The sequence below is a fragment of the Epinephelus lanceolatus genome, chromosome 24 (assembly GCF_041903045.1).
Source record: "Epinephelus lanceolatus isolate andai-2023 chromosome 24, ASM4190304v1, whole genome shotgun sequence".
NCBI classification, from domain to species: Eukaryota; Metazoa; Chordata; class Actinopteri; order Perciformes; family Serranidae; genus Epinephelus; species Epinephelus lanceolatus.
Window position 1 is genome coordinate 18,454,732 of NC_135757.1, and position 144,179 is coordinate 18,598,910.

The 144,179-nt window shown below is 41.0% G+C and overlaps 3 protein-coding genes and 1 long non-coding RNA gene across 12 annotated transcripts; 2 read left to right on the plus strand and 2 right to left on the minus strand.

Moving 5' to 3' along the window:
- Positions 1–3,147: 3,147 nt before the first annotated feature.
- On the minus strand, positions 3,148–8,104 carry LOC117250161 (uncharacterized). Its single transcript, XR_004501064.2, has 6 exons — positions 8,009–8,104; positions 7,811–7,881; positions 5,825–5,961; positions 5,697–5,729; positions 3,501–3,624; positions 3,148–3,285 (listed from the first exon to the last, which is right to left on the minus strand). It is a non-coding gene; the product is annotated as an uncharacterized LOC117250161 (long non-coding RNA).
- Positions 8,105–17,728: 9,624 nt separating this feature from the next.
- On the plus strand, positions 17,729–95,539 carry spega (striated muscle enriched protein kinase a). Of its 6 annotated transcripts, none has more exons than XM_033616228.2 (43): positions 38,195–38,880; positions 44,289–44,331; positions 45,235–45,264; positions 46,249–46,347; positions 51,678–51,828; positions 52,995–53,885; positions 54,084–54,517; positions 56,405–56,551; positions 59,446–59,628; positions 61,710–61,873; positions 66,385–66,473; positions 66,633–66,808; positions 66,897–67,083; positions 67,384–67,457; positions 68,470–68,628; positions 68,750–68,939; positions 69,193–69,422; positions 69,509–69,628; positions 71,415–71,519; positions 71,828–72,034; positions 72,973–73,096; positions 73,606–73,778; positions 74,572–74,684; positions 74,839–75,007; positions 75,420–75,519; positions 77,476–77,676; positions 78,678–78,735; positions 78,817–78,894; positions 78,999–79,171; positions 79,319–79,345; positions 79,973–80,125; positions 80,219–80,261; positions 80,377–80,442; positions 80,796–83,472; positions 85,279–85,446; positions 87,761–87,883; positions 89,866–90,030; positions 90,139–90,781; positions 91,391–91,630; positions 92,878–93,101; positions 93,256–93,331; positions 93,762–93,911; positions 93,989–95,539. In XM_033616228.2, exons 1-43 carry the CDS (start codon positions 38,848–38,850, stop codon positions 94,224–94,226), a joined length of 9,894 nt encoding a protein of 3,297 aa, XP_033472119.2. In that variant the 5' UTR covers positions 38,195–38,847; the 3' UTR covers positions 94,227–95,539. The 6 variants fall into 6 exon arrangements, with proteins under 6 accessions (XP_078022080.1, XP_033472116.2, XP_078022081.1 ...); XM_033616227.2 differs by having other exon boundaries at positions 38,447–38,880; positions 45,097–45,264; XM_078165956.1 differs by having other exon boundaries at positions 38,448–38,880; positions 45,230–45,264.
- A 3,420-nt stretch (positions 95,540–98,959) lies between these two features.
- LOC117250158 (carboxy-terminal domain RNA polymerase II polypeptide A small phosphatase 1-like) lies at positions 98,960–118,609 on the plus strand. Its single transcript, XM_033616193.2, has 7 exons — positions 98,960–99,868; positions 109,896–110,044; positions 110,260–110,361; positions 111,969–112,025; positions 112,647–112,739; positions 113,229–113,414; positions 113,602–118,609. The coding sequence occupies exons 1-7, from the start codon at positions 99,796–99,798 to the stop codon at positions 113,728–113,730; spliced, it is 789 nt and encodes a 262-aa protein (XP_033472084.1). The 5' UTR covers positions 98,960–99,795; the 3' UTR covers positions 113,731–118,609.
- On the minus strand, positions 117,686–135,741 carry obsl1a (obscurin like cytoskeletal adaptor 1a). Of its 4 annotated transcripts, XM_078165958.1 has the most exons (27): positions 135,065–135,741; positions 134,283–134,406; positions 132,710–132,969; positions 130,453–131,724; positions 128,584–128,853; positions 128,154–128,414; positions 127,725–128,030; positions 127,146–127,412; positions 126,778–127,053; positions 126,372–126,486; positions 126,078–126,238; positions 125,627–125,899; positions 125,233–125,508; positions 124,826–125,101; positions 124,443–124,715; positions 124,078–124,353; positions 123,716–123,985; positions 123,364–123,630; positions 123,023–123,292; positions 122,668–122,934; positions 121,906–122,172; positions 121,608–121,720; positions 121,322–121,475; positions 119,511–119,672; positions 119,120–119,224; positions 118,756–119,022; positions 117,686–118,607 (listed from the first exon to the last, which is right to left on the minus strand). In XM_078165958.1, the coding sequence occupies exons 4-27, from the start codon at positions 131,633–131,635 to the stop codon at positions 118,330–118,332; spliced, it is 6,633 nt and encodes a 2,210-aa protein (XP_078022084.1). In that variant the 5' UTR covers positions 131,636–131,724; positions 132,710–132,969; positions 134,283–134,406; positions 135,065–135,741; the 3' UTR covers positions 117,686–118,329. The 4 variants fall into 4 exon arrangements, with proteins under 4 accessions (XP_078022084.1, XP_078022083.1, XP_078022086.1 ...); XM_078165957.1 differs by having other exon boundaries at positions 134,283–135,741; XM_078165960.1 differs by lacking the exons at positions 134,283–134,406; positions 135,065–135,741 and adding an exon at positions 133,787–134,241.
- Positions 135,742–144,179: the final 8,438 nt, after the last annotated feature.

Consider the following 144,179-nt stretch of genomic DNA (forward strand, 5'->3'; position numbering starts at 1 on the left):
GCCAGGAGGAACCCAGGGCCCACTGCGCCAGGAGAAACCCAGGGCCCGCTGCGCCAGGAGGAACCCAGGGCCTGCTGCGCCAGGAGGAACCCAGGGCCCGCTGCGCCAGGAAGAACCCATGGCCTGCTGCACCAGCATAAGGTCTGACAATCACTCTGAGGATTTCTAACAGCAGCCAGGGTACCACTGGCTATGACATGGAGGTCTGTGACCCTCAAAGGATACGCCTCCTCAGACCATCCACCGCCAAACCGGTCATGCTGGATGATGTTACAGGAAGCATAATGTTCATCACAGCCTCTCCACACTCTTTGACGCCTGTCGCATGTGCTCAGTGTGACCCTGCTCTCATCTGTGAAGAGAACAGCGCGCCAGTGGCAGACTTGCCAATTCTGGTGTTTACTGCCGAATGCCAGTGGAGCTGCACGGTGCTGGGCTGTGAGCACAGGTCCCACTAGAGGACACCAGGCCCTTATGCCACCCTCATGGAGTCTGTTTCTGACAGTGTGGTCAGAAACATGCACACCAGTAGCCTGCTGGAGGTCATTTTGTAGGGCTCTCGCAGTGCTCCTCCTGTTCCTCCTCACACAAAGGAGCAGATATTGGTCCTGCTGCTGGGTTGATGCCCTTCTGCGGCCCTGTCCAGCTCTCCTCGTGTAACGGCCAGTCTCCTGGTACCTCCTCCATGCTCTTGAGCGTGTGCTGGGAGATACAACAAACCTTCTTGCGACCACTCGTATGGATGTGCCATCCTGGAGGAGCTGGACTACCTGTGCAACCTGATTGGGCTGCAGGTACTGCCTCATGCTACCAGTAGTGACAAGGACACGAGCAGAACACAAAACTCTGTCTGTGGCCACCACATGTAAAACCATTCCCTTTTTGCCTCTCCATTCCACCTGTTGTCACTTTTTTTTAACCAAAGCAGGTGAAACTGATTCACAATCACTTGTACTTCCTAAATGGACATATTGATATCCCTGAAATTTAACTGACAATGTGTTGTACTGTGACAATTAAGTGTTCCCTTTCACAATTCTGTAATGGGTCAGTTTAGCCAAACACATGAAATACATAAAAACAGGAACAGCAATACTGTACATTTAACAGAGCATATTTCATAAAAGCTCAGGGGCAACAATACATAAGAAATAAAAACAAAGCACACTTCAGATTTCGAGTTAGTTACAGAGTAAAGTCACACACTTGGTTGTTTTTTACACATGATTTATGTTGTTTTCAAATGAACAATATGTGTCACAGTCTTTGATAAGTGTTGGCGGACTGATCCATGTGTGAACTGCTCTCACTCAGAAAGCTGACTGTCCTCCTCATAGGTATTGCACAGTCCCCTCTTACCACAGGTCTAGTGTGTCCATCATCAGTTGTTTTTGTTTTGTAAGAGCACTAAGGGAGTGGAGGGGGCAAGCCATCTCTATATTAAAAATTCCCAGTGAGTGATTATGTTTCTTTTGTTGCATCTTTAGGAGCCTGAAAAGTAATTTTGGTTTAAAGCTAATAACCACTGATGGAAAGTACATTTACTCAAGTATAGAACATGAGGCTTGCAAAATATGTCATCTGTCGGTAAAGCAGTAAAGATTGTGCTAAGTGGCGAAAGGCTAGCTACATACACGTTTCAGATGATATGTCATGTTTGTAGTCGACGAATGATAGCGTTTATATATCACCCTGGGTTCATCCTTCACCTTCTCAAAATGATCCCACACTCCTTGATTTCCTGCCCATGCCAATCTTGCCGACAATTGACCTTTCTGGTCGACAAACGTCCACCATTTATCTGACAGATATACCATGCCAGGGAATCCTCAAATCTGCTGATGTGCTGCTTCTCAAGTGAGCACTTCTGAACTTTTCCAGATCTGTTGCCCAATGCTTCACCAAAACCTGGCTTTGTCAGCCCATCCTGAATCCAACATTACATCTTTCAGGGTCAAGAACAAAAAACAGGTAGGCAGTCAGATCAGGCAAAGAGATCCAATATAAGGCAGGGCAGGGAATCCTCAAATCTGCTGATGTGCTGCTTCTCAACACAGCACACATGGACTTTCCTTGACCTGCTGCCCTGAGCTTCACTAAAACCTGCTTGGTGAGCCCATTCCAGACACTTCACCCCATCTGCTGAGCCTCCAGCTCCTCTGAGCGGACTGCATAACAGAGCTATTAGGCAAAAACGAGGGGGATTCTAAAGGAGAATGTACAGTCTCCACTTAAAGACCGTTTTCATTGACTGTAAACCATTTTATTCACTGTAGTAGTTTTTCTTCTTTATTCTGCTGACCAGATAACTCACATAGAAGAAAAACATCCTGCTCAATGTTCTTGGTGGTTTTAACAGAGCAAACCTCAGCCACGAATTTCCAAAATAAAGACAGCACATGAAGTGTCCCACTGGGGTTAAAACACACTGGACCATTGCTACACCACATTAAAGGACGCATGTTGCTCTGTCCCCCAGCTGCCTTGGACCAAGGAGGCAAAGCTGGAGTTACAGGCCCGCTTTCACTGCTCTGATTGGAGAGATTAGTGGCTGCAGCTAGACCTGGATGGACTCACTGACACTGTGACGTCTTATATCAGCTGTTATGTGGGAATGTATGTGCCGGCCAAAACTTTTTGTACATGCAACAATGACAAACCCTGGTTTACAGCTAATCCCAGGCAGCTTTGTCAGGCCAAGGAGGAGGCCAGAATCTTATAAAGCAAGGCCAGGAGGTGGAGCGGGTTCTGGTCCCTGCTCCTATTATCTCAGGCCTAGGCTGCTGCGACCCACTCCTGGCCGCCTGGCTTCAACTTGCTCAAGTTTTTCCACCCTACGCTGCTCCTCAGCACTGTGCACCTGCTACCAGTGGCTGCTCAAATGCGATTCAAGACACTGGTACTTGTCTACCATGTTGTTAATGACTCAGGCTCACCCTACATCCAGGACATGGACAAACCATTCACCCCAGCCCATCTACTACTCTCTGCTACTGCCAGCAGCAAACACCTGTTAAGAGTAAAATAAACATGTATAAAGAAAGACAGGTTCTGTTCTTTGGTCTTAAGCAGAGCTGACTTTCGCATGTTCATAAAATAATCGCACTAGTGTGGATACGACTTTTTCAGAAAAGACAAACACAGTCATTAGATGCACTCTTTTATTAATTCATTCCATCACATCTTTGTTGACATGTGTTTGGAAGAAGCCAGTGGATGAATGTGATGGAACCAATTATGAAGTCGCTGCTCCTCTCTGGGATGCTGTTGTCAGAAGCAAACCTCCTAAAAGTTACAAAAAACATCCTCAGGCGTCACATGACACATTAAATGCTTCAACTGTTTGCAAAACTGTGCACAGGACATGTGTTTATTATTACACTTACTACACAGAGAAGCACTACTGCTGGTTATTAAAACTAGTTTTATTTTATAGCACAAAATGAAAATGCATTCCCTCTGCTTCCACTCAGTCTTTTGTGTTTTGAACCAATACATACAAGCTTCTCATGCTGTCTTCAGCGTCTTAACTTGCAGAGTGGGTCATTTCTGAAGGGGTTACAGTGACGGTGTTCTGGTCGAAACGTCTGAAACTGGCCCTCACAATGGCAAGGCCTCCTTTTTCTGAGGGTGACACAGAAATTAACATAAAATTTGTTGTAACACTGACAAGAACTAACTTAAACTGAGATTAACCAGCTAACAGTTGATGCAACTTGCTTGATAAACCCACTAAAATGTCATCACATAATGAATGCAAACCTTGAGAGATATACAATGAATTTACATTTTTCCAAAAAAGACAGATATGGACTTTTCTAATAATGTCTTATTCATTTTTGACTAAACCTTGGGATTGTAATCAATATTGTTTCTCAAGAAATGTTTTTCCAAATTCCTGGGAGATAGTCCATCTCAGACACATGAAATTTTCATCAATGATTGAAAGTTTTATGCAATTGCTGTCTAAGAAATATGACCCCAGTCGGGCTGTAACTGAGGCCCAAAAACTCAATTTTTGAAAGGCCAGACTCCTCTCAATGTAAGTCTGATTAACTTGAAATTGGAGAGACAAGTCTAGCTCAAAGCCTCAAAAACCAGTACCTTTTACCTGTTAGTACATTTTTAACATCTACTAAAATGTCACTCGATTGCCGCCTTATTTTTTGTGGATTATTAATGGACCAAGTCACCAAAAGTTGCATAAAGCGTGTTAATATCTTACTGCATTTTGTAGATACTGACCGATAAACCTCAAAAGTGGCACGGCTCAGCATATCAATAGACCAAACTCCACAATCCTTTAGCCAATCCTCACAAAACTTACAGGATATGTCCACATAAGTACCTGAAACTTACACTGAAAGTTTCATTCAAGTTGACCATAGAGGTGCGCTATGAATGCAAAAAATGGGCGTGGCATAACACAAATCAAACTCCCAAGATATGTTTTATAACAATGTTTGACCATGTGTGTAAAATTGTTTTGAAATTGCTCAATAGGGGGCACTACTAGTTCTTAACAAGTGCACTGGCCTTGTGGAAAATTTGGCCATGAAGCAATGACAGTTTGTCCAAACATTGCCAAACTTGGTGGATATTTTTATTTGAGATGTTGAAGTGATTCCTTAAAATGTTTTCATAATTGACTAATGGGGGTGGGGGGGGGGCGACAACGTTGCCAAAGAAGAGCACAAAGCGTGGCCCAGCACAGGTACGGTCATAAATGAATTGGTGTCTGTTTGAACGCCTTATGAACCTGTTAGTTATCTTTAATCCAGATGTCAGACACTCTCATAAATCTTGATCGTTCACAGCTCTGTGCTGGCTTGAACCCTACGATTACTGAATACAGCTATATTATTCCATCTTTTTTTTTTTTTTGTGGTGCAGGGCTCAACAATAAGGATTGCCCGATTGCCCGGGGCAAGTAAAACTCAAGGTCGGGCATGTAAACTAACAACTCACTTGCCCGATCGGGCAAGTTGCTAAAAATAGTAAAAGTTAATAACTAATTGATAAAATAAATGTATTTTAAAACATGCTCCTTCGGCTCTGATGCAGCAGTCTCTCTGCCTGAAGTCACAGGCACAGCTGTGTAACAATGTCCTGCCCACAGCCCCATTGATATTATTTTGCGCGACGGATGCTTCATATAATAACATAACAATATACTATTTATGGTGTTATGTCATCGTGTCATTTCTGTCTCTACATGGTCACGCATTAACAATTCTCCTCTGCTCTCTGTATCGCGCACGGTGGAGTTCTGCCACACACAGGTGAGCATGCTAGAGCAGCTTGGGCCGCATTTTCCTGACCAAACCTGACCCCGAGCCTGGTGCAGTTTATCAGCTGACGAAGTTATTGTTATGGACAGTGTGTAGCCTAAATAACCATCAACAAACTGCTGTTATGCACAGACAAGCAGCGTAGCACGGCACTCATGCTGAGCTTGTGTTGCATTCAGGCGTTGTCACATAAATAACAACTTCCAGCACTTAAATAGGTCATAGCACAAAACAGCATGTCCAGTGACTTTTTACTGTTATTATATTCAATACAATTGTATGTTTCTAAATCTTGAGACACCTCATATGTAAGCTAGACAGACATTTCACTTGCTCATACTGTGCACACATGTAGCCTACTGTAGTAAATTAAGGAAAGTAATGATATAAATTGTAAGAATTTACCATCAGATGTCCAACACCAACTTGCAGCCAGGACTAAAAGATAAAAAAAACAAACATTGAAAATATTATGGATCCTATAAAGGACACAGTTAAGGAGTATTAAAGACAACAACAGGTCGTGTACTCACAGGCGATGATTTTCAATCTTGTTGAAAGCATTTTGTCAGCTGTAGCAAGTGACGATGAGACAGCAGACCTCAGCTCTTTATACAATGTCTTATTCGTTTGGTTCCTATGAGCTCATACATCCTGAAGTAGGAGCATGCTAAAACCCAACAGTGAACAGCCCTGGGGTTAAACAGAATTTAATTTAATTGCAGATAATTCTATCTACAATTAAATGTAGATATCCTAGCGTGACTAATACTTCAAAATATTATTGTGTGTGTGTGTTCCTGGAGCCGTTTTATTGTACTCACTAAAGACAGGCTTGAGAAAATGAGTTTAAAGTCTGTCTTATGGTAGGATCAGATGTTTATTTTAATAGTTTTAACAATTTCTATTTACAGCAAATGACCAGTAATGGAAAGCGCATTTACTCAAATATAAAGAATGAGGTTTACATCTTACATTTCTTATTATCGTCTGTAAAACTGTGCAAACAAGGTGAATTATGACTCTTTCTATCATTTTTTTTTTTTTTATCCAAGGATGTTTAATATTTTTTAAACTTTCCGCGAGCCCAGAAAAATTATTTAAAAATGGATGACGTCATCACATTGTGAAGTCTATGAGCCAGCTGGAATTCGCGGGCAAGGCCAGTGGGAGAAACCCAGAATGAGCCAGACCAACAACTCCATTGGCATAAATAGGCGCCATCTTGCCATCCAGTATCTGATTATTAATATCTATGGTGCTGGAAGACTCTCACAAACTGGCCCCACTACTTAGCACACACTCCCACACCTGCAGCTACAACCCATTTAGTCTGTGGTGTGGTTAAGTCAAACAGTTGTCAGTTCTGTGTGCCGAGATGCTACCAAATCATTTGAATGTCTGCACGCTATTCCATTCAAGGGTTGCAAATTAGCATCAGCCAAATGCTGGTGAAATATGCAAGTGGCTGTGAGACTTGCTTCACACACTCATTAGCCAAAGAAAAACAATGGTAATCTATCGCAGTGGTTCCCAACTGGTGGGTCATGTAGTTGACTCACAAGTATCAAGTTTGTAAAAACACCTTATTTTTAAGTCTAGTGAATTTCTGGCACAGAGCTTTTATTTTGAAGTTCAGTTTCTTGCTGTAGAGTGAGTGATGAATGGACAGCTACTTGAGAGAGACAGCAAACTAACTCAATGACATGGCCAAATGCATGTATGATGCAAAGGAGAACTCTTAGGAACAGTGTTGGGGTAACATATTACAGTAATATATTACTTTTTAGCAGTAACGAAGTAATATAATGTGTTACCAACAGAAGGGTTGGTAAACGTTTTTGTCCATCTTCCACTGTGGCTGGTGGATTCAAAAACAGCCACAGTGGCAGATGGACAAAAAAGTTTACCAACCCTGATCCATTCACTTCATGGGTATTGAATGAAGGATACTAATACTGATTTAAGGCTACTGTCATTGGTGCTGGGATTCTAATTTTTAGCCCTAGTGCTGTGGAAAGCCACAAATGTCCCAACAAAAAAGAGCTGTTTAGTTTCTTCATTTTTAATCTCTTGTTTTGTTTCATGATGTTTTATGGACACACTTCTTAATAATATGACACTTCTGAATAATATGAGGCTCATTTCTATGACTGTCCACTCTTCTCCCATGATCATGACCTGCACGTTTCCTCCTGGGTGTAATTGCTAAAACAGTCAGAGTGATAGCTCTTCATTATCATGTGGACATAGGCATGCAGTGATACACCTTGCATAAATAATAAGTCATACCTTTTTTGGAATTTGTATATTACTAGATGTTTCAAACTTGGCTGAAATAATTTTTCATTAGATATTTGGGAACAGTCACACTTGGAACTGCTTCCAAGAGTGCCTATGGCTAACAGGAAGCTCACACTCTTTCCTGTTGTAACTCCTGTTGATGTGTTGAAAGAGTTTAAAGTGTCATTGTGATAATTATTTGTTGGTATTACATGTTTTAAATTCTTTTTTTTTACCTTCTCAGAGGAATGTTAGGCTCAGTCAACATGAGAGCACTGCATACTTGTTGCCTCTTCACTCCCATTAGCTGTCCTTCCCCCAAACCAGGACAACAACAAGGATGAAAAATTCTGTTTACCAAAACGTCTCGAATAATACTAAAATATTATCAACATGTATGAAACTGAGATGAGAGGTAACAAAAAAATACTCACCAAGGTCTCTTTTCTTACACAGAGCTGAACCGGAGAATATTCACAGATGAACAGCACTGAGGTGGCCTTGGGCAGTCTGCAGTACTCCCACTCATTACACCTGCAGAAATATTACATCATGTGACAAACTGCGTATCCTTGCAGAAGATAGGGAATTCACAAGATGTGCACCTTAAGGTAAGATTGTTTTTATATAATCATATTGTTAGAGATTATTCAACTGTAGTAACAGTACTATATTCATATGTTTTAACATTATGATTTTAACATTATTTACCTTGTGTTGTAGTTTTCGAAAATAATAAGTCAAACAGAAATAGTTCGAATCTTTTGAAGTGGGGCTGTATGAGGTACTTTTCCATAGTCAGTGTACTACCTACAGTTGCTGTTAGTCGCCCCCCACCTAAGCTATGTACACTTTAAAAAAAGATACATGGGGTTAGTGGATAACACTTAAAATGAAGAAGTTTTTCAGCATAGAAAAATACTTTTGTTACATTAAAGTGTTTTAGACAACTTATTTTAAGAAGTTGGTCAAAATCAAAAACAGTTGACATTTTTGAGTAGCATGGAATTAAAACAAATAAGTTGGAATATCTTAAATAAAATAATTTGACCACTAAATGTAACCACAACTTTTGGATAATTAATAAGTTGGTGCAACTTAATTAAGGTTTTTGAGGTCAAAGCAAATTGTGTTGGTTGTATTAAACAAATTGAGTTTGTCAGATTACAAGTAAGGCCAGATTTGGAACTACATTAAAAATGCATGCAAATTGTTACCTTAATTTTGTGAAGTTGAACCAGTGGATTCGCGTAACTGTTCTACTGTGAAGTAAGGCAACAGCAAAACACATTTTAGCCACTTAAAAAAGTAAAAAAAAAAAATAGTATCAGTTAGAGTGGATGCCATAATTAGAATATTTTTACTGCTTTACCTTTACCTTGCCATCAGCTGTGACTTCCAACACAGAGCAGAAACTGTTATATCCCCCTCCTCAAAGCCAGACTCCATTAAGAAAAACACTAATTTAACACCCCTGAACACAGGAACTGCTGGTCTACCACTGCCTCAATCAGTTAGTGTTTTTATGTTATTATGTGACTCTGGCATTTTAAAGGGTTAGTTCAGATTGACCAAAATCACACAACTGCACAAACAAACTAACTGACTGAAGCAGTGGAAAACCAACAGCTACCTAGTTCAGGGAGGTAAAATGACTAATTTTGTCAATGGAGTCAGGTGGCTTAACAAGGGCATACGTAGATGGGGAACTGAAGCTGTTAACAAGTACTACTGCTTGCTTCTCCAAATTGTGAGCATGCTGACTGCCATCTCATGTAGGTAATACATTGACTATAGATAAGTGCCTTATACAACCCCACTTCAAAAGATCCAAACTATCCCTTTAAATTTCAGTTTTGATAGAGAATGGAGCTTTTTCTTGGTCTTGGTCTTGGTCAGTGGTGTAAGGTAGTTAAAGGAAATGGCCACTTTAGAATGTACTTACTGACCCTCATGCCGACAAGAAGTCCAGTGTAGTTTTTTAATCCCCAAAACTTGTTCGGGGTATAGGAGGATAACAGCTAGCCGGAATAACAGCTACACTTGAAGTGCATGGAACCCACATTTTGAAAACGTAATAAATCTCCGCTAATGCATTTCAAAAACGTCAGAACAGCTCGTCCGTCGTAATCCAAATGCCCTGAAGCCGCGGCATGCAAAATTGACTTGAAAAGACGTAATTTACTCCACTTTTATAGCATAATTTCTTACCGTGGTCAGTTAGCCTGCCCTGCAGGAGTGCTGTGTTTACATGGCAACTCGCGCGAGACTAGCTGATGGCTAGTGGTGGGGCTAGTTCTCGAGTCTCGCGTGAGTTGCCATGTAAACATACCCCAATACCCTGAACGAGTTTTGTGGATTAAAAAACTAGACTGGACTTCTTGTCGGCATGAGGGTCAGTAAGTACTGTCTGTATTTTCATTCTAAATTGGCCATTTCCTTTAATCTCAAATAAGCAAAGGAATCTTTTTAGGTGTTCCACTTTAGGTGTTTGTCATGAAAACAATTTGAGATTTGAAACCTGTAAACAAAGCTCTAATTTCTGTTGTATGTATGAAGGTAAAGCTTGTTTTAATGGGGCAATCTGTAAGATTTCAGTCCGGGTCAATTTGGTGACACCTGTACTTAGTGGTGGTAACAGGAAATGCCAGGCACAGACTTCTAGGGGCAGCAAAACAAACTATTGTCATTTTAATAGACAGTCATTCTGTGAGCAAATGTTATCTGGTATTATGCTGCTCGTGGCATGAGTCTGTGGACAGCAGAGCAAAGTAAAGGGAGTTGGTTAATTTACCTAATTAAGTTTGAGGTTTGCAGCCTGTCGCCGGCGGCTCTTCATCCAACAGCTCACTGTGGCTACTCCTTCTTGTTCCATTACTCGCTGCAATATTTCAAACTGATCCCCCATCAGAAAAGGTCTACCTTGACAAACTTGACAACGTAAGCATTCTAAACAGGTCCCTTTGTATTTCCTGTTGGTATGTTTCTTAATGCAGTAGCTGACAGGGACCAAAACAAGGACCAAAGCTGTTGGCCTGGCAACACAGTGGCAATGAAAAGTAATGTAATCTTCTGTGACTGGAGGAATTGTCACCACAGCAACAGCTCCTCAAAGTCAAACCTGCCAAAAGCAGGATAAAGTCTGGGTGATCTGAAGCGTGCCTGGGTCTCTTCAAGTTCAGTCATCCATTAACTCAGCTCCACACTGGGTGGCACTTTCCCTCAAAGTGGTGTCAGTGAATGAAGGTATTTGACTAAAGTTGAGAAATCTCTTCAGGGGGAATATTCACATATGTGCTGACACTATATGCATTCAAACAAATGAACACTGATGCTTTTATGTCGTAGTAACAAATGACGTAGCCTTAATGTCACTATTTAAAAATGACCATGCTTAACTAGTTTAGTTTAATATAAGTGAGCCTAAAAAACATGACAGAGGAACTGAAATAGATCAAATTATTACCGAGAGTATGAAACATATAGGTAAGGTATTGGTTATTTGTTCACCAGAACATGGCTCATTGAAAAAAAAAAAAAGACAAAACAGTGCAAGGAATATGTTGTTTTGTTTCTTAAGTCTATTGTATAATACAGTATTTACTAAGGATAGACCGATATGGATTTTTTAGGGCCGATGCTGATACCGATTTTTTTCCATCACCTTTAGCCGATGACCGATTATGGACTGCCGATTTTCTTGAGCCGATATTTGGGGCCGATACTGCTTTTGCTCCCTCAATTTACATCACAAAAAATGACACAATGATAACAAATATTACAGGTCTCAAGTTTAAAATAAGAAACATTTATTGAACAGTAAAAAATACTAAAACAAGATGGAAAGTTGAGGTAGAACAGGTAGAATATTATTATTATTATTATACATTCAAATAAAAAAAAGAGTTCAGTGCTCTTAAATCTTCCAGTAATGTCTATAAAAATAAACAAATATTTAAGCTGAAGCATAAATAAAACAACAACTACTGTACACAGTAGGATTCAACAGCTTTGTTCAAATTAACCACATACTTTCAAATGAAAAAAAGTGCCAGGGAAAAATAAATCCGAACTCACGCGCGTATCGGCCGATGCCGATACAAATAAAAAACTCAAATATCGGCCCGATATATCGGCCGGCCGATGTATCGGTCTATCCTTAGTATTTACTAAGCAACTGATATTATTTCCATGACCAACATTTTTTTATTTATAAGCTCAAGCGGGTCCAATTTGATGTAAAACTTCCTGGTATGGCAGCACCGAACTATGAAGATTATTTAATGTCATGGAATTTAGCAGAGTGTCTGAAATCATGCTGAAGGCAAAACTGTCTCTCGGTGTAATTGCTTTTAACACTCCCACGTTGAAAAGACAAGAATTTGTGACAAAGTGGTAACTGCACACTGTTCTCAGCTCCCACAATGTCTTTTTATTCACTGTTGCCGTGCAACGTTTCAGTCAATCAGATCTTCCTCAGGCGCTTTTGTTTTATAATCTGACATATCATAAGTTCTCAGAGACTCCAAAACTTTAGGTGCAAAGAAAAACAACAATTCATTAATAAAAAGGGCTCTGCTTGAATCAGATCTTAATTTTTTTAATTTGCTGGGATATCTTGAAAAAGAGTATTCCAATTATTCCTGCAGAAACAAATAATAACATTACTGGGCAGTCGCATTAATCGCGCAGAACAAACGTTGCAGAGCAGCATATTTCAGCATATTTACACCCTGCTTTTGTTCTCTTTGCTGAGATAATAAGGCCTCGTCTGTGTTCTAATACCAAAGTGATGCTGTGCAGGTGAAGCAGGGATCCTTAGAGAGTTGCTGATACCCACTGGAAAGACTTGTTCCTGTCCTCATCTGCCAGCCTCCTCAGGTTGTGGCTGATTGCAACCAGCACAGGAGGGAAGAGTCATACCATCCTGGCAATACACCAGTTTCACAGAAGTGGTGAAAGGTTCAGCCAGACGACCAAGATGGATGCCAGACAGAGACAACCCCAGGGCTCTCAGAAACACCGTACAAGCTTCTGAGTGTCTCCTACAAGGAATATAATACTGACCCTTTCTCCTCTATCACCATGGAACTTGGAGAAACTCTGATAAATGACGGCAGGGAAGGAAAAAGGAAAATCTGAAAGGAGATGATAGAAAATATCAACATGATGAACAACAGCAGGAAAGCATGGGTCACAATCTGCTGCCTCCTGGAAGACCAAATCACACTTCCCATGAATACAATGGTCACAGCAATCTCTGTTGCATTACAGTGCTGGTGGCCAAAACTGCTCTCGATCCACAGAGGAACACCGCAAATATGTGTTATAAGACCAACCACAACCAGTCAACCCTCTCACCAAACCTTACAACACAGAAGAATTTGAAACCGAGATGAAAAAGCTGAAACCCAGAACTGCAGCAAGGACTGAAGACATACAGTGGTGGAAAAAAATTTTCGGACACCCCATGCATTTGTGAAATATTGCATTAAGAATCACTCTTAGGTCTTCAAGTGCAATTTCTTTTAGTACAGTCACAGCCAAAATACTAAATAAATCCTAAAAAAGCCATTAAAAACTTAAAATTGATTGGTTCCATCAAAATACATAAGAAATTTTGAGTATTGGGTCATTTTGGTACCAGTGATGAAGGTCGTAGTTTTTATTAAAAGACACAATTTTTGTTGCCAAGCTTCGTGTCTGCATAAAGCCAGCACATTTCTTCAGTTCTTCAGACACAAAAATGGCTAAAACAAGGAACCTAATGCAGGAAACACGCCTGAAGATAAAGATTCTCAGCCAGGAAGGGTACAGCTGCCGCCAGATAGCCAGGAAGTGCAGATGCAGTCCTTCAGCAGTTGGATACACTCTGCAGAAATACAGACGAACCAACAGCTTGGAAGACAAACCAAGATCTGGGCGTCCAAGGGTTTCTTCAGCAAGAAATGACCGCATCCTGATCCGCATGTGCAGGCAAAACCGCCGAATGACATCACAGGAGCTTCAGCAGCAGTGGTCAAACCAAACTGGTGTCCAGTGTTCCACCCGCACTATACGTGGCCGACTTTTAGATCATGGCTTAAGGTCCTACAAGGCTATCAAGAAGCCCCTGATCAATGAGAGACAGAGGTTAGCCCGGCATCGTTGGGCCCAGGCACACAAGAACTGGACAGCCAGGAATTGGAAGAAGATTTTGTGGTCAGATGAATCCAGTTTCCAGCTTTATCTTCCTCCTACTAATGTGAGGGTACGCAGAAGGCCAGGCGAAGCATTATCTCCAGCATGTACAGTACCTACTGTCGAGCATGGTGGAGGCAGTATCATGGTTTGGGAATGCATGAGTGCTGCTGGTGTGGGTCATCTCACTGTCTGTGATGGCACATTGAACTCTACCAAGTATTGTACCATTCTCGAAACCCACATGCTCCATTCTGCGCGTGCACTGTTCCGTCGAGGTAAAAACTGGATGTTTCAACAAGATAATGCCCCTTACCACACATCCAAGGCCAGTAGAACTTGGCTGCAGGAGCACAGTATCCAGGTCTTAGAGTGGCCAGCTCAATCCCCGGACATGAGCCCCATTGAAAATCTGTGGTGGATTATCAAAAGGTCTGTTTCAAAGCATAAACCAAAGAATTTAGGAGAATTAAAAGCAGTAATTCAAGAAGAATGGGACAAGATTACCCCTCAACAGTGTGAAAGGCTCGTGGGGAACATGCCAGCCAGGATTAGAGCTCTACTACGTGCCAATGGCAGGACTACTAAATATTAGTTTGATAATGTGATGGTTTATTTATTTTTTGTTCAGTTTTGAACACATTCTCTGTTATTTGTTGACTTTGATACCGACAATGTTGAGAACTGACATATTGAAACTGTCAAGAATTTAGTTTTGTTAGTTTTTCTTGTAAACAATAAACAAAACAATATAATTTGTATTTGTTTGTATCTGTCTAATGCAGCCACACCTTTTGAAACACAAAAAAGATTTTTCCACAAATATTTCATGATAATATTTGAGATTGTGTAAAATTTTAAGGGTGTCCGAAAACTTTTTTCCACCACTGCATTGACAGAAATGATACAACACCTGGGGCCTAACGCAGACCTGGCTCCGAGAAATGCTAAATGCATATATGACACAGAAGACAATACCACTTGTCTGGAGGAAAGCTGAAGTTGTCGCACTCAAAAAAACGGGGCAGAGACCCATCACCCCCAAAGACCAAGCTGTCTTCATGCTGGGTGCACCTGCACTGGACAGCTACTTAACCTCACCCAACACATCGAGGACGGATTTGTGCATGAACTAATAACTGGAACAGCATCCATAGACCTCTCCGCTACCTACCTTGCTCTTCAAAACCATACAGTTGTCAAGGAACTAATGACCATGACTGGTGACCTCGACTTGTACCAAGTCATCAACGTGAAACTCTATAAACAGACTACATATGAAGCAGGGGAGGTGCAAGACAGTGGCAACAACATGGAACTACACAACAGAGGACATGTGCGGCTGTGGATCATTGAAGACCATGTCCCACCTGCTGGACTGTGCTGATGCTCCCGGGTGTTACCCAAAAGACTTTGCAGAACCCACTCCCTCAGCTGTGGCCTGTATTGGCAGAACCATATCTAAGATTGCAATGGACTCGGAAAGAAAAAGTCTACTAAAAACTAATGAGTGAGCTCTGACTGAGCATGACTCCAGGCTATATTGAAAAGCCAGATACAGGCTTAGTGTATGATTGAATACTCGAGAGTCTGACTGTACAGCTTTGATTACAGCAGGGGTCATCTTTGACGTGGGTTGCTCCAGTTGTTAACCGGGTAGAGTGCATACCATTATGGCTTTCTGCAGCGGCCCGGGTTTGAGTCTTGCTCACGGCTCTTTGCTGCCCTAGCTTCCCCTTTCATTATTTCTTCCACAGTAAACATAAAACATGTCCCAAAAATATATTGGAAACATACAAACAAACAAACAAAAAAATAAAGCAAGAGTCTGTGAAACTGCTCCCTGTCTATTGCATCGTTTTACAAATATAAATTCAGAATAACAACCTCATGACTCATATGTCCACAGTTACTAAATATTACTTGGTGACCTAAAGTCCAATATTTGTACAAGTGCAGTGTATTTAGGAAAATAATCTTTGTCTTTGCTCAGTGTTAGCACACCTCAGGGTACAACAGCCCTTTGCAGACATGTCTGAACAAGTATTTCCTGTGGGAAAAGTCTGAGTATATTGGCATAAGCAAACACTGACGAATGCATTTCAACACGATACACATTGATATTCTGATCTGATACAATCTGGACTCCTTTTTAACACACCTAATTACACAGCTGTAAGCTCTTCATCTGGAAATGTTTTGCTTGGGAGTATCTTCTCCATGTTATATGTGAAAAATAAAATACAACAAAATGAAACAGTTTTAGTGGAAAACAAATTTTGTAAGTGTCGATGCTAGAATGGATGGTCCGGAGGAACGTCTATGTTTGAATGCCTCTGTGATTGGTTAGCTCGCAAAACGTTGTTTGTCCAATCATAGTAAACAAATGTTCAGTAAACAAGGGCAGGAAATCTCTGGAAAAAAATGACTAAGTCCACAGCTCCACATCCAGGGGTATGTGGACACTGGGCAAAAGCTGACAGAGGGCCCTTGGAGGAAGATAACTAAAATGTAGAGATGTCCTGATTCGATCTCAAACATCAGCCTTGGAACTGATTAAGGTATTTGTTTTAAGTGATCAGTATTTGCTGTGTTAAGCTATACTGAGCCCAATCTGATTGTGTGTTTTAAGTCAGCTGTCATACAGGTGTTTTTACTGGCAAAGCTTTTATGCGTGGCAGCGCAATGAGTGCAGCCATATCATCTCTCAGACTCTCTGCTGTCTGTCTGTCCTCCACTCCGCTGAGCTCCTTGTTTGTCTAAGAGCAGGAGTTGAGCCTCGCCTGTGGCGAAACACCACACACTATGTACAACGCCAAAATGCAGTATGAGACTGTTTATTTATTATTCCGCAGGCAGGGTCCATGCAACTACAGGTGCAACAAAAGCCCTGCAAGCAAAATGCTAGTAAGATTAACACAATATGTTAATGTAATTCACACAAAAGGTGTCTTAACGACAAATACAGTTAATTCAGGGTAACCCAGGCAAAGGCTGCACTGAAGTAACAAACACTGCAGAATACTTTTAAAGGAGAGAACATTTCCTTGAGGCCAAAAATATTACAGAGAGGGTTTGTTTTTTAAACTTTGTTTCGTAAAAAGTAAAAAAAAAAATAGATTGAAAGTACAATAAGGAAGAGCTTGGATGCAGGCATTTTTCCCTTAAAGGTCCAGTGTGTAGAATTCAGTGGCGTCTAGCAGTGAGGTTACAGATTGTGTGTAGCTCAACTATGGCGCCTAAGCTAAAGCCAGTGTTTAGTTTATCCCTTCTGGGCTACTGTAGAGACATGGCAGACTCTATAGAAGAGGACCAGCTAGTTGAGATATAAATAGCTCATTCTAAGGTAACGAAACCACGACAATTTTTAGTTTCAGGTGATTATACACTAATAAAGACATAGTTATGAATATTATATACCATTTCTGCCAATAAATGTCCCTAAATCCTACACACTAGACCTTGCATTGCAGAGCTATTCAGTTGTCAAGCATATACACTGGACTGAATTTAATAACTTAAATCCGGACTGAGTATCAGCAGATACTCAATATTAAATGACTTGGATCAGGGTGGGGGACAAAAAGTCATGATTGAAATAAACATATAAAAGTTACCAGCCTGCTGTGCCCCTGCTGCAAAGTAGTCTCCTAGCCATGGGACGAAAAAGGGAAGAACCAAAGGGTGCGCTGGCAAGCTAAATAAAGTTCTTATCTTCACGTCTGCAGCAGGAGAGGGAGGGCTATGGTGGTGGAGAAACAGAAGCTGGACAACAAAGTGATGGAGATGAAAGAAAGAGTCCAGGTAACACTGCATGGAATAAGATGAAACAGATGAAACATGGTCAAGTAAAAGGAATCAGGATTGCTAAAATGTCACTAATGGATCCAGTTTCCTCTCTTCTTCTTCAGGTGGTGGATCAGAGCATTAATAACCTTGAAGATCTGCAGGACAAGTGCGACTTCAAAGCCAACACACTGAAGAGCAGAGGTGAGAAAAAATGTCTGTGTTTAAGGTGTTATTGGGTTTGTGAGAGGTTATAAATGAGAAAGATTCTGTGTTTTTTGAAGTAATGATTAATAATGACCCTTTCAGGGCGGATGTCACAATGATGTCAGTTTGTTAGCTGGAGGCAAAACTTGCCACCACAGGGCTGTAGGCTATATCGTAGTCTTAAAATGTGTTGCTGTGTTATTGGGTGCTAGAGACAGCTTCTCCCAGTTAGAATGAAGACAACTTCTTCCAGTTAGAATTCCTTCAGTGTTCATTGTTCAGGAGGTTTTTACCGGGAGCCAAATTATCCACAGAGGTCTAGCTGAACGCTGAACAAAGCAGTTCAAAAAAGTTTTTCTGACGCTGTTTGGCTTGTTGCGGAGGGGCTGCTAACTACAGTGGTTGGGCTACCATTGAAACAACATGGCCATCTACATAGACGAGGACCCACTCCCTATGTAGATATACAGGGCTCATTCCAAGGTAACAAAAAGACAGCAATTATTGAATTGTAATTTTTAAATATATACTCCTGAATGCTACACACTGGAACTTTAAACAAAATTTACCCATTTTAAATTAAAATAAATAAATAGACAATCACTATGTAGCAGTCAATGTTAATATAGTAATGGACCACCACAAATAAATCAGTGTATGGGAAAGACAAAAGTTTTTATAAGAACACCACAAATGAACTTAAAGTGCGTCAGTTAAATCAATGTATTAAGCATGACTGAAACGACTGCAATTGTTCCAGCCACTTATATTCTTTTGTATTGTTATATCACTGCCCTACAGTTGTATGAATCACTGTCACGTCTTTATTCTTAGACTTTCTTTTTATAGCAACTCCAACTGTCACACGCATGCTGTCTCTGCCTGTCTCACACACACACTCACACACACACACACACACACACACTCAGAGACTCACACACATATTGGTTGATAACATTATCTAAAGGGCTTGGAGTGAGGGAGCTTGTGTGTGTGCGTGTGTGTGTGTGTGTGTGTGTGTGTGTGTGTGTGTAGGTCATACATGGCAGCCCAAGAAATGTGACCTATCCGTGGTGGTGCAGCTGTCGTTCCCAACCTGAGGGAGTTGGGGGTGAAGCAGTGAGATGGGAGGGAGAGAGAGACAGATAACATGAGCTGATTAAAGTACTTAGAAGCCTAAAAAGGTTAAAAGTGTGTTTTCTTAAAAAGAACTCAAAGGTATTTACTGAAAACACACCAGAGCAGAAGGCCTGAGAGGTTTGACATTTAGGAAGAAGGATCTCTCTGTCTCGCTGTCTCACCAATCTTCAGCGGGGTTAAAGCTGTTGAAAGGGGCCATGGCAGTGGCTGCTAATGCTACATGATCTAGGGTGGACTTACACCTACAGCCCGTGCTCGCTAAAGGACACGCAGAGACACGGGCTTTAGCAAATGATTTGAGATGAAATATTTTGCTCCATGGATCTTGTTACCTTAACTTGGACTTTGCGGGGATGTCCAAAGGGATTCCTTTCGGCTTTAATGTCAAAAGTGAGGTAAGATGCATTTCTTTCTATTATCAAGTAATGTCTATTTAAGCCAAGACATATTTGTTTGGATATCATGAGGCTGCATACACAGAAAATCCAAATGATATATTCTTTGATAAGTAATTATGGCATTCCATTGATTGCCATTGTTTGATATATTTTCCTAAATATTACTTAAAACGATGAATGAAATTGCCGGGAGCCTAAAACCTGTGATCCGATACCTCTGTCAGTATTGTTTTCAAAAATGTATTGATACATATTGATTGTGAATATTTGATACAGTTTTAATACTCATTTTCAGCAGTATCAATACACCGGTACCAGCTGCGTTTTCTGCATCTCGTATTGTTAAAGTTTACGACAGTCATTCTGCTGTTCTCTGCTATGAACCAAGAAAAGATACGTCGTTGGTACAGAATATTGATATTTCTTAAGGTACTGTACCAAAGTTAGAAATTCCAGGATTGTGACAACCCCAGGACAAATACACAGCAGTGGTAACTTGTTCGTCACCACGGAGAGGAACTACTATGGAAACGGTTATCAAAGATATTAGTGAGTAGGAGATGGGAAGCAAATCAAGGCCTTCAGTGTCAGTCCTCAGTCCTTTGTAGGGCCTAGTGTTGGGTATGAATGGAAACATGTAGTAACATCACCCAGATGTGAACCAGAGACCAGCTCCTTATCCCTGCTGCTTTCAAGTAGCCTTAGGAAGCAAAAGCAGAACGGTATACGATGTAGACGTTGCAGGTATGTGAATGAAAACACACGAATATGATAACGCACACTCACAGATATGCCGATCACCGGCACCTTTCTAGGCCTACAATGTAACGTATAATGACATGATAACACACAACAACTTTTGGGGATGTTTTTCTGGTGGAACACTGGCAGAAGTGGAGCGTTGTGGATGAATAAATAATGAAAATTAACAGTTAATTTGGGGTGGTTATGCATTACAAGACATTGTAAATGTAATGTTACCCAAAATCCTGTTAGTAACACATTATATTACTTTGTTACTGCTAAAATGTAATATATTATTGTAACACACATTACCCCAACACTGGTAGGACCATCCTTCCAACCTCCTTCTAAAGATTTCTATAATTTATAACATTACAGGTTTCAAAACAACCCTGGCTAATGTGGGACCAGACACCAGTGGCGTCTTGACACTTTTTATAATGGGTTGAAGTGTCAGGACATGCCCTCTTCACTCCTTGAATTTTCACATCCTGGCTACCGTACAGTGTTTTCGTATGTCTGTGTGTCACATTAGTTGTGTACTACTGCCATCAAAATGACAGATGCGTCTGGTGTGTATGAGAAAATTAACGTAATACCTTGCTTTGCTGAAGATTTTTCCAACAGTGTAGTTCCCCTCGTATGTTTTGGGGACTTGCAAGAGACGGATAAAGACTCAAGCTTTGTTAAACACTTGTAGACTTCAAGCCAAAGGTGTGATACCACTGATGTCTTGAGTAATTTTCTCAGAGTTGACAAAGCTCTTCAAGAGCAACATAAGACTTGATGCAACTGTTTTCACAGGTTGTCATTTTTATGGATGGGATGTTATTATTTGTATAGCTGCAAAAGGTTGTTTGTCATAAATGTAACTATGAGTTAATTTACGCCGTTTGAGCATGTAAACAATGATGTCATTTTATCTGATGAGCTCATTCTCAAGTAAACAGTGTCTGTAGTCAGACTGTAAAATATCTAAACATAACTTTGATGTCATTCTGATTGATGTTCTCTGGTCATTACAGTCCCCAGTGCAACAGTCCAGATCAAACATCCTCTGTACTCCCTGTGAGCCCAGAGATAACTGAAGCAATGGAGTCTTTCAGAAGATGCCTTCAGTAACTGCAGCTCATCTTGATACCCCTGTTAATTACAAGATAAAGAATACAGTCTGTAAAGAAGTCTGAAAGAAATCAAGATGGCAGAACGCCCTGGATCCAGTCCCAATCTCAGCATCCCTTCCAAGAGGCCCAAAGTCACCAAGGACCAGATAGTTCCAGACAATGGGGTTGCAGTGCAAGAACCCACGCTGCCTGTTTTTATTCGTAAACTCCGTAAAGCTGCAGTAGGAACAAGTTGTGATATCCGACTAAGGGTGTCGGTGGCTGGATTCCCAAAACCTTTGCTGACCTGGTACCACAACGATGAACTCCTCCCTCCATCAGAAGCCCAGGACTCAGGTGGGTTGTGGATACGCGATTGCCGCACAAGCGACGCTGGCTTGTATACTTGCATGGCGACCAATGAGCTGGGAGAGGCAAGCTGCAGTGCTGTCTTGGCCGTTATGGACCTAGGAGAAGGTAATTTTAATTTAATTAATTTTTTTAATTTTACATACTTTATTAATCCCCGAGGGGAAATTCAGTTTTTCACTCTGTTTGTCAATTACACACAGGCACACACACATGCACAAACTGGACCTATACATGCACTAGGTGGAGAGATGTCAGAGTGGGCTGCCCATGACAGGCGCTCCGAGCGGTTGGGGGGTTTGGTGCCTTGCTCAGGGGCACCTCGGCAGTGCCCAGGAGGTGAACTGGCACCTCTCCAGCTACCAGTCCACACTCCATATTTTGGTCTGGACGGGGACTTGAACAGGCGACCCTCCGGTTCCCAACCCAAGTCCCTATTGACTGAGCTACTGCTGCCCCAGCAACTCACAAGCAACTCAAATTAACACTATAGTTTCTTTTAAGGGTAACTTTGGTATTTTTTAGCTGAACCCTTTTTTCTCATGTTTTTGTTTCGAAGTGACTAATGGGAACAACATTTTGTGGTCCATAGACGGCAGCAACATGTAATGCTTAAGGCATGTGCGTGCTGTCAACAGATGTCCACTAAAAGTGCTTGTTTTTGCAACTGGCATGTTCAGATTGTTATTCTAAATGTCTGACAACATTATGGAGAGGATTCCTACAGAGACAGACCTTTTTGTTAAAGAGTAAGTTCCTTTTTGTTTAACCAGAAAAGGTCCTGAAATTACAGTAGCCAAACTCCCCAGACTGCATTTTAATAAATGGTAATTTTATCATCGTAAAACACACTTCACTCAAAGTCAACAGGAGCAAAATAAAACTCACAAAAGCTGTCTTGCTTCGTTTTTTTTTTTACTGTTCCAACAATTGCCAACCTTGGTTTAGTTAAAACAATCCCTTAATTCACCCAGTTAGATGTGAAAACATGCTGGATCTAAACATGCTAAAATTACTGTTTATTTGAATGGAGTCTGGTGGGTTTGTGAGCCTGCCAGTGTCAAAAACAAGCACTTTTAGTGGATGTAAATTGACGTTGTTCAGTTGCCCTGAGTGGTTACATTGCAGCCTGTTTCACCGCTGCTGGCTGCAGCAGTCACTTTTAATACTGGACCTTTTTTCTTTTCTTTTCTTAATTGTTCCCATTAGTTTCTGGGAATAAAAGGTCCAGTTGAAAAACACCAAAGTTACTCTTCAAAGTGTGCTCAAATGAGCCGATCACTCATTTACACTTTCCTTTTGTGTACAGAATACCAGTTGATTGACAACAAGCACTGGTGCACCAATATATTTATAGAAAAAAAAATCTGTTAAACTAATTGCCATTCCTAAAACTTTGTCTGCCCTACTTCACATTGGATCCCTTGAAACATGATCCCAGTCAGTGGAAATTCACCCATACAAAACAATTGTGAATCCAAGATGTTGTTTTTATCATCAGACGGTAACCCTGTCTTCCAAGTCTGCAGAGCAGAGCTGGGGGATGCTTAAAATTAGCTTGTGGATGTAAGTAGAGACTTGCTGGAGGGGAGGAGTGTCACCTGCCGTTGCTTTCGATTAGCTGCACAGCTGAACCTTTGGGTGTTGTTTGTTGTGTTTACTGAGCTGAGGAAATTGGGGTTTGGGCACCTGGTAAGAGCATTCCTACCGTGAGGATATGTCTAATTTAAGCCAGGTGTTGGGAGATTCCCATAAGCCTGGGAAAAGTCGCTTTCAAGACTTTAAAAGTCACCGGACTGTCTTCGGCTGCATACATGATTTAGTAGACATATCGGTATGCACTCCTCATCAGTTATGTCATTGGTCAGAATGTTTGCAGCTGCTGTATCGTGTTTCATAGTGCAAACAGCATAATGATATAATAATAAGGTTGTCAACACAATACAAAAACTGTTAGATAACTGATTAGTTTTATTACCACAGTTCAAAAAGCTCATCTCATACCTGAAGCGTTTTATACGATAGTTTGAAATTAAGTTGAGGTTAAGGTGATCATTTCATTGTGGACTGTTAAACACAGTGTCTGCTTCCATTTTGGAGGAACAGTTAATGTTACGCTCACTAATACTGAAAAATAGTTACATTGAAAATGATCTTTAAGAGGGTTATGGTATGTGTATAGTTATTTTTAGATGTCACTGAGGATGAAACTTTCAAGATTTTAACTTTGCATAAGAAAACATTTGTAAAATGATATGTGCTTAGTTCAGGATTAAGGTGTGAAGATTATCTCTGTGCTTAAAAAAAACAACATCTATTTCTGCCGTAGCGGCTCTGTAACATCTCCAGCATTGCACTTTGGTGGGACGCTGTCACTCTGGCTCGTCGTCCTGTCGGCATGAATTCACACAGCAAGGCATGCAAGACATGAATTATATTTTTTGAAAGGCCTCAGTAAGAGCAGTCCTGCCTGTCCATCCTCCGCATCATCATCATCATGTCTTACAGTGCCCTGCACAGACATTTTGCAGGGCAGGTGCTCAAGTGGAAAAATAGGAACATCTCTTCCATGATTTGTTTTTGCATGCGCAAAGTGCTGGTGCTACTTCTCTCCTCCTCTACACTCTTTACACAGCCCCAAACCGCATGTCATTTTTGTTTGATTTAATTATAAGAGACGCTACATGGGAGATAAAAACATTATTTGAAATTGAGCTTTGGTTTTAAAAGACACATGGAAGTGGAAGAGGTATTCAGCATCGGTTATTGCCTACATTAGACTGAGATGTCATAATAGTGGTTTAATTTCACAACAGAGACAAAGAATGCCAAGGCTCAGGGCAAACACTATCATCACCTGGCTGTCCATGACGGCAGATGAGGGGTATGTGATATTGCTCTGCAGGGTGCTTGATTTACATGTGGTTGACACAAGGGAAGTTGAAGAGGGAGGGGCAGTGGCTCGAGTCAAATGCAGTTGTCTCGCAAACAATACTCTTTTACTTGATAATTGATACCAGGGGCCAAATTTCAAAACTAAAGTGTAAAATTATGCCTGATGTCTTACTCACCTCTCTAGATCTTTAAACATATTATTTTCAGTTGCCATTTCAATGCAGTTGAAATAATTGAGAGCAGGTTATGAAGTCAACTAACAAGTTAGTTCAAACAAAAAGTGCATATAGCATGTCTGGATTTGCTTAAGTGGTCTTCACTTTAGCATGATGGATTTGAATGGATTGTCTGTTATTTCCCAGTTTATCTTGTCACCTGTGCCTTGTAGAGATAAGGGTAGCATTTGTCAGTGAAGCTCCGGTGGCTTCTTTGAGCTCAGCTCTCCTCCATGGCCCAGTAAGTAACTCTAGGATAACCATACCCGAGAACCATATTTGTCATTCGTCATTCTGATCTGTCTCTATTCTTCCTTTTTTTTGTGATATTCATATTGAATGTTTCTGAAATGGCTTACCTGAAAACAGTTTGAATAATCATATATTATTGTTGCAAAGGATACAACAAGAATTTTAAAGACAACACCAGATATGCTTTCTTTTTAGATAAAAAGAGCAGCTCACGCACAATCAGGTATGATTGCACTGCAGTGCCATTGTGTTACAGTCTTTTGAAACTACAGTTAAATATATCCAAACCTCAGGTGCTATTGAGGGGTGATCTTCTCCTTTGTTAAGGGCCTAATAAGCAAGAATTGTTGTAAAGATTTTTTAGAGATGTGAGGATATTCACATCTTCGGTGGTATAAATACTCCTCACGAGTTTGCGTCATCTATTTCAGTGACGTACTCCCATGCATAGAATGCGGTATAAATGTCCACTTAGATCATTGTTTCGCAGGATAGATTTGATCTTGGTCTTGTTGCCTTGGGCTGAGGAGAAAGTTGAGCTCACATGTCAGCAGCTTTCACACTATGAGCTGGCACACACGGTCAAGCTGATGTATCACTCAGCACCTCTCTGTCTTCGCTCTCCCGGTTTTGATCTTCTCACTTCAATCCAGCGCCAGTTTCTACATTTTGACCTCTGTGCCTCATTACCTATTTCTGCTCTTTGGTTTGGCCTTTTTATCTGTCACACATAGTCTCTTCTTTTGACTCTCTCTGCTAATTTCAGCTTGATTGAAGTTATGGTTCAGATTTATCTCACAATGCCATAAGACAGTACAGATAGCATGCTTTTTTGGGTCCATTTTTATGTCTTTATTGTCCATATTTTAATTAAATCTGCTTGAATCCCTTTTTGGTCTCTTGTTGTACATTTGTTCTCTTTATGTCTAGAGCTGTAGACTTGAGCTATTTTCTCATATGAACTCTGCACAGTGACAAGGAATCAGGTCCGGGCATTGTGCGGAGTTTCCCTTTCACACGTAGAGCATGCAACAGGAGAGCGTCCGTGCCAGACACGTTCTCACTTACTGGAAACAATCTGTGTGGTTTAGGTAAGAGGTGGCGCCTGGGTAGTGGTGCAGGAGGCAGAATTCTATGGAGTAATCAGATTACACCATAGTCACGTAGACTGTACGTAATTTGACCATAGACAACAGAGTCTGTTGCTGATCCTTGAATTTGTCATTTCGGCTTTGGCTTCGGCTTCTGCCCTTACCAAGAGCTTTGGTTTTAAAAGACACATGGAAGTGGAAGAGGTATTCAGCATCGGTTATTGCCTACATTAGACTGCTTGAATTGAGATGTCATAATAGTGGTTTAATTTCACAACAGAGACAAAGAATGCCAAGGCTCAGGGCAAACACTATCATCACCTGGCTGTCCATGACGGCAGATGAGGGGTATGTGATATTGCTCTGCAGGGTGCTTGATTTACTGATTTACATGTGGTTGACACAAGGGAAGTTGAAGAGGGAGGGGCAGTGGCTCGAGTCAAATGCAGTTGTCTCGCAAACAATACTCTTTTACTTGATAATTGATGCCAGGGGCCAAATTTCAAAACTAAAGTGTAAAATTATGCCTGATGTCTTACTCACCTCTCTAGATCTTTAAACATATTATTTTCAGTTGCCATTTCAATGCAGTTGAAATAATTGAGAGCAGGTTATGAAGTCAACTAACAAGTTAGTTCAAACAAAAAGTGCATATAGCATGTCTGGATTTGCTTAAGTGGTCTTCACTTTAGCATGATGGATTTGAATGGATTGTCTGTTATTTCCCAGTTTATCTTGTCACCTGTGCCTTGTAGAGATAAGGGTAGCATTTGTCAGTGAAGCTCCGGTGAGAAGTTACCAAGAGAAGTTCTTGAATCTTGCATCTCTCCAATTAGAAATTCCCATCTCTGTCTTTATGTAAATGACTCTTCTTCTCTACTCCTCAGGTGTTTGTTGTCATCTTGTTTTGCGCGAAACACATCATCAACACATTCTCTGAACCATTACCTGCTCTATTCACACATGGGCTCAATCTGACATTACACGGACATTGTTCTAGGGAGCTGTCAATGTAAAGTCTGATTAATGTCTAATCCGACTGATGCAGACATTCGCGTTCTCACATTCAGCTCCTCTGGGTAATGTTTAGATAATTTCAGGCGCGCAGTGCATGTGTGAAAGGGGCTTTGGACTTGACTGTTGGGGACTTGAGACTCTGGCATCCAAACACTTGATCTAAAAGCAAAAACAACAAAGTATTGCCCTTGTAAAATCCTGCAACATTAAAAAATAAACAAGACATCAACAGGCAGGGCTTGCATAGCTGTGAATATTTAATTCTCAGGCTTATGCATTGAATTAGTTATTTGTAAGACATGTTTTTATAAGGCATGACGTGTCATTTTAATTGTTAGTGTTTAGACTTGAAAATAATTGCTTATGGAGACTTGTGGCTCAACTTGGACTTGACTTGGACTTCCCCTGAGGACTTGTAAATAGCACTGTCTCTGATTCTTGCCTGTCTTTTGATAGATTGATGTTAATATTTATATGGCACGCAGGTAAAGGGCCACGAAATAACATGTTTTTTCCCCAGTATGTCCTCGTTTTTATCCACTTTTTCAGTTCTAGCCGTCTTACTATCTGTCTGACCTCTGCTTCCCTCCTACATATCCCCTCATGGTTATTTATGGCCTGGTATGTGCCGTGCTGGCCAGAGGGCTTGTGCTCTAGTGATGTGTGGATGCCGCTGGCCCCTTCTCCGATTGCACCAGCAGACATCACAGATAATTATAGCATCACCACGGTCAAGACGCAGCGCTGTCACACTCAGTCACGGTCATGGTGATGAAAGAGAGACGGTGTGGGTATGCTGGAGCGCAGTGGGGGCAGGCAGCGTCAGTGAATGTGTATTTGTGTGGGTGCCTGTGAGTGTGTATTTGCACATGTGTGTGCAGTTAGTTTTAACGGCTGTTCTGGCTCCTTTGAGCATCATTCGGTGAGTCAGACAGTCAGTCAGGTCTGTCACTTTAAGATATCACCCTGAGTGATCAGACCAACCAGAAACCAGAGTAGTGCTGTGTCACAAGTCTAGACTACGTTATTGACGTCACTCTCTGGCTTTTGATCAACATGCTGTCTAAAGGCCGGATGAGCAGTTTGATGGGAGCTCTGAAAAAGCAGCACATCAGTCACCTGTGGTATTTTAAGCTACTTTTACAATAGCCGATTGTTGTCATGTTGTGACGCACAAGCAAAAGCGTACCAGGCATGACTTACAGTTACTCATAAGATAACATTTGTTGCATCTTTTTAAAGCAGGGGTTTCCAACCTGCGGGGCTGGACCCCAGCAGGGCCCGTAAGACAAATCTGTGGGGTTGCAACATGATTGATAGGATAGGAGAGCAGATACAAAGTGTATTTCTACTCCAGTTTTTTTTTCAGTCTTCAAAAGCCTTTAGCCGTATGCATCCAGTGATGAGGGTTTGCAGGTTGGCATTGTTTCATTTTAGGGGTCACTTGCCAAAATGATACGGAAAACAAGGCACCTAAAAACATTTGCAGTCTGAGATGCCTTTAAAGGTCTCTGCTCATGTTTACTTTGTGTAGTGTTACTGACATCACATCACAGCAGTGTTTGATTAACAGTTTAATTGTATTACGGACGAATAGAACATTTAGGATGGATGGATGTGAGAAAGAGGGTGAAATTAGGAGGAGGAACCTGGTCTTGACATAATTTGTATGGCAGAAGCCAGGAAGGAGACTCAGTCAGAGGTTGTGTTAGCTGAATATTTTCTGCCATTGACTGATTTTTTTTTCATAATGATGTAAAAATCTTGTCATTTTGACAGATTAGAACACTCAGGATGACCTACTGTGACTTTAAGTATCTCACACTCTGTCCAGTTGGGTGCTGTGTGCATATTAATTAGCTATTGTCTCGTCTTTTGTTTTATCTCACATGCATGACCTTGTTGTCCAGCTGGCGTTAGCCATCACATTGGTAGACTATATTGCTACATACCTTTGCAAAATGTGACAGCAGCTGAGTGTCTGAAGTGTCTTTGCACAGACAGTGCAAGTTTACTTAGAGCTGTAGTGCTGCCTGAGCCACCAGAATGATGCTTTGCCATTATTTTTCTTCAAGTGAAGAAACAGAATTTTCGCAGTAATTCATTCACATTTTTTTAACACTTGACATTTAAGTGTGTGTCATGTAGGAGAGACAATAAAAACTAGGGATGCATGCTGATATCGGCACGTCATAGGTATCTGCTGGTGGGCTATCACAATCAGAGTATGCATGCATAATATGATTATAAGTCCACTACAGGAGAGACTTGAGTAGCACTAAAATTAGGTAGGGAAAAAAGTGGATAAATTGATATCGGTATAGGTTATTGGTCAAATGAGTAGTTACATATCAGCATATCGAATATCGGCAAAAAAATCCAGTGTCATGCATCCTCAATAAAACAAATGAAATGGTCAGCATTGTCAATTTGACATTTAAGGTGTGTTGATTGATTCACAGCATCAACTCACTGCACTGACTAACATGCAAGAAACAATTCCACCTTAAATGTTGCCAGTACCTGCCAGTAGCCTTTGAGCGGGACAGTGAATTAAATGATTTTTTCTCAGTCTATAGCTGCTAACTGTTAACTAGTAAAGATGACAAGGCGGCAAAACATCCTCTCATTTTATAGCTATAGTTGACTTATGTATGTAAACCTACCGGTGTCCCTGTAGCTGTTCTATTGTGCCATAATGCATGTGCAGTTGTAGCATATCCTTAATTCTGTATTACAACATGTCTGCCTCATGCTAGAGTTTCAAAACTCCCCGTAGTCCAGGCAGAATGACCCACAGAGGACAGCAAAGGTCGTTCAGTTTCTGTGTAGCAGTGTGTTTAATCTCCTGCTATAACTGGGGGGGGGGGGGGGGGGGCGGCGTTCTGTGAAAGGGGGTGCAAAGGGAAAGTACAGTACAACTGAAGGGGTTGTACTATGCAAGACTCGAAAATAGACTGCTGGTACTGGCAGTCAAAGTTAGGGAGCGCTGGGGGAAGACAGGGAGAGGGCAAAAAAGACATGGGCTAAGTTTTAAGGTCCAGCAGCCATCTTGAGACGGCACATCTTTGCCTCACCAATTTCTCATTTCATGCTGCAGAGGAAGCCATTAAAAAAAAAAATTGAAGAGAAGATGAAACTAGGTCTGTTGGAGTCATTTTGAGGAAGTTCCCTTGTTTATAAGTGGTGTGTCTCAATGGAAAAGACCTGTTGGAAGATACGTACACGGATGAGAAGTTCTTTTGGGCCGAAGTAGCCTTCTAGTTGTTTTTTAAAGGAGCATACAAAGGAAGACGAGTGCTATGTTGCGGAAAGAGCTGCTTGATGCACGGAAAGCCTTGAGGAGTGCTAGAGAAGGTGTGAGTGGGCCGAGAAGCAAGAAGCAGAGAGGTGAGTGGGAGCTGGTGTCAATACAAAATATGTACTATGACAGCAAGAAATGGTTTGTTGGGGATCCTTTAGCAGGTTGAAGTAAGAGAAGGATCGCACTGTAGCAGGGAATTGATAAAATGCATACTCAACTAAGTGGAACAGCTGTAATGGAAATGAAAACAAGGTAATACACTTGAGGCCGCTATTGCTGCTGCTTAATTGGATTCAGTTTGTGTCTCTTCTACGCCTGGCATTGTTGTACAAAGCCCCAGCTGTACATGGATAATGCTTTTTACTGTTGGCTGGACTTTAAGGTTTAACAATCTTGTTTGTACGAGTGCGAATATGGATATGTCTGCTCATAGACACTCAAGTTATCTGTTGTATTCTCTCAAAATTTCACATATAAAATACTTAAAAATGGTAGTGGCAGTGACATTTTAGGTCTCAAGATACAGAAGAGCTAGCTGAGGATTAGCAAGTACAATTTTGTTTTTCCAGAAAAGAGTAAATCTTGTGTACTTGTGTAAATGAGGAAACTGCAGATATTGAAGTCTCACTCCATGATCCAGACGTAAACAAAAGGGTCATCCCACTCCCAACGTCCAGAGAACAAAATTTGAAATCAGACTCCCAAAACTCATTTACAGGTGCCATGTTTAACAGAATGAAATCAAGATGTTTTGTAATGTGAAACTGCATTCTGTACTCTTAGGGCATCTTTACCCGCCTGAAAATCACAAGGTCGGGCGCTCAGGTGAACTTTCAAGAGCACACAGGTAGGTTGCGCCTGAGGTTGCTAAGCTACCATTATCAACACTGAATCATAGCCTACTTACCAGAAGTCCTGAGTGCAGAGCTGATCATCTTCCAGGCGTTGTTTTGTAGTATGACAATATTTTAGCCCTTGACTAAAATGATGGTCTTCTCCAAATTTACCACAAACTGATATTTACAGAAGAAGGGAGAAATATCTGCTGGCTGTAATTGGTTGTTCTTTGTCACATGACACCTGGAGCACACTACTGCATTCCAAAAGTTGAACTCTTTTAATCTTGGAGCCCGGCTGTTGCATTCTGAAAAATTGGTGCTTGGTAGCACTTGTGCACTGCAGCAGCGTCGCTCTGGCTTTTGAGCGTGGATTTGAGGGTGCAAAAAACACAGTATGTGTACGGCCCCTTATATATGCAAATATGCAAGATGCCTGAAATTTATGTGGTACAAATTGGAACTTGCTATATATTTAAATGTTCGGATGTGAAATTCAGAGCATTAATACAGCAGCAAACCACTCTCTGCTGTGTAAAGATTTAGTGGAGTAATGGCATGCTCAGCAGAGAATGATTTCATGCCACCTCTGTGTGTGTTGTAATTGGAGCTTCTCTGTAGTTTGTTGTGGTAAGTAGGTCCGGCCACGTGTACGTTAGCACTTGTGTGAATCCCACTGGCTAGCTCGTTGCAGCCGCTTTGCACAATGCAGTTAAAGCTGATATCAGGACGGTGTTGTTTTGGATAGCGCCCACCATCTAGTTCCCCCTGGTTAACAATATAAGCTCTGTCAGCACTGTTGCCATTGTTTAGTGCTGTTTATGTAGTTAGAGCCAAAAGCTGCAAGCTGCTGGCTAAGCCACCTCCATGTTGAGTATTGTGTCCAGACATCTCAAATGGTCTGAACTTTGTTTAGAGCCCCTTTAAAAGTTTTATATTCTGTATATGTCCTGCAGATGAACTCTATACCCTTTTGTCTGCTCACTCAGTGTTTGTTATGGATCACACAGCAGGCATTCCTGCTCTCACAGTTTCTTATCGACCCAGTCTTCTGGTCTGGATTGCGATCGGCTTACATCGGCATACTGGAGCGGAGAGGATCTATAGCTGCTTGATGATTTCACATTCTCTAAATATTATGTTAAAGTGGATTAAGGATACAGTACAATTAATTAGGTGCTCGATTCTCATGAGGCAGCTGAGGCAATATATGAGGGTAAAGGCAGCACTGTATCTCTGGTGTTTGATCTGGCAAAGGGTGTGTTTGTGTTCCATCCCGCTGGTACACAGTCATTCACAGGAACCGTCAGGGATTTGGTGAGGATTAGGTGGTAGGATTGGGTTACAGTGTGACTGTCAACGTTGGCCGCTGTCATATGTGATTTCCAAACCACCCCACCACCATATGAACTGAATCGACATAGCACTCACATTTGCTTCTGAAGGGTTTTGAGCAGCAAATACAGAGACATCAGTTTTATTACAGTTTTTCTCCTTTGTTCGGATGAATTGCTGCCAAATGGTGGTGTCACTTGTCTACTTGCTATGTGCTTTGGTCTGGAATCACAAATGTAGTGTGCAGGAGTGTGTTTATGATGTGGATGAAAATCTATGGCCTGATTTACAGCCAAGATTTTTTTTTTGGATGTGGTTTTGTTGATTGTGTGAAGCATTACAAGAACACAGGAGAATTTTGAGCATGGGTTTGTGTTTTGTCCCTAATGTTATAATATTTGCCTTTCTTTGCCAACAATATATGTGATCAATGGAGGAACACTGTATAACACATATTCCATTTTTAAGGGTGTGGAATAAAGGCTGTTTTGTAGCCTAAAAGTATAGCATCATTAGACATAGGATTACTCCGCGAAATCACCCTAAATCAAAAAACATTTTGTTCCTCTTACCACTTGAGCTATTTATTAGTCTACATGGTTTTGGTATATGTTGCCAAGGGTTAGAGATATCGGCCATAGGGACGTCTATGAGTACACCCAAACTACTCTCACCAACCATGTCACCGTGGAGAAGGAAGGGTGCATCTACTCTGAATGTGAGGCTCGTGACAGCGGGAGATGACAACATTAATGGCGTCCTCCTCGGCTGAGCTGTACCATTAGCTAGCTCAGTGGTGCTAGGTGAGCTAGCAGTAGATGCATGCTTCCTTCTGTGCGGTGATACAGTTGGCAGAACAGTGGAGGATCACTGTATAACACATCATTTTAAGACCTTAGTGTGTTAAATATTAAATTTTTAAGGGTGTAGAATAAAGGCTGTCTTGTAGCCTGGAAGTATAGCATCATTAGACACTAATATCACCAGATGGACATGGGATTACTCCGCAAAATCACCCCCACATCAAAAATAGATATTGTTCCTATTACCTCTTGTGCTATTTATTAGTCTCGATGATTTTGGTTTATGTTTCTAAGGGTTAGAGATATTGACTGTAGGCATGTCTGCAAGCTACACCTGCCAACCATATCACCGTAAAGAAGGAAGAATGCATCTACTCAGGGACAAGAGGCTCCTGACAGCAGGCTATGGCAGTATTAATGGCATTCTCTTCGCCTGAGCTGTAATGTTAGCTAGCAGTAGATGCACGCTTCCTTCTGTGTGGCGATACATTTGGCAGGTGTAGTTTGGTAGAAAGAAAATAGCTCTTACATGAAACTGCTCACAACAAGGTCTGTGGATTATCTTTGGTAAATGGGTCATGATTTCTGGAAAGAGACATTTTTTTTTAGCGCTGCAAGCCGATTGCCATCTAGTTCCATTATATTGGAGAGAAGGCAGACATCTCTATGGCTGATATCTCCAACAATCAGCAACTCACAGCAAGATAATCTAGACTGAAACACAGCACTACATGTAAGGGGAAAAATATGTATTTTTGATTTTGAAATGAACTGTCCCTTTAAGCTAAGGCAGTGACTAATATAGTGCGGCATTAATACAAATGATTTGGTTGTTGGGGAAGCTGGTTTTCCACATTGTTTGTACGTTTATATATGACTGCATGTTGTTTGTGAGTAAGTTGTTCTTGGAGGATTCTTCAGAGGAGCACCGCACTGTTTCCCAGTCCAGTTCTTTCCCATACAGATGACTGGTTACAAATGTAAAGTCGACACATGATATGGTAGGTCTGGCTTGATATAACAAGTCTGGACTGAAAAACAGAAAGTGTGATCACAGTGTGATGTAACAGCAGCATAATCTGTTTTCTGTTGTAGAGAGATTATGCCAGACTTGCTGCTGATAAAGCTGCATGCCTGGAAGGCATCCATCAAGGCTGCTCCACAGAAAGCAGCCTTTGTCACAAAATCAATGGGTTTCCGTGAAGTCTGCTTACTCCATTGTTGTTTTAAACTAATTAAACTACAGCAAGCTCAGAATTTCACCTGTCCTGAAATGTTTTTAGCGCTCATTTAGCGTCTCATGATTTCTCTATTTGTGTTGAGATCGCAGAAGCCGACTTTGTCAGATTTTCGGCAGGCTGAGTCAACAGAGACATTTAAATCAGACTCATAGAAAGAAATGCATGTGTTTTGTTTGCACAGGCGTGTCGGAGGTCAATCATGAGATTGGCTTATGTCCAAGTCTGTGTTTACTGCAGATTTAGGCAGTGCAGAGGACAATTTGGCCTTCTGAGCCATCAAACAAAACCAGATTCAGAGAAAGATAAAAGACATCCATGAATAAAATCTAATTATCTTTTCTCAATGGCTGATATTTGCTGATATCCCAGCCAGAGATTGGTTGAAGCTGAGTCGTCGTGGCTTTTAGTGAGCATAAAAAAAAACAACCTCATGAGAGATTTTTCCAAGCAAATGGAAGCTTTACCACCGTATCTGCCCTCTCATTGGATGACGGTCATGGAATCTTCTGTTATGATGGGCTTATTGATCCGGGGGCGTTTGAACTGCTACTTGGGGGTGTATCCCATATCACACATAAAGCATTGGTATCGATTGCTGCACTTTCTGCTGGACCGAATGCCTCTCACTGGTGATGGATGGAGGAGGAGTGCGAGGCGGGCGGGGGTGAGGAGAGGGAGGTTTGTTAAAATAACAACTGGAAACTGCAATCCACTGCATCTAGGTTTGTCTTTAGAGAACAAGGACGACTATGTAAATTTAGATCTAGTTTGGGATGCTGTCAAGATGAGAAATACAACTTGTAGCTGGGTGATAATGATCAAATAAAAAGGAAAAGAGGAGAAAGAGATAATGACCATATTCCAAATCGTTCAGTGAGCGACTCCCGATTCACGGCAAGAGTAAATCTCACATATTGATTCTGTGTTAACAAGGCCATAAACAGTAACATGCCTCACTTAACAATGCTAAAAAGCACATCGTTCAGCAGAGCAAGTCAGCATTCAGGGATAGAGGAGCTTTGCTGAAATATGGACGAGGATTCTGGGCAGTTAGCTGCAGAGTGAGATCTGGGTCTGCCCATAATTATTTTTAGATTCATTTGATGGAGGAGGTGTGGGGAGCACAGATGTGTCTGAAAGGACAATTAACGTGTGTCAGAGTGTGTTTTAGAGACGGAGGGAGACAGGTTTGAAGGAGGAGGTAGATGGATGGTGGGAAGCAGTTACGTATTCTCATCACGTTTGCTCAACAAATCAGACATCCTGGAGGAGAGTGTTTTATAATATTCTCTTTGTCTGATTTATACAGGCCTCTATGTGAAAAAGGATATCAGTATTATATCAATAATGCTTTAGTGAGATAAAAATACTGTGTTTTTTCATAAGGTGACAATACATACCTATTTGTACCAGTTTCTAGCAGTGACATGGCATATATCTTTGTTTACTGTTGTCGTCAAGACAAAATGACGTTCTGAGGCACTGGAAAATGAGCATTTTGCCATATTTTTCATCATTTAATAGTACGGATGTCACAAGAACCAACCCTTTGGTACCAAGGCAATGCCATAAATCTGAAAACGTGATGGTACTTGTTATTTTTCTTGCACCATCAGCACCATTGATGTAATCGGGGCTTTTCACACTGTGCATTCCAGGAGCGAGAAAAACAAAGGGAGCAGAGACCTACATCTACTTCTCACAGTTGAGTTGCAAAAGTCCCTGTAGTGTCCAGTATTGTTCCAACAACAAGCCAGTGCATCCTTTCCATCAGATGATGGATTGCTAGCTCACTGGGTTAGGATCTGATCAGAAGAGACGAGGGTGCTACATTCAAAATTCTTTGTAAGCTATGCCTGCAGTCTTAATTTCATAAGGAGGATATCTACTCAACCCCGAAAGTCTTATGATGACTTTAAAATCAGGCTGTTCTGTCAGGTTTGTCTGGAACAACTGGGGAAGAAGCCAAAAACATCAGTGGGCAGATGAGAGGGCCATTGAGCAACTTGATATCAGGGCCAGGTGTCAGGGGGATGTTGCCTCTGCAGTTGCAGGTATCGCCCCATGCCCTGACCATAACTACTGTAAAAATTCAATTAATAGCCCAGGCTATTATTTGCTTAAATCGCTGAAATCAGTAGGCCTATATTTGGGACAGGCCTTTAATTCATTCCCTCCTCACAAAACTGTGGCTCAGCAAAGATGGGAAATACAAACCACTATGAATATTACTTCTTACTATAACATCAGTCATCATAGTTTTGTCTATGTTCTTACCGGCTGGCAAGTAGACAGAGGTGAGACTCCACTGCCTTTGCCTGCTTCTGCTCTTGGAAGGTACAGCGTGAAAAGCCTCTATTCTTCCAGACCTGACTGGACACCATATATGCCTACAAGTGTTCTAGTCTGCTGTTAAATGCCAAAGACGCCAACAACACGTGGAAGATGGCAACAAGTCCAGCTGCAGCGACAGCTCCGTCTTCACTTGACGAAATGTCGAAAGCGTTTATTTCTTGAGGCCTGTGTGTTTTTTACATTTTTTGCAATGGGAAGTGTGCGAATTTACACTATGATACAAACATGATGATACAACTGGTCGCTGAGAGCATTCAACTTTAGGTCAAATGCTGTGCTCCTCACTGTCAATTTTTTACCTCGCTGTCCAATTGCAGTGGAAGGGGGCGGGACAGATAGCCAACCGCAAAGACCAACCGTTACATGTACAAGTGCTGAACATCAACATCAATGGAGGAGAAATATGTTAATATACTGTAGGTCAGTGGTTCCCAACTGATGGGTCGTGGTCCAAAAGTGGGTCGTGGGTCCATTCTGAATGGACCGCAAGTGACTTTTGAAATTTTAAGTATAGTGAATTTCTGGCACAGAGGTTTTATTTTGAAGTGCTGTTTCTTGCTGTAGTGGGAATGAATAACAGAAAGCTACTTGACAGAGACAGCAAACTAGCGCGACGACATGGCCAAACACAAGTACGACACTGAATGTATTAAATTGTGTGGACATGGAACTGATGACTAAGGAGAAATCTGGACCCTGTGGCTGGACCAGTTGGGAACCACTGCTATAGGTTATATATTGATACATGTTCTCATGAACCCATAAAGACGAGGACTGTTGGAAGCAGATCATCAGGGACAGATAGTAAAATTTAACTTAGGTATTGAGAAATGTGGAATTTTACTGGTATCGACTACTTTTCGGTATCGTGACATGCCTATTTAATAGACTAAATGATTTATTTACAGTAAAGGTGTTTATTATGGCTGCTGCTTGCTGTGTACCTGAAGCACATGCATCGTGCTGTCATCCAGTAGGTGGAACATATTTGCTCTTCCAGTCCAAACAGCCCTCGGCTGCTCGAGGCTGTGGTAACCTTGACCCTATCACTGGTTAAAGCTAACAGACATGGAATAGAGATAAATAATTGATGGCTCAAGGGGTTTGCTGAGGGCTGCTACCTTCCTTAGAGAGGAAAACAAAGAAAACAGGAGAGTGACTGAGAGGCAGAGGGCGTAAAAATGATGTCTGGATTTGAATATGTTTGTTTTCAGGAGGGTTGCTCTAAGAAAGCAGATATATTTCACTCACCCTTCCCCCCCTCTTTAGCCATTTCAGCCCCTTTATCATAGCATCTGTGCCTCTTCCTCCAGCTTCTCTGCTTTGCCTCCTCCCTCGTGAATCTTTTCCCCACCAACCTCTCTTGCTCTCGCCTCCACTCTCTGCTCTCTATCTCTTCTCTCTGACTATTTCTTTGCCTCATTCTTGCTCTTTGTCCGATCATCTTACACTCCTGCTTTTCAAAAGATATGCTCTGTTGAAGCCAGTTGTTTTCTTCCTCATTTTTTTCTTCCTCCTCCTCCTCCTCCTCCTTCTCTTATTCACCACTCTCATCACTGCAATCAAGACCAACACACCCCTTCTGCTCAGACTTCCAACCCCCACCTCCTCTTGTACAGAGTGTGTTCTCGATTGAGGCAGAGCGGGCAGAGGAGGGGAGTTGGACAAACCAGCTGAGAATTGCCCCTCTAAAGGCAACGTCTACGTCAGAGAGGGATGCTGTTCACATCAGCGGATACATGCTTAGACACAAAGACACCTGGCTCCGGCTTATTTGCATCCTCTCTCTCTTTCTCCCCGTCTTGCCGCCAGACTGGAGCGTAAACACACCCATGCACAAAAAGCAGCTGAATCCCGCTTTGAATCTTGATTTTTTTTGTGTGTGTATGTGTGTATTGTTGTTGTTGATGCCACACCCTGGGCTTTTTCGGGTTGTAGGGATGTTTTTGTGAGCTCATGCCACAGGTAATCGCACGCTTGATAGGAAGCACTACTTAAAGAGATGAAGAAAATCTGGTCCAAGAAGAGATTTCAGGTGAGTTTGCTCCTTTTTGAAAATAGAAAAAACAGCCTGCTTTTAATGTTTGTGTCATGAACGTTAATCCAGATTGTTTTGTGTAGAAATAAGAAGGTTTTTACATATTGGCATGTCAGGCCACACCCTTTACCTGATAATGAAAAGCAAATGTGTTGGTTTGTAACAGGTAACAGTGTTGCTGTTTTCCACCTTTTGTTGTTTATTATCTGTTGATGAATTGAGGGCAAATCAGGACAACGTGACAAAGAAAGTCAGCTTAGAAAAACTGTGGTTGCCAGGTAGAAAAATGTATTTTCGTACAGTATACGCAACAAAAATCATCTCTTCAGATGCTCATACGTGAACACTAAAAAATACATTTTAATGGCTTCAAACAGGCAAAATTTCTGCTGTTACACATTCTGTTTGTTAAATATGTATCTTGGTATTGAAGTCATGACAGGTTTGCGATAGAATAGGTCATTCTTATAACAGGTTTCACAAATTGGGAGCAGATGAAAAGTGTGTCAGTAGGCTACACTCCATGGAGACACGAGGATCAGGGCAGCCAGTCAGAGGGGCTACAAAGTGAGCAAGGATAACGCTGATTTCTGATGGCTCCTCTGAACGCATCAATATCAAACCCTTGAGACTTGTTCGTTAGCTCCCAGCAGCACATCTGTGAGAATAATGCTGGTAGGATTTGGATTATACCCATAGAATATTTTTTGAAGTACTTGCCAATTGCAGCCTGTTCAAAAGGATGCCAGTTGTGGCTGGCTTTTGCTGATATGATTGCCTTGAGGCCATAACAATGGAGATCACGACAAACGATGGAAGCTTCTAGCGGAGTCAAACAGCAGTTCCCACCAGGCAACAGTTAATCAAATTGCCTGACACAAAAACATTAACCAATGGGGAGTGTGCAGCAAACGCGGGGGGAAATGAGTGTGAAATGAGTCATTTCACTTCGCACTTTTGCTACTTTTGCTTTCCAGCCGCTGCAAAGCAGTGAGTCATTCTGAGGAGCTCTCCTTGGTGCTGATTGACAGACTGTCCAAGAAGCAGTTTTACCAACTGCTTTATCAGCAGGGACACTTACTGGAACATGGCCTCCAGAATTTGTCACATCTTTATCTTTTAAGAGATTCATCTTTGTTACAGATATGGCTGGGCGATGATTCCATATTATAATTTATCAACTCTCAGCAGAATCCTATCCTGATACGATCGGATTATGTTATAGTTTTTCAGAAGTCTGTGGTCCAGATTGATGTTATCAAACAAAATTTGATTAAAAACTGAATTATTGAGTTACTGAAGGCTCCAAAGCATTGAATACTAATTCAGTTATTTTAGACCAACCGATTGGTCGATCAAGAGAAAATAAATTGGGACTATTTATCGACAAAATAAGACATTTGACGGCGCCAGCTTTGACTGTAAGATCGATAGATAGATATCTATTATATAGATACAAAAATATGACCAGATATCATCTAGATTTTGATATTGTAAGATCGTAACTGGAGTTGATCCACTACCTTTACCGGTATCAGAAATGCCTCCAGTGCTGCCTAAAATGTTGGATTGGGTATAGGCAAATAAGCAAGTTCTAATGCTACCTTATTTATTAATAAACTTTAAAACCTCCAGAAGACCTTGACGTGGTATTCTACATCAAAGTACTCTATTTACTATTTTTAAAATATCTCTGGGAGGCTGCAATCTAGAAACATACTCTCAATGGCCTCAACTTCGTCACTGTTGTACCTTTCCAACAAGCTCTAGTACGATCATGGCCCTTTGAGATGTTTTGTTATCCAGCATGAAACAGCAACATTTTTAGAGGCTTTATAAAACTAAATAATCTTACAATTAATCTCTTCTCTAAAAAACTAATCCCACTTATCAATGTTGATAGGAGTTTTTGTTGTTCTTAGCCATTAATTGAAGCCTGTTGAGCACAAGATGTAGCCCATGTTGCATTGGTTGAGTCTGTTGATAAATCAGAGGCTTTGTTGCTGTTGTTATTTCACTGTGTTACCAATGTTGTTTGACTTCTTGACATGGAAATGGGCTAGTAGTGTACAACTGTTAATTTTTTTGTTATTAATATTATTTTATAAACACAAAGGCATCAGATCGGAACTCAATATCGTCTGATACGCAAGTATCAGAATTGGTTTCGGGAAAGAAAAAATGGTATCACATCCCTAATCATAACTGTTCTCTTTTTGTAATTATCCAAATTTAGCATCATTATATCTACATTACCAATGATTATTTCTCAAATTTCTCATGTAAATATTACTTACATGCACCTGAAATCAACCCCACAATATTGTCGCAATTTTGATTTTGAGGTACGTAGTCAAAAATATTATTATATTTGATTGCCTTTGTATCGCCTAGCAAAGCAGCAAAAAGCACACACATCCACGAACAAAAGCCCCATGACAATTAATGACAACTAGGAGAAAAACCAGATGTACGAAGGTAACTGGACACAGCGTTGGAGGCAGGACCTTGGTCATTCCTTTGGAAGTTGCTCAGTGGGTCATAAGGCTAAAAATGTTGAAGTGTGGCATATAAAGTTATCAGGATGATGGCCACTGCTTCTGCATCATTGGGCCCATAGAACAAGCGCACCAGACGCTTTCGCTGGCCAAGCTGGTGTCTTCTGGTTTAGCGCTCTGCTAACTTGAACAGGAATAAAATGATTTAATAGTGCGACTCCTCTAGACCATCTAAATGTTATTGGACCAAACTGATCAAATATAGTGAAACGAATCATTTCACAGGGGTTGTGAAGCTAAAAAAAAAAAAAAAAACAATGTATACACTGATTTACAAATGCTCTTTCAGTCTAAGTCCATGGGAAAAAGTCTTCCTTGGCTCAATGGCATCACACAATGGAATCTGAAATTGTAATTCCACAGTTTGGCCACTACGAAAATTGTCTTCAAAGCTCAGCACAGTTCCTGGGGGCCTGGAAAAATTTGTAAAAACAAGTAGACGTCTTGAGTTGGGATTATTTTGTCACACATACTGTTCCTATTGTCAGGAATAAACTTACATGCTCATGTATTGCCATACAGTTCCCGTGCACTTAACTGAAGAGGTTTGCACATTGTAAAGAAACTATTTGTTTTAACTTTAAAAAGTTAGTGTTCGGGCTGCTTTAAAATTTTAAGTTGACTGAATTTGAAAAGACAAGTTGAGGTAATTTTGTAATGATTCAACTTATCTTCTTAAATTCAGTGGACTTAAAGCAGCTGTGCGGAACTTTTCGTTTTCGTTGATTATAGCGCCCCTTTGGTCGGAGCGGTATGACACCCACAGCCTGGTGTCATAAAATTCCGACTGCAGCCGGCAATTACCGCATGCATTTGTTTTGGAGAGCGAGAGGATTAACTAACATCAGGTCAGTCCAAGTAATTAGTGGAAACAGCAAAATTACTCAGTAAATTCTCCTGTCGTGTTTCTGTTCTGATCTAATGAAATCTGTTGTGTATTTTGAGCTACTAAAGCTACCGTAGTAATGTGAGCCTCAAGTTATTCTGGGTAATGTAGTAACCGTTGTTGTGCTACTGGAAACAATGAGAAGCAGCCGTGTACGTTAGGTGTAAGGAGGAATAAACAGTTAACAAGTCATCTGCTGAGTCCGCATTATTATGTGAAAAGAAAACTCTGACGATTTGGGAGTTATGCCCTTTCTCTGTCATTTTCATATTGAGACAGCGGTTAGCATGGCACTTGTAGGGGGTCAGTACATCTTGTGCGGAGGGATACACCGGTGAGCAACAGCTGCAGCTGGCTCTGGGACAGGTACGCTAGGTCACTCGGTAAAAGCAAACAAAGAGACGACACGGACGATATTACTCACCCGACTGAAAGCTGTCCATCAGCTCCTGCAGGCCTGGGGCGTTTTTCCAGTTCATCTTAGGAACATGAAAAAAAGTTTAAATCACGCCAGGATTAGTGATTGCTGCAAAGTTTTCATTCCTTGTGATGCGCTCTCTGCGGCGGTTTTCCTCCTGATGATATATCTCCCCAACGATGGTAGCACTGAGGGAGCGGAGGATTCAGCCTTTCTTCTCACCTGCTCAGCATGCAACACATGGAGTTCCTCATCTGTGTACAGGTATGGCTCTGGACATGTGTCCGCTACAAGAAACTCTTCAAAATCGCGTTCAAAGTCGTCCATTGCAGCTACTAAAATCCGGAGATATTGCTAGGCTAAATAAACAGCTGAGTTTTGTTTACAAGCTACGTCTGTGCCTGCTCACCGGTGTATCCTTCTGCTGATCACAGCGCAGGACGTACTGACCCCCTATAAGCGCAATGCTAACCACTGAGACCCAGCCACTGGACGTACAGACACAAAAAAGATATCGATCATGTTGTCTCAGTATGAAAATGATAGAGAAAGGGCATAACTCCCAAATGGTTGGAGTATTGTTTTATGTGAAGATACACAGTGAAGACATAACATAATCCTAACACAGCAAAGCTGTTACCTGCAGCCTTTGCTTGCAAAGCTGACACTACTAACGTTAGGTCAGTCCAAGTAATTAGTGGAAACATGCTAACATGCTAACGTTACACACAAATTAGTAGTAAAGTAAGACCTGTTCATAAATGTTCTGGTGTAGCTCTGAATTTCTTATAAACTGAGGACAACTGCCTGCTGCATATTTGTGTTCATGGTCACAGTCACAGATAATTTTACATGATGCTCCTTCGTTATCCGCCATGACATCAAAAGTACAACCAAGTCCTCATAGATACATCTCTGGTAAAACTGTTAGGTGTTATGTGTTCAGCAATGCCCGTTGCGTACTGCTTACTCGAAGAACACTAAACACGGCTCCTTCTTCTGTGGTTTAATCGCTGCGGGCCGCTGCGGGCGAGCAGAATCACTTCCGCCTCGGGTGCCGTATTCTGGTTTGCTGACTTCCGCTGTGTGTCCGACCCAAGTGAGGCTACGCTAAATAGCCATATAGAGAAAGGCTTTTTTTGTCGCTGTTGGGTTCAAATAAATATGCGGATCTTCAAGGGGGAGTGATACGAACTAGGGGCAGTTTTATTAATGGTAAAAAGTTCCGCACAGCTGCTTTAAATTCTTAAGGCAGCATGGACAGAAACTTTTTTAAGTCAAAACAAATAGCTTCTTATCACATTTTATTGTTCTTCCTTTTGGATAACATTTCTTCACACACAACGGTGATTTCTAAATGGTGACAAATCCAGCTTGTTGAAAGTCTTTACACTCTCCGCTACTTAAAGTTAAGGATGTGACAACAACAGTACTTTTGGGTAAAAGGGACCCTTGCAGTTTGCACTCCAGTGTTTTGTGTATAACAGAATTTTTGGCTGTGTTTGCTGTTGAATAATGCATTGTACCTTGTATCTTGTTTCAGAGAACTGGGCATTCCACACGGACATTTGGCAGATTTACCCATGGTGTGTTGTCAGTATAAGCTTTACACCAATTCTATTGTAGTCTATCCTTTTCTGTTAGTAGCCTTATGATTTTCTCAGGCCTCTTTTTCTGTTTGTTTTAGCCTCCAACAGCATGTGTTTCACTTTGATTTATTCCTCTAATAACTCTTTTATATATGAAAGTTGCTGTAATAGAACATCTATATTGATATAGTGTATTTATATTTTTTTACTGCTTGACTGCTTACAAGAAGAGTGGGTTTTATTATTGTACATCCACCCCCACAAAGCAATATTTTTGTAATCACGCTGTTGATTCCCTGCATAAAATCCTTGAGTGAATAATGTGTGGCCTCAATGGTTTATGGTATAATATTTGGCAATATTTGTGCGGTCCACGATCCAAGCCAAACCAGAGGCTCGCACGTACTCCACTCCAAATCATATTTACATTATAATACAAGCCATACGCTGTGAAATATATTCCCTCATAATTACATTGCTGAGTTGATTTCCCTCTCCTGGTGTGCAAGCTATTTAACTTCATTTGACACAGATGGGTGGATCTACATAACCCACACCCAGGAAAAGACACACATGCTGCTAGCAATGTAATGAGTTAATGGTGATTGTTCATGTTACACTGGCTTTCTTATCATTAGGCAGACCTTCTGGAATTATCTAATCAGGATCTGACTTGTTGGGAGGCGCAATGAGGTGCAACCTATTTTGTGGTTGTCGTCCTCCTCCTTCACAAGCTCTCTAACCAGTAAACATATCTGTCAGCCACCCAGCAGTTTGGCTGGTGATTTTAGACTCTAATGGGTACGAAGAGGATTGGTCGTGTGGGTGAGAGAGATGCTGGTTTCCATAGTAACGGTGCTCTCCCGTCTGCCCTCTCTTGCTGCCACTATGGAAGTGAAGTTTTCCGCTCCTGCCGAAAGCAAAGCTATGGTAAACCTGCCTTGTCTTGATTCATCTTCTGATGTTTTTTTCCCTCTCCATCCGTCCCTCCTTGACTTCATCTGTTCACCCCGCTGATGTAATGTGATCTCAGCTGCAAAGATGTGGTTTCAGGCAGTTTGTTGTGACCCTGTTATATCTGTTTTATCTATCTCTCTTAGTCTGCTTTGTCTGCACCCATATTTGTGTCTGTATCTGCTTTTTAATGTTCCTTATTAAATCAAGATCTAAATAAAAATGGATGTTGTCCCTGCACATTTTTGTGATTTGACTTCCAGTTTCTTTGACTGTATCTCCCTTTTTTTTTATCATTCTATAAATGTTTGACATTTTCATCACGGCTGCACAGAAATATCACTGACCCTTTGAAAAGTTTACCCAGTAATCATCTCATAATTTTGTTGTAAAATGGTAATGATGTGAAAATTGTTTCCAAAGGGATAAAGATCATTTTTAATACCTGCTTTTCTGGCTTCATTTGGATTTTCTCAAGCCTTATTTAATTGCTTGTCTGTTTCGCTAAGAGGTACTGAATTTTAGAAAGGGTTAAGTAATGATTCTAGCAGGTGACATGGGTCAAATCAAATAAAAATAAAAGGAACAAAGTCTAACATAGGAAACTAAGCTCACCCTGCTGTTTTGTAACCCAAGTCAAACGGTTCCAGACCCAAGGAGAGAGGATCTATACATCCCCCTCCCCTCCTTGTATCAGCCGTGTATTTTTATAAGCCGCAGCTGGCTTCATGTCACGCTCGAGCTTCAGCCCATTTCATTTCACTCTGGGGGCCCTCCGCGGCTTTTTCCAAGGACCCATCAAACTCTGTGCCGCTAAGCAAATCTGAAATGTCATTTTCACTGGGACTCTGTTGTTGTTTTCAGCTTCTTTTTCTCCTCCACCTCAATTTCTCTTTCCTGAATTTCCACCCCCTTTCTCCATCTTAACTCATCTCTGTGTTTTACTGCTCTTCATTTCAGACTCTGAGACCACAGAGGATGAGACCACAGAACCTCAGATGGAAACCAAAGAAGGGCCCGGGAGGCACCAAGACAAGGCTGGACGGAGAGGACCTTCAGGTATCTACAGTAAAATCTTGCCTACATTTGCTCTTCAAACATTTCAGCCATTTTTGTCTTTATAAAATTGATATTTATATAGTTACAAACAGGCAACACTCACAAAAGATGATCCAGTAAAAAGTAAAGAGTCCAGAGTGCAGCCTGCACATATTCAGTAGCTCTTTAAGCCTTATTTATGAGGTGGTAGTCAATATGATTTACTGTGGCATCAACATCGCTGCCAGAAACACACTTCTACAAAATTATGATTCAATGCAGATTGATAGATTTAATGGAGGCTTATTATCAGCTTGGCCCAAGACGTGCGTTGGATAAAATCCGATATGGCAGAATGCTTGAATCCCTCATGGTGTGATGCAACAGTGTGACACACTGCCCTAGTTTCAGCGGGGAACCTGTCTCAGGTCTGGGTCTCACTGCATGGCTCCGCAGGGAGCATACAGCCTAGAAAACTGGGACTGTTTCTGATAGATGAACGAGGTTGAAGCTAATGGCATCAATTATTTTACTGTTTTGTGTACTTTGCCAATTTAGTTCTGTTAGAATATACATGTAGAGCATTAGGTTTTTTCCCCTCCCAGCTTCTCCAGTTTGAGGCTTTGCCACTTTTCTGTTTTTTATCAGTGTAAGCTGAGTTTTTTGCATCTTTGTTGAGTCTGACTTGGGAAAATGTGATAGGCTTTTTTTGTTATTGTCATATTGTGATATTATATTGACAATACAACTAATTAAGAAAATGATCAGCAGATAATCAATGATAAAAACAGTTGGTAATTGCAGCCCTGTAGTTTTTTATTTTGTGTGATGTAATTCATATGTATTTCTATACCTGCAGTCACAGGATTTGGTCCATAGACTCTAAAATAATGGATGTAACCAGTGATGTCACCCATTTGTTTGTGGACTCTGGTTTTGGCCGTCGCCATCTTGGTTATTTGGATCCAGAAGTGACCGCATTTGGACATCTGGGTGGAGTTAACCTTAATGCTAGCTGCTAGCGTCTAGCTTCGTTAGGATGGTTCATTCATACCTGTGATTAACTGTAGTGCTAAAGATAATTTTTGTTAGCGCAAAACAGGATTCAAACTATTAGAACAAAATGTACTTGCTGGAAAAACTGAACATCCCATCAACCATCCCTGGTTCCCAACCTTTCCCCATTTTTATTTTGTGCAGAATTTTCATGTTTTCACCAGGTATTCCGGCTTCCTCCCACAGTCCAAAGACATGCAGGTTAACTGGTGACTCTAAATTGTCCGTAGGTGTGAATGTGAGTGTGAATGGTTGTCTGTCTCTATGTGTCAGCCCTGTGATAGTCTGGTGACCTGTCCAGGGTGTACCCTGCCTCTTGCCCAGTGTCAGCTGGGATAGACTGCAGCCCCCTCACAACCCCCAACGGGATAAGCCATCACGGAAAATGAATGAATGAATCTAAAACAATAAATTAAAAATTAAATGTAACAATTTAATTTCATTTCATTTCATGGTGTGGTGGTTAGCACTGTCGCCTCAGACAGCAAGAGGGTTGCCGGTTCGATCCCGGGTGTGGGAGCCCTTCTGTGCGGAGTGTGCATGTTCTCCAGCCCCCCCCGCAACCCTCAAGAGGATGAAGCATTTAGAAGATGAATGAATGAATGAATGAATGAATGAATTTTTTTTTACAGAAATGAATGAAATGCTGAGATTTAGGCCAACTAGAAATAATAGTAATAATAATTTCTTCACCCATTTAAACCAAGAAGGCCTCACGACCCTCTGTGAAACTTTGGCGACCACTTGTGAGGGTCAGGACCCCCAGGTCGGGAGCCAGTGCCTTTAAGGGTCTTAAGTACAACCAAATGCCCAACAAAACGTTTTAGGCTAAAAGTCAGCTGTAACCAAAATGTTACAGTTGACTTTTGTAAACGGAAATAGCAACAACCACAGCTACGCCAATACTCTGTGAATATGGGGTTATGTGATAGAGCCCATCTGTCACTCAGATTGGCCCCGCCCTTAATTAGGCATCATTTTAAGCCCTAATATCATTTAAACTTCTGAGTCATATAAAAATTCACTTCAGTTTGTGTTTATTTCTGCTGGGAAGTTGGTCATTTTAACATAAGCGTCTATGGGAATTATGACTTGATTTTGGCACTTTGGCGTTGGCTTCATTTTTCAGTCCCAGAGCTTGCTGCTTAGATTTGTTACACAAGCACAGACTTTCATTCATTCCTTTTGAAGTCCATGTTGCTCCTAAATCATGAAAGACTTTCATGTCAATGTGAGTTTGAGCTGACTCCAGCAGATTTGTAGGTCAAAGTTCACTGCTGCTGACATTTTGAGTTTTCTGCCAACAGAGGCAAATAATGTGTCTGGTATTGTTTGTATGTGTCCCACCAACCCATTTACTCTAATAAGACTACTACTGTTTAATATTTCTTCTTCGGCTGAGGCCAAATCTGATTAAGTCCACAGACTGCATGTCATATTTAAGGGGGCAAAGAAAAGTTGATTCACTCAGTCATGAGCTCTTAATGCAAATGTCTAAAATGCGAATGTAAAAGTGATTTCCTTAAGTGGCACGTATTACCCAATTATAACCTAATGAGTCTTTTCCTGTCAGCATTGACATGTCAAATGAATGCCTGAAAGAGTATTAACTCATTTGCTAAAGTGGTGCTGGTAGGCTGTCGTCACAGAACCTGCATGCCCTCAGCACCCGTTCCTAACCACGCAACAGGATGTCTGAATATAGATCCAAAATATTGACACCCTTCTCCTCTACCAGAGAGGCATTTTATATTCTTCCCTCGCTTGTACACAGTGTTTGCACTTTCTAAGCTTTTGTGTTGGCGGGCTGACTACGCCCTCATCACGTCCCTCCAGAGACAAGCAACAAAAAAAATAAAAAAATAGAAAGAGAATATCAAATGAGGGACGGATGAGGTGATACATCATTTGTTCTCTTCAAGGAACAGATTCTAGTTGCCTCAGCTGCATACAAAAACTCCAATGCTTGCTTGTTAAACAAGAGCAGGATGCGTTTCCTTTCTAAGTGATGCATTTCTGAGGAAGATTCAGTTTTGTGTCACTCCAGGCGGACATTGTTTAGATCCAGCGAGCATGTATGAGACAAGACTTTTGTGAGATCTCCATTAGTGTCAAAACACGGCACTTAAAGCCCGATGTGCCTTCAAGTGAAAATGAAAGCTTCTGCAACACCTCGCAGAGAAATGAAAACACAATTTTCAAGCTCAAGGCCTTGAAGTGTGTTTTCCCTCAGTGCCCCCTCTTTCTTATTTCCCTTTAAGAGGAACTGATATAGTTTATTTTCTGATTGTGGGGCTGACTCAGTATCATTTGTGATTGCAGCAGGACTCGGTCGTTTTATATCCCCGACGCCATCGCTGTTTCAAGGTTTCCGTCGTTAACGTAAGATGCTGACTGCTCTTTCTTTTCGCTGCCAAAGCATTCCTGTCTCCGTTGCTCATCACTAAAATGTCAGTCATTACCTGATTTGCGATGGGGGAGGGTTTTTTTAAGTGGTGCACGCTCCACAACGTAGCCCTCGCCCGTTCTGTTTCATTTCCTGTTCTCAGGCAATCAATAGGCTCTTTATCCGTCTTACCCTTTTTTATGCTTAATGATATTCCTGCGTTCTCTTTGACGTCAGTATCATTTTCTACCAGCTCAGGATTCTTGCTCTTTGTATTGCTGAATCTCTCAGTTAATGAATTAATCTTTTTACATGCTTTTTTAGTTTGCATATGCAAGGTATAACATGCATACTACAGCAATTAAAAGAAAATATAACCCGTGATTATCCATGCTTTCTAATACATTTTATGCTTAGAAATTTAATATTTTTAAAAGGAGAAAAGAAGAAAGTCTGGAAATTGAAGTGCCAGAGAGTAAGGGTGTTCCAATAATAGTCAGTTCACAAAAGGTTCGGCATTAAACCAAAATGGACTAATAAGTTTAATCCACAGTTAATTAAAAAACTGACCTTTCAGTTAACACTATTGAAACACTGTTTTCTCTGCCTGGTTTTCAAGCTGATGAGGTTCATCTTTGTCGGGATGAGTCTGGTGATATTCTAAACCAACCACGAATTGATCCCACTATCCAAGCACTGCCTGTGTAGCCACACTGCTGCACCTCGTGACATGTTCCTTAATTACAAACAAAGGCACTGTAGTTTATTTTGAGTCAATCCCACATACACCACCCGGGTGCTGTAATTACTCACTAGACCACCAAATGTGTATTAATCCACAGCTTAATTTAGTCCCCAACAATGCACTATTTAGAGTAACCGATGGACTCTAGTGTTGTCTGCGCTGTGTTGATTTAAAGAGGCCCAGACTGTGGATATCTACAACAACTCTGACAGCAAGAGGTAAAAACAAAATCCTCCGTTAATTACGACTATATAACTCGAGCCACTGCACAAATTAAGTGACACAGGAATATGTAAGCATTAAATGAACTTATAAACATAGCCTAACAGCGCTAAAACACAGAAATTACTATGAGAGCAATGTTGCTTAACTCTCCCATGGAGTACAACAGGAGAAAGGGGAGAGGCAACCCCTTTATAAGTGGGGTACAAACATTTGACTTTGCCACACATATTACTGCTGTATTGACCCTGTTACATTATTTCTGTTTGAGGACAGACGAGTAGGCACTGTTCATCAACTTATGTGACATATTTATGAATGTGACAGCAGCAATAGTTGAACGTTTCCACGGCAACTAGTAAAACAGTCTCGAAGGCTGTCTATCAGCTGCTTGCAGTGTCTGTCCTTGCAGACTTTACATGGTGACAATAAAAATGTCACACTACGTACAACAGAAGTCCGCAAGGGCTCAGTCATAGGGTGGACATTTGGATAGAGCCAGTAACTACATACAGGACCCCAAGATGGCGCCCATTTCAGTCTAACAGAATTGCTCACCTGGCGCATACAGCAAAAAAGTTTCTAGCTTCCAGGTTTACTTCTGAGGTTTTGGCCCACTGCGGATGTCAGTGTTCCTCCCCTTGGCTCCACCCATGAGTACCTGCTCAGCTCATAGACTTTACATTATGATGACATCACAGGTTTTTATATTGCTTTTCTCAGCTCAAGGAAAGTTTTACAAATTGAAACCTCCATGGATCAAAACTTTATAATAGAGAGAGTCCAAATTAACCTTCTGCAGTTTGAGGTGTCCTGTCAACAGTTTTACAGACCTCTCTTTTATAAATGTGGTCTATGGAGAAAATGATAAAAGATAAGATAGGTCATATTACGGACAGTCTAACATATTTTTGGTCTTTTCTCTTTCTCTTTTCTCTCTAGGTGAGGGAGGTGGGATGATGGACTATAACCCGGACGCTTCAGATTGCAGGGCCACCCTCCCTGGTGCCTATGACCCTGTAGTGGAGCGAGAGCTCCGCGCTCTGGGCTCCCGCCCTCCAGGACCCCATGTGGACCCCACAAACCCTGCCAGGCAAGCCGTCGGTGGGGCTCCCACCGAGGGGGCCCCCCCTGTCCGTCACCTGGGTGTGGAACCGCTGATCCGGGCTTCTCACGCTAACCTGGCCCGGCCTGTTCAGGGGTCAGAGGAAAGTGTTTCTGTAGGCAGCGACTACTATGGGAGCATGTTCAGCCTCTACAGAGGGAGGACATTTTCGATGCCGTTATAGCACATGGCATTTTGTTTTAGGATTCAACTAAAAAACAAAAAAAAGACTGGCCACAAACCCCAAATTGCAAAGACTCTAAAGACAAGACGATACATCCTACATAGACCCAACTCGCAAAAATTGTATTCCATCTGTAATAAGTCACAAAAGTTATTCATTTAATTTACTCTACTTTTTTCATGCAGTGTTGTTACCTCCCATTTTTATTTTGATGTCACACTTTCCTTCGACTCAGTGTTTTTCTTGCTGTGAGTGTGGTTTGGTTTCAATCTAACAATGATTACAGGACTTACGAAATATCATTGTTAATATTTCTTATAGCCATTAGAGAGCTCACAATGGTACAGTCTGCTAATATGTATTATTCAGCACTTCTGAAAACTGTGATTACTCTTTTTAGCCACTGCATGTTTTCTAGAGCAGCCCCTCACTTTTGGATTAACACCATATCTTTATAAGTTTGCTGTGGCATGCATGGGTTGCTGGCTTTGATCCGAGCTAATATAAGCATGAATGTTCTCACAAATTTATAATCATGTGATTCACAGGTTCTTTTTAGGCATGTTTTTGTATTTAAAGTTGAAGCGGGGGGATTCTTTCTGGCATTTTGTAAGAGTTCAAGTTGTAAAGCTGCAATTTTGTTGCTACAACATGCCTACAATACCCAGTTATTACTGTTTTAGGGTGTCTTCCACTTCACCACAGCTAGATTAAGTTCTTAAGAATGTGTGAAATCTTACATGTGGGCAATTTTACTTCTACTCCTTTCTCTGCCATTTCATTTTACACTGTCTGATGTGTTGCTCTCTGAAAATGAGACAAAAAGCACAGACAAAACACAAGGAACTCAAAGACAAAATGACACAAATGGACGTTCATCTGATCCTTTATTACTCTTCCAACGTCTACAGCAGCTGCACTAGAGCTCTAATTTCACACCTCCATTTCCCCTCAATCCTCACCCCTCTAGGACTCAAACTGCTGACGAATCACAGGGGCTCTCCTCCCCTGTCCCCCTGTCTTCTCCCCAGCCACCTCCCAGCACACACAAAAACACCACCCCAGACCAAGACCCGGATAACACCAAACCCTCAGATCCCCAATCCTCTAAGACAGACCAGGCGTCAGGTGTTAACAGCGTTGTCATGACACCCAAGCTAGCTCGTGCAGGGCCCAAAATCTTCGACAAAGTCCTTGCTTTTGAGGAGCGAAGGGCCAGTGTGGATCCGCCAGGAGGAGTAGGATCCGTATCAGGATCTAGATTGGGACAAGCAGCTTCCTGTGACTCAGACGACAGCGGAAAAAAGACAGGGTGCCCAAGCAAAGACGAGGAGCACATCCTGCAGGGCGCAGCCCAGAAGCGAGCAGCGTTCAAGCAACGGGCTTCTTCTTTAGAGGACAAGACGAGCTACTCCCAGAAGGTCCAGAGCTACCAGAGCAAGTTTGCAGAAGAGCTCCAGAGGATCAAGAAACTTGTGGGGAAACCAAGCTTGAAGAAGGCGTATTCCACTGAGCAGCTATCGCAGAAAGAGAGGCTGACCACGGGGAAATTAGAGCCCATTCCTCCCCAAGTGGTTAAAAAGTTGGAGGCAAGGGAGCGAGCCCTAGAGGACAGAAAAGTTGCACAGAGAGACGGGGACGGCAGACTGCAGATTTCTCTACAGGCCCATGGCAAAGGTCTGGTGAATCAAAGTAACAACCCTGAAAGGAGTAAGATGACACAGCCAGATTCGCAGGGGAAACCAGTGGATAGCTCATCACGAGGAAGCACAGGGAAAATCTCTGTTACCATGGAGACGGCACCAGTTCACCAGTTACCAGGGCAACCATTGCCAACAGCCACAAGGACAAGCCTCGCCAGGTTTGGAGAAGATTTTCTTTACTGATGAATTTGTGTGCTTTTTAAATCATAAATATGGCTGTCTTGTGTATTTTTCATTGTAAGATCTGTCAACAAATCTGGGCACATAAATTCAAATTCATTTTGCACAACTTGAAATGTAATATTTATTCCATGCTTGTCACTATTGCATAACAGTTTTCTTGTCTTTGCACACAGGGAAACCCTACAAAGCTCTCCAGCAGCTGAAAAAGACTCACTTATTGCCACGTCTGAAAAATCATCTCCCATCAGAGATCTGGGGACATATTCAAAAAGGGAGATAAAGATGGACAGTAGATCACCAAGCCCAAATGGGAAGAGAGTATCTCCAATAACTGTGAGGGAACCGGGGTCCCAGTACCCACCCAAGCCCCCCCGGCTCACCCCATCACCCACTCCTTCCATCAGCCCTCTCCAGAAGAGGAGGAAGGCGGAGGCCGGGCAGACTTCTCCAGCTTTGAAAGTGAACATTCCCACCATCCTGGTGGAGGATGAACCCATGGAGACAGAATGTGCTGCAGACAGGAGCAACGAGAGAAGCAGAAGGAGAGGGGGGAAAGTTCGCAAGAGCAAGAAAGGCTGCTCTGTTCAACCCAGCTCTCCAGAGGAAGGTAGGACATATTTAATGATGACTGGAGATAAAGGTCTTGGTAAAATGTAAATTAGGCCAAAACAAACAACAGCTGAATGCCAATGCATATCTGCTCCCTTACTGGCCTCAAGCTGCTGGCTCTGAAAATACTTGGACTGAACCAACGTCAATGAAAAAAACCCAGTCTCTCAAAACAAAATCAAAGTCTTTTGTCTTTTGGGTTTAGCTTTTTGATTTTAGGGGTGATAGAGAATATTTTGGGCTATGTTTGACTTGATCAGGTCTCTCTGGCAATTTCACACAACAGTGATCACTGCTTGCATGGCCAGCCTGGATTGGACTGAAGTCGGAGTGCCATATTCAAAATATCCCTTCAGAAATCTTCTTTGCAGAAAGTATGTCCATCTTTTTCTGGATTTGGTAAACCCAGCTTATGAACCAACTTCCTTTAAGTACTGTATGTAAAGCGGTACTTTGGCTCTATTAGCTTAAGTGAGTGGTTCTCAACCTCCTGCAGGATTAATTTAAGAGGCTATGGGATGAATAACTAATTACAGAATAGGATAAACTTTTTGTGTTGTTGTTGTTGTTGCTAAATACCTAATACACATACATTATTTAGGTCTGTCCAATTTAAGATTATATAAATTAAACACAAAACTTGAATATTTGTGATGAGAAAAAATTAATTATTTTCTAAGAGTGAAAGAAGATGAATTTAATCGAATGTGGAAAATATTGATTAGGTTTAGGGATAAAGACTTCAGCACTGTATAATTTAATTAACAAGTAAGCAAATAGTGACCTCCATTTTACAGTTGTAAGTTTGGATTTTTGGGCTGTGTTTGTACTTGTGTATGTACAAAGGCAATAATACAAGCCCCTAAAGTCCTCTAAGATGATATTCTCATGCATCTGCGTCGGCGCTCGCCATGGCTGAAGGCGACATGTTTTTGGGTCTGTCTGTCTGTCTGTCAGTCTGTCCATCTGTCCATTCTTGCAAAGACAATATCTCAAGAACACCATTATGGAATTTCTTCAAATTTGGTACAAAATCCAGTTCGACTTAACAATAAACTGATTAGACTTTGGTAGGCAAAGGTCAAGGTCACTTTGACCTTGTCAGTCTCATTCTCATGAATGCGATATCTCAAGAATAGCTTGAGTGAATTTCTTCAAATTTGGTACAAACATTCACTTGGACTTGAGGATAAAGATTTTGGTATCAAGGGTCAAGGCTACAGTGATCTTGTCCGTGTCATTCTCATAAATGCAATATCTCAAGAATGCCTTGAGGGAATTTCTTTAACTTTGGCATTAACGTCCACTTTAAGAATGAGCTGATTAGAATTTTGTGGTCGAAGGTCAAAGGTCAAGGTCACTGACCTCACAAAACATGTTTTGGGCCATCACTCAAGAATTGGCCCTTCTCTGAGCCCTGCCCCCTGATGCAGACTGGCCAATCATAGTGTTGCATCGGGCCAGCTCAGACCAGGGTCTGACAACAACATGGCTGTGCTCCATTGACTTTAATGCAATCGTTTCAGATTGCCCGGGGCAGTGTATTAATGATATTCATTACCTGGAGAGGTTGGAAGGAGATGGAACATATAAACACAATAGCACTAAAACAGCCACTACAGAGTGATCACTTCAAACGCATAAAAATGTAGATATGGATCTAAAACTTAACAAAAAAAGTAGTACAGGCATCTATTATATTGTCCACTATGGAAAATGAATCCAATACACAGACTTGCCGCAGGGCTCAGACTCATTGATAGAACTCATTTCACATGGGGACCCAAAAAAAGAAAGTAGCCCATTATACTAATTTTGGGGCCTGACCCATTTATGAAAGCAGTTAACAGGACACAGGCAGTTAAAACTGACCTGTTGTTTTCAGGGGGCTCGTCCGATGACTCCTACTTGTCCGCTGATGAAGAGTCAGCTGAGGGCCCGAGGTTTGAGAGGCCTCTTGTGGACACCACCAGATGCAGCGGCTCGGAGGTCACGCTGAAATGTATTGTCACTGGGAGCCCGTCCCCTACAGGTACAACTGAGAACATGCTGAACAAAGTGTTGATTTGTTTTTTACCTCTATCTTGTTTCCTTGTACGGAAGCTGAGAATGGCCATGCTCATTTCCCCTTACTACATATGTTGTTTATCAGAGATCAGGAGTGCCATGCCAGCATGCATAGATGGTGTCTTGACAAATGTAGCAACTGATTTAAGCTGACAGTGTCACATCAAGGCGTACCCCTCATTGATCAATACATCAGACTGCACTTTAATCAATAAAGCAGGCAGAAGTTGTCTCTCTGTTATGTTGTGTTCACACCAAACTCGAATTTTCATGTCATGTTACTTGCGCAAGTTTGAACGCTACAATATTTTGCGTTGACTCGCTTCATATGCCTGAATAACTCACATCATACGCACATGGAATCAGTGTATAGACTTTTGCCGGTACGTCCACACCATCACACGTCCCCGGATCATCTCGATGATGATTACCTATCGCGGCGCACATTGGTCACTGAAGTTCAGATTTTTCCACTCGCGAATAAAATTGAAAAAAGAAATTGCACTACTTGCTTAATGAATGGCTGCTTAATTTGCGTCATTCGTGTCACATCCATTGCGCCGTCCGGCGGGAATTTGCCCCTAATCGTGTCTTTACATTGACTTTACATGTCAATCAATTAATCAATTTTATTTATTGATGTAATTTATTGAAGTAATGTAATTCACTCTCGCAAATTATTTTATTTAGACATTAATTAGACATAACATTCAGATCAATTCTTGTCCTTTAAGGTAAAGACTAGCCTGGCTGCAACTTCACAGGCAACAAAAGCCATTTTTTCCTGATGATTATCTTATCTAAAGAAAGTGGCCATTTGTTTTCTCGCTTTGTTAACTTGAGATACACAATAATTAAGTCATGACCCCGAGATAATGGCATAACCTGGGGATCATGGCGTTCTTGGCTTCCACATTTTTGTATGTATTTGCTATATTTATGCTTTTTTGTATATTTTTTATTTCTTTATTTTGAAAATTAGAAATAAAAATTGTGAAAAATAAGTTTAAACAGTCAATATTACAAAGTCCTAGGTGACAGTAAGTTTTTTAAGATATTGCAGCAATAATGATTGTAGCTGACAAAAGCTAATTAGCTGAGAAATGTTTTATAGTTTTATGAGTAGTTTTTTGTGATAATCCACTGTTTTGCATTTTTTAATTATTATTTTCACATATGTAATCACAGTGTTGTTTGCAACTTTTCTCTCTTTTATTGTTTTTAGTTTTATAGTTAAACAAACCATGGCAGTAGTATAAAAGTGGGAACAGAATTTCTAGTACAAAAATATAGAAAATATTCAGCAAGTCAAAAATCAAAAATACTCTTAGAGGTGGTTCATCATACATGTATAGAAGGGTATCGTTCTATTTAAAACAATAAAAACAACATAAATGAATAGTTGTTTACAATAACTTGTGGGTAGAAACCCCCCCCAGTGTAAAATGAAATGGTGCTGAGCACGTCTCAGTTGGTTAGCTTTTTGACACCTAAAAACCATCTTACTTAAAAAACATATATATAACCCCTACCTCTGCATGCCTTTCGCCAGACTCCCTCTGCACCTTCACTTGACCCTACCTTGTGATTTTTAAAAAAATGTTATTTGTTTTTTGATAGTTGTGGTGGAGTGTTATGCAGTGAGAAGGAGGCACCAGACACAGGATTTGGGATTGTGGATGCGACCTTGACTGCATTTTATTTCACATTGTTTTAATAAGTAAATCTCAACTCAAGCAATAATTTACATTAAAAATAGTACATTAAATGAAAATAAACATAACTGTCAAGGCCAACTAAATACAACTCTCTCAAAGGAATAAATCACCAACATAAAACATTCATATTCTCAAATAAGCTTAACAGTTAGCAGAAAGCTAATGCTCCATCCCGCTAGGCTAACACAGCATCATTGTCTACTGGCTAGCCACACTCATAGCCTCACCTTAATAACATCTTCAAAGAGTAAAAAAAAACATATTTATAGTCAAACTCATGGACTGTAGCCTGATATGTTAATGAACAGCGACAGTGAACAAATTAACAAAATGTGTGGTTTTAGCACTAATATTGTCTGCTGTGTCTTTACTGTTACAATACTAAAAACATGGCGTCCTAAACAGAGCAGATTCCAAAACTATGATGTCCTTCCAGGGACAAATGCTGTGAACTGCCGCATTTGGTGCAAAATATACAGCACAACAGCACCTCCCACTGGTTTAAACAGGTAGCTGCCTTACATATACATATGGTCAAGTGTACGCAATATTTAGAATATTTTCACAGCTTTACTTTGCTGTCAGACGGCCCGTTCTGACAGGGAACTGAGGCTGTTATCTCGATAGTAATTTAATAGTAATTTGATTAGCAGAACACGGGTCTACTGCTGCATCAGTCAGTTAGTGTATAGGATAAGGCAGGAAAAAATTTAAATACACTTAAGGTGATTTTTTTTTTTTATTTTGTAGGTGGCTAAAATATGTGTTCTATCTTTAAATGTCACAAATATGGCTAAAAATGTCAAGAGATATAAACAAGTTTGCAGATTTTACATCTCTGCAACTGAAATCAAAGTGATTCAGTCTACAGCACTGTGTTTACTGAACAAATGCAGTGATTAGTATCCTCCTGCAGCAGAAAAGACAACTACTTTTGTGTGAGGAGATAAAAATCTGTTTAAAATTGATATTTTTTAGAAAAATCTCTGTCTTTTTTTAAGTTAAAATCTGTATGAACCAAAACCAGTGAGCTTTATTCATTCCTGGTCTTGGTACGATGGAGTGTGCTGTGCCTGTTTTTCTGTGGGAGGTTTTATTATGTTTGTCATCTGTGTAAATGTGCTTCCCTCTGCCTCCTCAGTGACATGGAGGAAGAATAATGTGGAGATCCGGAGCGATGCCTTCCATGTGGTTAAGGCTCAGGGTGAGAAGCACAGTCTGGTGATAAAGCAGATGAGGCCGAACAACGCAGGGTCTTACTGCGTCACAGCTGTCAACACAGTGGGTAGAGCATCCTGCAGCGCCACGCTCCATATCCAATCAGGTGAGACAAGGCCAAGAGATGGAACGATATCCTAACAGGCGAAGGGATTTGCTGTTAGATTTGGTGCTACAGTGACACATTTACAAGCATGTACCAGAAATTGAAATGAAGACAGTCGTCGTCGAGGCACATGGAAACATTGCTCTCCTTGAAATACATGAACAAGTTGACTCACACACACACAAAACTCGCTTTAATCCACTGCCAGCCCTCCTCCGCCTGACATTCTGTCTTAATGACTACAAAGGCCTGCTGGAGCTCAGCATCCCGACCGGGGCTCCTCGCAGCGATAGTTGCCATGGCAACCCATTAATTCTTAAAGGCACTGAGCTTCCCCCCTCTGTGCGGATTCAAAACGCAGACCTGCCCCATCACATAAAGGTCCCCTGAGTCTTAAAGGCAGCCATGGCATTCAGAATCAGGAGTAAACAAAATAAATATTCCTTTTGGAAAAGGTTTCTGTTATAAATGTGCCTGCGGTGGATGTGTGTTTATATTGCACGGTGTCTGTGAAAAGCTTGTACCGCTCCCAGAGTGTTAATTCAGCTCATGTAAATGCAACCTGCACTTCCCCGGTTTTGTCAACAAATGTGAGCGTACACTCTGGTACTGTCTCACTAGCAGCACGCGGCCTGTGTTGCCATATTAGGCCAGCGGAGTCTAACTTGCAGGAGTATTTTTAGCCGCCCTCTTGTTCTCTCGGGTAATTGCAGTCTGCTTTATGTCCCTGTGCAAGATTACTGCTGCATCTCTCTAGATTTCACGCTACAGGGCTTGGAGTTGGGAGATTATGTGAGTCATTTTAGCGGCTAACAGCAGATTTTTGGCAGGGCAAGCGAAATTAGAGGGAGAGAATGACTTGTAGTCTACAAAGGGTGTCAAGTGGTGAAGGAGATTAACACTGTGCTCTTGTCATTTCTGCATAAAACATCAAAAGAGTTCCTAGCTGTTACATTTCACAATATTATCATCCTCTGCGGAGTTCAGTAAAACAAAAACACACTAAAAATGTTAATGCACATTTACTTTTTAGACTTACTAGATGTGTGAGCTTCAGGACATCAGGAGTGTTATACTCTATGGACATAACAGTGAGAGGATGAGACCGAAAAGGAAGGTTAGCAGGCTCGGACTGTGCAGCAGTTGTGCAAGAGTTGGCAGGTCTGTGTAAATACTCCTGGGACTGATCCCCTGGTGCACAGACGCCGCTCAGAGATGTGACTCTAGGTAGGTTATTTTGTTATTTTTGCTTTTTAATGCCAGCATGCCAACAATTCCTCAGCAGATGACCCAGTTCCCTTTCTTTTTAGACTGTTGAGTTGGTTTAATAGCAGTACTCATGCGCTTTTATCTATCCACTCTGCCGTTGTTTTCTCCTCAAAAGAGGACATGTCTTAATTCTGTTCCACGGATGGATATTATTCATTTGACAGTGTTATCTGCTTATGCCAGATGTCTGAGTTTTACAGAGAAAGCAAGAAGCAGGGAGAAAAGGAAAGCGACAGGGCAGAAAGAGAAAGACAGAGGAGTCTAAAGAGAGGTACTGTAGGGTGGCAGTGTTTTATATTTCTCTATCCAGCGGTGAATTAATTTTGACTTTAGCAGACGCTGCCAGGAGTTGAGACACAGCGTCTGCTCTGGAACTCCATGGGAATAAGCGAATGATTGGGTCAGGGATTAAGGGATTAATTCATTATCTGTTCAGTTACGGTCACTTCAGAGAGGTCCCCGCGCTCTGTGTGTGTGCCTGTGTGTGTATACATGTGGGTGCACATGGCCCACTCATCTCTTAACTCACTGCTCTATGTTGCCAACTGCTCATCCTGGCAAAGATGGTCATCTCCAGAAAAGCAAGCAAAGACTGTAAACATCAGAGGCCTGACAGATTGTTCCTATCCAAGCCACCCTGGTGCCATGTTAATCATATTTCAAAGAGATTTGCACTTAATTACAGAAATTAAGAAGCGTGCAAATCAGAGTTGACTTTTCCATGAACCCAAGTAAAAGTGAATTAGATGAAGCTGATGTCTGCTTGAAAGTCGATTATGCTTACATCCAGTACCACTCTCCTTTTCTCTCAGAGCCAACCCACATGCAATATGGGGAACCACCCGGGGCCTTGGAAGTCAGCAGTCCGACCCAGCCAGACGAGGAGTATTTGAGCCCTCAGGAGGAGGCGATGGAGCTCAGGGAGTCACCTGCTCCGAGTAAAAGAGTCCACTTCAAAGAACCACCCTCATTTCAGGTAGGCTGGCACAATTTATCAAAATATTATGGAAATCGCCACATGGCCAAGTGCAGTAATTAAATTGCCGGAGCAGGAGGGTAAAATGTGTCACAACATAGTTTTATAAATGAAGCATTGTGGTGCTGCAGAGACGCCCCAGCCTACAAATCATATTCCAGACATCAGGGAACATACTTGTTTGGTACAGACCCCAGTAAAAATCATCATCTTTTTTTCCAGTGAAAATGAAAAGCAAAAATTACCATTCCCAATATCTGCTATAATAATCACAATATGTTTTTTTTTGCATATCATGCAACCCTAATATCAGATTGGTGAGTCTCAGAAGCAAAATCTGGATTTTTTTTTTTCAAGTCTGGATACACACATCCCCCAAAAATCATGCATTTTTTTTTCAATTACAACTCAAAATAGTAACCTACAGGCTAGATGTTGACTTGGGATGAACTCCTTTGCTATTTGTACAGTGGGCATTTGTAATGATACATGTCCACAGAGGCAATGGGGCACGCTGGTTCCTGCACTTGCCACTCGACTTGTGGGCTCAGGGATTCTAAGCCGTACTAACATGGCGCCCCGTTTGGAAATTGTCTCCTATATTACAAAACTAGCTCACCGAATTGTGTTTTTGAAATCATCTGAGCTGGGAAAGAAGCCATGCAGTTCCTGAATAGTCTTCATTGAAGATCTACAACAAGTGGTTTTTCGTGGGTTTCCAGAGGCGACGTGTCACGCTGGATGGCCCTGATTTGCATTAAGTAGCCTAGATTCAACTTTATGCAAAAGAGGAGCAGACACACAGTCTCTTGAAAAGCATTGGGGTGCTACCAGAATGCATTGCACAGCTGCTTGCATAGACACTGAATGGGAAGCATGGAAAAGACAGATCCTGTGGATATGTACCATGACGCTTTCATCACGCTGTTGTTAGAACAGGAGGAGGTTGATAAATGAAGCCGTTTTGGGCACTGTCATGATATGATGTGACATGAAGGACAGTTTTGCATCCAGTTTGATTGACTGACTGCAAGTTTTTTTGTTGTAACTTGTTTATTTGTGTGTGTATATATGTATATATACAGTACAGCCCAAAAGTTTGGACACACCTTCTCATTCAATGCGTTTTCTTTATTTTCATGACTATTTACATTGTAGATTCTCACTGAAGGCATCAAAACTATGAATGAACACATGTGGAGTTATGTACTTAACAAAAAAAGGTGAAATAACTGAAAACATGTTTTATATTCTAGTTTCTTCAAAATAGCCACCCTTTGCTCTGATTACTGCTTTGCACACTCTTGGCATTCTCTCGATGAGCTTCAAGAGGTAGTCACCTGAAATGGTTTCCACTTCACAGGTGTGCCTTATCAGGGTTAATTAGTGGAATTTCTTGCTTTATCAATGGGGTTGGGACCATCAGTTGTGCTGTGCAGAAGTCAGGTTAATACACAGCCGACAGCCCTATTGGACAACTGTTAAAATTCATATTATGGCAAGAACCAATCAGCTAACTAAAGAAAAACGAGTGGCCATCATTACTTTAAGAAATGAAGGTCAGTCAGTCCGGAAAATTGCAAAAACTTTAAATGTGTCCCCAAGTGGAGTTGCAAAAACCATCAAGCGCTACAACGAAACTGGCACACATGAGGACCGACCCAGGAAAGGAAGACCAAGAGTCACCTCTGCTTCTGAGGATAAGTTCATCCGAGTCACCAGCCTCAGAAATGGCAAGTTAACAGCAGCTCAGATCAGAGACCAGATGAATGCCACACAGAGTTCTAGCAGCAGACCCATCTCTAGAACAACTGTTAAGAGGAGACTGCGCCAATCAGGCCTTCATGGTCAAATAGCTGCTAGGAAACCACTGCTAAGGAGAGGCAACAAGCAGAAGAGATTTGTTTGGGCCAAGAAACACAAGGAATGGACATTAGACCAGTGGAAATCTGTGCTTTGGTCTGATGAGTCCAAATTTGAGATCTTTGGTTCCAACCGCTGTGTCTTTGTGAGACGCAGAAAAGGTGAACGGATGGATTCCACATGCCTGGTTCCCACTGTGAAGCATGGAGGAGGAGGTGTGATGGTGTGGGGGTGTTTTGCTGGTGACACTGTTGGGGATTTATTCAAAATTGAAGGCACACTGAACCAGCATGGCTACCACAGCATCCTGCAGCGACATGCCATCCCATCCGGTTTGCGTTTAGTTGGACGATCATTTATTTTTCAACAGGACAATGACCCCAAACACACCTCCAGGCTGTGTAAGGGCTATTTGACCAAGAAGGAGAGTGATGGAGTGCTGCGGCAGATGACCTGGCCTCCACAGTCACCGGACCTGAACCCAATCGAGATGGTTTGGGGTGAGCTGGACCGCAGAGTGAAGGCAAAGGGGCCAACAAGTGCTAAACACCTCTGGGAACTCCTTCAAGACTGTTGGAAAACCATTTCAGGTGACTACCTCTTGAAGCTCATCAAGAGAATGCCAAGAGTGTGCAAAGCAGTAATCAGAGCACAGGGTGGCTATTTTGAAGAAACTAGAATATAAAACATGTTTTCAGTTATTTCACCTTTTTTTGTTAAGTACATAACTCCACATGTGTTCATTCATAGTTTTGATGCCTTCAGTGAGAATCTACAATGTAAATAGTCATGAAAATAAAGAAAACGCATTGAATGAGAAGGTGTGTCCAAACTTTTGGCCTGTACTGTATATATATATATATATATATATATATATATATACACACATATGTACATATACATATATATACAGTACAGGCCAAAAGTTTGGACACACCTTCTCATTCAATGCGTTTTCTTTATTTTCATGACTATTTTCATGACATCGAGAGAATGCCAAGAGTGTGCAAAGCAGTAATCAGAGCAAAGGGTGGCTATTTTGAAGAAACTAGAATATAGAACATGTTTTCAGTTATTTCACCTTTTTTTGTTAAGTACATAACTCCACATGTGTTCATTCATAGTTTTGATGCCTTCAGTGAGAATCTACAATGTAAATAGTCATGAAAATAAAGAAAACGCATTGAATGAGAAGGTGTGTCCAAACTTTTGGCCTGTACTGTATATATATATATATATATATATATACACACATATGTATATATACATATGTATGTACATATATACGTGTTTGAAATTGTTTTTATCTTTAAATTAGGGCTACAGCTAACAGTTACTCATGTTACTCATTTTAGTATTTATTTTCATTATTGGTCAATCTTCAGATTATTTTCATGATTAAAAAGTTAGTTTTGTTAGAAAAATGTCAAAAAATTGTATTAATTTTTTTTTTCCCCAAAAAAACAATTTTCCATAGCTTAAAATGACCTTTTAAATCTGCTTATTCTGTCCAAACAATAGTCCAAAACCCAAAGACACTCAATTTTCTATTATAGTTCACAGAAAAAAGCTAAATCTATTCACATTTCAAAAGCTGCTACCAGTATGTGTTTGTCATATCTGCTTGAAAACAGACTCTAATGATTTACAGATTATCAAAATAGTCGCAGACAGATTTCTGACTCTACAAATCTTTATATATACTACTGAACCTAATACTTTTTGTCTTGTCTCTCTTTTTACACTATACTTGCAATTACCAGTTAAATGTAGGTTAATCAAACTTGCTCTAATAGCCATATTCCAACAAAAAACCTACCTCTGCACAGTACTACATATATAGTACTTCAGTCAGAAACACTTTAGTCAAAGAAAACTTAATTTCCATTTACGGTATTATATGTGGCGCTATGGCATGGAAGTTTTTATTGGACTTCATTTATTTGTGGATTATGGTACACATTTGTAGACTGTCTTGTGTGGGTTACAGATAATAAAAACTTCCGCAGTATGGCTCTGTTCTGGGGCCTCTCTGCCTTTCCTCGGCCTACGCAGAAAGCCTCTTCCACGCGCCTATGTGGAATGCCTCAGGCGGAGGCCCTTCCATGTGCAGACAAGGAAAGCCTGTGGCAGAGAGAGAGCAAACCTCCCTGCCCTTCCATGCACCTACATGGAAAGCCTAAGGCAGGGAGAGCAGCAGCAAATAGCCCCTGGGAACAGAACAGCATCAGTGACAAACAGATATGACACTGATAAGTCAGACACAACATGAAAAGGAAGAGCTGGGGTGGAGGCGGGTTGCAAAGCAGCTTGCAAAGGAAGCAGCAACAGTAGGCAGGCCAGAGCAGTTTAAATAGGGCTCTGAATTAGATTAGTCAGTTGGTTACATAGTAAGGAATCAAGTGATCTATCAGCTGACTCCCTTCCATCAATCAGCTGCTCCATCAGTTGATCGGGCTGTCTGAGATCAGCTGATGTAGCTGGGATGTGAACTTAGCATGACATCATGTCCTGCCTGAACTAACTAATGCTATGCTCAGTTTATACTTCATTGCAATGTCTGAATAAGAAAAATCTGATTTGTCCAAATATAGGTGTCTGATAACTGTAGACACCCTGTTAAAAGCCTTGTTGTGATTCTTTAAAAGGTGGCACCAGGTGACCAGGGGGTAACTGAGGGTCAAGATGTCGTCATCTCAGTGAAGGTCGAAGGGCAGCCCAAACCTATGGTTTACTGGTAAGACATCTTTCCTGAAAGCTTTATTACAGACAAAGTCTTCGTAGACATCTGAAGCTATTATCTCAACCAAGGTCACCAAGGCCTGTCAAACACACACGGCCCTCTATTAAACACCTGAGTGTAAACGACTGTGACAGCCACTTTATACTGACCCAGGTTGAAGGACAGAGTCACGGTAAAGACAGCGGGGCGTTTCACTGTGCGGGAGACAGATGACAGCACCAGTGAAATGAGAATCAGCTCAGCTCAGAGGTCAGATGCGGGGCTTTACGTCTGCAAGATCATCAACAAGCACGGGATCAAGCAAGCGGAGTGCAGAGTGGACGTCAAAGGTGAGTAATAAGAAATTAAATCTGTCTAGTTCAATCATGTTATGAATATGTTTTGATATTTCTTTGTTGTTTTTGTTCTTTTTATCAGCATCTGCAGCACAGACAGCACTGAAAATCACCAGGGAAGTTAAAGGTGTGGCGGTGAGGGCTGGAGAGTTGGCCATGTTCGAGTGTTACATTACAGGACCTCCGGACGTCGATGTGGACTGGCTATCCAATGGGAAGCTGGTCCAGCCAGCGCTGCTCAACTGCAAAATGCACTTTGATGGCAAGAGGTGGGTTCATGTGTGCTGTAAAATGTCTCTTTTCATCTTTATTTTATTAATTTTGTTTAATTATTAACCAGTGTAAATAAATGTTTTTAAGGAGGTTTGGAATTGTGTAAAGATGGATCCAGACAGGTAAAACATTGGTTGCTGAAGTATTTTAGTACAAAACTCCATTGTTCTAATGTCCTTTACTGTCAGTGAAACAGTGATTTAATCTGATCATCCATCAGTTTTTTACATGATGACTTATTTTGGGGTTTGTTTTTGTTTTGCTGGGTTTTTGAAAAGGCTGTTTTTATCTTACAGGTGCCGTCTGCTGCTAAATTCAGTACACGAGGATGATAGTGGAACATACACTTGCAAGCTGAGCACTGCCAAAGGTGAACTACAAACACTGTTTTTCCTGTTGTTTAAGACAAGTTGGAAAATACATATTCATATCCGTTCATATATCTGCCAAGGAAGTTATGGTTGTGTCTGTTTCTGTTTGTCGGTTTGTCTTTTAGTCAATAAATAACTGTCAAATATGTCAACAGATTTCAATGAAAGTTAGGCCAGGGGCCAGCGATGAAATCATTGTTTTGGCACAGATCTGGAATCAATAACACAACCATGAATGAGTGAATTAAACTGAATTTTCTTTGTTCAAAACAAATCTATGGATATAGGCTGCATCAATTTCTGCCTTTCATACCATTTAAAATTTTGCAATCTTGATCCTGTTTTGTAAATGTCTATTTTTTGTTTGATCGTTTGTTTGTTTGTTTCTTTTTCTGTTTGTTTGTTTTCTTTTTTCTTTTTAGATATTATATATTTACACATTTTAGTTTGATATATATTTAATTTGTTTATTTTTTGTTTCTTTGTTCTTTATTTATTTTAATTTAATTATTTGTTTATTTCCATGAATACATATTTAATAAATACTTTAGGGTTTTTATTTATTTTTATAATTTATTTATCTATTTTAAATTTATTTATTATTTATTTTCATATATAAACATTTAATTGTTTTTATATTTTTTTTTCATAATTTGTTTATGTAATTTTTTAAATCTTTTTCTTTATTTCTTTTTCTTTCTTTCATTTTTATATATAAACCTAACAATTTATTTATTTTATATTTATTTATTATATTTATTTGTTTATTTTTTGTTTTGTAAGGTCCTGTGTCATAGAACGTTCTCTTCTGTTTAAAATTAAAATGTAATCAATGTTTTTACAGATTTTTATTCCAACTTTACTTGATTTTAAACACAACATATGTAATTGAAACTTAGGATGAAAGAAAAAGGAGTGATTAAAATTTAAAATAACTAAATGACGCTTCAGTGATGCTCATAAAAGTCTCAGAAAAACTTGTTACTAAGGAATGTGTTGTTGAATTTACAGAGGAGTTGACTTCGAGTGCCACCCTGAAGGTCACCCCGTCCAAGGAGCCTCTATTCACCCGTAAGCTGGACATCCTGGAAGTCATCGAAGGTCGCACTGCCCGGTTTGACTGTAAGGTGAGCGGATCACCTGCTCCTCGAGTCACATGGACACACTTTGGTAAGAATCTCCAGTGATGTGTTTGACATTTAATGTATGTGATTTTCCAGATAACAGCTATGAACTTTTCAGAGGAAATGCCTTGTCTGATTTTTTTTTTCCCACACTGATGTTCTTTCAGAGACAAGAGTGGAGGAGAGTGATAATGTTCGCATCCTTCAAGAGGGGGGTCGTCACTCACTTGTCATCACCCACGTCAGCGGCGACACAGAAGGCTTCTACACAGCAGTTGCTCAAAACATTTATGGAAAGTCTGAATGCACAGCTGAGCTGTACATGCAAGAACCTCGGGCTGCCATCTCTTCTCACATGTGAGAGAAATAATTCATATGGAAAATATCTCTACGAGACATTGTGTCATTTCAAAGGCTTTGAAGAGGGAAAATAAAACCAAGCTGTCAGTATAAAAGTCAGGTTTTGTTTTCAAGGGCAAAGACAAATGCTTCAGGAGGAAGGAAATCTTTCTAAAAGAGTGAAGGCAAATGACAGAAGTTAAATAAACCCGTCAATCTTTCAGTGTACGTCCTCGAATTCTATAAATCAATCCCTCCGTCTTTCCTCCAGGGCTAAGATGGAGAAGATGCCATCCATCCCTGAGGAGCCTGAGGTGCTGGAGAGTGAGGTGGAGAAGAGGACCATGCCAGATTTTGTCAAACCTCTGGCGGATGTGGAAGTGATTGAAGGCAAAGAGGCGCTGTTGAAATGCAAGGTGGCGGGCCTGCCCTACCCAACCATCGCCTGGTACCACAATGGCAAGCGTATTGAGAGCAGTGAAGAGCGCAAAATGACTCAGTGTAAGCAAAGAACCAAATAACAAACAAAGCTAAGCTACTTTTGTCGAAATGATGGTAAATGAGAAACTTTTTTGTCTGTTCTTCAGACAGGGATGTCCACAATATGGTCATTCGGAGTGCTTGTCATTCTCATGGAGGTGTCTACAAGGCCGTCATCTCCAATAGACTGGGCAAAGCCGCCTGCTATGCACATCTATATGTCACAGGTACGGATTGAGGCTTAAAGGAATGCTCCACCCCCGTAATGACCATATATTAGTTAACTCGTGTTACGTGGAAGTCGTAAAGAGAATGTTCTTTTAGCATGCCTCTATGGTGAACAAAGAATCCACAAACTGAGGAAATTCAGAAGCAAAAGTATATCAAAACATCTATTTACAAACTCTTTCATAACTCAGTGCAGTGTAATCCAAGTCCCATTTATTCAGTCGTATGATCAGTACTTCCCAGACAGCCCTTCCTGATGGGGAACTGAACTAAAGTGAAAATTATCAATGCTCTCTTCTATACCAGACTCCACTGGCAAAAACTGTGATTTTATCTCGCTGAATGCGGGAGCTGCTGGTCTGTTTCTGTGTCGATTAGTTTGTGTGTTTGTGTTACTAGTCCATACCCATTGAGTACAGCATACCATACCATGACTTAGTCATACCAAAAATTAGAAAAAAACAACATTCGGCCACAGGGGGAGCCACAGGGGGAGCCACAGCGATCGGTCGCATTTTAGCCATTTTTAAGCATTTTTCTGTTGTTATAGCGCCACCCAGTTGCCAATTAGAGTTAAATTTCTCCAATCACCTTGAGGCGTCCTGTTCTACATATCTACCAGGTTTAGTAAAAATCAATATGGCGGTTTGGCCTAGATAAGAAATTAGCTCTCTAGCGCCCCCATTTTGTTTGATCGGGTCAATAATGGAGGGGTCCCCTCAGATTATGTGTGGTCATATGCCTACAAAGTTGCGTGGTGATCGGTGAAACCTTTGAGATGCTATACACCTTTATGTGATGAGCCATGCCCTCCGCAATATTCATTGCCTTATAGAAGCCCAGTTTTATTAAGTTTTCCAACTTTTGCCAAGAGGGAACTTTAGATATTGGTTCCTAGATTATGTTCACAGCGTTTCATGCATATCGGTCAAACTTCCTAGGAAGAGATCAATTTTAAGTATTTTTCAAAAAATTCAAAATGGCAGAAAATCCATATAACCGGAAGTTATGGGTTCTTGAGACAAATTTGTTCCTCATGAGGAGAGGCATCTCTATGCAAAGTTTCATGTCTCTACGACATACAGGGCATGAGATATGCCCATTCAAAGTTTGCAATTTCAATCAGTTGCTATAGCGCCCCCCTTTGGCCAATTGATGTAATATTGCTTCATTCACATCCTCTCATGACTCTCTACCACTGTGCCAAATTTCACATGGATTGACCAAGTCAGTGAGGAGAAAAACATGGAACAGACACACACACACACCCACAGACAGAGTTTTCATCATTATATCGTAAGATTGTGTGACTTCGATGATTCCAAACTAACCTTTTAAAACACAAAAGTCACACAGTAACACAAACAAACAGACAGATGGAGGCAGCGGTAGACCAGCAACTGCTGTGTTCAGCTAGGTAAAATTACTGTTTTTGTCAATGGAGTCTGGCTTTGAAGAGAGGATTGGAAAGATTCACTTTTAGTTCAGCTCCCCGTCAGAGAGGACAGAGAGTTTCGATACAGTTTTGCTGTTGTTAAACGCGGACCCCTATGACTTGAATTCATTCAGATTTTTCTCAGTTTTTGGATTCTTCGCTTACCGCAGAGGCATGCAAAAAAAACAAACTTTTCTTCACAAATTCAGTGTAACACAGGGTGAGTTACTGATATACAAATGATAATGATTTGAGGGGTGAAGTATTCCTTTAATGTTTGATGCTATAGTTGAGAGAATACGGTGTTCCCCATATGATATGTGTTTATTTGTGTACTTATTTGAATGCAGATATTGTTCCTGACCCCCCTGATGGTCCTCCAGTGATAGAAGCCATCACAGGCAAAACTATAAGCCTCAGCTGGAAGAGGCCAAAGAGGATGGACCCTTCATTTGGTGGGTTCATTAGGTTTCTATAATACCAATTAGCTTTTTTGCAATCTTGAGAAAGGCTCCAACAAAGAAATGTTGAAATTAAATTTACATAAAACACTAGCAGGGGAAACTATTTATAGCAGGCATGTCCTGGATGTTTGTTTGCTTTCTTTTCATTCCGAGATGTTTTTAAGCCCCTTTGGATTTCATGTGCCATCAGCAAAGATTTGAGAGGGAAACAAAATCCTTTTCTCTCTGCATCTTAAGCACCTCACTGTGTGTTTTGTTATCGTTCAGATTAAGTAACTAAACGCTATACATGTGTGCAGATGCCGGCTCCTTGCTTTACGTGGTCCAGCAGCAGCCTCTGGGCTCTATCCAGTGGTCTGTGGTGGCGTCTAACCTGAGGGAGACCAACTACACTGTCACCTCTCTGTCCAAGGGAGTCCGTTATGCTTTCAGAATCCTGACGTCCACTGGGAAGACGTTAAGCAAACCATCACCATCTACTGACCTGGTCCAGCTGCTGGACAGAGGTAACAAAGATGAGAAAGGCTTTAAAGGGCAACTTTGATATTTTTCAACCTGGACCCTATTTTCTCATGTTTTTGTGTCCAAGTGACTAATGGAACAACTATTTTTGAAATTGGTCTAGTACTGAGAGAGATGGCTGCAGCCAGCAGGCAGGAAACAGGCTGCAATGTAATCCCTGTGGGCAATTAAGCATTGCCAATTTATGCCCAATTGGAATGCTCGTTTTTGCCACTGAAAGACTCAGATTATTATTTTAAGTGTCTGACAATATAATCGAAAGATCCCTACAGAGATTGACCTTTTTATTGAAAAGCAAGACCCTTTTTGTTCAGCCAGAAACAGTCCTGAAATAGTTATCGCTAAAACCCACCAATCTCCATTTAATTAAACACGAATTTAAGCCTCATAAAACACACTTCATTCAAAATTGACAGAAACAAAATAAAACTCAAAAAAGCTGTCTTAGTTCGTCTTTCTACTGTTCAAATAATAACCAACGCTAGTTTGGTTGAAATAAACCCTTAATTCACCCAGTTAGGTGTAAAAAAATAGGCTGGCACCATACACCCTAAAACTACTGTTTATTTAAATGGAGTCTGGTATGTTTGGCAATGGCGATTTCAGAGCTGTTTCTGGTAAAACAAAAAGGATCTTACTCTTCAACAAAAAGGTCTATCTCTGTAGGGATCCTTTCTATAATGTTTTCAGGCACTTAAACGAACAATCTGAGCCTGTCAATGGCAAAAACAAACACTTTTAGTGGACGTAAATTGATAGTGCTCATTTGCCTGCAGTGATTACATTGCAGCTGGTTCTTGCTCATTGGAAAATACTAAAGTTTCTCTTTAACTTGCCACCACTGGTCCAAAAAATGTCTTTTTTAAAGAGATAATATGTAGTTGATATGATGATATCTTTAAAAATCTTTTACCCCCTGTAGGACCCTATTTGAGGAAAGCACCAGTCATTTTGGACAAACCTGACATTGTCTATGTGGTTGAGAATCAACCTGCGAGCATCACCATCACACTGAACCACGTGCATGCAGTTGTCAACTGGAAAAGGTTAGTTCCTCTCTCTGTCTCTAGTGGCACAGTACAGCTTTGTATGTGAAGGGCAGTGTGCAGAGCGGATTTTTGGCTACAAAAATAGGGATGCAAGGAAAAAATTTTGACATGTGCTGGAAGCTTGTTTCAAACATAGACTGAAGATGTCTCTTAGGAGCCAAAGCACATGCTGTTCTTCATCCCAATTCTTTTCTCATCAGGGACTTCTTTTATAAATTGTGAGAGAACGTGAACAGGATTATCCTAACCTCCTCAGATTAAAATTAAAATAGAAGGAGTGTATATCCAGAGGAACAGGTCTGAGAAGCACCGCTGTGCAGTGGTTCACATTGATTTAATTTAGCACGAGACGTTCAGGTACATGTTCTCTGCGGGGCTCTGCAATTTCTTTGTCCTCCATCTGCATGGCCTCTGCTACCTGCTGCTAAAGAAGATCCCTGCATACACATGTCGACTTTTGCTGGTATCGAACTTTAACTATGATATATTTCCTCTGTCTTCCCCAGGAGGGGAGTGGTGTTGGCCAACAGACTGGGGATGTATGAGCTGAGCATGCCAGACGACGATCAACACACCCTGAAGCTCCTGCGAGTCAAGAGCACAGACGTCGGTCAGCTGGTGGTCACGGCCAGCAACCAGTTTGGCAGCGACCTCTGCACGCTTCAGCTGGCAATGGCAGGTCAGATTAGTTGAGACAGAAAAGAACATGATAAATTTAGCATTTCTGCTTGAATCCAAAGAACTTACTACTTACTCCTGGCAGCGGTCAGTGCCAACAAGGGGAAGCTGTGTGTAATTTAAATTGGGCGGCAGCTATATTTGAAGTTAAGGATCGTGAATTTAGAATAGCTTCTCTAAAAATGACTTCAGTGTTTTAAAATGAAGACTCTCCTTTCTTGTGCCTCTTTGTTGTTGGGATTAAGGGATTTAGAATATAAAATCAAAATGGGAATATTTGGGAATATTTACAGCATAGGTAGGAAGTTACTTTAAACTGCATAGGGACAAGTGATTACTCCCCAAAGTCCTCTGTATCAGTCTGGACTTGCTACCGCCCCAACACTTTCCGTAAATTAAAATCCAATTGGGACAAATTAGGGATCTGTGCGATAGTTGACAACGTAAGCAGCCAGTCAGGGACTTCGTTGTATACTTTCTTACTCCTCTTCATCCCCTATGGGACATAAGGCTTCAATGCGCTCTTTCCATTGCATCCACAGGGTACCTTTCACGTTGTATCAGGACGCAGAAAGTCCATGACCAAATGTCAATATGTGACAAGATCGGAGTGAGAATGTGTTGGCAGTGACAGCATTGCTTCATCTATTGTTACTATTTGGATTGAGAGACCCTTAGCAGCAGAAAATTACATATTGTACATTTAAATGTGTGATCACCTCTGATGTTTAATGTTTAAGAGGGATTTTCATACCTTTTTCTTTCTCTTTTTTTTACTTATTTTTCTTTTGTAGTGCCTCCAAAGTTTGAAACCATCATGGAGGATGTGGATGTGCACATTGGGGAGACGTCCCGTCTGGCTGTTGTTGTTGAAGGGAAACCAGACCCTGATATTCTGTGGTTCAAGGTACAATTGTTCAAGGACAATTTGATGTCAGATAGAAAGTGTTCCCTTTGTATTATTTTCTGGAGTCAAAAAGCCAGAGAGCATGTGACACTGAAATTAACTGAATTATGAGTCTAATTTAAAACCACATTAACAGTTGATTGGTCTGTTGCAGGATGACGTGCTTCTATCTGAGAGCAGCCACTTCACATTTGTGTACGATGACCCAGAGTATTCCCTTGTTGTCCTCAACGCCCGCCCAGAACACTCTGGAGTGTACACTTGCACTGCGAAGAACCTGGCCGTCTCCAACTCCTGCAAAGCTGAACTGACAGTTCACACAGGTCTGCAGCCCAACAGAACATCAACAATACCACCTGTACAGATTCATTCCAGTAAAAAGGATTATAATTCTGTGAGACTCATCTTTTTACATTAAATTCTCAATCTGTTTTGTATTGAGAATCATTTAAATGGTGGTATAGTGGGAAATGTAATGGTTTACCAACAGGCTTTTTCCTCCATTTGCTGCTGATCTTCACCATTTAATTTAGATTATAGCCATTTGCTGATGCATTACCAATATACGCTAGTTGTTGTTGAAAATTGCACTTCTGAATCTACACCATATGGGCGGGACCACCAGGTGTTTCGAGACTACAATATGAAACCATCTGTCACTATGCTGGCTCACATGTACAGCCAAACGCACGTACACATGCTGTTAAAAAATGCCTATGTTGGTGCTCCCTGCAGAGCGAAAAGAAGCAGCAGAGCCAATGGAGGATGAAGGGACCATTCTGAGGAAAATGAGGTGTTTGATGGATTACTATGATATCCACAAAGAGATAGGGAGGTGAGTGTGTGTGACTGGCCGCACGCTCACTCAGGCCGTCTCACATCCCTTCACACACGAGTACATAGCGTTAATGGCTGTTTGAGCACCGAGGGTTGGGCTGTGGGAAGGCGGGGAGTCGCACCTGCTGAACAATGGTAGACAGGAGCGAGAGATGAGTCACCAGCCTGAGCGGAGTGAATACATAAGCTGACAGATGATTTGTTTTGGTCAGGCTCGGTGGAGACGGGCATTTACTGAGAATTGTAGAACAATATGAACGTCAGGACAGGCAGACAGGACAACAGATGATTTGTTTTGGTTATTTAACAGAGCAGCAAATGGAATTCTGATTTCTTCTCCCAAACACCACAGAAAAGCCAAAAGTTAATTATACAATAGCGTCCCCTTTTGTCTCTCTGTTCTCCTGTAGTAATGCAAATAAGAATTTCTTTCTAAGAGAGTATTCTTTTGATTCCACAAGATCAATTTGAGAATTCTCTGTTCCTATTACTGAAATATTTTTAGAGCTCTTTATTGCATCTGAAAGCTTTGAAAAGCTAAAGACTTGACATTTGAGTGGATGCTGTTTTTCCAGACATACTGTTCACAAAGGTCAAGAATGAACCTCTATGCTCTAATGGTTATATTGTGATCTGTGCCCGCTTCAGCTGCTATCATCATGAAAAAATAGAGGCAAGCCAACCTTACAGTGTTTCTTTGGTATCAATTTTTAAAGACTTTTTATAGAGCAGCAGTTTAGCTATAAACCTGCCACTGGCTGGTGATTTAGGTCAGAATCCCCCCCCCCCCTTCCCTATTCGCTGTTACTGTTTTCAAAATCTCATTCACTAATAGCCTGCACATTGGAAGTGGCATGTTCTGACCAAGATTTGGATCATGCAGTGAGGCCTGCTTGGTTCTTTCAGTGTAGTCTTGTAAAAAATAATAATAAAGATAATAGTTTATTTGTAGAGCACTTTTCGAGGGAAAAGTACAAAGTGCTTTCCGAGGTGAAGAAAATACAAAACAAATACTAAAAAAACATAAGCATACACATACGGCTGTGAGCATGCATGCATATACACATGACTGCAAATACATACACTCCCATACACACAATAAGTCTGTCAGCTGTCAGGAAAGGCCAGTCTGTGAAAGTATTCAGATGAGATTTAAAGACGTGAACAGAGTCAGCTGATCTGATGCTCAGTGGGAGGCTGTTCCAAAGATCACCCTTTGTCTTTAACCTGGACTCTGGAACAGTTAGAAGACCCAGACTAGCAGACCTGAGGGACATGTTTGGGTGGTACAGTGTGAGAAGCTCAGTCATATACTCTGGTGACAATCAGAGATTAAATAAAGATTTACAACAAATAAAACAACTTGTGAATGCATCTCGGAAAACCCCAGAAACCTGTCTCGCAGGATTCTCGTGCCTGAGGTTGACCTGTTTTCTGATAATGGCCAATTGGAGTTGATTTGCCAGGGTAATGACTCGGACTTCACGAATGTACCGATTCATTCCTCTTCACAAAGGCTCCTGTGATATCGTCATTATAATATTCTGCTAGAGCCACATACAGCCAGCAAATCGTCTGTGGTTTTAATGGGTCCAGTAAGCTCCTCCAGAGCTGAAGTGTAGTCAGGCCTCACATCTAGGGCGCCGATTATCAAATTATTTTTGTCTTTTCTAAAACTCGACATAGTAGTAGAAGTAGATGGTAGAAGAACTAACAAACAACACACTACTCATTTGGTATGTATTAACCTTCATCACATTGCCTTATGAGGGTCTAGTTATCGAAATGTTGCAACATTAAATCATTATTTTTGCAAGTTAGTCAGTGTGTGGGAGTCTTTTCTACAGGGTTTATTCTTCTCGTCCCTCTCCTACGCACCTGTTTGAAAACAGATGTGTGAAGTATTCCTTTGTTTCATGTATTAAACCCAAAAATTCTCCACTGTTTGATGCAGGGGTGCATTCTCCTATGTGAAGAGGGTGATTCAGAAAAAGGGAAAGGCCGAGTTAGCTGCTAAGTTCATTTCTGCGGGAGGAAAGAGGAAAGCCCTGGCCCTTAGAGAGATGGACCTGTTGTCTGAGCTGGACAACGAGAGGATTCTCTATTTCCACGATGCCTTTGAGAAGAAGAGCATAGTGGTGCTCATCACAGAGTTGTATCCTTTCAGAGTCATTTAAAGAAATGTTGTGCTTTAACATGTCACTTTTATTATGTAGTTCCTATTAGTGACCTGACTGTTAACAACAGAATGAACACAATACAAATTTTCAATGAGGGAAAACATGTTCATAGTTAAAGGGGACCTATTGTGCTAATTTTCAGGTTCATACTTGTATTGTAGGTAGCTACATGTAGCAGTGTACTTGCAGCTGGGCAATGACCGTATTTGACATTACTTTCTCCTGTAAATAATCACTGAAAAAAACTTCTGAACACAACCAGACATGTTTCAGCGGGAATATGATCTGAAGTGAGAGAGATATTAACAACATTGGCAACCAAGATTACCCTGATTGTTTCCCTAATGTTAGCGTGTAGCTACATGTAGCAGTGTATGTAACATAAACACTTGCAGTAGCGTTCCTAAAACAGATGACCATATAAAGAAACCTGTCTCAGGCTGACATCCGCTTGTCTCCAAAGTAGAAAAGTATTCAGAACTGACTGAAGGCTGAGATTTTGCTCACAGGGATTATTTTTACACACATTTACCACAGTATTTTAAACTTTGGCCACATTTAATATAAACACCCAACATTGTAACATTATATATATATATATATATATATATATGACAGAAAATAAGAAAAAGCATAAGCGGTCTCCTTTAAGTCAAAAAGGCACTACCTTTCCTGCAGTCTGTTTCAAATTTTATCAGCTTCATTGCCGAACAAAAGTGCTCTTAAACGCATCTCAAGGACACTAAAGATCCAAAGCATTAATCCTAATGTCTTCTGCAGTCCCCTGGAGGCATGAATGAAGCGCAGCACAGCCTTTTCTCTCTCTGACTCATCGCCGATGAGTGGAATTAGCAGGAGATAGGATGTGTGGGAGTTTTTGCTCATTTATAATTCATTCCTCATGCACCTACCACTTGGACTGTGCAGTCAAGTCACAGCTTTTTATTTTTTATTTTTCCTCAACTGTTGTGTGAAGATGTCACGAGGAGATGCTGGAAAGAATGGCCAAAAAAACAACAGTCAAGGAACTGGAGGTTTGTGTGCTTTTGCTGACTGCACTGCGCTATCATTATGTAACATGACTGTTAAGTTCATTCCCTTATTTTTCTCCACAGATCCGCAGTATTGTTCAGCAGGTGTTAGAAGGTCTTCGATATCTTCATCAAAAAAACATTGCCCACCTTGACATAAAGGTATCTGCCCATCCCACCTGTGGTGCTGCAATTATTTCATCAAGATTGTCATATTCTTTTTTAAGTACCTGACACTGTTGTTTTCTGGTACAACCCCTCTTTAGCCAGAAAACATCTTAATGGCAAGTTCTGGGAGTGACCAGATCCGCATTTGTGACTTTGGTAATGCCATAAAACTGGACACCTCTGAGGAGCAATACTGCAAATACGGCACGCCAGAATATGTTGCACCAGAGATTGTTAACCAAACTCCTGTCTCCACGGCAACAGACATATGGTGAGCCACCTGTTCTCCAGCATGGAGAAGTGACTACACAGTGCAGACACTGCCTCGTTATCTGCAACAAAAAAAATCTGTCTTTTGTGTGCATTTATGTTGCTCCTGAAACTCTACTTGTCACTCATCTGTCCTGCTCTTCCACAGGCCTGCTGGTGTCATCACGTACCTCTGGTATGTTTCAGCAGTTTGTTACTATTTGTTTTGTTTTTTTCTCTTTACTTTTATAGTGTCAGTAAAACTTAATCAAAATAATTGCATGTTTTGTTGATAATGATTATTATTTTTTTATTTCAGCCTGACTGTTGCTTTTTTCTTTTATTATATTTTATTCATTTTGTAATACATAGATTTGTTACTATTTCTTATAATATTTTACTTTTCATAGTTTGCAGTTCTCATTCTTTGCATGTTTTGTTTTGTTGATAATGTTTTTTTATTTTAGCCTGACTGTTTTTTATGTTTAATTTTTTATATATAGATTTGTAACAGTTTTTTTTACTGTAGTCTGACTGGTGTTTTATATTTTATTTATTGTGTTTTAGCCTGTTTTTTTTTTTCTTAATATTTATTTTTAGGTATTGATTTGCTGTTTGTTACTTGTTTACTTTTTATAGTTTCAGTAATTTCTAATCACAGTAATTACATGTTTTCTTTCATTAATAATGATGTTTTTTATTTTATTAGATATGTGTACTTGTTACATTTTTTTTTTTGCTTTTTTCTTTGAATAAATCTTTATCAAAATAATTGCTTTTTTGTAATTATGTTTGTTTGTTTGTTTGTTTTCTTTTCATTTAGCCTGACTGGTGTGTCTCCTTTTGCTGGTGAGAATGACAGAGCCACAGCCTTAAACATTCGTAACTACAATGTGGCGTTTGAGGAGAGCATGTTTGCTGACCTCTGCAAAGAAGCGAAGGGATTTGTCATCAAGCTTTTGGTGGTGGACAGACTGTAAGCATCTTGATAACTCTTGTATTTTTTACCATAAATCTGTATATAAGTATGTAAAACATTAACAGATTATCATTTCAATTCCTTTCCTAGGAGGCCCAGTGCCGTTGAGTGCCTTCGTCATCCTTGGTTCAAGGTGAGTTATCATTCAGAAAATACATCACCCAGCCTCAAAGCATTTAATGTGTCACAGGATTTGTTTTTATGTCTCCACTAAGGTTAATGGTGACTCTGCTATTTTTGTCTTGCAGTCACCAACGAACAAAAGCATCAGCACAGCTATGCTAAAGCAAGTTTTGTCCAGAAGGCGATGGCAGGTAAGCCACTGTGGATGACATTCATTTTATATGTGGAAATGAAAGAATGATTTCAAGATTTCTCTGACATTGTCTGGAATACTCCTACATCCCAAACTAAGTTAAATAATCAGATTTTCCAATGGAAGATTGGTCTAGGACTTAATTAAGGCTTTGATTAAACCTCCAAAGGCAGCAGGATATAATGCTTTCTGTCTTTGGATGCCATAGTTTTTTTAGTCTATGTCAACAAAAACAACCAACATTATCTGTTTCAGTCTGAAAGGTGTATTATTGACTCAGACTGGAGCATATGAAATAGGGAAATTCATTATAAACTTTCTCACGTTGTCCTCTATTGTCATTCTCTTCAGCGTTCCCTTATCAGCTACAAATCCAAGATGGTGATGCGGTCAATCCCAGAGCTTTTGAATGACTCATCCAACCATGTCTCCATTGCTGTGGCCCGGCATTTAAAAGAAGGTTCCCCACCTCCCTCCTCTTCCTCTGACTCAGACACAGATGTGGATGAGCTTCCCTTCATTCCTATGCCACTGTCCATGGTCTTTTCTGGTTCCAGGGTCTCCCTTAACGAGATCCCGGGGGACGAAGACATCACTGTGCATCCCAGTGTTTCAGCTGATGGGACAAGGAAAAAGGACACCATGGAGGTGGCAGGTGCAAGAGATGGGGCTAATAAGAATGTGAAAGATGAGGAGGAAAACCTAGATGAGGAGTCAGTGGAAAAGACAAAACGAGCTCCTCTTAAAAAAGGATCAAGTGTGGAGTTGGACGAATCACAGACAAAAGCCAGGCGGGCCACCATGAGGAGAGGCAGCTCTGCTGATTCAGCACTGCTTCTCCACATTGACCCAGAAGAGGAAAATGCAAACAAGGATTCAGAAGCAAGTAATAAGAGCCTGAAAAAGGCTGTATCTATGGAACTACCCAATCGTAGCCCAAGCCCTGGGGTGACGAAGTTAAGCCAGGAGGATTATGCCCTAAAACTGGAACTGATGAGACAAAGGCTGCTCAGAGGAGGAAATGTGGACAAAAAGATGAGTGGCCTGCGAGGGCCCTTGTTTGAAACACTCGGCATGGAAGATGAGAGGCGGACAGGTTCTCTTGATCGGAACTTGAGGAGATCCAGAGCAGGGCCATCGACACTCACCAGAGCAGCGTCTTCAGAGAGTACTGGAGAGGAACATCCAAAGACCAAAGTTTTTCGTAAAAGCGCCTCCTTCACTCAGGGCGATTCTGAGCCCATGCCCCTGCACCGCAGGTTCGGAGCCCCCTTAGAGGTCCCATCGGTGGGCAATGGTAGCATACAAGGGAAGAAACTCCAGGAGGCAACCTCAATGTCTGCACTCACAGAACAAACAACACTGGAGTCTACATCTGCCTCACCTATGCAGAAGACTTCCTTTATACTCCCCACACCAGGAAGATTGGACCAACAGCAAAAACAGAACAATGTGAAAGAACATGAGGATATGCAAAGTATGAATGAGAGAAACATGGATGAGATAACAGAGAAAAGGACCAAAACCAAGTTAGAAAAGCTAGATAATGTAGAATCTGAGTCTAGATCACCCTCTGTAATTACTCCAATAATTGTAATAGAGGAAGATGATGATGAAGAAGAGAGGAAAGAGAATCAGGAGTTACATATCAATGAAAAAGAGAAAGAGGGAGATGTTGCAGTGCCGTCTCAAACATCTGATGAAGCCCAATCCAAGCATCCCGCTACTATAGCCAAACCAAACGGTACAAAGTCCACCGAAATCCCCGCATCACCTGAACATCCAGCAGTATTTGCCAAAGTAGCAACTGCTGATCGATCTCCAGGTTCTGTTTCCACATCATCAAACCCTGATCTTTCTGCCACCCCCCGCCAGCCTGCGCTCAGAACAGACATCAAAGACATCGACTCAGAGGAGGTCTTTGAAGCCAGGTTTAAGAAGCGGGAGTCCTCTTTGACCCGCGGCCTCCGAAAGCTGACCAGAAACAAATCAGAGGAGAGATCACCTGTACTAAACCGGAAGGGCGGCGAGGGGGGTGAAGAAGTTTACAGGCCAGGGCCAAGGGGGGCACCACTTGAAATTGTATCTCGAGGACTGCAGGAGAAATCCAAATCTGTTCAAGATTTAAGAGAAGACGATAAGGAAACAGGCCTCAGCCTGATCGGGAGGTTTTCCTTGCGGGCCAAGAGATCATCTATTGATAAGAAGGATGAGAAACCAAAGGATGTGCAGGAAACAGCTGTAGGCAAGAGGGTTTCATGGGCTATGGGTCGCAGTAAATCCCTGGATACAAAGGAGCTGAACAATGCACAGAGGCAGCTAGACGAGAGAGAACAAAGAAAAGCTGAGGAGTCATCAGTTTCTGCTATGAGGCGCAAGTTTGAGTCCAAAGTGGCTGGAATCTCTGCCAAAATAAGGACCCAGTCAGAAGAGAGGAAGGACAAAGATGCTGGGGGAAGTCAGAAAGATCTGGTACAAAAGGATTTTAAGAAAGTCTCTGACTCCCCTGTTCTGGCAATGCGACATAAGTTTGAGAACAAAGTGGCAGGAATTTCCTCAAAAATCCGCAGTCAGTCTGAAGAAAGAAAAGAGGGTGAAGAGGGAAAGAGAACACCAATTTTTTCCCGCCATCGTCATTCCCAATCCGAGGGGCGAGGACTCAAAGGAATGGGTATCCCCGAGAATCAACTTGCAAAACAGACCAGTGCTACTGCATCCAAGGAATCAGTTGAATCCCCTTCTAGCATCCATTCCGAAAAAGCCTCAGAGAGTGACAGGCGATCGCGGTGGGACAGGTGGGGTTTGACAAGAAGCAAGAAAGACAAAACTCCCTCGCAAACTGATCTGCCTTCATCCGTCCACAAAGAGGAGAGTGTGTCAAAAAAACAGCAGTTTATCCGCTCTCCTTCAGATTTTGCCCCAGTGTTCCACATCAAACTGAAGGACCATGTCTTACTGGAGGGGGAACCTGTCACTCTGAGCTGCCTTCCAGCTGCAAGTCCACATCCAGAAATCACATGGACAAAAGGTATCTTATTTACTCAATTTACCATCTTTATGTGAGTGTCCAATCAGTGTTGATAGTAAATATTGTCAATTAAGGCAATCAGTTCCTCAGTGCGTGCTATATTGACCAGGAAAGTGGAGTCCTGCTTGCGGAGCCATGCCAACAGTGCCTACATGTACCAGGAAGATCGTACATGAGCTGCTGACGCCCAGCCAAAACATAGTGTAGCCTGCTTATGTAGGTAATAAAATAAAAACACAGAAGCTCTGTAGTCCAAGTCAGCAGCAGTGCATGAAAGCACAGGTCTTCAGCACTCGTCTGTCCAAGTGAGGAGTAAAACTTTCATGCATAGTGCACACACAGACTTCCACACTCAGCCGCTCACATTACTGCACAGCTGCAGCCTCATTCCGGATTCAGACAAAACCACATTTTTGTCCATTCAGACAGTCACTACGTTAGACTGGGCGATTGTGGAGTCATAAAATCTTGCTGTGACTTGGCTGACAGACATGACAGACCACACGGTGGTCTACAACCAATCATCCCTGGTCGTTTTTCACGACTTGCATGATGTCATTTGATTATTCTTGTCCTAATTTTATTATTATCACTACTATCATGCAGCCACTGTGGCTGTTCATGTCCCAGCCAAAATGTTTTCTAGTACCGTAAAATGTGCCACCAGATGGCACGAGCTACATTTGAAGTACTGCATGAAAACTATGCAAGTCATTGAATCCTCCACAACAAGTTCCTACAAATGTTTCACAATAAAAGCCTTTTTTGAAAATGAAGGGATTGAGAAGGTGCTGAGTTTGAAATGACATTGTGATGCATTAACATAAGGCAAAAGGAGCGGATTAAAGTAAAAATAGAAAAATACAGAGACAATATTAAATAAAGGCCCATTTCTAATGTTTCAAATGAAGCTGGTAGCCTCTGCAGTTAAGGTGAGTAAAAGCCCGGCCACTATTTTTTGAATTTCATTACTTTATATTACGAAGACATAACATCCTTTGCTAGCTTGATGCTAATGGCAGTATTCACTGGGTTGATGAAGCGCCTCTGCTGTTTCACACCATAATTTTCACTTTTTACTCTGTCGTGGTAACGTCCCTACAGGAAATATCAAAAGGCTGGAGTGTTGTTGTGGTACAGTTGTCCATGACAGCAGATCGCTCTGTGTTGCTAACGACAAAAAAAAAAAAAAAATCAGACACGCTAGACTTTCTGTTGGGACGTCGTGAGGCATCCCAGACGTGGCGTTGGTTTTCGTCTACTATGACACACTACATGAGATAAAACGATGGATTGTCACGTGCGACACTCATTGTCGTTCACAATCTGACCCAACACTGTATGATGCTGCGTCAGGCTATAATCAGGCTGATATCATGTAGTGTGAACCCCACATCAGCCTCTCTCTGCTGCATTTCTTTGTACTTTCTTTATCATCCTTAACATAACACTCATATCTTTGGATGCCATTTTTGCTGTCAGAAACATAGGTAGTTTGGGAACAGAACAAGGTAGTTCTTATTTTGAGCACATCTAGAGTAAGGCCCCTGTCTAAGCTTAAATAGCCTGTAATTCTTCATCCTTCCAACTATGTCACTGTTGAGTCAAATCACTTAACTGGAAGAAGGAAGTACAACAAACTTTGCAGCTCTCTCTGTCAATATAGCACACACTTAGGATTTAATTGCTTCAACGGACTACAGAAACTATCAACCCTAATTTGATATCCATATAACATTATATAATGTTCTGTGGTATTATCCAGAAACTGCCATTCAGTTGCTCAAATTTTTTTGTGTGTTCCAGATCGGAATCGGCTGGAGATGGATGACAGAATCAACCTGATGTCCCACCCAGATGGCAGGCAGCTTCTTATGATCATGAAGACCAGCCGGAAAGACGCTGGAGTTTATGAATGTGTAGCTACCAACCCCATAGCTACCATCACCACCTCCTGCACATTGTCCATCGCTTGTAAGTAGCATATTTCATCCATAGCTATTCAGAACCTCTTTTAGTTAATGTTGTTATTGTATTGAATGGGGAAAATGGGAGTTGAGAAACCTTATTCATTAACATCAACCCTGTGAATTACAACATGGAGCAAGTTCTCTCACCAGAGGCACAGCTGCTCTTTTGTCTTTCATGGACATACAGTAATTCAATCAATCAATCAATCAAACTTTATTTGTATAGCACTTTTCATACATTAAAGCTATAGTGCGTAACTTCTGTCGCCTCCCAGCGGATAATGCGTTATTACCACTAATAAGCCGAGTGTTACACAGAGTAACACTCGCCACACACCGTGTACACAGAGTACCACTAGCCAGTCGCCATACACCGTGTACACAGAGTAACACTGGCCAGTCGCCACACACCGTGTACACAGAGTAACACTCGCTTCACACCGTGTACACAATGCTACACAACGTGGCGAACACAAGGCTGCTAACATTACATTACGTTCATAGCACCATTTCCAAGAAAATAATAAAGTACTAGGTCCAGTACATGTAACAGCAACACATACTACTCATATAATTATAAACCAAGTCACTTACTTATCCAACAGCAGCAAGGCAACATCCGTGTCTGCCCTCAGCCCAATTTCTTCCTTCAGGGCTCTTCACCGAGGAATAGCGACGCCAATACAAATCCTTGTCTGCCTTCTCTGTCGGTCACTTTCCCTCTTTGTTAATATTCTTTCAGCCGAACGTCCAGGCTTTTTCTTTGTGGTAGGATCCACTTCTGAACCGTGTCTCGGCCGCTTCTCCGCCATGTTGCTTTCACCTTCTACCTGCGCTCTACCTCTTGCTGTGACACTCTCCGCTCGTCCTCCCCCTCCCTTCTTGTTGTGAGGAAGCATTTCCTGTGCGCCAGTGCGGGAATGTCGCCGGTCTACACGCATACTAAAAATGATATATATTGAAATTACCGCGAGATGTTAGAGGAGCCGATCGGCTTAATCAGCATTGTGTCATCTCCTCTAGTAGTGGCTTGGGTGAAGGGGACATTTACGGACCTGTAGAACACTATAGCTTTAAAAATGCAGCACAAAGTGCTTCACAGAATAAAAACAAACAAAAATAATACATACATATTGAAAACCTGCCCCTCCCACCCCCACATATAAACACACACACACACACACACACACACACACACACACACACAGTCAATATAGTCAATAACATGGCTGGGCACTGAGGAACCAGGTGAGGAAAGAACTACCTATGGGGAGCCATCCACACTGAGAGGCGCTACAGCCTACGGCCACAGGGAGCGCCGCCACAGAGACCACCCCGACCCAGACAGACCGGGGTGGACTCCACACATGGTGCAGAGCCCCCCAGTCCCCTGGGCCTGAGGGATCTCCAGGGCGACGTCATTATCACCATGATGTATTTTACATAATTTAATTTTAATTGCAGGGAGAATGGTATGAATATTAATACAGCTGAAATGAATATTGATGTCAAGAGATTAACTTTACAGTAGATTAACTTAATGGATTTTTGGCTGTTCTGTTATTCATCATGTAATGGGAACAAATGACGCTTCTTGCAATTTGAAATTGTCTGCGGCGGATCACATTCAAGACTCCAGTCATGCCTTTGCACAGATATTGTGTAATGAGAACAACAGTTCCCGGATTCTGCCAGTGCTGCTCACAAATGCAACAATGATAATGAGGCTTTTGAGGCTTCAGTGGGAAATATATTTTTCAGACGTCGGATGCAATCGATTGCATTTGAACTTTATTTGTTATGGCTTTGGACATGGAGTACTTCTAATCTCAACAGCTGATGCTATTTATCTCCCCTTGGATAATCTATCAGCAAGGCGAAAAATACTTCAGAAAGCTTATCTCGCCCCAAGCATGGCTCCATTGTTCATGCCGGTGCACAGCTTAATGGGAAATACAGTTTGAAATTAAGGAAGGACACTTTCTGTGTCAGGTTTGGTTTGGTCTAGCAACAAAACTCAAACCATTGGCTGGATTTGTTTTGTCGTCTGTGCTCCAGAGAGTGAACATTAGTCTTTTCGTCTTAGTTATGTTGAAACTTGGAGTGCTGAATGTGATATTTTCATGTAAATAAATGACCATATAAAGCTCAGCATACCTTCAGTCAGGAAGACTTTGTTTATGCTGTATCCATTCACAATTCTCTCTCTATCCTACTTCACTAGAGGCTGCTCTGATCTTTAATGTGTGTCTGCATGCCAGTAATTTGTTCTATTTCACTCTCCTTCTTTTCCACCCTTCCATCTTGCCCTGCTCAAGGTGTCCCGAAACGACCAGGGACCCCTGAAGTCCCTCAGACTTACAACAACACAGCCCTGGTGCTCTGGAAGCCAGCAGACACCAAGTCTCCATGCAGCTACACCCTGGAAAGAAAAACAGAGGGTGAGTGATTACGAGTGACATCTCCTCACTACTTTTTTAATTCATCATTTTGTAGCAATCAGCTCATCGAAAGACATAAAGTAAGCTGTGAAATGCTTTACTGTTATTTGGTTTGTTGGAGGTTTTGATGGTTTTATAACTGCACTCCCTTTGTGTATTTTTGTCAGTGTGCTGTGTTATAGTCACATGAGGGAGAATGAAATTAAACTCAAGGTGTCAGGCTCCGAGGAGGTAGCTGTTTGAAAAGCTCTGACAATGTTTGGCTTTGTACCGTCTGTGGAAAATGCTCGGGGAAATAAGTTTCGAAATCCACAGGCATCACTTAGACAGAGAAAATGAGTCAGCCCATGAGGGAATAGTGACTGTACCAGTGCTTCTGTCACAGCTTTATGTCATTACACACCATGAATCATCATTATCTCATAATGTGGTGCATGAAAATAAAGTCACACATACTTGGAGTAGCAGAGTTTGTGAATATTTATGGAAGTTTTTAGTCTAATAGATTTCATTCAGGCATGTGCTACCTTGGTGTCTCATTCCAAATTTCATCTCTGCCAGGCAACACTGATGTAGGTGCTTACAGAGTGATGCGTCACTACCTGATTTACATTTTAATTCACTTAGCTTTCATCGTGCCTGCATTCTGTGACAGGTGATTTTTCAGCAGGTAAACTGAGCATTGACTTGTTTGTATATGCATTTACTTTGTGCATGTCCAGATTTTCCATCAGTTTGACAGCACCGCCATCTGGTGTTCAGTGTGTGAACTTTAACAAGCCATCTGCTACCTCAAGAGAATAAAACTGAAGCTCAGGCTTTATCGTCAGATTACCCTGGGCCCCAATGGGAGGAGGGCCTTTGAAAAGCTTTAAGAAAAGAAGTTTGGTTTTGTTTGCAAGTTTTTGTTTCTCAGTAAGGAGTGGCTTAATTAAATAAAAGTTGGCTGAATAAATCAGTTAAAGTTTATATTAAGAAAAATAGTGGAAGCTCTCTGAGGCCCCTCTCACCCCTTTGAGGTACAAAATGGTTTAGTCCACCCGTGCACAGGGATTTGAATGAGTGACTGCTTATCCTGCTGGAGCACCAACCCACACTGCCATGCCCCCCCCCCCCCAAAAAAAAAAAAAAAATCAGAGAAAATCAAAATCAGAGAAAGGAAGACAAAGAATGGAAGAAAGGCAGGAAGGAAGGAAGGAAGGAAGGAAGACAAAGAATGAAAGAAAGAGACAGAATGAATTAGAGAAAGACAGACAGAAAGAATGAAAGACAGAAAGAATGAAAGATGGACAGAAAGAATGAAAGACAGACAGAAAGACAGACGGAGAACAAAGAAAGACATACAGACAGAAAGAATGGAAGACAGACAGAAAGAAAGCAAGGAAATGGAGAGAAATCAGTCTTACTATGGAAAAATAACAATTCAAAACGTCCATGAGAGACATTGAACAAGAGAGCAACGTCAGGCTGCCCACAGAGATCGCTTATGCGTAGGGCCCAGAATTCAGAGGTACGCCCCTGTATACAGTGGCCCAGGACAGACGAACCAAACACTGGCTCTAGATGTGGCCACTTCCATTTTTGCATCGGCCACTGTCGTTCTCCTGCAGCTTGGCACACCAGTAATCTGCAATGTATTACATTGAAAAAGTAACCCTTCAACATATGAAATGTCTGAGGCGTCCATCTTTTCTACCTGATCCAGACCTGGTTGCCAAATGTGTGTAAAAGTTGATGGCACAGCCTCTTGTAGCATCACAAATTCCTTTTAGGGTCAGCTGATGCACAAGATTGAAAGTTGGAGGAAATCTTTTGTTCTATTTAAGTGGTTTAAGTCTCCTGTTGAGGCAATATGCACACTTAAATATTTACAAATATATATACAGAATTTGTTTGCCTTATATATGACTCTATGCTCTGTCCATAAAGATCACAGCAACATCATGTAAAGCACACTCATTTCTTTCCCCTCTGTCCTGCAGGTGATTCTAACTGGGTCACTGTAGCCACTGGAGTTGTCGACTGCTACTACAACGTCACAGAGCTACCACCAGGTGGCACCTTCAGGTTCCGCGTCACCTGTGTGAACAAGGCAGGACAAGGACCATACAGCAACTGCTCTGCTCCTGTCAGCCTCGACTCAACAGGTAGTTTATACACGGTCAGAATGTAAATTAAAAAAGAATTACAGACAGACTGGAATAGTACTGTATATTTTCAGGTCATAATTTATGGTTGTATGTCTGTTTTCACAGCTGGAGGAGCTTCACCTGTTGTGGCAATCGTAAAAACAGCCCCAGCTCCACCAGTTGTCACCTCCTCAGTGACCGTGCCTTCACTCAGACCAGCCCAGAACAGCGCTCCCAGGATAACTGTCTCCACCATCACCTCCACAAAAGACACAACCTCCCCTGCTCCTCCACCTACAGCACCTAAACCAGTGGTCACTCCTACCCCTCCACCCTCTCTACCTTCCAGCCCCGGCACAACCACGGAAGACACTCAGAGGCTAAGCTCCTCTCTTCCCTCCTCACCCACTGTCAAAGCACCTCCATCTTTTGTCCTCCCCAAACCCCAGAGTCCAATAAATGTTGTGTCTCCTATGACCCAGACCCCACCAGTATCACCGCCACCCATCCTTGTAACACCACCATCGACCCCGACTAAACCAGTGCTGGCTTCCGTGCCCACATACGTCCCAACCACCATCACTGCACGTGTCACCCCGACACCTGTCTCCTTTTCCCCACAAGTGCTCCAGGCCTCCAGCCTGAGTCCCATTGGTGACGGGACCAGTACCCCCACCGGAGGCACCCCATCAGGACGCGCTACGCCCTCCACGGCTCTACGACAGGGGGTTCCACAGAAACCGTACACTTTCCTGGATGAGAAAGCCAGGTGCGACACATACTGACCTTTAAGGGAAAGAACAAAATGGCTTTAAATCATAGAATACATTGTGGTTAAACCAGTGTTTAAGGCTATTTTCAAGTAACGTTTTTAGGTTACGGTTTTGACCTGAATTGCTATATGATGAAAGCAACGACTAGTCCAAGTTGAACTGATTATTTTTTATTTTAGAGTTGAACAATTTGTGCACTGGAGGATTTTACTCAACAGATTTGATGTTGCGAGTCTGTAAAACTGGCAATGAAACCTGCACTAAGCTGATTCACATAAAAGAAGCTAATTATTCCTGCTTTTTATACACTGTTTTATCACCAGATGGTCTGAACGCACTTTCAGAGCTCCCACCATGCTGAAACTGTTATTCTGGGGAAATTTGCATGGGTTTGTGTCACTTAAAATGGTTGAATTTAACTTATAGTCAATGTCAGTACAAAATTTTGGCTTTTCGGGACTTCAATTTGAAAATATTCACTTCCCAGCAACCATTAAAAAAATTCTATGCGTCAAACCCTGGTTCATATCATACAGAAAGATAAAGACTAAGAATGATATGTTGCGGTTGTTTTGTTGTAATACTTTCATATGTTTTTTTGCCAGGGGTCGTTTTGGAGTCATCCGAGAGTGCCGCGAGAACGCCACAGGCAAAATCTACATGGCCAAGATCATCTCCTACAACCAGGAGAACAAGCAGGAAGTCCTGAAGGAGTACGAGATCCTGAAATCCCTCCACAACGAAAAGGTCATGGCTCTGCACGAAGCCTATGTCACGCCGCGCTATCTGGTGCTGGTGTCGGAGTACTGCACGGGCAAAGAGCTGCTGTACAGCCTCATTGACAGGTACGAGGGTGGACATGTCACCTTATACTGAGACACAAACTGAGACAGGCTTACATAGCAGGAGGGCAGAGAGGAGACCTTTATCTTCTTAGATGCAGTTCATTCGGTGGGTTGAATAAAAAATGACTAGTTTATAGTAAGGCTACTTTAATTAAACTTTTCTGTTGATAGTGAAACCATGTTTTTACTTTAGCTGCTTTAATTTAGTGTTTCAGTGAAACTATTGATGTTTATGATTTTTAATGATCTGAAATTTTAAATTCAAGTGTAAGTACACATATAAAGGCAGAGTGTATTCAAGATTTAAGATGTTTATTTGTCTCTCTGGTTATACAGGAACAATTGTGTGAAATGCTTTTTGCAGATAAACATAAAAAGACACATAAAGTATATTAAGAAATATATAATAACAAAATGTAGGAAGCAATAGGAAATATATATTTTAAAGAAATATATACACATTCAAGGCAAATAATAATTACATAATTAAGATCGAAAAAATATATATGATGTGTTCAATTATTCCCCAGGAAAATTCAAAAATATTAATTTTAATTATATTTATATATTATGTTGACTGTATGGTTGAATGAAGTTGGTGATTATAAGCTGTAGGACAATTATTTTCATACAGATTTTTTATATATTTTTATTTCTATGTATTTCTTTTTTTTGTTTACAGTAATAAATAAATCACAAATATTGGGAGATGTGACCAAAGAAGTATTTATGTATTTAGGGAAAGCTGCCACAAATATATTGCTCACACTTTTCCAGTTTGAGGAAATATGAAAAAAAAATTGAATTAAATTAAAAAAATGAAATATGACACTTAGGGTTTAGTTTTTCCTTAACTGAGGAAAATCTCTTAAGAGCTTTCCTTAGTCAAGGAAAGACGTTAAGGCATTTACTGAAAGAGATTTTACAGTAAAGAGATTTTTGCAGTAAAGTTCCACTGTTACCATGGAGACCATTTGTTTGCTTGTGATAGCGTAGGCTACCTGTTGTTGCACCTAAGTATCCTCTCACAAAGTCGACCCGATAGTAAAAAAAAAAAAGTGGCAGAAGATAAGAAGACATGAAACCAAATTGGTCGGAGGAAGAACAAATCATACTTCTGGAGGAATTCAATGACAGAAAGAACAAACTGAAAAGTAAATTTGACCTGAAATTAACAGCAAACACGAAGCAATGAATGTGGATGGAAACTGCAATTTCAGCACCTCTTTTTTTCCTCCTCTCGATAGGTTCCGTTACTCCGAGGACGACGTGGCTGGTTACCTGGTCCAGATCCTCCAGGGAGTCGAGTACCTCCACAACCGCCGTGTCCTCCACCTGGACCTCAAGCCCGACAACATCATGGTGACCAACCTCAACGCCGTCAAGATTGTAGACTTTGGAAGTGCTCAGAACTTCAACCCCCTCAGCCTCAAACACCAGAATTCAGGAGCAGGAACGCTGGAGTACATGGGTGAGGACGAGAACATTTGCTGACTAATCTGACTTCTTTGATGCACACACATTGTTCATTTTTTTCTAACTCCAGCAGTTATGTTTATGTTCCATAGATCCACTAACCCCAATATTTAATATTTCTAAATTTCCAACCTTAAATGTGATCCAAGCTCCTGAGATGGTGAAAGGTGAAGTGGTTGGTCCTCCTGCGGATGTTTGGACTGTTGGCGTTGTCGCCTTCATTATGTAAGTGTAACGTCCCTTTGGAATTCACTGTGCTTTAGTTCACATTACATAAGTAACCTTTACCTTCAGGTAATGGAAAGAAAGTAGACGAGCTGGAGGTGGCAGAGTTGAGGATGCTAATATTTTCGTTACAAGTGATGAGGATGGACAGGATGAGGAATATTAGAAGGACAGCACAGGTGACACGGTTTGGAGACGAAGCAAATGAGGCGAGATTGAGATGGTTTGGGCATGTGCAAAGGAGGAATGCCAGGTATATTGGGAGATAGATGCTAAAGATGGAGTTGCCAGGCAAGAGTAGAAAAGGGAGGCAAAAGAGGAGGTTCATAGAACAGGAAGAGACGGACTGATGACTGATGGTGCAAATTGAGTGAGTATTGCGTCTTTTAATTTCCCTTTGGAACCTTGTTTTTTCTGTGTTTACAACCAGGCTTAGTGGTCGACTGCCCTTCGAAGATAAAGACCCTCTAAAAGTTGAATCCAAAATCCTGATGGCGAGGTATGACCCGACAAAACTGTACCCAAATGTGTCCCAAAGTGCCTCCGCCTTTCTCAAGAAGATGTTGAGCAGTTACCCATGGTGAGTGTCAACAAACTTAGATTTTAAGCCTTGTGTAGCAAAGAATATAAAATGTGTATTTCTGCATGTATTCTCAGGGCCCGTCTGACCACACGAGACTGCTTCACACAAGCCTGGCTGCAGGACTCCTATCTAATGAAGCTGAGGAGACAGACTCTCACCTTCACCTCAGGCCAACTCAAAGAGTTCCTGGTGGAACAACAATGCCGCCGCACAGAGGGTGCCACCAAGCACAAGGTGCTGCTGCGCACCTACCAGAGCTCACCCCAGTCCCTGGCATCTGGGACTCCACCGCATGTTCCCAGCCCGAAGTGAGATGCAGCAGCACACATGAGTTTGCGGAGTTACGTCTGCCATATAACCCCTCTGTGAACCACTGCTGCATGAAAAATGTCAGCCAGCCTAATGAGGCACAGGTTATGGCACAGGGGACGGGCAGACAGCTGGATATAGATAAATATCCAAAGAAAAGACAGGAGTCCATGTGTTATTTTGGGAGACTTCAACATTCAACACTAATAGGATTCTGAGAAGTAAGAAAAACACAAACAGAAGTAGAAGCAGACCGCCGTGACGTGTGTATTGAATAGATGATAACTGCTCAGAAGCTGTTAATCTACTGAAAGGACACGGGATGTTCTTTGGTTTTCTTTGATTGATTGCACAATTTCTGTGAATTCTGAAATTGCACATTAATATTTGGTTTCGATAAACATCCGTCTCCACTCTGCACGATCAGCCTAGAACATTATTAGCGTTTCTACTGCGCAACCTTGTTTTTGTCACTAAACTTAGCAGTAAACAACTCATGTGAATGTACCATGATTTAAGCTGCTAATTTATTTTTGCATTTACTTACACATTTTAAAACTCAAAACCAAAAATATTCTTTTTTTTTTCTTGAAATTGTTTACTTTTTTCATGTTAATTTATTTGCATGTGTGTGTGTGTGTGTGTGTGCGCGCGAGCATTTTTGATTCACTTTTCGGATTAGCACCGAGGCAAAAAAAATTAAATAAAAATAAGGAGTGTCTTTGTGATTGGTGTTAAGATTCACACGGTAAAAATGAACTATTTTAGGCTGAGCTAGGAATTTTTGGTACTTCTTGTTCTGTGGTTAAAACTGAACTCTAACTGTAATAAGCAGTCCGTAATGTAGATAACATTTTACTTGGAAAAGTCATACACTGGTAAATTGCTGTGGTTTCTCAGTATTACCCATCGGTTGGTCAGGTTGCTTCAATCATGATCACCCAGTCAGTGCCTAAATCGGATTAATATCCAAAATATTTATCTTGTAAATGTGTCTCCATTGGTACTTATTCACAATTGATGAATTATTTGAACAAAGCAAAAATTTGACTGCAATATTTGGACTTTACAGCAACACAGATGCATTTAGATTCTTACATACACGCAAACATTTCTACATTCATACACACAGCACATGCAGTCCTTGTAATATTAGAACGTCTTGTGTATTGCTCTATCACAGTGTTCCTTTTTGTATGAATTTGGACGGTTGAAGATTTGTAAATGTACCAATTTGCGGTGTTTATATGTGGAAAAAGTTGAAGATGTTTTTATGAGATAGTATGTAATAAACTATTGATACAATTGAGAAACGTGCTTCTCTCTCTGTCAGATGCAGTTTATGGCTTGAGTTTTCAAATTTCTCCTGAAAACTTGACTTGCGGCATTTTGTTTTTGGGTTATTTGTTCATCCATCCCATTGTTGACAACAATGGGCTCATTCTTGAGGGAATTACTTCAAATTTGGCATATAAATGCACTGGTCTCAAGGATGAATTGATTACATTTTGGTGGTCAAGGTCAAGGTCACTGTGACCTTGTCTGTCTTATTCTCATGAACGCATATTTCAAGAATGCCTTGAAGGTATTTCTTCAAATTTGGCTCAAGAATGAACTGATCCATCTTGGTCATCAAAGATCAAAGTCACCGTAACCTTGTCCGTCTCATTCTCGTGAACGCAATGTCTCAAGAATGCCTTGAGGGAATTTTTTCAATTTTGGCACAAACATCCACTTAGACTCAAGAATGAATGATTGCATTTTGATGGTGAAGGTCAAGATCACTGTGACCTAATCCATGTCATTCTCATCAACACAGTATCTCAAGAACACCTTGAAGGGGGGCGCCCAGTAGCTCAGTGGTTGGAGCGGGTGCCCCATGTGCAGGGGTGGTGCCCCCATCGCAGAGGCCATGGGCTCGATCCCTCCACACCCCAAGCTGCTGAGGTTTCCAGGGGATCCTCAGCTGTCATTAAAGGCAAAACGAGAATGAATTTCTTTAAATCTGGCACAAACATCTACTTTGACTCAAAAATTAACTGATCAGAATTTGGTGGTCGAAGTTCAAGGTCACTGTGACCTCTCCGAATAAGTTCTTGGGACCCTAACCCTTAGGATAAAATTATGAAATGAGGACATTATATATCCAAAAGGTCAAAGGTCACTGTGACATTATTAAGTTTTGCAAAAACACTTTTCTGGCCATTATTCAACACCATAACTCAGGCGCATACTGAAGATACTGAATCGGTGACACTAATTTTGGGTGTCCACATTGAAACTGTGCTGACTGTATAGATCTTCTGTGCTGCTGAGTTGAAGATGTGTGTGAAGCATCCATGTCTTAGAATATGTAGCGTCTTTGCAGCAACATCCATATTTGAATCACTGCCAGTTGTCACAGCTATATATAAGTCTGGACAGACATGGATGTAAACTGTGACTGTGACTTGACTGGTTTGCGGAGGCATACAGCCAAAAGGCAGTAATTCTACTTCATTTTTTGGAGATCTTTGCTGCTAAAACAATTCATTCATACAGGGCTTGGGGCTGTAAACAACACAAACACCATTGCACAGTTCCCCACTTGTGTTTTTGTGCAAAACTTTACAGATTGTTTAGCTGAGGGTCCCCTGGAAACCTCAAGGACCCCTGAATTAGCCTGAATATGTGAGTGTCCCCTTACATACAATTCTGCCCCTTTTACCGTGTTCACAGTGAAAAATCAAGTAATTTGAGATTGCCAACATGCACACTACAATTGCTTGATTTTTGAGTGGTGTTGCAGTGTTTAACTCGTCAAGCACATGTGTAATTAATAACAGTAATTCCACTCAGGTGTGCCAGTTCCTGGATGCTGCTGTTGTTCATGCTGGATCAATGTCGTGGTTTACAGGCACACTTTGATTAAACAGTCAGTATTAGAGGTATCATTTCAGCCTCATGCTGTTCCTACTTGGTTAAGAAAAAATGTTGCATTCCAGAAAAAAGTTTGTCATGTATATAATACACAACAAAAATGGAGGAGCTATTCACAGTTGGAAAAAGAAACAATGACAAATGTGGGACAGAAAGCCTTCAAAATAAAAGGTAAGCTTGCAACAATACTTGTATTTATATTTTTTTGGCAGTACAGTATAGAGTTGTGCAATAAGACAGTGTATACTGTAACACACTATAATATTATGTGCCATTAAATAACAATAATAGTATGGCCAAAGTTACAAATCAATGAGACTTTTCTGGCAATATTGTATTTTCATTGTTTTTTCCCCACTAAACATATTATATTAAATGACTAGTGACATAAAATTACATGTACATTTATCAGGGGAAGCTGTGGTGGTGACAGCCCTCACTGAAACCTGCCAAAAGACTAAATTCTTGGCAAGAAAATAAGAGTTGTTGGATAGATCAACACTAATGATGTTGGCCTGAGCATCAGTTCAATGTCATATTGACTATGCTGCCACCTCCTGGTACAATACGCGACACTACATTAAAAAAAATAAACCAGACTGCCCAGCACAAATTAATGAAGAGGTCATTCAAATCCAGTTGGGATTACACAATAAATTGTTAATCATCATGTCCCCAGATATCTTTCCAACTACTTTAATCACTTCAGAGACAATCACAACTATCCAACAAGCCACAGATTAACAAATTTTATTCTTTTTAGATCCAAAAGCTCAGTGTTAACAGACACCTTTATATACTGTATGTCTCTGAAACTGAATGACGCAGGCATATCTCCCTCATATTAAGGAAGATTGGGAGTTAGATCTCAGTGAAGACATTACAGAGGAATTATGGCAATGCTTCTTAAAAAGAATTCATACCTCTTCAGTCTGTGCTAGTCTGTGCTAGGCATTGCATAATGCAGTGCAAAATCCTGCATCACACCCACTGGATAAAACAGAAAATGTCAAAATACTTCCCGGATGTCAGTCCCTTATGCAGTCATTGCAACTTATCTCCCACTACTTGTGCCCATGTGTTCTGGTCCTGTGCTAAGCTTCAAGAATGTTGGTCTCTCATCTTCAAAACAATCTCTGAATGTCTGAACATAACTACTGACCCATCTTTGGTGCCCCTCCAAGGCAACTGTATCACTTTTGCTACTTTATTTGCCAGATGCCTAATTTTTCTTACATGAAAGGATGCACACTATCTACCTTTGCTCACTGAATCAAAGACGTATTGTTTTTGTTTTCTCAAACTAGAGAAAATAAAACACTTAATAAGGGGCCCCACAAAGACCTTTTACAACATATGGAATCCATTCTCTATTATATCAAAGAGAAAATCCAATTGCTCACTGTTGTGTAAAAGGAAAAAGTCAGAACCAGACACAGAACATATACAGCTCTCCCTTCTCACAAATAGGCCTACATATCTGATAGCCTGTTTTTTCCCTGTCTGTTTTGTCTTTTTACTATTTGGGGTTTGCTTCTTTTAAAAAAATAAAAAATACTGTATTTTAGCTTTATGACTCTGTTCTGCTTTTGTTTTTATTGTGTACATTATGTGTCACTGAAAATACAGTATCATACAGCACTATACCATTTCACAATAAACAAAGTTTAAAAAAACAGTAGTGCCTACACAAGCAGTTTCACCCTGCCAAAAAATAAAATAAAATAAAACATAATGTTTTTTGGACGAGGGAAACAGTATACACCAGAGACAGAGACGGCACTTGTGCGACGCTCCCTGGCTCCAGGCGGTTTCAAGGGGACCCAAACTGGGCGTTTCTTTGCCGCTACTTCTACAGAAAGTTTTACTGTTGGGCAAATTTTTACTAACATTAGCCATTAACTTACACAACAGCTACATTAGTACCGAGACACAGATACAGAAACGTGCCGGGGAAGAAGTTGCAAGCAGGGTGAAAACGGTGTCATATCTGTGCTGGTATTGTAGGAATACGCGTTAGCCGAAATTAGTTTGTTTTGCTATCTGTAGCTTGTTGGTAAATTACGCTTCGTTGCTTTCGTCTTTTAACGATATGGTCGCTTAGTTAAGCACAGTTAAGGTGGCGTAAACGTAAATATCCAGTGTAAGCAGTGTTAGTGGTGTAAGAAGTGTTTTATGCAGTGTTTTTGCATATAATAAGTTCGGAGTAGCTAGCCGCTAGCTTAGCTAACTAGTTTTGAGTAACTTTGTTTCGGGCTACTTTAAGGGATCGTCGTCAAGCTTGCAGACGCCAGGGGCGGGAGTGTGGTACACGGCCGTTCCCTTACTGCGCCACTTTAAGTGAAATGGGAAGCCTTGAAACCTCCATGTTTGTATCTTGAAATTGCGAGCGGAGTTGAGCACCATATTGAATCAAAGTTGCCATCTCCTTGACAAATGTTTTACAAGTTTCAGACTTCAAACTTTAGCGGCGACCTGAGCGGACAACAACACCCGAAGTGTAATGGATTTGCTGTAGGCGACTTGTTGCGATGTTTCCTGGGACGCTTCGCCTCCGTTTCCCTACATGTTAAGTTGGTTTAATGCACCGAGTCAGCGAACAATCCGTAACTTTAAAGTGTGAGGTCAGCACTCTGGACCAGACCTGGATGTGATGGACAATCCGTCCTCAATAATCACCCAAGTCAGCCGGGATGAAGAGGGAAATAAAGCCGCAGGAGAGAGGGGTAAGTGGCTTTATTTTTGTCCCGCTTGTGTTCATGTCAGGGGGAAAAAAGTTTTGCAGCTCCGTGAGTCAGACTTCACGATCCTCAACTCAGAAACCGCAGAGTAATCTGCTTTACTGCACCAACTTCTGCACAGTTACAAATACCACTGTGAGGAAAGTGGACCGAAAACAAGTTTCAGCACTTAAACTGTCACTGTTTCTCATTTGTGCATAGGTTATGGCTGCGGCCCTTTGGCCTGTGATGAAAGTAAAGGAAGTGACGTACCAATGCTCGATTAAGCGATAGTATTTTAATAAAAACATAATAAGTCAACACAAACACGCATTTTCACACATTTTTTAAAGTTAATTTTGCAAAATGAAGAAGAATGACGCAAGAATATCACGGACAAATTACATGGAAAAAAAAAATATTAAATGCAAATAAAACAGGTTATTTGCAGGGATGAAAAGCAGGGGCGTTTCTAGGAGTTGGGGACACTGGGGGCCTTACCTGAAAATAGGGGCTCCATGGGGAAATTGTAGTTTACATAAATATTTTTGTTGTTGAAAAAGCTCTATTTTGATGTGTTTATATACACTCTTGCACCTCATTTACCCTTAAACTTTGTTTTAACTTTCCAGATTAATTATGAATTGTTGTGTTAAAATTATTAGTATTGAGTAGAGGCAGAATACTTTTGCTATCATCAAAAATGTATCAACTAGAGTTATATTAAAACTGGTGAAGTGTAACGATGTATATTATTCAAGGGCAAGTGCAAATGGAACAACAGATCATTTAATTTGGGGATTTTTTTAGATGCCCAGGCCTAACGCCGCCACTCAGTACATTTACATGCCAGTAGAGAAAATGGATTTATTGTCTTAGTCTGACAAAAACTGGACTTTTGAAATACATGTAAACATGTCAGTCCAAACTTTTACTAAATAGAATTTCTCATAGTTGAACAAACATACCCAGACAACGTGATTGGGACTGAAATTACTCCTGCATGTATACAGTCAGTTGGACCCAAACTGGCTTAGGTGCTTTGAGCACACTCTTCTGTTTCTGCCCCGGGTTTTCACCCAGAAGTCAAATAGCATCAAATGCGTAACAGAAGAAGAAGAAGCTATAAAAATACATTGAAAAATATGTATAGAATTGGCTTCAATCATGATAATCAAATGAATATGTTTTTTTATACTGAGTGTGTGATTTATGTCCTCAGATCTCTTTTAGCTTGCTGTCACAGCTCTTAGTGCTATTTATTTTATTACAATGCTACTCTGTTTCCCTCTTATCTAAATGTCACACCTGTGAAATAGTGATTTCCTCAGTGTAACACTAACTTTATCAGCTCTGTAGTTAGCAGCATGGATTTCTGGCACCGCCACTGTACACAAACCAATGAGATGCCACACAGTGTAAATGCGGGTTACTGAATAATCAGGTGACCTGTCAGTCATTGTCCCCTGAGAAACTGCTGCACTGTGGTGTCACTTACAGCCTGCATAATAACAAAGTTCATGCAGTGATTTTTATGTTGAGTGTGAAGTTTAAGACTTATTCATGCATACTACACACAAAGGTATGATTAATGGCCGAAATGTCAAGCAGAGGCTTTTTTTGTAAACGTGTAATAGCCTAATCTATTACATAACCTTGTCCCCAAACTTTGTGAACATGCTTGCTCTCTGTGTAACACAGCTGCTGTCTCAAACAGCATGTTTACTTTGTCCCGCCTACAGAGACATTATGATAACCATGACTTGTGAGCTTCATCAAATCAAAAAGAGAACTTTTAGTTTCAGTTTGTGTGTAGTTTCAGGTGCGGCAGGTGAGGATTTTCAGTCTTGTTTTTGTAGTTCCCCACTCACAGACACACTGTTGCTCTACTTGGAATTGAAACTATGGTTTTACACCATTTAAATGTTGACTAAATGGCATAACAAAACTTGTGGTTTAAAGCTTTTAACGGTGATACAATTTGGCACATAAATCAAATTTAAGATTAATTGTAAGCCGGTAGTTATAAAAAACGCAGTATGCAAATGAATGGCTTATCATGCTGGGCCATCTTTGATCTAGTGAGTGTTTCTCAACTTCAGGAATGAACAAGGTGTTGCTTAACATGCTGACACAGCAGATCATTACTACGACTTCATGAGAAGTAGGCACTGTTGAAACCAAAGGTGCAGATTTTGGAGATGGGGAACGTAGGGGGCACGTCTCCCTTAATATTTAGAACATGTGCATTTGTCTCCCCTGAAAAAAACATGAAAATAGCAAAGGACTTTTATTATGACAAAATTAATGAAATTTACACCACAAACTGATGCAGAAAAGTCACAAATTGGTGCATAAAAATAAAACCGTCTGTTTAAATTATGTCCCCCACAGTGTTTAAACAAAACCTATGCTCTTGGTTGCAATCCAACATAATTTCGATGGAAATTCACCCATTAAACACAGAATACAAGTCTATGCTGTATTCCAATACACATGAAAACTCTAACTGCTATGCAAGACAAAGAGTCAAAGGTCAGAAAAGGTGTAAGAACTCTGCTAGTGATGGCCGCTCCTTTTTTTAGACCAATAGATGGGTCATACATTATTTTGGGATGTGTATATTTATAAGTAGATCATCTCTGTGTCATCGTCTCAGAGTGAATAACCGATAGATAAAATGCAAAATATACTCGCACAACCCCTGGACAAATCCAGCATTTAGTTTGTTTGTCATTTCCCACTCATCTATAAAAAGGGCAGTGCTCTTCTATTTACTGTCAGGTCAATTCATCATTTACCACTAATTGTAGTGTTGTAGCTTCTCTAAGCCGGCCTCAAACCATGCTGGTGCATGCTCATACATCAGATTGTCAGTTAAACAGGAGGTTCTTATTAAATATCAGATACAACTGTCACATAAGTCTGCATAAATGTCTTTTTTATTCTTTCGATAAGTACAGTGTTTGTTTTTAACATGAAAGTCTTTAAAGTATGATAAGTATAATTTCACTAACCAGACTATAAAGTTTCATTAGTCTGCTTTATTGGAGTTTTACTATCACATGAAAGTCAGCTGTTTTAAAAGCAGCTCAATTTTAAGGAATTAAAGCATTAAAAAAGGTGGAAATCTTGTCACTGATTAAGGCTACTAAAAAATATTGGTGTCTCTTGTCATATACAGATATGCAGTTATGATTGGTGGGTAATATGTATGTTGACTTTGTCTGCTGTCTAGTCTTTATTTGATTATGTAACGAGACAATACTATATATGGTAGGTAGGTAGTTAAAGTGCAAAATCTGTCGACTGATAAGCTGAGCTCATCTACAAGCCGAGCAAAGAGTCATGCCTTTCAAACATAACAGCGACAGTAAGACACAGCATTAGCTATATGCCTAATGCTGTATGAACGTACTTTATAACTAGTCACTACCATGCACTGGGGCCCGTCATAACTACCTTTCGCCACTGACTTAGCAGCTTAGTCAAGACTAGTTTCCATATGTTAGAGATCCTAACAGCCACAGATAAGATATTAAGAGTGTGAGCATCAGCTACGGGAAGGTTTCAAGATGATAAAATGATCTGATAAGGCAAAGCATCTTATCACAGAGTGTATGGAGTGTGAATGATTCCACACTGATGTCACGCAGAGATAAAGCAGCATTTGAATTGCTAATTTTTGGTGAAGTTATGTGACAGGAGGTAACATGTTGAGGTAGGAACCAGGTTTTCATCCAGGTAGCTGTATTGAAATGTCTGGTATTTTATAATGTGTTAAAATGGAGTTCATCTCAAGCCCATACATGCTTTTTCCTGCATTATTTAAGTGTTAATATAAGTGAAAATGAAAAGCAGCTTTAAATATGCTTTTGTCCTTTAGCAGATGCCACAGACACTTTACACAGCAATATACATCAGACGATTGTTTTATCTCCGTTTGAAGCCAGATGGAGGGCTGTTAAAAACCACAAATTAAAAGACTGCAAAATTAGATGCAACTTCTGGAACAACAGTGTATTCATGACACTTTTATTTGTTGTGCGTTTGTAATTTCTTTGTAGCATTCTTACATTACACCCTTTTAAAATGTTTATCTTCAGTTGAAGGACATGATGGTAGGAATAAAGCAGTTTGAAGAGATTTGATGCCCCAAAACTGATAATAATACTGACAAGGGGTGCAGTTTCTTTCACTGTAAAGCATGTTGTAGAGCTAAATGTAATGAAATCCATTGTGGCCTGGGTGTAAGCGTTAGGAACATTAAAATATATGGCAAAAGTAGAGGAAATTTGAGATAGTTTCCCTCAAGATTAAAGGGACAGTTCAAGCCAAAATCAAAATTACGTATTTTTCCTCTTACCTGTAGTGCTATTTATCAGTCTAGATTGTTTTGGTGTGAGTTGTCAAGTGTTGGAGATATCAGCCGTAGAGATGTCTGCCTTCTCTCCAATATAATGGAACTAGATGGCACTCAGCTTGTGGTGCATAATGCACCAAAAAATACATTTCAAAAACTCAACAGCAATGTCTCTTTCCAGAAATCATGACCTGGTTACTCAAGATAATCCACAGACCTTGCTGTGAGCAGTTTCATGTAGGAAGTATTTTCTTTCTACCAAATTATACCGGCTATACATGTATCTACTCATGGACGAGAGGTCTGTGCTCATGACAACGCGAGATGTAAACATTAACAGCATCCTCCTTGGCTGAGCTGTAACATTAGCTAGCTCATTGGTGCTAGGTAAGCTAGCAGTAGATGCACACCTCCTTCCGCGTGGTGATACAGTTAGCTGGTGTAGTTTTGTAGAAAGAAAATAGTTCCTACATGAAACTGCTCATAACAAGGTCTGTGGATTATCTTGAGGAACCCAGTCATGATTTCTTGAAAGAGATAGAGGCAGACATCTCTACAGCCGATATCTCCAACACTCTGCAACTCACACCAAAACAATCTGGATTGCCTGCAGTATGCTCCACTTCACTTCATAAATGAGCTCCTTTTTTAATCATCTGCACAATGCCCCCCCTATGAATTAATGCACACTCTGTGTTTCCTGGTCAGCACACACTTAGTCATTTTTTTCTGGTGAAAAGCATGTGATAAAAACCTGAATAGTGAAGCTTACAGAGACTCAAGGAAGCAAATGAGGACAAGGGAGTAACGCTGGAAATAATATGGACATAAGGGAGGAAGTTAGGACATGAGGGAGGGAAAAAGAAAACAAAGAAGTGAAGAGCACAATGAGTAAGGACATGAGGGAGTAAATAATGTCATAAGGGACTGAATAAGATCCTTTTACTAATTCCACAGCTAAGGTGTGACAGAATTACAAATAGCTTCTCCCTGTTGCTCATGTTCATAGTTTGTTGGTATTCAGAAAAGGAGGATCCATTATCTGGCATAAATTGAGATTTTGGTATTAAGGTTGGACTTCTCTCTAACAATTCAAGTAACAGAAATGTTAACAATGAAATGTCTGAATTCATAACTGCATGAAAATGGAAGATAGCACTCATACATGAATGAATTGAAAACCTGCCTATTAAAAACCTGATTTGTCGTGAAATCGACTGTGTGAGGAAGAGACTACACGGACATTAGTATCACAAGCGCACTCCTGCTACACTATAACATGATGGCAAGCAGCTTCCTCCACTGATACCCGTCTGTTTCCTCTTCCTGTTTTGGCCTGAGTGCGGCAGAGGCCAGCGGAGGGTCAGACGGGGTTTGAATCCACAAATGGAGTAGGAGGGAATGGCAGAGAGGGAATGAAAGAGGCGAGAGAGATGCACAACAGAGGTTTGTGTGTTGGTAACACAGTCACGTCCGGACACACAGAGCGAGGGAGTATGGTGCATAAAGAGACTGTAACAAATTTAATGCGAGACAGAAAAGTGTGGAGGAGTGTTAATCGGAGATTTATGGGACGTGGAAATGAAGCGATTGGAGTTTTGGCTTGACGAACATTTGTGAGTGCAGAAATAATCTCAGTGACTGACGTAAACTTTAGTGGGAATGGCTGAACAGGTTTTTCTGGCTAAATCATCAAACTGAGCAAAAAGAAGCCTAAAATACCGCCTTAAAATTCAGTCAGTTATCTCAGCCAGATAGCCTGCTGACCTTTCAAAATAACGTCATAAAGATGAAGTCATGAATGAATGAATGAATGAATGACTGACAGAAATAACTTAATGCCACATTAAACGTCTTTTGTGTTATTCATCTTTCCCTGTTGCCTCTAATACATAACTAAAAACTTATTATGTGCTGCACCTACTGAACTTAATTTGTGATGCACTTTTTAAATTCACAGTATATGTTTTCTAATACATTAACAGAAACAAATTAAACAGAAATCGAAGGGTTAAAGCAGCAGGAATGAGCTTCATACCTGTTGAACTCTGCAGGTGCACAGTTCCTCGTCTGTCATACCACAGTGATTGACAGAGATAAGGGTGTGAGACTAAAACCTCATTCACCGCTTTCCAGGTTTGTCTGGTTAATAATCTGTTTGGCAGGGATCAGCTGGAGACATTGTTTCGTTGTTTATAAAAGCAGCCAAAGTCTGATATTTGGAATTTGAATCTAATGGCAGCCTTACACTCAATGTCTTTTCAAGAGGTATCACTGTCACTGATAAATTTCCAATGTCCGGAAAAAATCATAAATGTTGTGACGCGTTCAGTGATCTTGATTGTTTGATGCAAAGTGGCTGTAAAAGTTTCTTTTGCTTGTGTTGATGTTCTGATAAAATCAAACATGTTTAATATCATTGTAAGTTTTTAGTTTTTGCTCATGCACATAGGAAAGATTGATGGTGTGAACATTGTCAGCAACCAATAGCTGCGTTCTCTCCAGCACCAAACAGGAAGCAGCAATCCAGGTTGACCATAAATGCTGCTGCCTTAAGGCCAACTAAAAGTGCAAGCTTCTGATAAGACAAAAGATCTGAAGAGGAGGTATCATTCAACAGGAGCAGCTTTGGGCAACATGGCACTTGAACATTAAGTAGATCAGTTAAGGTTACAGATACCATTTTCCAAAAAAATACTGCCCCTGGACAATTCCAATACATGTGAAGAAAAGACCCAGTGTCACCATTAGGGCAGAACTCACAGACAGGAGAGGGTATAAGCCTCATAAGATGAAGCTTTCTGGGTGTAAGATACATCCTATGCAAAAATTTAAAGTCTGTAAGCTTGTGATTTGGATTTTTGGAAGTGCGATCTAAATTGTTCCAAACTGTTAACCAGCAAATGTCATCCACCAAAAAGCTAAGATCGCTGCCCCAGTTTTGGAGGTTGTTATGGACGATATTGGTGCTGAATTGACAAGAATACTGTCGACATATGAGGCCTTTTAGCCTGGGTTTCTAGAGTTATGTGTTTCTGCAGATATGTATGACATTGTTAATATGTCATATTTCCTAAAGGGAGTTTGGTGTATTATCCACCAGGAGCAGTATGGGAAATAATCTCAAAAGGAATCTAGTTGTAGTTTTGCAAGTGGTGACTCTGCAAGATCCCCAGTGTTTGAAAAATTGTACAGTGCGTGACTAAAATCTCACAGCCTCTGTTGATGTGAGAGGGTGTTAGAACCTTAGTCTTGTAGAGTATGGTAGGCTTCATTACCTCCATGTATGTACTGTAGCTATCACAAGTAAGTGGTAGTCATTTGCAACCTGAGCTGTAAAGAGAGGAAATAATACTCTCCTTTTTAATTTGTTACACTTTAACAACTGCCTTTGGCTTAAACGTTGAGTAGAGCATGTTGTTGTTTGACATGCATGGTTGTTTGGTTGCAAAGTAGTGAGGCTTTCATACTAAGTAAGTTTGTCTCAAGTTTATAGTGTTATATTGTTTTAAATTGCTGTTAATTGTTAACTTTTATTTTGTTGTATATTGCTATTGAAAATAGACTATTTTCATTCTAATGCAGTGTGCATTATTGTTGCTGTTGTTGTGGTTGTATTATATGCAAAAAGGTTAATTTTAAAAAGATGTACCTTAATTTAACATATGCATAAACACCAGAGACATCCAGTGCTACACGCATGGTGCCAAAGTCTGACATCAGTATTTGTGAATGGCCATATCAGCCCTGTTGCTATTACATGCTTATGATGCCTTTATAATGCTGTTAAAGTGCTGAATGTTCATTGGTGGTGGTTCAGGCTGTTTGCTGCTGACATCAGAGAGTTATGTAAGTAAGTGCTCTTGACAGAGACGTGTCTCCAGGAGGGTTTGTGCACATGACAAAAGTATGAGGAAAGCTGCTGGATGTGCTTTTTACTGTTTTCGTACATTCACTGACAATATGGAGTCATCAGTTAGGTGGCACTGTGCAAGAATTAGGTCTAAAATATGTGTATTACAACTTTTTTAAATGTTAGTCTAATAGTGCTCATGGTATGATTCTGGCAAATAATTTATGTTTTGGAGTACGTTTTAAGTTTTTTAAAGTTGGTTTCAAATTGTTAGAAAGAGGTTGCTGCTGACTCTTTTGCTCATTTTGGAGGGATAAAATGCTCTGTAAAAACAAATAAAACAAACTGTATTTAATTGAAATAAAAAAGGGCTTGAACCTAGCTAGGATTATCTGTTGATTTACATTTAAATTAGAAATTGTTTAGTCTATGAAACATCACAAATGTTCAATTTACCAAAGTGCAGTTTTTGTTCTGATTCGGTTTGCAGTGATTGAAAACATAAATAAATAACTACATTTCGCAGATAGTCTTATTGAAAAGGCTTCAGTCTCAGAATGTTTGACATTTTTTTAATTAAAAAAATTAAATGACCAGAATTGTTGCTTGTCAGTTGACTGAATTATTGAAAGACCATTTGTTTTAGCTCTGGAATAATATTGCACCTAGCAATGGTTAATGCTGCGTTCACATGAAATTAGACAGATGACAGACGGAAAACAGCTTCTTAATGGCATGGGAACGGTAAAATGAAACATTCATGATATGTTGTAATCGATAGTGAAGCTGTATTGCTTACAAAGAATAGAATAAAATACATTAAAAAGAAACATTTTTTGCATGGTATTTTATGTAATTTTCCCCCAGTGTCCAGTTATTGTCCAGGTTGCCTGTGTTTTTTCCATGTGAGAAGGAGTGACTATACAACAGGTTGTAAATTCCATCATGAGGACAGCAGAAGGTTAAAATATTCTAACTTTGAACGTCAGTGCCCTCCACCCTTACCTTTGTTGGTATTCTCAGCTGGCCTCACCTAATTTTACAAACCTGCTCTAGTCCACTAAAATGATTTCTGGTTTGCTGTTTACTGTCGCCTTGAGCTCATGTGACTGCAGCATAAAGCCAAACAATGTCAATTAGAGGAATACTTCACTTACTAAATGATCATTTGTATATCAGTCACTCACCCTGTGTTGTGTTGAATTCCTGAAGAAAACTTTTTTTTCTGGCCTGCCTCAACATGAACGATGAATCCAAAACGGAGGAAATTCTTGATGACTAGGAGTGAAAGGGGTCCAACAGCAAAACTAAATTAAAACATTAGTTTACAAACTCTCTCACAACCCATGCACTATAATCCAATCCAAACACAAATTGCGTGTAAATGGATGTTTTGATATAGTTCTGTTGTTGTTAAACGCAGCCCCCTCGTACCCCAGTGCATCAAGAATTTTTCTGTTTTTGGATTCCTGGTTCATTATGGAGGCACGCAAGGAAAACAAAGTTTCCTTTAAGAATTCAATGTTACACAGGGTGAGTAATTGATACACAAAGAATCTTTTTTTTGGTGAAGTAGTCCTTTTAATCAGCAAGTTGCTCCATTAATTTTTCAAGCAGAAATGCGAAACATGCAACAGCTCTAGCTTTTCAAATAAGACGATGCATTTGAAAATGCACCCCTGTAGTTATCCTAGATGTGACAACTCAGAATCACAGGTGTGATTGTGTAAAAGTACAGAGGCTGTTTCAGTAACTCAAATATGTGAGGTATTCCCAAAGAGAATGTAGCTCAGTGACCTCCTCTTCTTCCTCTGCAGGTTCTTCCCCCTCTGTGTCCTCAAAGAAGCCCAGGAGCGGAGGCCTCTTCTCCAGCCTTTTCTGCTGCCTGTGTCGAGACCAGCCTGAACCCCCGCCAGTCAACAACAATGCCCCTCTGCTGGTCGAGGAGAACGGAACCGTCTCCAAGGTGTGTTTACCGTCATCTCACTGGTTGCATTTTTGTCCTGTTTTGACAGCAGTGGAAAGATAAAATCTGTGTTAAGCACGTCAGTAAAAAGACTGCATTTCAGGTCTAATTTCTTCTCTACTTCGTCATTTCTAGATTATAGTTAATGTTTTTTCCCTATTGCTGGATTTAGGTGTGTCCAGATCTAAATATATATCATTTTGTGTTTTTTTTAGATCCAGGTGAAGCCACTGCTGCCTCCAGTGAAATCAAAAGACTCTGGAAAGATCTGTGTGGTTATAGATCTGGATGAGACATTAGTTCACAGCTCTTTTAAGGTAAAGGAAAATACTGTTTCATTACAAACAACTATGTGCAAGAACAGCATTGTAAGTGTTGTTTTTTTCACAGGGGAGTTTTTATGCTCATTTTATATTTGTATTTTGAGTTTCCCCTAGAACATGTTTACATTCTTTAATGGCCAAAAAACACTTCCTCATACTGTCTGTGCTGGCACACCTGTATTCAACGCTGTGTTTTAGCAACTGGTTCTTTAAGCCCCCCCTCCAAAAAAGCCCAGTCTGCTCTGTTTGTTCAGTTTCCTGCATCTGCACGCTCGTCATCTCTTCACTGTCATTGCAGCTGGGGGAAAAGAGAGCTGCAGGATCAAGTCCTAAAACCTGGAAATGAGTTTGCTTTTTCGACTTGCAGTCTGTTTGAATAGGTTGTTGGTTAGATGCTTGACATCAAATCTGTGGTTATCACAAGCTGAAGAGATTTTAATGTTTCTAAGACAGTCGGTTTATACCTCGTAATTTTTTTCTTAACTTTTACATGTCTTAAAAAGTGGTTGTTAACAAGTGGCTAAATGAGACTACACACTAACATTATTACACTAAACAACCTTTTTTTTTGCAATAATCAGAAAGCCAACGAAAATATTGCATCAGCTTTTTGTTTAGGGAACCAGGGCGATGCTAACTTTCAGGCTAGCCAACAAAAAAAGTCCTCCCTGCAGCACTTCATGACTGTAACAGATACTCTGTTACAGTCATGAAGTGCTGCAGCACTTTTTGCCATTAAAATATCACCAATAATTGCACATGCTCAGGGAGGAATTAACAACATTGGCAACCAAGATGACATGAGTATGTAACGTGACTGGAGCAGATGACCATAAAAAGAAATCTATCACAAGCTGATGTCAGCTTTTTCAAAAGTAGAAAAATGGCTGGAAACAATGTTTACAACAGTCTGTAGCCTGAGGTTTTTCCTCAGTGGGATTACTTGTACACACGTTTACCTCATTATTTGAATCTTTAGCCACACAGCCCACATTTTAACACTAAATATATGACGTAAAATAAGGAAAGCATAAAAAGTCCCCTTTAATTTCCTAGATTATCCAGGGACATTAAGGTATGATTTGGACTGAAATTTTAAGAACAAAAGCACATAGTTGTCCCCTGTGCTCACATTACATCATGATGTAGTTATGTAAAATAGTAGAAAAACACTTTGTAAGCTCTACTGTTCCACATGTGGTTGTTGTTGGCTCTGGCGGTGACATTTCTGTCATTTATGTCATCACTGGCAAATGCCAAACCCAAACGAGCTGCTTCTCAACCCCAAATAAACACAGCCGCTCCTCCATGTACACACACACACACACACACACACACACACACACTGCAGACTGTTTGTCTCTACCTGCATCTGTCCTGCAGTAATACCACATTCATATTTAATATGGTAAGAGACTGGGTTTGTATTTTATAAAACAAGCCTGCAGCGTCCCCTTTCCTGGTAGTAAACAGACTTCCTTGTGACTTGATGTTGTTGTTCGGACATGCCTGAAGTAGAAAAACTTAGAAAACAACTTAGAAAACACTCTTCTGTCTTGTTTATGTAGAAATATCCATGTTTTTTGTTCATGTTTTGACAGCCTGTGAACAATGCAGATTTCATCATTCCTGTGGAAATAGATGGAACAGTACACCAGGTAATGTTGGCATCACACTCCCACTCAATAAACTCAGCAAAAATGTTCATACTTTAACTTTTTGTCATCTGCTGTCCCGTAATGTGACAGTGGCTCACTTTGCTTGTGGTTGTGTGAGAGCAGGGCTTCCAAGTTTTAAATTACTGAGTGTAGTAGATGCTGTCGGCGTTTAAGGGATTTGATGCTGGCTGCTTGGAGACGGATGACATACCCTGGGTCTGGGCCTGATTCAAGTAATCCAGGATAGGTTTGTTCAGACAAGCACAGCCTATTCCGGATGACTTGGTTCAGGAACGCTACCCTCAGCTGCCGACGCCGCAGAAAGAAGAAAAAAATGAGGGAACTTAAAGGATTTTACTTTTGGAGCCAAATGCTTGTCTGTCTGTAATCTATATGAGTATCTTTATATTTAGCTGCAGATGCAAGTCTCGAATGTCTGAGATTGTAATGCACTGGCACATATGGCATAGTCAGACTGTCCCGTCATCACTTGCACAGGTTATATTAAACAGTAAAACAAAGTGTCATAGTTCCTCAGGCAGTTATGGTTTGTAGAAACATGTTTTATTTAGAAATGTAAGCAGTGTCAGAACCTGGTTTAAAGACTCCTGTGTTTTCCAGGTGTACGTGCTGAAGCGGCCCCATGTTGACGAGTTCCTCAAGAGAATGGGAGAACTGTTTGAGTGCATCCTGTTCACTGCCAGTTTAGCCAAGGTGAGAAACTACTGCGCTGCAGCCAACTGCTGCTGAGCATGAATTAGTGCAGAATATTTGTTGTGTTGCAAATGCATAAGTATTATTAACCTGATGATTAAATCCCTGAGGTAGATGGCAGCAGCCTGTGATAAAGTCGCAAACAGCAGAGCAAAACTTAGAAAAAAATGAACAATAAGAGGTAGAGCATAACAAAAAGAGCTGTCTGGAAATGCAAAGTAATTGTAGTAGCACAAAAAGGAAACCTTATCTGCAAATCTACACAGCACCGAGCCAAGTGCGGACTTCCTTTATTTATTTTATTATAAGTGATTAAGAATATGTTTCACTTAAAGGGATAGTTTGAATTTTTTCAAGTGGGGTTGTATGAGGTACTTATTCATAGTCAGTGTATTGCAAAAAAAAAAAATCCTATGAAAGTTTGCAGTGATTTAAAAGGTTTTTGGAGCTGCTCAGGTTCATCCCTTCAATTTTTTGTCACTGTTGCAGTATGCAGACCCCGTCTCCGACCTCCTGGACAAGTGGGGTGCTTTCCGCTCCCGCCTCTTCCGGGAGTCCTGTGTCTTCCACCGAGGTAATTACGTCAAGGACCTGAGTCGCCTGGGTCGCGACCTGAACAAGGTCATCATCGTGGACAACTCCCCTGCCTCCTACATCTTCCACCCCGATAACGCAGTGAGTAGAACACATAGTACCTGAGTCATGACAGGGGTGTGTTTGGGTGGAACAGCAAGTTATGGAATTATTCATCTTTATTAAAAAATATCTCTAAATCATACAAGCTAGTATATTGCGAAAAGATTACAGTGACATAAAAACAATGTTGTTGGTGTGGTTGCTGATATTCTGTGTTTTCACCCAGGTGCCGGTGGCCTCGTGGTTCGATGACATGTCCGACACCGAGCTGCTGGACCTCATCCCCTTCTTTGAGAGGCTGAGCAAAGTGGATAATGTCTACACAGTCCTCAAGCACCAAGGGACTGCAAGCTAACAGTGTTCGATTTCTCATCTCAGCTCTGAACAAAAAATGGCGTACAGAACAGAAACACCCACACCAGCGAGGCTCCAGCGAGGCTCAAGCTATCACCGCCCACCAGAACACAGATTGCGACACAGCTGACCGAGCCTTCACCTTCCCAGTATCAAACCAAGACCACGTTTGGGAGTCTTCAGTGACTTTGACGCCTTCATCACTGCCACCTCCTGGTCAAACATAAACTCCCTGAAATTTGTAACTTTCTCCCTGTCAGCCTACCATGAACCAGCTGATGTGAGTGAATACATGAAAGGATGGATGCATGAATGTTTAAGGACATTTCTGCGGAGTCACTGAACTTGCAGTTGAGTTAACAAAGCAGAGGTCTGTAGCCATGAATTCTCTGGACACAGACCGGGTACTGGACTTCTCACGGATTCTGATCCTGCAGCAGATGCAGGATTCGATAAGCAGGAACCGAGTTGAAAGGAATTTCTGGAAAGATTCCTGTGCAAATAAACTTGATCAGTCTCGTCATTGAAAGAGCAGATGGTGTAGACGTACTGTAGATGTCTTTTAAGCATTTTGGAATAACATCATCTTTGTCACACACCCTAATTTTGTCACACTATTGGTCTGCAGTCAAAAGCATGTGATCCTCGGGTGTCATTTCAGAGTTTTTAGAGCGATGCAGTCAGGTATTTTTGAATAACCTGACAGGATGAATCTGATCAAAAAAGTAAAATGAGCGGGAGTTATTAAATTCACTAATAACAAAATGATTGGACAGCACTTTACAAGTATAGTTATATAGTACAGTCCTCCCTTTCACTGCAGTGTAGAACATGATTTTAGCACAATTTGTATACTAAACTCTTAGAAAACAGCATTGCATAAAAAATAGGGATCATTATTTGGAATTTGGAATTGTCCTTTTGCAGCAGGAAGCTAAAAAACTGACCCATGGGAACATAAAATTGTGGGAAAACCAATGTAAACCACTATAATCGTTTTAAGTCGTGACTTTTTCAGTGAAAATTGGTTTATAACAAAAACAACAAGCCCTATTAAACAAGCCAAATAAGACACTAACATGAATATCAAACCATCTGCACATGACAGTGAAAGAGCAGCTGTTATGTTTATCGGACGCAGATTTCCAAAGGTGGTTTAAAGATTGATGGGACAGCAAAAATGCAGCGTATCTGCACCTGCATGTCGGTAGATGTTGTGAACAGTTGACCCCAGAGACACGAGGACCAGCATTACCTTCTCTGATGGGTTCTGTTATTTGTTTTAAAGCCACACACAAAACTTGAATTTCTCACAGCGTTGTTCAGACTGTATCTGAATGGTAAGAGAAAGTTGTATGTTGAGAAGAAAGGTTGCAGTTTGGCTTGTCAGTTTGTTTCTCATAAGCTTCTAAGTACTTTTTTTGTTAATTTCTAAGCGGTACACATAGGCTGGAAACAATTTCAGGACTTTGTAGTAAAATGTGTCGATGGGGGAAGCTGCCATGTGGACTTGAGGGTATGTGAGGTGCTGACACCTTTGACGACAAGAAGTGGTTTAATTCAGTCCAGATTTAAAGGAGAAATCCACCCTGAAACACTGTTAATAAGCAGCTATTGGCATGGGCGTAGATACCAGGAAGGGAACGGGGGGATACACCCCTCAATATTTAGAAATGTGCATTTGTTCTCCCCAATAAAACTTTTATTTTGACGAAATTAAAGACGTTTTCACCATTAATTAATGCAGAAAAGGCACAAATTGGTGCAGAAGGCAGGAAATTCAGTGTTTGACGCTCAAAATTTCGTGGCAGAGGATCCCCAACGTCCCCAATTTCATATGGGTCCCCCCTAATATTGAAATGAAACCTACACCCTTGACTAAGGGTGATTTATTTTGCCCGTCTGAGTGGTCCTTTTCTCTTGGATTGGTGAAATAAACCATAGAAAAAGCAAAAATATTCACAGTACTGCTACTGAAATACTCACTTGTCAAAAAGGCATTGTGGGAAATGCAGGAACTCACCAGCAGACATAAAGTTTATCAAAAAATATCATTTTACGGGTGGATTATTCCTTTAAAAACTCCTTGACCACATGGGGTCCTACACATTGAATCTGTGTTGCTTTTTTTTTGCCCTACATGGTGATGTTAGTCCAGTCAGTTTTAAGGAGCAGCGTGGCCCCTAGCCGGCCTCTTTGTTATCGCCCTCATTTGCGTTGACAATACCATGTGTTGACACTGATGAATGAAGCCGTGGATTTAAATAAGAGCCTCCGTAGTGGGCTCGTGATGTGACTCTACCTAGACGAGGCAGGGATGACAATTAAATCCACCATACTGAGAGCTATTGCATTATTTTTCTATGTTTAACAAATTCTTGTCAATCAAATTAGCTTGTTTCTTTTCTAAATAATTACTGAGTTTATTTTATTTTGTTGCCCAGGAGTGGTCCTCCGATACAATATTGGTTCGTTTCCCAAAGGGGACACATTGTTCTTGCTGTTTTCATGCAAGACCTGGTTGGTTACCTCGTCTGTTTATCAGTAATATGCATCAGAAACACCAGCAAATGACTTAAAGGATAGTATCTTTCTGTTGTAGGCACATAACAGGGTAATTATTTGGATATGTGTATTTCATGTAAGCCATCATTACACGTTTCAGTTAGGTTCAATGCTGATAATTGTCTTTTTCTTTTTTTGGAATTCATTGGCAAAGAGGAGTATTTATAGGAAGTCATTTGATCACACATGAAACAAGTGTGTCACTGCGGGGGCCCATTCACTGATACTGTACTTCTCACACATTCAGCAGATATGTATATTTTGTTTTGCACAGTAATAAAGCAAACAAATTTTCATTAATATATGGAATATTCATGTTACTGTACTTATGATTGAATAGATGTAACCTAATTTTTTTTTTGACCTGTTGTTTTATCATACCAAATTATATATGGACTATGTAATGATGCCATTTTTGTTTTCCATAAATGCTTAATGAAAGATGGTCCAAGTGCTGATTTGTTGAGCATTTATTTTTTATAAAACAAATATAACAAAAAAAGTAGCATCTGTGAAGGGTTGGCAAATCCTTGGAAGATGGAAATGAGCGACAAAAAAATTAACAAGAAATAAGTAAAAAGAAAATTAAAAACAAAATAAGTAAGAAAAAAAATAAGAAAAAATGTTTAAAACAAACAAGGAAATGACCTGGAAAAGATCTTAGAAATTATAATTCAGTAACATAATTTTAAATATTTAATAATGCTAATTATAAATATAGTTTTTCCCCTAGCTTTTTAAAACTTTTTTTTTTAATTTATTCATTTTTTGCAGTTTGTGGAACATTTCTTACTAAGTTGCTCATTGCCTTTTCCCCCATGTTTTTAAAAGACGTTGCTCCAGGTTACAAAGGGTTAACCAGAAACAAATACTAAAATTAAACAAGTTTTGCACAAATTCATCTCCAATTTAAGGACACTGTCCTGTCACATGATAAAATGACATGATAGATTTTACTGCACACCACATTGAGAGACAATTTCAGATTTAATAAAAGCTTAGCATATTAATCTAATATTAAAATACTGTTACACTGTATGTTATAGCAACATTTATTAATTTTTTGCTTATTTTTGACCAATTAGAGGCAGCATAACAGACTGGAAACACAACATTGTCATTGTTAATTCATGAATGTTAGCTATTGGCTAACCAGTTAGCAAGCAGCTAACTGGTTAGCCAACAGCTAACATTCACAAACTGGTTGCCTAGTCATTTGACTGGCAGCAAATCTCAAGCAACATTAGCATTTATGTTGAGTTGTGTTGTTGGCGAATATTGATGAGTGAGGTTTTAAACCTCACATGTGGACATAATGCAAAAGAACTACAGTTTATTTAGCATTATGTCACAAAATTTCCTTAGAAAACAGATGACATTTGACGCCACTGTTACTTTGTGTTACTTTGAGTTTTATTTGTAGGGATTTCCATCAGAATACAAGAATGTAAAGTCAATTAGAAATATGTATCAGGCAAATAAAAATCATCTACACGGTAAAAAAAGGAATAACTTGGTTATTACATGCCTCCAGTTTTAAATGCTTAGTCTGTAAAACTTTACTGAATACCCTCAATCTGAAATATGCCAGACAAAAATTTAAACACAGCACTTTTGTTTTTGCTCCCATTTTCCACAGGTTTTGGCTAAATATCTCAGACATTTTTCAGGCACTCAGTAAATTTATTTCTCTCAAATTTAGGTTGCAAATGAGTTAAACACCTGTCAGAGGAGGATGGATTATCTTGGAAGTGCTCACTCAGAGATTTTAATAAATTTGCGAACAAAATTTGTGAGAAATATGTCTATTGAGTGCACATGAAAAGTCTTACATTTTTATCTTGAACCTGTGAAAAATGGGAGCAAAAACAAAGGTGTTTAAATTTACGTTCAGTGTAACTTCAGAACAGGGAAATGCAGGCTATCCAAACGTCACAAATGGATGTTGGAAGGTTTTAGGTGATATGAGCATTTCCCATCATTGCAGTCAGCTGCTTTCTCTCTCTCAGAGTCACTTGCTTTCCTCTCTCTTCCTCTACTTCTCCGTCACTGTGAGTGTGGCACTGCTCTTGGCCTTGCCCATGGTGAACTTCACCACCCCGCTCATGTCCACGCTGGTGTTTTTCAGGGTGAGTTTGTGGACTGTCCCATGGTTTTCCAGGCGGACAGAGGGGCCCGACTGAAGGGTTGCTCCATTTAGAGTCCAAAGGGGGGGCTTGTCAATGGCGACAGACACCTCACACTTGAAGGAAGCTGGATCAGACTCCGTTACCTCGACATCCTCTAGCTCTGAGACCATTACAAGGGCTTGGGCTGCAGCAGCAAAGAAGTGAAGAAGTTGTGGTAAGAAAAACAGATTACATACCCATTACTGTTGCTAAAACCCACCATACCCAACCACACTTGGTAGTTTTGTGAGCTGAAGTAGTTTAATTCACCTTCAGCTCTCCGCCCAACTTACCTTCCACCATCAGCTTGGCTTTGGATGTGTGCTCCCCAACCTCGATGCTGTAGGTGCCCTCATCCTCCACAGCCACCTGCTGGATCACTAATTTGTGGCAGCAGCCATCAGCCAGGATCTCTACTCGATCTGAGCCAACCAGCTCCTCTTTGCCCTTGTACCAGGTGGCGCTGGAGCGAGGTGTGGAAACAGTACATTCAAGGATCACACGGTGTTTCTCCAGGGCCGTTCGATCTCGCAGGGGTTTTACAATGGACACAGGGAGTTCTAAAGTGAAAGGAAATGTTTTGAGGATTTGTATTGGAGATTGCTAAGCTATTTATGCCATAAAATGGAGATCTTCTAGAGGTAAAAACTGACATACCTTCTACCTCAAGGTATGCTGTAGATTCGACATCCCTGGCTACAAAGCGGATTTCCCCAGGATCCTCAGCTGTGACGTTACACATCAGGAGGAAGTGTTTGGTCCCTGAAGGAGAACAGCAGACTGTTTACATTACAGCTGGAGGCGCCTGGTAGTCCAAGACACTTATGCTGTTTTATCTTCTGCTGAATGTTTTGCTTCTTCTTATACAACTGTGCTCCCTGCTCCTTCCTTTGTTGCTATTCGCTATTTGCCCACCAGAGGTCCTCCTACATTCTAGTGTCACTAGTTGAGTAGGAGCTCCTAATTATTGTTTCCTGTCATATTAAGTGATCAAGTGTATCAGAATCACTCAGTCCCATCAATGATCAATTCCTCCTTCTTTTCTGACCTTCAGTGCGGATCTTGATGGTGCTGGTGGGCCGGATCCTGTGGCCGTCTTTGTACCACTCCCCAGTGACCTCCTCCAGAGAAACCTCACACATGAAGACAGCATTCTGGTCCTCCTGAATGTAAAGGTCCTCCAGATCATGCACTACCTCCAACTTGTGCTCTGTGAGATGAGTAAAGAGATTTAGATCAGCAGTATCAGAGGACATAAACATGAGCACGTTTGTCATTGTAACCTCTGAATGGAGATATATAATATAAGCTCAACAGTGTTTCGGTATCTGCAAACACAACATAAAACTTTGAGTAGACATGAGATCACAAATTGTAATGAAAATGTTCATTTCTAAATACTTAGTTGTTTGAAATTGTGTTCAATATAATTTTAGCTGTAAACAGTGGTGGTCCTAGCACATTTGGTGCCCTAGGCAAGCACAATGACCACAAATTCAATAATACACATTTATGAAACAACCTTTATCATATCATAATCTTCTTTCACATGAAAAACATATTTTAAAAAATAAGCAAAAACCCTGCTTGCTATATATGATACATCATAATTCCCTCTCTAATATCTATTTTAAAGTGCTGTGAAAATATGAACACATTTCTCCTTCAAACAGCTTCATTTATTCAAGTTTCTCACTAAAAGCTACATTTTACAAGATTACATTGAACACCTCGTGAGAACCTTATAAATTACCTTATAGAACTTGAACGCTTCACAATGCAAATCAATGCAACCTTGGTTAGCTGCTTGTTGTGACCACTGGCTGCTTGGAGGCAACGATAATTAACTGCTAACGGTCAAAAGCTAACTGCTAACAGCTAACTGCTAACTAGCTAACTAAACTAGCTCTCCTCGTGCTGATTTTGAGACGGATATTTTTTGTTTTTTTCTCATGTTCTTTCTTTCCAAATATGCTCCTCTCAGTAGTGTAGAGGTAGTTGAGTGGGCACCAGTGAGTTGCTTTGACAAGATGGCGATAGCCTACAGCGTGTTACCGGGTTCAGGTGAGATCCCAGAGAGCAGGTAAAGTGTAAGGAGCTGGAGAGGGGGGCCGGGGGGCGGCTAGAACCCAGAAAAATGGCTCTCCATTCTTTACTAGGCTTTGTAGTTATGTTGTTGTGGCCTTATGTAATATTTTAAATTAATAGTAGTAATGGTATTAGTAAAAAACAGTACAAGATAAACATTTGCATTTTTTTCTTCTAACTTCTTAACGTTAGTGAGTCCGCCATTTTGTACTGCTGTAATGATCAGTGGTAATCATTACCTGGATTGGACCCTTTGGCGGGCCATATGTTTGACACCCCTGATATACACTGAGAAAGATTGCTCTGGCTGGTGGGCGGTGCTTGGTTTTGGCTTGGCTGTTTTCAGTATTTTTCAAAACTTTCTCATACAGCTAAACACAGCACTGAAATATGTTTCTGAAAACATTTGGGTCAAGAAATAGACAATGCAGTAACAGAATCTTCATTCATATTTGATCAGCGCTGCTTAGTTTGACCAATTGACTGCAATTCACAAGCAGTGATTGATAACGTTGACAGCTGGGTAAGAGTCTCCTCAGCTCTGACTGGTTGTTTTTGTTCAGACAGATGGATTATTGCCACTAGAAGCACTAAGAAGAGGAGGAGGAACATGATCTCTCTCTCTTTTTTTTTTTTTTTTTTTTTACACAGTTTGTGTCTCATGTACAAATGTCAGGACATAGTGACAGTCTTAGCAGATATGACAAAAACTTATGTTATAAAAGTTATCGACTGGAGCTTTAATGTGATGTGTTTTGTAGCAGCCCTTACCATAAACCTCCAGCAAACAGGAAGTGTTGATTTCCCCTGTGTCACATGTGTAGGTGCCAGAGTCAGCACGGGCGCACTCCATGATCTGAAAGAACTTCTTCCGGCCCATGGAGTAGATCCGACAGTTCTTCCCTGGCTTCAGCTCCTTCCCGTTCTGACTCACAGAAGCAAAGAGACAGAGGTACTCCTCATGAGTCTAAAATCTGTTGTTATCACATCCTGCATTTTTCTACAATAAGGCAAAACATAGTCAAGATCACTGAGAGCATTTATTGATTTGTTTTACCTTAAGCCATCTGACATCGATGTTTTGTCTGGAGAATTCACACTCCAGAGTGACTGGAAATTCCTCCTCCACACGGACATCCTCTAGCACTTTTAGGATAGACACTGGAGTCTCTGCAAATTTAAGAAATCCAATCAGTGAGTCAGTGAACCAACAAGTTAACCTTACTCATGTGGTAATATTCTTATCTATACAATAACTTTAAATATATTTAGTTTAATTCTCTGTAGAATAGTTTTACACTGCAAAATCAAGACCTACCAACACTTAATAAGGTAGTTCAAAGGCCAGTATTTACCATTGACAGTGAGCCTGGCAGTGGTGCGCACCCCTTCGGCTGAGAAGACGATAGTACCCGTGTCCTCCAGGGTGAGGTTGGACAGGGTGAGGCCATGGATTAGCCCATTTGTGCTGACCCGCCACTGATTGTTTGGTTTCACCCGGATGCCATCCTTCTGCCAGATTCCCTCCACATCTGTGTGGGACAGCTCCACCTCAAAGGAGGCAGTCTCTCGTTCAAAGGTTTCTTGGTCGGTGAGGCCTTTACGGATGGAGATTTTACGGACTGATTTGGAAGAGATGAAGGAGAGGAATGTAGTGAGAGGAGTGTTTTATAAATACATACAATAATGTACTTCTTTTTAGTACATTGAATCTCACAATTGCATTTTAAACATAATCACACATCTTTAAGGCATAGCTAACACTTTCACTGTACATTAAAAGAACACTGTGTTTCAAGGACAACAAAAGGTGCTTTAAATATAGACCCAGCTCAGTTTATTGCATCAGAAAAATAACACCTGCAGCTCTGTGGTCCATTGTCACAGTGTTGTTCAGCATGGCTGTGTTTCAAAAATGTTTTCACACGTACAGGTCGAGCCCTTCTATTCTAAGTATATTTTTTTGCAATGTGACATCCTGTGAAAACCACTAAGAGTATGTACTGTTTAGTTACGCAGAACTCATCTGTGTCAAATTACTATTTCAGAAAGTATATCTCATTGTGTCTAAACACCTCTGGCAACATGTCACCCACACCCCATCTCAAACCACTTACGTTCTACGTTGAGCTTGACCTGTGTCCGGTCATGCAGAGTCTCGCAGCGATAGGTTCCCCGGTCTGACAGAGTCAGATTTTGGATGGTCAGGCTGCGTTTACAGCCGTTCTGGGCCAGCGTGTGTCTGGGACCGGGCTGGATGACCACCCCTTGCCTCATCCACTGGACCTCTCCTGTCTCAATACTGATCTCTGTCTCCAAGGTTGCTTTGCCAAACTCCTCCGCCACGACAGCCTCCATTTTCTTGACAAACATGACCTGAGCCTCTGAGGAGAGATAGAAATAAAGGTTACAACGAACTGCTGGTAATTCCGGTAATACACCATATCCTGTCTATGCATTAAATGGCCTTACCCTGAACTTTGAGGCTGGCTTTGCTTCTTTGTCCCTCTGCCTCTGCTGTAATCCTCGAGCAGTCCAGTATCTCGCATTTCTTGATCACCAACGTGTGGCACAGGCCATTCTGGTTTGCCTGGAAACGATCACCCAGGGTGATAGGCTCATTGTCCATGAGCCAGACCAACTGGACATCATCAGGAGAAACCACACACTTGAAGGTGGCGTCTTCTCCTTCCAGCACAGTGGTGTTGTGGAGCTCTGTGAGGAACTCCACCACCCGAGGCACTGAAGAGACATAAGAAAATTAGTGAACCTGCTAACTTACATATGAAAAGACTGAATACAGGCATACTTACTTTCTACCCTCAGCATTGCCGCAGTCCGGTCATCTCTGGACTCACAGGCGTACTCCCCAGCATCCTCTTTGGTTAAACGGTGGATGGTCAAGCTTCGCTCAACTCCATCTGCCCGAATTGAGAACCTCCTGCTTGGAACCAACTCCACGCCATTCTTTAGCCACTGGACATCTGCTTTTGGCTTGCACACCTCACAGCGAAGGGTCACCATACCGTCAGCATGTGCTACAGTGTCTCGGAGCAGCCTCACAAACTTGATTCTCATTTCTGACACACACAAAAAGTTTAGTCAAATCTGAAATTTTCTACAATTTTATCGTATGACAAGATGAAGCTGAAACTGAAATTTCACCTTTCACCAGCAAGCTGAAGTGGATCTGGTCGGTGTTGACATCGCAAGTATACTCGCCAGCATCAGAGCGCCTCAAAGGCTCGATGGTAAGGGTGCGCTTGTGGCCCTCCACGAGTGCTCGGGTACGTTCGCCTTCAACAGGCGTCCAGTCTTTCAGCCAACGCACGTGAGCACTTTCCTTAGACACGTAGCTCGTCAAGGTCACGCTCTCTGCTTCGTAACCCGTCACGACAATGTCTTCCTCCTTGTTCACAAATATAACTGGAGGCTCTTTGATGAGAAAGAAAATAGAGCCAAATGTTCAGTAACGTTGAGATTATATTGATAATCATAACTCTTGAGACATCGTTGTGTGTTTTTACCTTCAATCCTGACAATGGTCATCATCTTATCGTCCACAGCATCACATACGTACTTCCCAGAATCTGAGGGCTGGATAGCTGAGATGGTAATTTTCCTTAGAGTGCCGTTGCTCTCAATATAGGTTCGGGAGTCACAGGTAAGCAGCCTATCGTTGCAGTACCACTGGACAGGGGCGTTGGCACGGGACACTTCACAGGCCAGGATCAATTCATCCCCTGCCACCATTTCCTGGTAGTCAGGGTCACTTGAGTTGCCCACGATTTTCACTGGAGGCTCTATAGCCAAGGGGAAGAGATAGATGATTTATGTAAGGAACAGTTTTTAAACAAAATCTTATTTAATTAAATTCACTAAATAAACGTACCTTCTACCAAAACCTGGAAGCTGATACTGTCATCTCCAACATCCAGGAAGTACTCTCCTGAGTCTCCGAGTTCAGCGTTTAGTATGACCAATGAGCGGAAAGCACCTTCTTCTTCACAAAACCTTTCATCGCCTTTAATACGACAGTTATCCTTGTACCATTTGGCGACGGCGTTGGCTCTGGAGAGCTCACACTCGAGCACAATGTCATCAGAAATCAGGGATTTAAGATTTGTCTTAATCTCTGACTTTCTTAGGATCTTCACCGGAGGCTCTGATGATGTAGAATTACATATTGGCACTCAATATAACATTATAGTGGTCTTTAAAATTGCATTTTGGGTCAGAAATCATCTCCAAAGCTGACCTGACTTTGCCTCTTACCTGAAACTTTGACCTGGAAATCAATTTTATCATCAACAGCATCACAGGTGTATTTCCCAGAATCCTGTGGGTTGGGAGAGTGAATAGTCAGACGGTGGATGAGCCCGTCCTCTGTGATGGTGACGTTACTGCTCTCCTGTATTTCTCTGCCATTTAGCCACCACTTGACTTCTGCACTTAGCCGGGACACCTCAACCTCCAGCACGACTGGTTTGCCGGCAACACTCTCCACTTTGTCAGGCATGTTTTCGGGCAGAGTAAGCATTACTGGTGGCTCTAAATGAATAAAGTCAACAAAGATGATAGAGTCATTAATGGTAGAAATGCTAATGAATATATATATATACATTTATTGAGTATCCATTTATCAGGATGCTAAATAGTTACCCTCACGTCCTCATTCTTACCTTCAACAGTGACCAGGAAGGCCACCGAGTCATCTTCAGTGTCACATACATACTCCCCTGTATCGTCCACAGTGGTCATGGGTATAACCAGCCGGCGGTGAGCCCCATCCACCTCCAGGATCAAGTTCAGACTCTCATCTACCTCCAGGCCATCTTTGTACCACCTAACAGGTGCGTCTGTCTTGGAGATCTCACAGCTGAGCTCCAGTCTCTCGGAGGCCAAATGGGTCAGTTCCAGCTCTGATTCACTGGGGGAAATTATTCTTACCAGTGGCTCTGGTGCAGGAGGAAGACAGTTAAATGTAACCTTTTTGTGTACTCATGAAATTCCACAGATTTGTATTGAATGTATGATACAATCAGAAGTGCACACTAAGGGAAATTTCAGTCTTACCCTTGACAGTAAGCTGGAAAAAGACAGTGTCTCCATCTGTTTCACAGACATACTCTCCGCCATCCTCCACCGAGCCGCTGCGGATGGTCAGCCTCCTGTAAGGACCCTCAGATATAAGCTGGAGGTTGTTGCTTTCATCCACCTCCTGGCCGTCCTTAAACCACCGCACCTTCCCAGTGGAGCGAGACAACTCACACTGCAGGTTGATCTCCTCTGAGATATAGCTCTCCATCACAACATCATCCTTTGGCTCCACGATCATCACAGGAGGCTCTGTGTTTGTAGTTAGGGGAAGCAGAGTGAGGTCAGATCAGATTTGTAACGTAGCTAATGTGTGTGTGTGTGTGTGTGTGTGTGTGAAATCTTGTCTCTTAAATTCAATGAATCAACAGAGACTGGATGTGTCTTGAGATATTTCTCAGACCAACAGCAGTCGGACAGGTTCCTGTACCTCTGACATTGACAGTGAACTCCATGCTATTGTTTCCTGCCTGGCAGGTGTAGCTGCCAGCATCTGAGGTTTCTGCAGAACGGATGATCAGCCTCCTCATGGTTCCCTCTGCCTGCAGAGTGATGTTGTCAGTGGGCTTGATCTCACATCCATCCTTGTACCTGGGACACAAGTCACACACAGACAACTCACAAACTCAAAACAAGGCAACAAAACTCAAAATTTCCAGTTAATTATTTGTATAATTATTTATTTTTGGTTTTTCTAGCGGGAATTCATTTCTCATCGTCTTACCACACGACTTCGGCATCATCTACGGAAACATGGCAGAGCAGCACCACGGGGTCCAGCTCCATGCTGCTCTTATGGAGCTCCTCCTCTGGGACCGGCTTGAACTCCACAGAAGGACCTGAAACAGCAGGAGGAGGGAAGAGTGGATGTCAACAGCTGGAACACAAGGTACTAGAGCATGCCTTCTTAAGATATGAAGTATTCCTACTGCAATGTGGCTAAATCATAAACCAGACATGGATTAACTAGAGCAAAAGGTCACAATTTCATATTGCTTATTAAATTTATAATGATGTAAAAATTTGAAAAGCACATCTGAGAAGTTGGAAATAGCAAATGTGTGACTAAAACGGAGTTTTTAAGTATATAATGACACCTTAACTTTATCAGCTTTTCAAAAACCTTTTACCTGCAATGTCCACGTTGAATGTGATGACATCCCCTTTTGATTCACATGTATAAACTCCAGAGTGAGATGCATCAGCTGATTGAATCACAATCCTCCTCATGTTCCCATCTGATTGGATGTTGAGGCCGTCTGTCACCTGGAGCTCCTTGCCGTCTTTGAACCAGGATACATTTGCGAAGGGGTGGGAGACTTCACAGTAAAGCACAATGGGGTCACCAGTGGTCACCTTCTTATTGCTGTCTAAGTCTGACAGAGGACTGAATTTCACCACAGCAGCTGCAAAGAAATAAGCATAAAGAAATTAACAAACGAAGAAATGCGTTTGTCACGTGCTAAATTTAACAAAAACAACAGATTGTTACACCTACGTGTGACCTTTAGCACAGCTGAATCTCGGACCCCATTGGCTATGAACGTGACCTCTGCTGTGTCATCTGTGGCGCGAGTGTCACGGATAACTAATGAGTGCCGTGTTTGAGACTGTGTTATTGAAAATCGTTCGCCATGCTGCAGCTGAGCGCTATTCAGGAACCAGGTTCCAACCATCGGGGCAGACAGTTCGATGGCGAACTGAGCGTATTCTCCCACCACAACCTCACAGCCTTTAAGCCGACTGCAGATCTTTGGCCCAGGAACTGAGGAAAATGGAACAAAGTAGAATTACAAGTCAACAAAAAACTCAGTGAACTTTATATCATTGCACAAACACACCCAAACAAATCACATGAACCAAACAAAAATAGCTGGGATCCCTCGGTAGAGTCTTTAACAGAAGTTGCGTGAACCAGATATTCCCGTCATGAACTTCATTGTTTAAAGAATGTTGGAAAAATCTGAAGGCCCCTGTCTCGTTAGTGGTCTTGAAAGACTGTCTTGATGTCCTGATGCAGATATGTCAATAATTGGACATTTAAAACCTAATTCTCGACATTATGATCCCTCCTCACCCAGATGGACTGCTTTGGGAAACTCCACATGGCCACTTCGCCCATACTTGTTGACACAGCAGACACGGAACCGGTAGTTGCCCTCGCACGGCACGCTGTCACCGCCAACCTCAGCTGACGTGGCGGTCTCCGAGGTGAAACACTTCTGCCACTCTTGGGAGCCCACTTCCTGTCTCTCCACAACAAAGATGGATCTGGTGGAGGTCTGGCTGTTGGGGGCGGGAACCCAGGTGAGCAAGGCGCTGTTGGGTCGATCAACATCCATTTTGATTCCCACGGGGCAGATAGGTGGACAATGTCTTGTGGCTAAAAGAGGGAAAAAACAAAGTTTTAGAATTAAAAGAACTAGAACTCAAAGCTTAAGATATTTTGCAAACCAATTCTGGAAACTGCAAAACAAACATGCAGGTTAGTTTTTCCTAAATGTACCTTTAACCTTGAGACGCGATGAGGTCTTGGATCGTCCCGCCACAAAGGTCACGACCCCTGAGTCGTGATGGGCCACGTTGACAAAGACTAGAATGTGAGTTTTGCCGAAAGATTTCAGGATCGTTTGGTGAGTTTCGTGTAGCTTCAAACCGTCTTTGAACCAGTGGATCTCCATGTCGTCGTTCTCCACCTCCACGCAGAACACAGCATTTTCACCCTCCAGGACCTCCAGCTTCCGGGGAAGTTTGCGAACAATAGCACCTGTAAGTAGACAAATTTTATTTATGTTCATTGGTATTGTACGACAAGTTTTTTAGCTAAACTTTCTGCTCCAGTTAGTGTGAATCTCTGTCGCAAATCCAAAGATGGTGTACATTAAAACTGCTGGTAACTGTTCCCGTTAATCTATAAATTAAAAAAGTTTAAGTACCTTTAACTGAAAGCTCTGCGATGCTCTTGGCCCCATCTGGCATCTCACAGAGGTACACCCCATCATCATCCGTCCCAACATCACGGATGGTCAGTCTTCGTGTAGCTCCTTTCTGCTCCATCCCGTATTTACTGCTGGGCATCAGCCGCTGGTCCTCCAGGTACCAGGCAGATGGGAGCGACTCATCGGGCACCTCACACTCCAGCATGGCGACATCCCTTTCCTTCACCTCTGCGTCTCTTAATGGACGCCTGAACCGCACAGCTGGGCCTGGAGAACAAGGGAAATGGGTAAGTGCTTTAACTTAACATGAAGTGCAGATTTGAGATGGTTATTGTGACAGTACTGACATGAGGAGCTTACAGTGTTCAGTCATGGCTGAAACTGACAAAAATAGATGTATACAAAGATTTATAGGGATTATAACAACACAATGAAAAGCGGTTTTGCAGTGTCACATAATTTCATTGTTGTACAAACTTACTAGTTAGCTGGAATCTGTCGTGCCACCACTGAATGATATTAAGCTCTGCTCAGTTGCTGTAAAGCCACTCCACATTATCTGTACATTATGGACTGGCATGTTGACCCCAAGACTAAACTGACACTTATGATAGAGGCAGCTGGCATTGTGCAGAACTGTGCATATGAAAAGGCATGTGACCCTGAGAATTATCTGCCCATTATGAAGGGATTAGGATAAAATAATTAGCCACTTTAAAAGGTGATGCCATGCATTTCAACAATGCACATGAAGCAATTAGCCTGCTCAAGTGCGACTTGTGGTTGGGATGCATCAGTGACACCATAGCAGAGGTTTCAGGGACAGTATTTCTTCAGTCTGATTGAAATCCAACTGAACTTTTACATCGAAGCATAAGTGATCTAATAAGATATGCGTTTACATGTCCCAAAGCATTTAATCAGAATGTAACCTTTTTTGGCTTGTGCAAAGTGGTTTGGCCTGCTGTGAAGTGTCTAATCTGCTGAAATGTGACAGAACAGTTTTTTCCAACCTTATTGAGTAAATTCAATTCATTCAGTATATAAAGTAAAGACAGAGAGCAACCCAGGTTATTTTCTGTAGTTATAAGTTACAGATGTTCCCTAAATTTCTCATATACGGTCGTCTTCTACTGGTACTAATAGACAATTGTTATGTTCAACTTCAAAATTTAGCTTCTAGCAACAACATCACATAAGGCTACTGTTTCAGAATCAAAGAATACATTTATTAATTAGAATTTGTTAATAATTCGCTGTCAAAATTGGCAGAGGGAGGGGCGTAGAAACGGCTGTTGTTACACGTTGGGTGTGGCGCACACTTCCCTCATGTCACCAGATGTTACCCCCACATCTGACAAACGTGTGCAGAAAGACAATATTTATTCCTACCAGAGAGGGATGATTGGATTAGCATTTACATTGCTTTGAGGCACTAATATTTTCCCATTTAACAGATCATCAAAGGTTTACACCACCATTCTTCAACACCGTCAACAGTTCCTCCCGATCTGGCTATCGAGGTGGTTACATGAGGCACATTTATTCGGTTTGGGCTATTATTCTGATTATTAATGGAATATTAGGGTCCATGTATTAGTAGTTTCTTTAAAGTATTCACCAACAATGACAAGAATGACACTGGCACAGAATCCCTTGAAATTCATTGTGTTATTTGCTCTCTGTTTGTTGTTTGGAATGATGAAGACTGTGCCTTGGATTTTTTAATAGTTAATTATATTTGCATTGGTTTTCCATCTAGCTAATGCAATGGCACTTTGAACAACGATGTAGACCATTTTACATTTGGAAATCTGTGTGTTCAGCCAGTTGGAATTGCAGGCAAAGCAGGGAGCTATCTCCTACCTTTGACGGACAGGTGGACAGCACTGAGGGTGTTTCCAAGAGCGTTTGATGCTGCACACACATAGAGTCCTGTATCTTGCACTTTACAGTACAGAACCTTCAGCGTGTAGTAACCCTCTCTGTCCTCAAATATCAGATGACGCCTCCCAGGCTCTAGGGGAACCCTGTCTTTCTTCCAGATAATCTCTGGCTTGGGCTTCCCGGTCACAAAGCAGCGGAACTTAGCGTGCTTCCCCTCTGTCACCGCAAACTTCTTGGCTTTAGACATGTTGACAGACTGCTCCTCGATGACCCTTGCCAAACTGAGCCTCCCGCCCCTGTGCTTCGGCGACCACTGGCTGTTAGAATGACTGTTTGAAGACATTTTACTCTCCTCCCGTTCCGGTACAGGCTCAACAAGAAGGACAGCACCAGCCAAGGCCTCACCGTGGCAGTTGACAGCCCTGCAGGTGTAGACGCCTTTGTCTGGCATGCGCGTCCTGTAGATCTTGAGCTGGAACCAGCCGCCATCTTGATTGCTCACACTGAAGTGCGCACTTTCGAAGATGTCGTTCAGCTTCTTCCCGTCTTTCTCCCACATCACCTCGGGCAGAGGAGTGCCCCAGAGTTTGCAGGAGAAGGCGGCATCTTCTCCCCGATCCACGCGCAGAGAGAGAGGCTTGATGAGGAATCGTGGTTTATCATCAGACGTTAAATCAACCTCCTCTTGTTTTTCATGAAACTTCCCTTTGTGTTCTCCATTTAGCCCCTCTCCATTTTCTCTCCTGTGTTCACCATTGTTGACTGTGCAGTAGCCATTCTGGTGTCCTTCAAATTCTCCATTTTCTTTCAATGTTTGCTGCACGCCGTTGACCCCTAATTGCCCACCTTCCTGTGGCTGGGCCTCTCCTTCCACTTTGAGGGAGGCTGCTGCGTAGGTTTCACCTACACTGTTTCTGGCCTTGCAGATATACTGGCCAGCATCCTGCAGAGTCACTCCAGTGATGGTCAGCAGGTAAGCTTTTCCCTCCTCAGAGAGCTTATAGCGTCCCTCAGACACGATCTGGACGTTTTTACGCTCCCAGATCACATCAGGACGAGGGTCCCCACCGATTTGGCACCTCAGTATGGCGTCTGTGCCACACTGTGCCACCACAGGGCGTGGGTAGCCCAAAACACGAGGAGCGCCTCCAAAAATATCCATGATGAAGTCACCCTCACTGTGGTTTGTATGTAGAATTTTCTTTGTTCCTGGATCACCTCGATTAGAACCTCTTATCTTTGATGAAGGAGCTGTAAGATGAAGAAAATATGTATTTGATTAGGGAATTGAAACAGATTAAAAATTTGCAGAACGTGCTCAGACCTCTCGCCTTTGCACACACCCAAAGTCACATCCAAACACAAAATGGAGAGTTTTCTTGCTTTGACTGTAGTGACTTATTGTTCTTAGTGTCCTTATTGTCAAATGCAAAATATTTTTGAAAGAAAACCTTGAAAGACAAATGGAAGGACTATATTATGATCAGAAATCTGATTTGGATGATTTAACGCAGAGAGGAGTGTATTACCGTGTTTCAGATATTCAAAATACTTTGCAAAGTTACCAAGGCTTAACTGAACATGTTTGGCAAGGTGTTTATCACATGCTTGGTGGTTTAGTAAAGTAGGATTTGAGCAAACGTAAACCACTCTGTGTCGTCTCTCAGCTGGTGCTGTAGCTCATTGAGGAGTGTATTTATAAAGTAGTCTGTCCAAAAAAAGACACCGGAGACCATGTGTCACATAGCACACAAACTGCAGTCTGCACCCACTAAGACAAAACTTACCTATTGGTTTATGTATGTGTGGAGCATAAATGTCAGCTGTATACTTCCTGATAGATTGTCTTTGTATTGTTGTCATTCACTATTTAAAGCTGAATTCATCTCTATTGATAAGGGTCTCTCTCATATGACTCATTTGATTCCCTCATGTTGTCACCATCTTTCATTTGGCATTATCCGTCCCTGCTATATGACGCACCACACTCTACCCATCACCATCTGATGCACATCATCTAAACAGCATGAATCATGTAGTCATGTGCTCATGTCTTGGCTAGGAAATAGCTCTTCGGGTAGCATGTCTGATATTTCATAATTCTCATAATCAGTTAAAACATGAGACAGGCTCAGCTACTCATGGATAGAAATGAATCTACTTAAACAGGCCTGAATGTCGAGAAGAAGAGGCAAGCGAGACATGAGACAGGAAACTGAAAAAAGGATAAACTTACCACTATTTGAGTCGCGTCGTTAAAGCATTCTGTCCATGATGTGAAGTTTACTTTAAAATTATGTCCTCGCAAAGTTCAGTCCAGCATCAGTGAACACATAAAAGCTTTGGCCCGTCTTTAGATTATTCCTTGATTGGTAGAAATGGCAGATAATCTTTCTGTTGCTCTGTTGTGAAGCTCTGTAAAACTCTTCAGCTCTTGTTCCTCTTCTCTTTGTTTGTTTGTGGATCCTGGCTCACATTTGACACACCTCCTGGTCACTGAGAGTCGTAAAAAATAAGAAAAATTAATCTTCCATTCACACTTTGAGGCTTTTAGTCGCAGGTGTCATGTCTTGGTTGCGTCCCCTTGGTTTGGTGCGAGGTTGCAGGTGGCAGAGAGGAATATGACCACAGTCCTTCAGCCGAGTGCTTGGTGTCTGCGTCAGCTCTGATACTGTCATTGTCCAACAGCTAAAGAGAGAGAGAGAGTTGGAATGGGGGGGTGGGGGGTGGTAGGGGGCATTAAATGCTTTCGCAGCTGCTGCCACTGCAAGCCACCACCTAAAAATACCAGCAGCTTCGATGACAGTGGGCCAGATAAAGTTAGGCTGTCCATTCACTGAGCGTGGCTCACTAAAGATAGAGGGGAGGCTGAGCTCTGCCATGGATCACTCAGCTCAACAGATATCCCGAGTTAAACCTCAGAAGAGAAAGGACACCCCACCTGCTGGAGCTCCTTCAGTCATGAGTCATGCTGACCCATAAATAAGGTCAAATTAGAGTCACGTCTGTATTAGAAAAAGATTTATGTAAAGCAGTGATTCAATGACAGAAAACAATGATTAAAAAGTCTGCATTACAAAAATGACTAGAGATGTGTAGAGAGGCTGTGCTCTGTGATGTATGGGACAGTGATAAGGAAAAGATTACCCAAGTGTTGGAACCATTTAAGCCTGTTATTACCTGGCAAGTGAAATCCTCACTATCAGGGTGTTAGGAAACAGCTGTAATATCTCATCAGCATTGAAAACAAGAAGGATGAAAAGTGTGTTCTGCTTCCTTTAATTGAGCTACTAGAATTAAAGGAAGCACTTACTTGGGGTGTATGAAGTACTTATCCATGGTCAGTGTACTACCTACAGTCGATGTCTCTCAGCACGCCTCCAGTTTGGAGAAGCAGTCAGGAGTGCAGACACAGAAGCAAAGCAATGTACTGCTTTGGCTGGGGGCAGCAACCAAATGTGTCTTAGCCTCCAAAAATGATCAATATCAGTTGTATATGCTATATTTAGAATATTTTCAGTGCTTTATCTTGCTGTCAGACAGCAATTTCTGACAGAGAACTGAAGCCGTTTTATAGTGTGGCGAGGTGGAGGTGAAAGGATATAAAGCCAATACTGTTACCAAGAAAAGGGCTCGACAACGCCACCCTGGGAATTTCACCCAGGGAATTACTTCTTCAATACAAGACACACAGGTTCGTTTACTCAAAGGGGCATGAGACGTGGTTCCAAGTTTAAAAAAATAGACTTTTTATTAAACAATCATTTTTCTTTAAAAAAAAAACATTCACACAGGGAGGGGGAAAGAACCTAATCAGGGCTGAGGCCTAGTGAGTGGACAAGGACTACTCCCACTCCCAGGAACACAGCGGACAAGACGGAAGGATGGATACCACCACCAAACACCAGCACCACCACCACCGGCCTCCAGCAACTGAAAAGGGGAATGATAAAACAAATTAGTGGGGTTGCAATGAAACAAACAAAATCAATAAATCAAAATTTAACAAAAATTGTAATTAATGGGCAGATCACAAGTTTAAACTTAACAAAATGTAACAACTAATAACTGCCCAATTGAAATACTCAAATATAGACAAAGCAAAAAAGAAATTAATGCTAAATAAAGAAAACAAACCCCAAACAATTATCCAATTACATATACAAAATCTCTCAAATTAACCTAATTAACAAATAAATTATACAAACAAACAAAATCAGGTTCAACCCAAACAATATAAAAATAAACAAGCTAATAGAATATAACCCACACTCTCACACACTCATTCACTCAAAATGCGGGGGACCAAACCCCGGTTAAAAATAATGTCTCAGCCCGCGACGGGCGGACGAGCAACCGTCCTGCTCCAGACGTGAAACAGAGCAATAGTGCCTATGGTGGAAGCAGAGCTGCGGAGCGGCTTACAGTGCCGCAGCGTGCCACCGTGCCGTGAGGACAAGCAGCAGCAGAGACAAACGGCAGACGTGATGGAGGCAAGCAGGAGATACAACAGGAGACAAAGCAGCAGCGGAAACAAAGCAGCAGCGGCGACAAAACAGCAGCGGCCCGATAAGCTGGCTACAGTTAGCACCTTTTCAGCAGCGCGGGCACACACACACTCACACGAGAGGAGGGAGGGGGAGAGAGGGCTCCATGCAGCCACCAGCGTTTACCACAGCCAACAAACGCAGCAGCGCATACAGGGGGGCCAGAGCAGCACACAGACAGTCGCCCTGTCGGACCAGACGACCTCCGACCCGGAAGTGACGCAGAGGCGACGATGGGAGCACAAAAAAAGAACCAGTGGGAGGACTGCCGCTTTTATACCGGCCCACCTCATTAGCGGCCCCCAGCGGCACACATTGTAAACAATGACAATAAGCACCTCTATGCTGCTACATCCTACCCCTCCTCCCTGGATCGTTGTCCCGACGATCAACAAATTAAGGCTAACATGGCAAACTAGCTCCAAGGTCTAAACAAAGCAGAGACTGCATTGGACACAGGAGCAGGGGGACTAGCAGCCCGGACATCTCCAGCTGCTCGTGGAAGACGGTGTACATTTGGGTGCTGGCCAGCAGTTTGCCGTGTGGTCCGGCGTGGAGCCATCTGGCTGGAACCAGGACAACCAACTAAATGAGGAGCTAAAGATGTTAAAGCTCCCAAAGGGGGAACCATTAAAGGGCTAGACCGAGAAGAGTCTGGGTCCGCTGACGGCACTGACAGTTGGAATGTGGTCATGGCCGGCCTGGCAGAGGGCAAGGCAGAAGCGGCCACAGAGTTTGAAAGAATTAGTTCAGATTCTGTAGAAGCCTTATTCACATGGGACTAGAATTACCTGGGGATCTCTGGTAATTTGAAATAATTGCAGAGGTTGTAAATGATCTTAATCCTGTATGAATCTGCAATGTCTGAAATTTGTCAGGTAAAAATTGGGTGGAAGTGGTGGGAGTGGGATAGAGAGGAAATTGTGAATGGATGAAGCATAAAGAAAGTCTTCCTTATTGAACTTGCGCTGAGCTTCATTCGCCCCTTGCGAATTGGCATCTCGGTGATCTGGGGTCACATTAAGGTTTTTAGTTTTCTCCCCGCCTGGTTTCTGCCCTTTTTCCCAGTTGAGGATTATGGACCCTTTTTTCACAATTACAAATGAAAGTTTTACAAGCATTTTGGATGCAGGAGGCTCATCTCGCTACACAGCCTGGAGACTGGTTTGCAGAAAGAGTAAGTTCAAATCATTTAGAAGAACAAAATCTTGGGAGATGATGAGATGGCTCACATGTGACAGTGTGTGGCAGAATTGATTCTGTTTGTTAAACCCACATGTGAAGGAAAAAAGGAGGTTAATACTGTACATCACCACAAGGAGTGTATTGTATGTGTTCCATAGAGTGTCGTTACAAATGATTGTGTGCATCATGTTATGTGTATGGGATTATGTAAGTAAATTCAAGTAAATGCAGTACAAAAGACATGCACATCCCAATGTCCAGTGGAGTGGGTGCTGGACCAAAGAAACATCTGGCAAAGTAGAAAACAAATACAATGTGAGCATGTATGAGTCAGGGCACTCATAAAAATAAAGGTACAAGAAGAAAAACACATAAATACAAATATACAAATTGTGTACCCCCAGTAGTTAGTATTACCACAAGGACTCTGGCTTAGTAGCCATCATAAAAATACTATCTATTAGTCACGCCTCTGTCTATTTATCTGACCTTATGCAACACCAGTAAACGTAGTGTTGCGTATCCACTTAAATCTCCTCTTGTCACACAATAACTCAACCACAATGACTGATCGAGGCAGTGGTAGAGCAGCAACTCCTGCACTCAGCAAGATAAAATGGCTGTTTTTGTCAAAGGAGTCTTGTGGCCTTGACAATGGCGTAGATGAGGAACTGAAGCCAGTAATGGCATCCCTGTTGGAAAGTGTTTTCTGACAGCTAGGTAAGGCAGTGAAAATGTTCTAGATGTAGCGTAAATTTAGTGGTTTGATGAACTATATATATTTTAGGTGGCTAAAATATGTTTTGTTGCTACCCCTATCGACAACAGTACATTGCTTAGCTTCTGTGGCGGTACTCCTGCCTGCTTCTCTAAAGTGGGGACGAGCCAACCGCTATCTACTGTAGGTAATACACTGACTATGGATAAGTACCTCACACCACCCCACTTCAAAAGATCCCAACTATCCCTTTAAATGTGGTTTCTGATTTGGCTGGTTTGTGTAATGGTTCAGTGTGTTCACACAGTGAACATCAGAACTGGATGTGTTGCATCTAAAATATATGTATGAAAATGTTGACTTCCTCCAGTTTGGCCAATGGCTGCATGAGTCACCTCTCCAAGTTGTGTCAAAGGATAAGTCTGAGACATCAGAGAGAGTTGAAGGATAGATGGACACAAAGCAAAGTCTGTGTTGTTTTTATATTTTCCAAGCAAGCACTTGGCAAGGCAAGGTAGTTAACAGCGGTCTTGTGCCATGGCAGATTTGTATCCGGTGTTGACACTTGTCGCCTGCATTCTCAGACAAAAGCTCTCTAAGTTATCTCTTCAAGTGGAATGTTTGGGACAGCCGAAGCCACTAATACACACTGCAAAGTGTCGTCATACTGTAGATATTTGACATTCATTTCAGGTCACATGGCTTCGATCCCTTTGTGGCAGTTGCTGGCTTAATGTGCTTCGTATACCATCTCAAACACGTGTACGCTAAAACTTCCTTCAGCCAGAGGTAATATCAGTAGAAATTAAGAGATATTGACTAATTTTATGGACAAAAGAAACAAATGACCACCACTAACTGGCACGTGTCAGTAAACAATTTGCTTAATGAATAGCAGAGTCATTTGGAGGACTCACACCACACTTGTGGCTCCATTTAAGGCCACTGGTACCTCTGACATTCTCGTCCATGCAGTCATCCCTGCAGCTGTTAGGTACAATGACCGCAAACAGGAATCAAAAGCACAGTGCTGCTCTTTGTCCTGGGATTGGGTTTCAATATCAAAAGCTGAAGAGGATTCATAACATTCATAACAGGGTGTCAGTCAACACAGTTCTCAGTAGAACTGAGGAGGGAAAATCCATTCCTACTAATTTTAGTTGAGGATGAAGGTACAATTAAAAACTTTTAACACAGACACAGATGCACATGTACAGGTGTAACTGTCATGGTCAATATAGTCCACTAGATGGAGCTAGAGATTCATTTTAAGAGAATGATTCATTTGCACTAATATGAAATCAGGATACACTGCAGAATTGAAAGGAAATAGATAAAGGAGGTTTACTCTTTGACCTCTGACCTCCCTAAATGAGGAGGACAGGAGCATTTTCATGAGCGATCAATGAGGCATGGCATTATTTCTCATACTGAAAAACATTTATAAGAGCCAGCATCCACAACCTAATTTAAAATGATCGTAAATACAGATGATGTGGTTAAAAATATATATGTAATCATTCTACCAATAAAAGACCTTGGTGACCTGTTGTCCTTTAAGAAGGAACATAACTCAGTTTAAAGTTGCTTAATCAATTGTTTGATGAAAGAAAAGGAAGTCAGATGACATTTTTTTCAGAAAATATTATGTCTCATTGTAGAATTGAAATCTTTAATTATATGAAATCACTGCTTGGGTAGAGAGAACTGTTCTTTTTTTAGCCCTAATATTGCTATTTGTCCATTTATCTTATGAAATGGAAAAAGTCTTTTTTTTTTTATGGAAAATCTGAAAGCATTTCGGTCCCAGGATGAAAACGTTTATGACCACAGAGACCAGAAGAAGCGTGTTAAAGTGCACGTACACACTTGAGCCCCATCCCTCAATCTTAAACTTGATCACTGAGTGAATGTATACTGGGAATAAAAAAGGGAGGTAGAGAGGTGGTAGATGTTAGAGAAAGATGTGTAGAGAGGGTAAAAGAAAAATCAAGCATATTTTTTGTCAGTTGACCTCTGACATTTTAGCTCCTCCTTCTCCCTGCAACCTGCAAGCACGCTGGGAGAAACAACAAGGGATTCTGGGAAAGACGGGAGGAGGACTTTTTTAAAATATAAACAACATCTGTGTATGTGTGCAAGGAGTGCATAGATTCAGACAGTTTTATCAGATTTTTTTTTTTCTCCTGAGAATAATTTTAGCTCAGGTTTAGTTGCAGAGCAGGCTCTAAATTATTTTCATTGTGGTAAAAGCAGCTTTTTAGAAATGATTGATTGGAAACCTTGCTTCCTTGCTCAGTGTTCCTGTGGGAAACTGACATTTTCTAGCTGCAGAGATGAGGACCGTGAAATGCAGCATTTGTGCTTAAATCAAACAAGCTGTAAAATAAAAGTTGACTCATTTAAATGGAACTTATAAACCAAACAACCTCAACTAAAGCTCCATTCATTAGTTATTCTGGGTCTTTTATATTGCTCAATCTTCATCAGCAGAAGTTTTTCCAGTTGTCATGGAAATGTAGGTAAGATTTCCATATGCTTCGAAACACTTGAGAAGACCATTTGACCCTGAAGTAGCACTCGACAAGACAATCTCACCTCAAGGTCCATGTCGGCAAAGTCAAGAGTGACCTTTGAACCTCAGATTTGTACAAATTCTGTTCTCAATTTTAACGCTTTTAATTAGATTCACTGCACATTTAAAAAGAGCATACATCACTTTTAAAGCTGGTTTGCCTGTTATTTTCTTTTTCCGAAACAGTGGTGAAGGACAGCAGGAGCAAATGCCACGAGTTGAGTTTTCATTTAAACAAAATTGTGACGGGTGTGTTTACTGCATGCCAAATTATTCAGAGCTAAAAAGGCCAAATTGCCTCCTAAGTTACCATATAACCAGGTGCTGATAAGCAATTAAGCATTTAAAAGGCTGTTTTTTAAATGGAGTGCAGCAAACTCTAAATTAAACACACCATGGCTACATTACATCACTTCCAGCTAATTTTTTGGGGAAGAGTAAGGGCAAAACAGCACCACTGATCTGTTTTAACTAAATATTCTCTGGTGTGAGCTAAAGCTGAGCTAAAAACACAGAAACACTGAATCTGTCAGCATGTTAGCATCTTGTTCACTCCTGAGTGTGTTAGTAACTGTGAGCCTGCCGACAACATTACCTTCACGCAGCCAGTTTAGATAACAGACACTCGCAAGTGCTGTTATTACAGACTTGTTAACTAATCACAGACGCCTGTCTATAGTTCATGGAGTCATGGCAGAAATTGTTGACGTTAAGAAAAATATAGAATAATTTTGACCTCAGCCTTTGACCAGAGCAGCCTTTATTTTCTGACCTTGGACATTCAACTGTCATGGAGATCAAACATGTGACCTTCAGGTCAAGGACAGTCTCTCAGATGTCTTTCTGTAGCCAGCACTTCTCATTTTCCCATCTCAAACTGCAACCCTCTGCATCATTCAAAATTTTCCACTCCCATGGTTTTGACTGTGATGGCAGAGCAACAGTTTGTTTAAACATAATAAATTATCTGATCTTTTCTAAGGTCCGTATTTAGACCCTTGTGCATCAGTAAGGGGGCTTGAAATTTAAATGCAGATTTGTTCTCTTGTTTACATTTAATTAAAAGTTGCTCTTTTTTTTTGTGACCAAATTTTTTTTATTGTTTTTTTCTTTTTGTTTTCATCATGGAGGAAACACTACAACTGAAAAATACAGTATTGACAATACATGCCATATCTACATCTGTACTTAAGGGTATCCACAAATACATTAAGCATATAGTATATTTATGTAAATTAGATGAATAGCAATACAAAAATAAATTGGAGCAATACTCAAAATGTAAATATACCTTCACTTATCCTCCTATAATCCAAACAATAGTTTGACCCCTATTCTTTACCTCCACCCCCCCACCCCACCCCACCCCCTGTGGCCTGAGTTTAAACATTGAGGAAAAAAAACAAAACAAAAAAAAAAAACCCAACAAAAAAAAAAAACCGACAAGATCATTAGATTAACTAATCAAAATAAAATATAAGAATAAGTATCTACATACACACACACCTACAGTACAGGCCAAAAGTTTGGACACACCTTCTCATTCAATGCGTTTTCTTTATTTTACTTTATTTACATTGTAGATTCTCACTGAAGGCATCAAAACTATGAATGAACACATGCGGAGTTATGTACTTAACAAAAAAAGGTGAAATAACTGAAAACATGTTTTATATTCTAGTTTCTTCAAAATAGCCACCCTTTGCTCTGATTACTGCTTTGCACACTCTTGGCATTCTCTCCATGAGCTTCAAGAGGTAGTCACCTGAAATGGTTTCCACTTCACAGGTGTGCCTTATCAGGGTTAATTAGTGGAATTTCTTGCTTTATCAATGGGGTTGGGACCATCAGTTGTGTTGTGCAGAAGTCAGGTTAATACACAGCCGACAGCCCTATTGGACAACTGTTAAAATTCATATTATGGCAAGAACCAATCAGCTAACTAAAGAAAAACGAGTGGCCATCATTACTTTAAGAAATGAAGGTCAGTCAGTCTGGAAAATTGCAAAAACTTTAAATGTGTCCCCAAGTGGAGTCGCAAAAACCATCAAGCGCTACAACGAAACTGGCACACATGAGGACCGACCCAGGAAAGGAAGGCCAAGAGTCACCTCTGCTTCTGAGGATAAGTTCATCCGAGTCACCAGCCTCAGAAATGGCAAGTTAACAGCAGCTCAGATCAGAGACCAGATGAATGCCACACAGAGTTCTAGCAGCAGACCCATCTCTAGAACAACTGTTAAGAGGAGACTGCGCGAATCAGGCCTTCATGGTCAAATAGCTGCTAGGAAACCACTGCTAAGGAGAGGCAACAAGCAGAAGAGATTTGTTTGGGCCAAGAAACACAAGGAATGGACATTAGACCAGTGGAAATCTGTGCTTTGGTCTGATGAGTACTAATTTGAGATCTTTGGTTCCAACCGCCGTGTCTTTGTGAGACGCAGAAAAGGTGAACGGATGGATTCCACATGCCTGGTTCCCACTGTGAAGCATGGAGGAGGAGGTGTGATGGTGTGGGGGTGTTCTGCTGGTGACACTGTTGGGGATTTATTCAAAATTGAAGGCACACTGAACCAGCATGGCTACCACAGCATCCTGCAGCGACATGCCATCCCATCCGGTTTGCATTTAGTTGGACGATCATTTATTTTTCAACAGGACAATGACCCCAAACACACCTCCAGGCTGTGTAAGGGCTATTTGACCAAGAAGGAGAGTGATGGAGTGCTGCGGCAGATGACCTGGCCTCCACAGTCACCGGACCTGAACCCAATCGAGATGGTTTGGGGTGAGCTGGACCGCAGAGTGAAGGCAAAGGGGCCAACAAGTGCTAAACACCTCTGGGAACTCCTTCAAGACTGTTGGAAAACCATTTCAGGTGACTACCTCTTGAAGCTCATGGAGAGAATGCCAAGAGTGTGCAAAGCAGTAATGAGAGCAAAGGGTGGCTATTTTGAAGAAACTAGAATATAAAACCTGTTTTCAGTTATTTCACCTTTTTTTGTTAAATACATAACTCCACATGTGTTCATTCATAGTTTTGATGCCTTCAGTGAGAATCTACAATGTAAATAGTCATGAAAATAAAGAAAACGCATTGAATGAGAAGGTGTGTCCAAACTTTTGGCCTGTACTGTATACATGAATCCATATATCTATATATCTACAAATACACAGATACATACATGTATATACATTCATAATAAATAAAATAAAATGAAGTAAAATGAAGAAAAACTCATCCCTATATTATGCATTGATTTAAATATGTGTTTTAAAACCAGCTCTCAATGGAACAAAGATTCTGGTCTTAAACTGAATAAATTGTTCATAAAGATTCAATGTATAATCCAAGTGTACCCCCAATTTAAAAAAAAACAAAAAAAAAACATATACAACATACAACATTATTCACATGTGCATACACATACATGTATAAGGGATGACATATTCATATCATTTAGGCGTACACCATATAAGACCATAGATAGACATCAATAATCTCTACACATACTAGTTATTGTGATTTCAATTTTTCCATTATTAGAAGAAGAGCTTCTGTTACTTCAGTTTTAATGTCCCTTATTCTACCTATTGCCACTTCCATGGAAAGATTACAATAAAATGATGACTGCCAGTAACGTATATTTAAATCTTGTGGACGTTTCCATCTCATTACTACTATTTCTTTTGCTGCATTTAATCCACAAAAAAGAGACTTTCTTTGATGGCTTGATAGAGCAAGCGAAGAATCATCATTCAATAAAATAATATTTGGAAGGAAGGGTATAGTTAATTCCAATATATTTGATAAAGTTCTTGTTACTTGCATCCAGAAAGTGTTAACCACCGGACATTCCCATAGCATATGTATATATGTTCCAATTTTCCTTTGAGAGCATAATGGACATATTGGGCTTGAGGTCAGTTTAAGTAGGGAGCGCTTTCTTGGGGATAAATAATACCTATGAATTACTTTATAATTAAGCAACTGATGTTTATAATTACATGAAGTGAGTGGAATGTTATTCCAGACTCTCTTCCAATCTATATTCTGTTCATAGCTTTTAAGATCTATGTTCCACACAGCAACGATACCCAATGGAAAGTTCAGCTGTTGTTGAAATTTTTTATACAAGTAGGACACAAAGCCCCTACCATGTTTATAACCTTTAATTATTTCAACCAATGGGTGAATAGGTACTGGCTGGGTCCATGGTACCCCATATGTACGCATGGCCATGCGCAATTGTAAATAAAAAAAGAAGGAAGACCCCGGTAAATTAAAAATGTCTTTCAGATCTTGAAATGACCATAGGCCATCATTATAGATAGATATCTGAGAGAACATGAATACCACTATTTTTCCACTTTGGGAACTGTATGGGTTTTCCACCTATTTGTAAAATATTATTATTAAATATTGGCATGTCTGCATGCCACTTTGTTTCCCAATGGCCTATCTTTACACAATGCTGCCAAGTATGAATCGAATGTCCTATTATTGGTCCAAATTTAGTACTACATTGCTTATATGATAGACCTGAAAAAAGAACATCTTTAAAAGTATATGGTGATATGATATGTTTTTCTAATTGCACCCAGGGTGTCTTTAACTCCTCTTCAAACCACTTTGCCAGTGAACGAAGCATAAAAGATAAATAATACAATTCAAAATTTG

What these genes read in the sequence shown, in the direction of transcription:
- obsl1a (XM_078165958.1), bottom strand. Translation starts at nt 131,635, where the DNA reads ATGGATATTTTTGGAGGCGCTCCTCGTGTTTTGGGCTACCCACGCCCT. An exon ending in CTTCCAGGTTTTGGTAGAAG is followed by an intron (nt 124,354 to 124,442) that starts GTACGTTTATTT and finishes CCTTGGCTATAG; the next exon opens with AGCCTCCAGTGAAAATCGTG. An exon ending in GACCATTGTCAGGATTGAAG is followed by an intron (nt 123,986 to 124,077) that starts GTAAAAACACAC and finishes TTCTCATCAAAG; the next exon opens with AGCCTCCAGTTATATTTGTG.
- LOC117250158 (XM_033616193.2), top strand. Translation starts at nt 99,796, where the DNA reads ATGGACAATCCGTCCTCAATAATCACCCAAGTCAGCCGGGATGAAGAG. An exon ending in TAAAGCCGCAGGAGAGAGGG is followed by an intron (nt 99,869 to 109,895) that starts GTAAGTGGCTTT and finishes CTTCCTCTGCAG; the next exon opens with GTTCTTCCCCCTCTGTGTCC. An exon ending in TAGATGGAACAGTACACCAG is followed by an intron (nt 112,026 to 112,646) that starts GTAATGTTGGCA and finishes TGTGTTTTCCAG; the next exon opens with GTGTACGTGCTGAAGCGGCC.
- spega (XM_078165954.1), top strand. Translation starts at nt 21,228, where the DNA reads ATGGCAGAACGCCCTGGATCCAGTCCCAATCTCAGCATCCCTTCCAAG. An exon ending in CGTTATGGACCTAGGAGAAG is followed by an intron (nt 21,610 to 46,248) that starts GTAATTTTAATT and finishes TCTTCATTTCAG; the next exon opens with ACTCTGAGACCACAGAGGAT. An exon ending in TTCCTGGATGAGAAAGCCAG is followed by an intron (nt 90,782 to 91,390) that starts GTGCGACACATA and finishes TTTTTTTGCCAG; the next exon opens with GGGTCGTTTTGGAGTCATCC.